The 134,298-nt window shown below is 60.8% G+C and overlaps 10 protein-coding genes across 14 annotated transcripts in view; 5 read left to right on the top strand and 5 right to left on the bottom strand.

Annotated features, from left to right (window-relative positions):
• Positions 1-666: 666 nt before the first annotated feature.
• TCN2 (transcobalamin 2) lies at positions 667-9,995 on the bottom strand. Of its 2 annotated transcripts, none has more exons than XM_084867309.1 (9): positions 9,842-9,995; positions 6,509-6,701; positions 5,507-5,664; positions 4,167-4,328; positions 3,290-3,462; positions 2,958-3,144; positions 2,477-2,648; positions 1,901-2,016; positions 667-1,264 (listed from the first exon to the last, which is right to left on the bottom strand). In XM_084867309.1, exons 1-9 carry the CDS (start codon positions 9,903-9,905, stop codon positions 1,203-1,205), a joined length of 1,287 nt encoding a protein of 428 aa, XP_084723435.1. In that variant the 5' UTR covers positions 9,906-9,995; the 3' UTR covers positions 667-1,202. The 2 variants fall into 2 exon arrangements, with proteins under 2 accessions (XP_084723435.1, XP_084723434.1); XM_084867308.1 differs by having other exon boundaries at positions 5,507-5,676; positions 9,842-9,976.
• A 2,558-nt stretch (positions 9,996-12,553) lies between these two features.
• PES1 (pescadillo ribosomal biogenesis factor 1) lies at positions 12,554-20,743 on the top strand. The gene is made up of 15 exons (XM_084867307.1): positions 12,554-12,671; positions 14,391-14,470; positions 15,192-15,345; positions 16,050-16,159; positions 16,305-16,476; positions 16,566-16,655; positions 17,189-17,305; positions 17,419-17,487; positions 17,730-17,816; positions 17,905-18,035; positions 18,407-18,532; positions 18,631-18,815; positions 19,239-19,411; positions 19,521-19,682; positions 20,280-20,743. Exons 1-15 carry the CDS (start codon positions 12,648-12,650, stop codon positions 20,361-20,363), a joined length of 1,764 nt encoding a protein of 587 aa, XP_084723433.1. The 5' UTR covers positions 12,554-12,647; the 3' UTR covers positions 20,364-20,743.
• Positions 20,744-22,804: 2,061 nt separating this feature from the next.
• On the top strand, positions 22,805-36,735 carry GAL3ST1 (galactose-3-O-sulfotransferase 1). Of its 2 annotated transcripts, XM_084867277.1 has the most exons (4): positions 22,821-22,934; positions 27,617-27,699; positions 34,332-34,471; positions 35,168-36,735. In XM_084867277.1, the coding sequence occupies exons 3-4, from the start codon at positions 34,341-34,343 to the stop codon at positions 36,339-36,341; spliced, it is 1,305 nt and encodes a 434-aa protein (XP_084723403.1). In that variant the 5' UTR covers positions 22,821-22,934; positions 27,617-27,699; positions 34,332-34,340; the 3' UTR covers positions 36,342-36,735. The 2 variants fall into 2 exon arrangements, with proteins under 2 accessions (XP_084723402.1, XP_084723403.1); XM_084867276.1 differs by lacking the exon at positions 27,617-27,699 and having other exon boundaries at positions 22,805-22,934.
• A 3,558-nt stretch (positions 36,736-40,293) lies between these two features.
• On the top strand, positions 40,294-62,496 carry LOC311613978 (uncharacterized protein). The gene is given in 25 exon segments (XM_084868464.1): positions 40,294-40,458; positions 42,116-42,190; positions 44,697-44,741; positions 45,034-45,093; positions 45,262-45,450; positions 46,684-46,779; positions 47,099-47,159; positions 48,146-48,229; positions 48,605-48,711; positions 48,786-48,925; positions 49,373-49,542; positions 50,512-50,648; positions 54,026-54,172; positions 54,499-54,574; positions 54,786-54,829; positions 54,935-54,994; positions 56,598-56,786; positions 56,935-57,030; positions 57,607-57,667; positions 58,522-58,605; positions 59,603-59,709; positions 60,111-60,250; positions 60,363-60,532; positions 61,814-61,893; positions 61,895-62,496. Coding segments are annotated over 25 exon segments (2,775 nt in total). The 5' UTR covers positions 40,294-40,404; the 3' UTR covers positions 62,198-62,496.
• A 4,888-nt stretch (positions 62,497-67,384) lies between these two features.
• Positions 67,385-70,076, bottom strand: MTFP1 (mitochondrial fission process 1). The gene is made up of 4 exons (XM_084867321.1): positions 69,890-70,076; positions 68,957-69,084; positions 68,092-68,324; positions 67,385-68,007 (listed from the first exon to the last, which is right to left on the bottom strand). The coding sequence occupies exons 1-4, from the start codon at positions 69,954-69,956 to the stop codon at positions 67,935-67,937; spliced, it is 501 nt and encodes a 166-aa protein (XP_084723447.1). The 5' UTR covers positions 69,957-70,076; the 3' UTR covers positions 67,385-67,934.
• A 2,054-nt stretch (positions 70,077-72,130) lies between these two features.
• SEC14L2 (SEC14 like lipid binding 2) lies at positions 72,131-96,253 on the bottom strand. 2 transcript variants are annotated; one of them, XM_084867973.1, is made up of 12 exons: positions 95,805-96,253; positions 92,538-92,613; positions 86,892-86,935; positions 85,806-85,865; positions 85,394-85,582; positions 84,320-84,415; positions 84,108-84,168; positions 83,644-83,727; positions 78,606-78,712; positions 78,368-78,507; positions 78,045-78,218; positions 72,131-72,929 (listed from the first exon to the last, which is right to left on the bottom strand). In XM_084867973.1, the coding sequence occupies exons 1-12, from the start codon at positions 95,856-95,858 to the stop codon at positions 72,878-72,880; spliced, it is 1,137 nt and encodes a 378-aa protein (XP_084724099.1). In that variant the 5' UTR covers positions 95,859-96,253; the 3' UTR covers positions 72,131-72,877. The 2 variants fall into 2 exon arrangements, with proteins under 2 accessions (XP_084724099.1, XP_084724098.1); XM_084867972.1 differs by having other exon boundaries at positions 72,131-73,658; positions 78,049-78,218; positions 95,805-96,243.
• Positions 79,031-82,077, bottom strand: LOC311613738 (uncharacterized protein). Its single transcript, XM_084867974.1, has 3 exons — positions 80,295-82,077; positions 80,186-80,232; positions 79,031-80,002 (listed from the first exon to the last, which is right to left on the bottom strand). Exons 1-3 carry the CDS (start codon positions 80,887-80,889, stop codon positions 79,691-79,693), a joined length of 954 nt encoding a protein of 317 aa, XP_084724100.1. The 5' UTR covers positions 80,890-82,077; the 3' UTR covers positions 79,031-79,690.
• A 10,186-nt stretch (positions 96,254-106,439) lies between the features above and the next one.
• Positions 106,440-110,666, top strand: RNF215 (ring finger protein 215). 2 transcript variants are annotated; one of them, XM_084867360.1, is made up of 9 exons: positions 106,440-106,826; positions 107,120-107,263; positions 107,789-107,860; positions 107,955-108,040; positions 108,448-108,604; positions 109,212-109,331; positions 109,411-109,566; positions 109,783-109,885; positions 109,981-110,666. In XM_084867360.1, exons 1-9 carry the CDS (start codon positions 106,530-106,532, stop codon positions 110,001-110,003), a joined length of 1,158 nt encoding a protein of 385 aa, XP_084723486.1. In that variant the 5' UTR covers positions 106,440-106,529; the 3' UTR covers positions 110,004-110,666. The 2 variants fall into 2 exon arrangements, with proteins under 2 accessions (XP_084723486.1, XP_084723487.1); XM_084867361.1 differs by having other exon boundaries at positions 109,423-109,566.
• A 729-nt stretch (positions 110,667-111,395) lies between these two features.
• CCDC157 (coiled-coil domain containing 157) lies at positions 111,396-124,520 on the bottom strand (the record flags this gene model as incomplete). The annotated part of the gene is made up of 11 exons (XM_084867511.1): positions 111,396-112,337; positions 112,426-112,514; positions 113,120-113,259; positions 114,227-114,395; positions 114,524-114,700; positions 115,090-115,280; positions 115,637-115,714; positions 116,413-117,073; positions 118,090-118,261; positions 120,175-120,433; positions 124,400-124,520. The coding sequence occupies 11 exons, from the start codon at positions 124,518-124,520 to the stop codon at positions 112,088-112,090; spliced, it is 2,307 nt and encodes a 768-aa protein (XP_084723637.1). The 3' UTR covers positions 111,396-112,087.
• A 119-nt stretch (positions 124,521-124,639) lies between these two features.
• SF3A1 (splicing factor 3a subunit 1) overlaps positions 124,640-134,298 on the top strand; it is a 15,838-nt gene continuing 6,179 nt past the window's right edge. The window contains exons 1-7 of the mRNA XM_084867510.1: positions 124,640-124,816; positions 126,914-127,035; positions 129,694-129,901; positions 130,999-131,256; positions 132,175-132,249; positions 133,441-133,591; positions 133,902-134,095. Coding sequence (XP_084723636.1) covers positions 124,754-124,816; positions 126,914-127,035; positions 129,694-129,901; positions 130,999-131,256; positions 132,175-132,249; positions 133,441-133,591; positions 133,902-134,095 — 1,071 coding nt within the window. The 5' untranslated portion in view covers positions 124,640-124,753. The remainder of the gene's footprint in view (positions 124,817-126,913; positions 127,036-129,693; positions 129,902-130,998; positions 131,257-132,174; positions 132,250-133,440; positions 133,592-133,901; positions 134,096-134,298) is intronic.

Below are 134,298 nucleotides of genomic sequence, written 5' to 3' on the forward strand. Positions count from 1 at the left end.
GAAGCCAGGAGTGGGAGCCCGCACTCCAGGGTCCTGTCTCTGCCGTGTGATCATAACAGTCATGGAAGCCCCCAGTTTTCAGTGACTGAGTGAAGGAGCCAAGAGGGGGGGCCCCCACCCCCAGATCCGTCTATCTCCCGACACTGCGGGAGACACTTCCCTTCTTTGACACCAGCCTCTTTATCTGCAAAGCAGAGCTGACGCCGAAACCGGTTTGGCTCAGTGGATAGAGCGTCGGCCTGTGGACTGAAGGGTCCCAGGTTCGATTCCGGTCAAGGGCATGTATCTTGGTTGCGGGCACATCCCCAGTGGGGGGTATGCAGGAGGCAGCTGGTCGATGATTCTTTCTCTTCAATGTTCTGACTCTCTCTCTCTCTCTTTCTCTCTGTAAAAAATCAATAATATATATATATATATATATATATATATATATATATATATATATATATTTTTTTTTTTTTTTTTAAAGCAGAGCTGACCACAAAATCCATCAGCGCCCTCAGAGTAACGCTGACAGGAAGTGTCCAGAGCACAGGCTCCTGAATGTCATCGGTGCTGCCACTTCCAGCACCATTTCCCCCAGGACCCAGCGTACTTCCCGACCCTCTTCCCCTCCCAGGGGTACCTCCCCTTTCTCTGCTCCCATGAGGCATCAGGACGCTGGCACATGTGCATAATCAACACTTTAATCGCTTCAGAGGCGGGCTCTGAGCAGCCCTGCAGGGTCCTCGCCGGCTGCTGTGCCACGGCTGGCTCTGGGGCCGCCTCCTTCACAGGGACCTGAGAGCTGGGTTCGAGGCTCAGCCCCTGGGCGGCACCGGGCTCCTGGTGGGACCCAACCCCCCGGGGGGGAGGGGCAGCCCTCACACTGCCAGCGGCCAGCGGACTTCGTGAGCTCAGGGGTCTGAGATGCCGCACGCCCTTCAGACCAGGAGTGCCCTTGGTGGCGTGCCCACAGGACCAGGCCGGGCCAGGCCCAGCGAACAGGCCTCCCCGGGAAGGGAGCCTGGCTCCCTGCTCCCAGGTGGGCAGCGGCTGAGGAGCCTTGCAGGGGTGGTGGCTGCTGATCCGGGGACATCGCTCCGAGTGCCCACGAGGGGGCGGCAGGGCCAGGCACGTGCCTGTGCCAGGGAGGTCTGGACGGAGGAGGGTGGAGGTGCGGAGACTGTTCAGGGCGGCCGGGGAGGTGAGCTGAGCTGGGGCTACCAGCGGACCAGCCTCAGCTCGATGGTCTCTCCATCCTGGGGTATGTAGTCAGCAATTCCTGCCGAGACAGGTGGAGCAGGGGTGTTAACGGGGTAAGGCCTTCCTGCCATCCCCCCTCTCCCTTCATCTCCTCTTCTGGACCTCCAGCTGAGGTCACGGTCAGGGCCCGTCAGATCTGCTCAGGGCTCAGCATCCAAAGCCACGTGAACTCAGCTGTGACCTAAGGGTGTCCCTCACTGTGGGCGAGGCTTTGGTCAGATGATTTAACCTCCGTTAAGTGCTGGGGTCCCATTTCTTTTCTTTTTAAAAAAAATATATTTTATTGATTTTTTACAGAGAGGAAGAGAGAGGGATAGAGAGTTAGAAACATCGATGAGAGAGAATCATCCATCAGCTGCCTCTTGTTCACCTCCCACTGGGGATGTGCCCGCAACCCAGGTACATGCCCTTGACCGGAATCGAACCCGAGACCCCTCAGTCCGCAGGCCGACGCTCTAGCCACTGAGCCACACTGGTTGCGGCTGGTGTCCCATTTCTGAACGTGGGCTCCCCACTGGACCGGAGGGCCGAGGGGTGGGAGGTGGAGGACTGAGTCCCCTGGGCCCTCCCGCTGGCCCCCGGTACATCCTCCGGTCCTCATCAGGGATGGCGGCAGGCCGGTGTGGGGGGCACACCCCGAGGCGGCTGCACTCACCTTGCTGCAGCGGGGTGTCGGGGGCCCGGACGAGCTGCCAGAACTCCCGCTCTCCTGCTTCTTTCCCCATCACGGACGTCAGGTAGGGGCCTGACAGGCTGGCCCGGGTCCCATACCTGCCAAAGGGACAGACAATGAGGGTGGGCAAAGGTGAGTCCCAGTCACCCCCTAACTCTGTGGGGCCACGTGGCCCCTAACATTGTGTGTGGGGGTCCATGGCTGCTCAGAGCACTCCTCTCTGCACACTGTCTGTTTTCCTCTTCTCCTCCCTCCCTCTCTCTCTCTCTCTCTTTCCCCCCCTGAAATTTCCTGGGTCCCGATGACCCCAAGGTGCCAGCGGTGGGCCCTCCCTGTCTGTCGGAAAATCCAACGGGGGCCAGACACCGGGGCCCTCTCACCCCGAGGCCCCTCTTTCTAGAAGAGAAGCCAGGGTCTGGGGGACTCGGTGGAAGGCACTCAGCTTCTCCGGGCCAGACTCCCCACCGGTCACAGGAGGAGCGCCCAGCTCACGTGTGTCAGGGACGTGGGGTCGGGAGGGGAGAGGGCGGGGAGGTGGCGGGGGCGGGGGGGTCTCACATGAATCCTCCCAGCTCCTGGGCCTTCCATAGCACATCCTCCAGGGAGGCCCCGGCGGGCACCGAGACGGCGTGTCTGTACGGCGGCCACACGCTGGGGGCCTTCAGCATCACGTGGATGAACTCGGGGAGCTGCATCGGCGGGAGGGTGGCCATCACCGGCTCCAGCAGGACTGCGCCCGGGGGAGAGAGGCAGAGCCAGCCGGTGTGAGGGCGGGGGGCCTGGCGGTCAACTCTCCTTCCTTCCCTTGGAGACCTTGGGACCTACCAGGCCCTCCTCCTTCCTGATGTCCCATCTCACACCGTGGCTTAGCCCCCATGTCCCCGGCCACCCACCCAAGATCAGGCCCCTCCGTGGTCTCTCTGCCTCCAGTGTCCCCCTCCCTCCAACCTGCCACCCAGCACCCAGAGGGCTTTCTCCAGAACCGTGGTTCTCTGCCTTTCTGAGACAGCCGAGCTCCCGTGAGGGGCCTGGCGAGTACCTCTGGGTGCCAGGCAGTCCGGGGAGACGAGGTCCACATAGCTCTTGTGGTTCAGGACGGGCAGCAGCTGGGAGATCACGAGGGGGTTCTGGAAGGCGCCGTCTTGCAGGCTGGCCAACAGAGCGGCCCTCGCATGGAGGCAGGCCATGCCCAGCTTCGTCCCGGGCATCGGGGCGGTCGTCAGCAGCTGGTGAGAGTCGGGAAGAGGAGGAGGAGGAGGAGGAGGAGGATGATCAGCCAGCAGGGAGAACCAGGTCTCCCAGTGCCCGATGAGCCTGTCTCCTCCCACCACCGAGCCACGGGGCAGACCCGGCCCCAGAGCCGTGTCCCACCTGCAGCGCCAGAGGGGTGCTGTAGACACTGCCGAAGTAGCCCTCGGGGGTCTGCGCCCTCAGGACCTTCTCCTTCGCCGTCCTGGCGGCCAGGGTGATCCGGTGTCGCAGATCCGAGTTGAGGTTGGAGCGCTCCAGGCAGGTGAAGGCCAAGCCCGCCATGGCCAGGGTGTCTGCGGGGGACGGGGCCATGGGAGCCGGGGTCAGGGTCCCAGCCCAACGCCAGCGCTGGTCACCGTCGCTGCCCCACACACAAGCCCTTGCTGTGCTTTTTTTTTTTTGTTTTGTTTTTAATTTTTTTAAATATATATTTCCTTATTGATTTCAGAGAGGAAGGGAGAGGGATTAGACGCAGGGGTCTTCAAACTACGGCCCGCGGGCCACATGCGGCCTGCAGAGGAGTCTGATCTGGCCCGCCAGGTTTTTTGGGCAGTGAGCGCAGCCAAGGTGTTACAGTAGGAATTAGTAGTTCATATAGTCCGGCCCTCCAGCTCTCTGAGGGACCATGATCTGGCCCCCACTTTAAAAAGTTTGAGGACCCCTGAATTAGAGAGACAGAACCATCCATGATGAGAGAGAATCACGGATCGGCTGCCTCCTGCATGCCCCCCTCTTGGGGATCGAGCCCACAATCAGGGCACGTGCCCTTGGCCGGAATCGAACCTGGGACCCTTCCGTCCACAGGCCGACGCTCTATCTACTGAGCCACACCGGCTAGGGCGGCGCTCGCTGTTTTGCTCCCGATGGACTCGGTACGCACGGGGCCCAAGGAGAGGTGGGCAGGGGGCCCGCGCGGGCGGAGGCCTCCCGCCAGGACTGGGGAGGCTGCAGGAGCGCCGGCCTGGCCTCGTGGGGTGGGGGGGTCCGGCCCACTCACCCACAGAGAGGGGGCCCCCCTGGAGGTGGTGGTCGTGCTGCACGGCGTACAGGAGCTTGCCGACCACGCTGTCATGGACCCGTTTCTGGTGGACGCACAGGGCCAGGATGCTCAGGCCGTACTGGTAGTAGCCGGCCGGGGGGTGGCCCTTGTGGTCGTGCCCTGAGAGGGGAAGACCAGGGGGTGAGGGGGGCACCCCGGGCCTGAGGGGTGGCCTCTCTCCAGCCCCTCTCCGCAGCCAGCCCCACCAGCACACAGGACCCGGGGCCTAGGCTTCCATCACCTCCTCTGGGTCACGGGCTCCTTTGCAAACCCTTTGCCCCTTCGGCCCAGGCTCGCCGAGGCCCCGGGGAAGCGCCCGGCGCTGTGCCTGGAAGTGTGACTGCGGTCACCACAGGGAGGCGCCATGCACCCGGGGCCTCGGGCCAGCACAGCCCACACTCAGGGGGACGTGATCAGACGGAGACGCGGACGAGGTCCGAGGGGCGGAGTCACGGAGGTCCGTGAGTATCCGGGGAGTCAGGGGCAGGAGCCTCCAAGGAGGGGATGCTGGAAGGGGAGGTGGGCGGGAGCCAGAGGGGGCGGGGGGAACCTTCCAGATAGGGGGAACATCGATGGAGACCCCGATGTGGGAGCTGAGAGAAGGCCCGTGTGGCTGGAGCCCCCAGGGCGTGGCTAAGCCAGAGAGTGGGCGGGCAGAGCCTGGAGAGCAAAAAAGAAAATGGCAGACAGCCTGGGCCTGGGGGCTGTGAACACAGCAGCGAGCAAGCACCTGCTGGGGTTAAATGGCTCTAAACCACATGTGTCAAACACAAGGCCCGCGGGCCAAATCCAGCCCGACAGGCCTTGCAATGTGGCCCGCACCGCGCTGTCATCACTGCACTCCACTGTCAGTTTATGACATTGTCAGTTTATGACTGTTCAGTAAACCATTCGGCCCGCGATTTAGGCTGGATTTTAGATTTTGGCCCCTTCTCTGATTGAGTTCGACACCCCTACTCTAAACGGTCGGACTGGTATTTAAAATTCTCTCGCTGTGTGTGTGCCGGGTCAGGTCCGGAGGAGGACCATTAGCAGAAAGAGGACAAGGAGTCGCTACAAAGAAGGCTGTGTGTGTGTGTGTGGTTGCCCCAGAGGTGGACAGTCAGGTCGAGCAGCAAAACTTGACGGAGGGCAGGCGGAGTGCAGGAAAGGCTTGATCCAGGAAGGCTACAGGGGCGGGCCCACGCCTCTGTGTGGACGGTGAGGTCAGGAGCACCGAGGGCAGGAGCGAGGAGGTCTGGGGAGAAAGCCCGCCGCGCCTAGGAGCCCGCCGCCCCCGGCGGATGGCGCCCGCTCACCGATGGACCGCTTCTCGTCCTCCAGGAACCGCTTCAGCTGGGACACCAGCCTGTCCCCCTTGTGGCCGCCGATGAGCTCGCAGTTGGCCTTGAGCGCCAGCATGTAGACAGCCAGCTGGCCCATGGAGGGCTTGGGCTGGAGGTCTCCGCTGTCGTCGCTGGGGGCACGCCTAGGACAGAGTCAGTCAGCCACACTTCCGGGGGAAAGTGCCACCCAGGTGAGCCTGGCGCGGGGTGCCGCCCCCTCCCCACCAACGTCACAAAGTGGAAAAAAAAATACCAGCAGCTGGAACACTGGCTGGAACCTTCCCCCAAACAGATATAAGTCAGCCAGGTAAGCGGTATCTCGTATCTCGTCAAGGTGAAAAATTAAACTCAAGGACACGCGCGGAGGGCCCTCCCATCCCAAGGGCCCCAGCTCGCCCCGCCATGTGGGTCACCCTTCGCCCGTGTATCTTCCCTTCCTTTCCTCTCCCTGCCCTGAGTCTACTGCTTAAGAGGGAGTCCAAGAAGGAGATGCTCCATGGTGCTCCTGATCCTCCATCTCTCATTCACACTCCCACCCTGGACCCCAGAACAGGCCTCCCTTAATCCCCCAGAAAGGGAGCACAGAGTCAGAGGCTGCTTCTGAGCTCGGTGTGGAGGAAGAGTGTGGACATGGATTAGTGGTGTCTGTCCCAGGCATGGAATAAGAGCACAGAGTCAGAGGCTGCTTCTGAGCTCGGTGTGGAGGAAGGGTGTGGTCATGGATTAGTGATGTCTGTCTCAGGTACAGGAGGGTGCAGAAGCAGCACAAGGACCCTGTATGGGCATCTCCAGCCTCATCAAACCAATTCCACTCAACAGATGGAAAAAGGCGAAAGGGAGGTGAAACGTGTCTAAGGTCTCCAAACAGATCAGTGACAAGCCCAAACTAGCATGCAGTCTCCTGTCTCTTAGGATATGGAGCAAGCCGGGAGGGGGAGAAGGGAGGGGGAGAGAGAAGCAAGAGCATGGCAATACCTCAGGAGGCTCTGCTGGTAATCGACCTTGAGGCTGTGTAGGTAGAAGGGCTCCTTGAAGCCGGCCTCCAGGCTGGAGAGGCGCAGGCCCACGTAGATACTGGGGTTCAGGTCCTCCAGAGAGAGCTGGTCCAGCCAGGGCAAGAGGCGCTGGCCGAGACTCTGCACCAGGCTGCTGTCCACGTCGGGTATGACTTGAGAGAGAGAACAGGCCACGTGAGGTTGCAGGGGCAGGCCACCAGCAAGGACCTGCTTTTACCTCTCCAGGGCCTCCTCCTAGGAACACATGTCCCCCCTCCACCTCCACCAAACACCCCCTGCTCTGTGGGGAAACCCAGCCATCAAGAAAGGCAGAGTGGTGAAGGGCAGAAAGCAGGCTATCCCCAAACAGCGGTTGGTGTGGGCCAGGCAAGGATGGTTGGTCAGGACAGAGGAAGCTGGTTGCCAGGCAACGACTCTGCCCCTCAGGAGTGACAGAGAGACTGGAGGCCAAGCCATGTGGGGTGCCCCCCGGGCACCATGCCTGACCGCACCTGGTCCTCACGCCAGCCCCTAGAGGAAGGGACTGTCATCATTGCTTCTCGCGCTCACCTCGGCCCAGCCTCCTCCCTTAGGGAAGGTACCTGAGCTGAGCAGGTGGCTTTGCTGTCACCTTGGACTTCTTCCCACTAACGGCCTCCAGGTCACTGCGGGGCTGGCTCTGTGCTCTGTGCCCTGTCCCAGGATCTGAGCAGGCGGCCCCTCCCAGAGGAACGGCAGGCAGAGTGCCTCGTGGGCCTCCTCCCGCTCCCATGGCCCCATCTCTTTCGGTGTGGGCCCTACCATCTTACACCTGTTTTCTCCAAATCATAGATATCTCTCTCTTTTTTTTTTTTAAATATATATATTTTATTGATTTTTTTTACAGAGAGGAAGGGAGAGGAAAAGAGAGTCAGAAACATTAATCAGCTGCCTCCTACACACCTCCTACTGGGGATGTGCCCACAACCATGGTACATGCCTTTGACTGGAATTGAACCTGGGACCCTTCAGTCCTCAGGCCAACACTCTATCCACTGAGCCAATGCTCTATCCACTGAGCCAAACCGGTTTCAGCCCCTTTCTATTTTAGAGTCTTCCTGTGTATTTGTCTTCATTTCACTCTCTCTCTCTCTCTCTCTCTCTCTCTCTCTTTCTCTTGCTCTCGCTCTCACTCTCGTTCTCGTTCTCACTCTCTCTATCTGACCAGCCTGTCTCTCTCTCTGATCATCTGTCCCCTCCACATTCCTTTTCTTCAAAATGGTGAGGGAATCCCTGCCCCCAGCCGGGGCTCTGACCTGGGGCAGGTGAGTCAGCCCAGCCCGGGGTTAGAGGAGATAAGAAGAGAAGCTGGAGCAGTAAACAGCCTCAGCCTCCTTAAAAGGAAGGCGCCAGGCAGATTCACCCAGGGTCATAAAGATTCACTCCGGGTCATAAAAGGTCATAAAGTGCAGGGCCCAGCACCCTTTCCCCTGGAGCCTCCTGCGCCCAGGGCGCCAGGCCCTGCCCGCTGAGTCCTGCCTGGCATCACCACTCCCAGGCGCAGGAACCCACCTCCCACAGGTGTTAGTGTCCCAGAGTGCGGAGCTGGGGAAGCAGGTGTGGCTCAGTGGTTTGATTCTGGTCAAGGGCAGGTACATCGGTTGTAGGCTCCTCCCTGACCCAGACCCTGGTGGAGGCTGGTGCAGGAGGCAACTGATTAATGTGTTTCTCTCACATCGATGTTTCTCTCTGTCTCTCCCTCTCTTTGAAAATCAGTGGAAAAATCGGGTGAGGACTGAAAATAAAATAAATAAAATGCTCACAATCAGTGAGATTGGGGGCCAGGTCCTAGGTCTCCCCTGGGCACTGTCTGGACAGGAGCTGAGAGTCAAGGGCTACAGGGCCTGATGGTGCCTGAGGAACCCTGGCTGGAGGCTCCCCGTGCCCCTGACCTTGTCCCGGTTCTGAGAACCGAGTTGGCAAAGCCAGATTCCTGGAAAGAGGGCCCCGGGGCAGGTCACCTCGCCCCTGCAACCTTTGGCTGCTTCACCCATCACATGGGCACGGCCGGGCCTGCCTCTCGGCTTCTCCGAGGATCGCCCTGGCAGTGAACGTGAATGGCAGGACATCCCGTTATGGGCGGAGCACCGAGGGAAGAAGGCAGGTGGGTGGCCTTGGAGTTCAGAGGCCTCCCTTCCTGCCTGGCCCCAGGGCCCGGCAGCCCCACGCCTGGCACTCAGACCCACAGACAGGTCCCGAGAGGCCCCTGGGGTCCGGCCCTGGTACACAGGGACACAATGCCGGTGTCTCACCGTGGCCCTCTCTGCCCCTCTGGGACACGTCTCCCCGGCAGGGTCTCCATACTCACTTCCCTCGGCCAGTTTCTTTTCTTTTTTTTTTTTTTAATATATTTTATTTATTTGTTTATTTATTTATTTATTTTTTTTTTACAGAGAGGAAGTGAGAGGGAGAGAGAGTCAGAAACATCTATGAGAGAAACATCGATCAGCTGCCTCCTGGACCACTGGGGATGTGCCCTCAACCAAGGTACATGCCCTTGACCGGAATCGAACCTGGGACCCCTCAGTCCGCAGGCCGATGCTCTATCCACTGAGCCAAACCGGTTAGGGCTTGGCCAGTTTCTTTTCCTCTTTTTGTATTTCAGTTCCTGTGTTGTCCCCACCTCCTTAGAGATACTGCCCCGACCTCTCTCCCCGAGTCAGTGGCCTAGAGCCTAACTCAGTGCCACCCTCCCCCCCCTCTCCCCCGCACCACACACACACACACTCACACAAACACACACACACTCTCACACACTCTCTCTCACACACACACACACACACACACACACACACAGCGCTGATTTGCCTCTTGACTGCCTTCCTGAGCCCCTTCACTAGCACGGAAGCTGCGGGAGGACAGGGACAGACTGTCTCTCTCTCTCTCTCTCTCTCTCTCTCTCTCTCTCTCTCTGTGGGAGGACAGGGACAGACTGTCTCTCTCTCTCTCTCTCTCTCTCTCTCTCTCTCTCCAAACCCTAACACCACGCCTGTCACCAGAAGGCTCAACCAACGCGTGTTGACCGGATCAATGCACAAATGACTGAACGGACGGAGGCGATCGTGTCTGGCGGGGAGTCGGACGTATCATTCATCTCAACACCGAAGTCCAACTGAGCACCCACCAAGCCCACACTGCTGTGAGCCCCCGAAGGGGCAGGCTGGCACGTCGTACCACGTCCCACCTCGGCACCTCAGCTTCCCCAGCGAGGGAAGAAGGGACTTGAAACAAGAGGGTCCTTAGGAGGAAAGAGGCACGGGGGTCTGGTACTTACTGCAGATGTCAGCGAGAGCCCCCAGGGCCCCCAGCAGCAGGAGGAGCGCCCCAAGCTGCCCCATGGCAGCGGCAGGTGGGCGAGGGGCAGACGGGACCCGGACAGGGAACTCCCGGGGCTGTGCTGGCAGAGGCTGTGCTGTCAGAGGCTGTGCTGGCAGAGGCTGTGCTGGCCACGGCCGGTCGCTGCTCCGAGAGGCAGGTACCTGTCACTGATTAATCTCCCTGTCTGGCAGCGTGCTGCGAGGTCAGCAGAAACAAAAAGGGTGAAGGTCTGCCGCCGAGGGGAAAGGAAGGACCAAAGAGAGAGGAAGGAAGGGCGCTGTGGCCTTCCCGGAGGTAGGGGCCAGGGGAAGGGGAGGGCGAGTGGGGGTGGTGCGGGACACTCCGAGGCCAGACACATGTGGTCCTTCTGTCTGGAGAGCCCGCCGTCGGATCTGCCCAAGTCCACCTACCTGTACCTGTGGGGTACCCCCCAACTGTCCAGCGGTGCACGGACAGTGAGGTGGGGGGGTGCCTACCTGCTGCCCCTCACAGAAGGAGCCCCTGGAAGTGCCTGCACAGGCCCGGGACAGGGAGCAGAACGGGGGAGCTGCGGGGTCACGTGATCGGGACTGCTAAAGTCAGCTGCTATCTGCCCGCCCAAGAAGGGAGGGGCTGGCTGATTGGGGACCAGACGGGTTAGATTTTTTTAACCGACCGGGAAACTTGGAAGCACCCTGGAGACCAAACAAAACAAGTGAAGGGACAGGATGTAATCGTTTGGGCGGCCTCGGGGTTGTTTATCGGGACTAGAAAAGGAACCTTAAAAAAAAAAATCTCTGCAAGGAGAGAAAAGGAGGGATGTCTCACCTGCCCGGCCCCACAGGCGGATCGGTGCACAAGGGTTAGCGCTGGCCATGCTGTGTGACCCTGGCCAGGTCGCTTCACCTCTCTGAAGTGGAAATACGTTCTCCCGCGTGAGAGGAAAGAGTGGGGCGGCAACCTTCTCCTTAAGCTCCGGCCAGCTCCACTTGGGAAGATGCTCAGCCCTTAGAACGCCTCTAATCATTTCCAAATAAACTTCTATTTATTGCCATCATTTCATGGCAAATAGCCAAGGTTCATTCTTTCAAGATAATGTTTTGTGGGGTTTTTTTTGTGCCTGACTTATTATCACAAGTCAAGCTCCTGACATAGATAAATACAGTCCTATACCTCGTTTCAATCAAGGATGGCCTGTCTATACAATGGTAGTCTCATAAGCTTATAGTGGAGCCCAACAAATTCCATTGCCCAGAGCCCTAGCCGGTTTGGCTCAGTGGATAGAGCATCGGCCTGTGGCGGACTGAGGGATCCCAGGTTCGATTCCGGTCAAGGGCATGTTCCTTGGTTTTCAGGCACATCCCCAGTGGGGGTCGTGCAGGAGGCAGCTGATTGAAGTTTCCTACTCTCTGTCCCTCTCCCTTACTCTCTGTAAAAAATCAATAGAAATATATTTTTAAAAATTCTATTGCCCAATGATGTTGAAGCCACCATAACATCATAGTGCAAATGCTACAAAAACCAATAAGGCCGTGGTTGAGATGGCAAACAACTCTAACCCTGGGTGTGGATGCGGATGGCATTGAGGAACTGCCTGTAGAGGGTGTGCAAGAGGCAGCTGATAGATGATTCTCTCTTATCGATGTTTCTGTCTCTCTCCCTTCCTCTCTGTAAAAAATCAATAAATTTTTTTTTTAAACTAAGAAAAAAAATTATCTACTTTCCAAACCACACTACCTTGGTGTGAATATCTGTTTAAATTTTATAATTATCCTCTGGAGAACACAATACAAAATTCACGTGTACAGTACATATTTTAAAATACATTTTATTGATTTTTTACAGAGAGGAATGGAGAGTTAGAAACACTGATCAGCTGCCACCTGAACACCCCATACTGGGGATGTGCCTGCAACCAAGGTACAGGCCCTTGACCGGAATCAAACCTGGGACCCTTGAGTCCATAGGCTGACGCTCTATCCACTGAGCCAAACTGGCTAGGGCTCACGTGTACATATGAAAAGCTCAGATGTGTTAAGTGTACATTTAAATATACTAGGAGCTCTGAACTCTGGCCTTTCATCATTTTTTAACCTACCACTAAGGCTCAGAAACTATAAGTGGCCTCTCTGGTTTCTCTGCCCCCGTAGGATAAAAGTCTGCGTTAGCTTTATTTAACCCACATAACAGCTTTATTTTACCCACATAACAGCTTTATTTTACCCATAACTAAAGGAAAAGCCGAACCGCGCGCAACCTCATTCAGCGCCCCACGGTGGCCACTTTTAGCCTTGCGGGGGGGGGGGGGGAGGGGGGGACCCTAAGTACCAACGACACCTAGCAACCGTTACCACGACAACAAAGGACGCGTTCCCTCCCCTCTAAACGCTCTTCCCCTCTGCTTCCCAGAAGGCACTGCGCTGTTTACAAGCCTTCCGCCCCTCTCCATCCCAACATGCAACGGGGCTCCGATGCCGTGGGAATCGTCATCATCGTGATAACTACAGAGATGCCTTCATGCCTTCATCCCTCGTTTAAACGTGGGAACGGTCTGCAGGAGAGTCACAGGTGGAAAAATCTCAAAAGAACGGCCTCAGTGATTTTTTTCCTCCTTAAATTGTGCGGAGGAAAGCCCCGGCTGGGCCTACACGCGCTCAGGCACCTCGCTGGGCAGCCTGCGCAGACGGGCTGCGCGGGGGCCTCGGGGCCTGAGGCGGGGCACGTGCGGGAGGAAGCGGCGCTGTCAGTCCGCGCGGCGCTGCGGGCCCCTTCAGCGTGGAGCCATGGGAGGCCTGGAGAAGAAGAAGGTGAGTGGGGGAGATCGCGGGGTTGGGGTGGCGAGGGGAGGCCTCGGGAGGTGGGCAACAGGGGCGCGACGGGGCCTGGGGACCCCCCGCCTTTCCCCGGCCTGGCCCCTCCTGGGTACCCGGAGGATGGGCGAGGAAGGCAGTACTGGTCCGGGGAAATCCGGGGAAGATCCCTGGAGCAGGATTGTTAACAAGAGTCGATAACCAGGCGTAGCGTCCCCCGAAAAGCAGGTTTAGCCGGAAGACAGCTGCTTACGGAATAAAGAGGGATACACATTGCGTCAAGGTCTCCATGACGTCGAATTCATCATCTCCAAGACTTGTTACTCTCCCCCCCCCCCCTTTTTTTTCTTTCCTGGAACCAAAACTATCCAAGATTGTTAAATGTGCTGTGAAAAAGGGAGCAAACGAGGGGTGTGTTTGGTGACTGTGGGCGACCCGTAAACATACCCCGCAAGAGGCTGCAGGGTTATGAGCTGCACTTGGCCATGGAGGCCCCTGCCCCCTGACTCCCGAGAGAGAGATCGTGTGTAGAGAGGACATGCTTGGTGAGCCTTGCCTGGAGCTTGGTACAGTGCACTGCTGCTCTTCACCAGGGAGACGAGATCTGAGTGCGAGGCAGCATCTTGGCGTCATAGACATCCGTGCTCTGTTGGACTAGACCAGTGGTCGGCAAACTCTTTAGTCAACAGCCAAATGTCAACAGGACAACAGTTGAAATTTCTTTGGAGAGCCACATCTTTTTAAACTTAAACTATATGTACATTGTGTACATTGTTATTAACTTAACGAGGGTACTCCTAACCTGGCCTTTGCTAAACACTCAAGGGGCCAAAGAGCCTCTTGTGGCTCGAGAGCCGCAGTTTGCCAACCACTGGGCTAGGCCTTTGGTTTTGCTTACCCTCCTGGCATCTAGCTGAATGCTTGGAACATGGTAGAGGTACTGTTATTGCCTGTTGAATGAATGAGTGGGGAAGGAGAGAGCCTTTGTGGCTTAGAGTCTGTGTTCTCAACCAGATCATATCACCCCCAAGGGAAGGACAATTGCTTGGTGTGTGTGAGGGCGAGTCTTAGATAGTACAATGGTTTCTGGCCCTCTGAAGGACCCCACGGCACACACGGATCTACAGTACCTCTGTGATATTAACATGTTATGGGGCGGCTGTGAGAGGGGGCAATGAAGGGGGGAAAGGTCTAAAAAGGCTTTTGCTGGCGGGCTGGCAGGGGGGGTGATTATAAAGAAAAAAAGTTGAGAACTCTGGCTTCGTGGCGTAGGCACTGAGGTTCTGGACTCAGACCTGGGTTTGACCCCCGGCTCCTTGAAAAGCTCTGTGAGATGGGTGATTTCACTCGGGCGTCTCCTCCCGGGTGCAGTGGGAGTTTCATGGCACCCACCTCCCCGTGTTGTGGGGATTCAATGAAATGATGTGTGGAAATGGCTAATCGTAATGGCCAATACTTGGAGCTACTCCTAAGGGCTAGGCACAGCACCTGATCCATAGCGGCCCACAATCGCCAGCACCGTGCCGAGGACAAAGCCGGGTTGGCCAAGAACAGTGCAGGAGAGTTCCTTCAGGCAGGCGGGTCCCTCCTTCCAGCGTTTCCTATCACAGGGGCCACTTATTCAGAGATGCTTGCCTCTGGCACGAGGCATGCCCAAGATCTAGGTCAGTCACTTCAGTCATTGCTCATGGAATTTTTTATTTTTCTCCCCCCAAGTATGAACGCGGCTCTGCCACCAACTACATCACCCGCAACAAAGCCCGCAAGAAGCTGCAGCTGAGCCTGCCCGACTTCAGGTGCGGCTGGGAAGGCGTGGGCTGGGGGAGCCGCGGGGGTGCTTGGGGAGGGAGTCACGCAAGGAAAACGCAGCTGCATCCCGTCTCCCCCGCGCTGCCACAAACTCCATCTGGGGTTCCGACGTTCCTCCTCTTCCTCACCTGGCCTATCTTTAGTGAGCTGTGCTTTGCCAGGTGTGGTCTGTGGGGAAGCTGAGGAGACCTGGGTTCCCTGTGCTGGGTTCTCAGGATGGGCCCGCTGCTGTCTGCCTGCCTCTGTCACCCACCTCCTTCCTCTGGCAGAGGAGACCCCTGGCCCTACAGCGAGGGGTTCTCAGCTCCTGGTGGAGTCAGCTCCAGCCTCCTGCACAGCCTGCAGGCCCCGCCGCCTGGCCCGCTGTTAGTCCCTCAGCTGTGCCCGGCATTTCCCGCCTGGACAGCCTCTGTCCTTCTCAGCACGCTCTTCCCGCTGTGTGTGGCTGAAAGGTTGGCCTCTCGGCAAGGCCTTTCCTGACTCCTCTTGCCAAAAGCGGTACCCGCCGTCTGGCCCCTCTCTCCATCCTGACGGTTCCTCTCTGGTGCTTGTGACCCTCTGTGTCACGTGACTGCCAGGCTCCTCACCAGGATGTGAGCTCTCCACGGGCAGGCCCCCGCGCTCCCTGTCCGGTGCTGTTTTCCGGGCCCCGTGTGGCCGGTGCCCAGCACGTTCACTGACGGGAGGAACGGCCCCTCTGCCTTCCAGGCGGCTGTGCATCCTGAAGGGCATCTACCCCCACGAGCCCAAACACAAGAAGAAGGTGAACAAGGGCTCCACGGCGGCCCGGACGTTCTACCTGATCAAAGACATCAGATTCCTCCTCCACGAGCCCATCGTCAGCAAGTTCCGGGAGTACAAGGTGAGGCCGGGCTCGGGGCTGGCTGTCTGTCCGTCCGTCTGTCTGTCTGGGTCCGTCGCAGGTTAGGGCCCACCCGCTGTGACCGTGGGCAGATTGCTGGGTCTCGCTGAGTCAGCCTGTGGAAGGAGTGTCTCGCGAGGACTGGCTGAGATCACGAGTGGAAATCGTTTGCACAGAACCTGGCAAGCGGTTAATTTACCTGTTGTTCTGTCCCCCCGGTTCTTGGGGAAAAGAGTAAATTTACTGCCTCGGAGGCTCTCAGGTGTGTTTTCTGCCCAAAGATGCCATGTTACTCAGTTCTTTCTGGAATTGCTCCCCGGAGGCCCAGCCCTTCATTCCACAAGCAGAAGCCATGAAGTGCTGAAATGCCACAGGGAAAGCAGAAAACCTGTTTATCCCAAATGCAAATACTAATGGAAAGGAGACTGCTGGTACGGAAGAAGCCTTTGCCAAGCAAGCAGGGCCAGGCCGAGGCCCTCCGCGGGAGGAATGGGGCGCCACCTGGTGGCCTCAGCTAGCTGCTGGCCTTCCTGGCCAGCCAAGTCCACCGAGGTGTTCTGCCAATCCTGGGCTGAGGGAGCAGGTGGCACAGCCACACAGCTTCAGGGGCCTTGAGAGTCCTCCCGCCCCACGCATCCCTCCTCCACGGACGAGGGGTCTCCAGGAGCCTCTGCCCAGCGTCAGCTGGCTCTTCTGTCTCCCAGGTGTTTGTCCGGAAGCTCCGGAAGGCCTACGGGAAGAGCGAGTGGAACACCGTGGAGCGTCTGAAGGACAATAAGCCCAACTACAAGCTTGACCACATCGTCAAGGAGCGGTGAGCTGGTTCCCCGGTTCCTCCCCAGGCTGTGCGGAGGCTGGCGCTGCCCGGCCCCTTCCTTCGTGGCAAGGCCTCTCGGGGGGATGGGGCCTCCAGGGCGGCACCTGACCAAACCTGAGGGTGGCGCCCTCCGGCCATGTAGGTACCCCACCTTCATAGACGCCCTCCGGGACCTGGACGACGCCCTGTCCATGTGCTTCCTCTTCTCCACCTTCCCCCGCACCGGCAAGTGCCACGTGCAGACCATCCAGCTGTGCCGCCGGCTCACCGTGGAGTTCCTGCACTACGTCATCGCCGCCCGCGCCCTGCGCAAGGTGAGCGTGGGGGGCCGCCGGGCCGGGCCCCGCCTGCCCTCTCCTGCCCTCCCCTCGGTCTTCACCCAGCCGTCCCCTCTCTCCGCCAGGTCTTCCTGTCCATCAAAGGCATCTACTACCAGGCCGAGGTGCTCGGGCAGCCCATCGTGTGGATCACGCCCTATGCCTTCTCCCACGACGTGAGTGTGCCCGCGGGCGGGGGCCTGTGCCGGGCGGTTCTCCCTCGGGCTCCCAGACAGACGAGGGCACGAGCAAAGAGAGGGGCTTTGGCTGTCTGTCCAGCACGAGCTGGGTTCCTAGGCGTCGGCCGGGGCTGTGGGGTCAGGCAGGGAAGGTGCCACGCAGCGTTGTAGTAAGAACTCAGCCGAGCTGGCTGCAGCGCCCCCAGCTGGTTGGCCTGGAACTGCTCCTTCGGCGCTCTGTCCTCACTTTACGGTGTGAGATTTCAGGAAAGGATTTTTCCAAGTGCCCTTTGGGGTGAATGACTAGGAAGCTGGTGCTCAGATGCCTGCGGGCCCATCGGGGGTCCTGCAGATGCTTTCGGAAAGACGGAGGTGTGAGTGTGGGCACAGGTGTGAGTGTGGGCACGACGTACGGCTCTTTCTGAGGGGCAGAGGCCCGCGGCAGGGCTGCCCCGGAGGGCTCCTCACCCCGAGTGGGTGTCAGTGTCCTCTCCGAGCCCATCTTGCCGACGCGCCTCCTGTGCCCCCAGCACCCGACAGACGTGGACTACAGGGTCATGGCCACCTTCACCGAGTTCTACACCACCCTGCTGGGCTTCGTCAACTTCCGCCTCTACCAGTCCCTCAACCTGCACTACCCGCCCAAGGTAGGGCCCGCCAGCCCCGCCCTCCTCCTCCTCCCTGCGCAGGGTCCCGTGGAGGCGGGGCCGGGGCGGGCTTTTCCTCTGACCCTCCCCTGCCCCCCTCCCCTGCCCCCCAGCTCGAGGCCCACACGGAGGTGCAGGCCCGCGAGGACAGCTATGCATTGGACTCTGAGAGCTCCATGGAGGTGAGAGCGGCTTCCGGAGCACGGGCCCTGCGTCCCCAGGGGGTGGACCCCGCATCCCCAGGGGCTGGGCCCTGGCCCGGGAGTGGCTGTGGCTACATGTGTGGTCTCGGGACTTCCCTCAGAACCAAACCCACTGCTGTCCCAGATTGTCCCTGCCTCTCCCCCCCCCCCCCCCCCCCCCCCCGTCACACCCTCACAGAAGCCTCCACGCAGCAGCCCTGAGTCCCGCTTCTTTTCTGTAGAAACTGGCCGCCCTCAGCGCCAGCCTGGCCCGGGTGGCGGTGCCTGCAGAGGAGGAGGCCGAGGTGGACGAGTTTCCGGCGGACGGGGTGAGGCTGCCGCCTCCGGGAGGGGTGGGCAGGCGGGGGGCTGAGGGACCTGGGAGGAAGCTGACGGCGAGGCCCGCTGGCCCCGCAGGAGACGGCGGCGCAGGAGGAGGACCGCCGGAGGGAGCTGCAGGCGCAGGAGCAGCAGAAGAAGCTCTTCGAGGGCCTCAAGTTCTTCCTGAACCGGGAGGTGCCCCGAGAGGCCCTGGCCTTCATCATCAGGTGTGGAGGCCCACGGCGCCGGCTCTGCCACTCCCGCTGGGTGCTGCCCGGCCCGGGGCAGCCTGGGTGCCCCTTGTGTACACCCGTAACCCCGGGTGGTGTCAGGGTCCGCTGAAGGCTGTTGTGGGGCTCAACAAAAACGGTGCCAGAAAGTGCACAGCGTACCCTGGGCGTACGCACAGGAGGTGCCCACCGGAGGGCAGCTGGCATCGCGTTCTCACCAGCGAGGGCAGGTCTCCGCTGGCCAGCATGGGGGGCGGTCCTAGGTGGGGAGGGGACAGTGTGTCCTAGGAGGGTGATCCTGGGGCCGGCGGGTCCCAGGGCAGCACCTCGTGCCTGAGTCCTTTCGCGGGCTCCCCTTGTGCCTGTAGGAGCTTCGGCGGGGACGTGTCCTGGGACAAGTCTCTGTGCATCGGGGCCACCTATGACGTCACGGACTCCTGCATCACCCACCAGATCGTGGACCGGCCCGGGCAGCAGACGCCTGTCATCGGCAGGTAGGCCCCCAGGCCCTCGCCCCCCTCGCCTGTTTGGGGTTCTGAGCGCAGAGGCCTGTCTCGGTGGCCCCTGACCCGTCTCCGCCGCCCCCTGCCAGGTGCTACGTGCAGCCCCAGTGGGTGTTTGACTCCGTGAACGCCCGCCTCCTCCTCCCCGTGGCCGACTACTTCCCCGGGGTGCGGCTGCCCCCTCACCTCTCCCCCTTCGTGTCCGAGAAGGAAGGGGACTACGTGCCCCCGGAGAAGGTGAAGCTGCTGGCCCTGCAGCGGGGCGAGCAGCCAGGTGAGCGGGGCGGGCTGGGCAGGGCGGGCGGGCCCCTCCGCTGGCCGTTTCCCTTCTTGGCTACACGGTGGCAAGCTGCAGGGAACAGGGCGGCCGGGCACAAGCCCCTTGGAGTGAGGTTTGGGGAAGGGAACTTCTGTCTGCGTCCTGCGGTCCGGTGGTGATGTTCAGAGTAACGGGGCCGAGGAATGGTCTGGGGGTCGTCACCGTCCGCACAGGAGGCGGCAGAGCTGGGGGTGGGGGCCTGAGGTCTCCTCTGAAGGCAGCTGGGCTGCCAGGAGAGGTGCCAGGGGGCGTGGCTGGGACAGTCCTGTGCCGCCATGGAACGCCCCCGGGCTGAAGGGGTGGGGCCCGGTGCAGGTTCTGTGCAGCCAGGTGAGGGGTGGGCTCCCCGGGCGCTCAGCAGCCATTGGCTGTTTGTAGGAAATCTGAATGAATCTGAAGAGGAGGAGGAGGAGGAGGAGGAAGAGGAGGAAGAGGAGGATGGTGAAGAAGGAGGAAATGAAGAGGAAGAGGAGGAAGACGTGGAGGCTGGCTCAGAAAAGGAGGAAGAGGCCCAGCTGACAGCTCTGGAGGAGCAGAGGATGGAGGGGAAGGTACGGGGGCCGGCGGTGGGGCAGGCAGCCCTGGCCCAGAGGGCGGGAGCCAGGGGGCTGCGGGGTGGGGCGGGGACCTGCACCCACCGGCTTCCACCGGCGTCCTCAGAAGCCCAGGGTGATGGCGGGCACCGTGAAGCTGGAGGACAAGCAGCGGCTGGCGCAGGAGGAGGAGAGTGAGGCCAAGCGGCTGGCCATTATGATGATGAGGAAGCGGGAGAAGTACCTCTACAACAAGATCATGTTCGGCAAGAGGCGCAAGATCCGCGAGGTGGGTGCCCGCCGCCCGCCGGAACTCTGGGGCCGGCCGGCTCTCCTGGGCGGTGACCCTCTCCTGCCTGCGCCCTGCACGCCCTGGCCGGCAGCGATGGTTTAGCCAGAGCACGGGCTTCCCAAAGCACGCCAGCCGTGCCCTGTGGCGGGGTTAGATTCTTCTGCTGGTGGGCATTCCCAGAAAACACCCGGAGCCGTCCCTGCCCCCCTCCCCACAGCTCCGGAGGGTTCCTGGGAATGTAATTGCTGGGTTGGGAGGCCTGCCTGTGGGTTTTGTGAAAGGCACCCCCAGATGGCCCCGGGGAAGGCTGCTCCCGCCTGACCCCTCCCAGCAGCTCCGCGTGCGGGTTTGCGGGGCCCCAGCTTTCCCGGCGGGAGGGGTGGACGGGGACCCTCCTGCCTTGCGGCGGCCCGGGGACGGCTAGTTTGAAAGGCGAAGGTGAGGGAGGGCTTGCTCCGAGAGACTTGTTTTCCCCGTGGCGGCTGCCGTTCACCTCCCCGGAGCTCTGCTCGGAAGGGGTGGCCTCACGTAGAGCGGGGAGTCCCTCTGCCCGCTGCCCCCGTCACGGCTGGGCCTGCCCCTCTGTCCTCACAGGCCAACAAGCTGGCGGAGAAGCGGAAAGCCCACGACGAGGCCGTGAGGTCCGAGAAGAAGGCCAAGAAGGCGAGGCCGGTGTGAGCGGCGGCCGCCTGTTGCCGGGCCGGGCCAGCTCGGGACAGCGGGGCGAGCACAGGCCGGCGAGGACCCGGCTGGGTGGCAGAGCGGAGTCCCGGAGTCTCTGCTGTTCCCATCCCCTCCCCGCCGCCGGCCTGGCCTCCTTCGGATGGAATTCTGGCAGAGAAGAGGCGTCCGCGCCCCCACTACCTCCCAGGAGTCAGCGACATGGGGAGCAGGGCCCCACCGGGGGCTCCCGTTCACCTTGGCTTTCTGCAGCCTCCCCCTCTTTCACACACACACACACACACACACACACACACACACCCGTGACTCTCAGGGCCCTGTGATGGAGGGTGGGGAGCATTTGTTATTAAACGGCTGGAGTCGTACAGCCAATTGGCCTCTGTGTTCATGAGCCTTCCTGCGGGCCACCTGATGGGGGCGCCGTGCTGCAGGCTGCACACCGGGTGTGCCCAGAGGCGCCGGCCGCCCTCCGCGCGCTCTCTGGAGCCCAAGGGCCCCTCTGGGCCCGAGGATGCCAGGAGGTGGGGGCGCAGGTTCTGGCCAGTCTGCCCTCCGGTCCCAGCCCAGCCCCTTCTCCGTCTGAACCTGCGTCCGCATGGGAGTCAGGAGGGGACGTTCCGGGGCCTGCCTCCCAGGGATGGCGGGAGCATTCCGGGCCGGGACGGCTAATAAAGCGCTCTGCAAACCCGCCGTGGTGGTCTCTTCCTGCCTGAGTCGGCCCGGCCCCCAGGGGAGGCACCTGTGGCCTGAGGCCCTGGGGGCCTGGGCTTTACCTAGGGGGCTCCTGGGCAGACGGCCACCCCCAGTGTGGGTGTAACAGCCGCCCACTCCTTACCCCCGCCGGGCCGCCCCTCCACCTTCCCGCCCCACCTCGGCGGTGCCCTTGCTGAGGCCGGGGGGGACAAGCCAGTGCCTCGGGGAAGAATCAGGGCTAGAAACTAGGCTCAGACCCTCCCGGTCCCACCTCCACCCCCCGGGCTGGCTCCACGGGCTGCATGCTGTCAGGAGCAGGGCCAGGACAGAAGCCTGGGTTGGGACCTGGTCACCTTCCCCCATTGAGGCACTTGGCCCCTCGCTGCTCAGGCTCTCGAAGTTTCCTGGGCAGTGGCTCAGGCCCAGCCTGTGGAGAGGACGGGCAGGAGCGTGGGCAGGCAGAGGGGGGGGCTGTGTTCCATCTCTGGTGCTCATGGCGGTGGGCCGGTGCTTCCAGAGACGGCCAGGCCTCTGGAGCCAGCACCCACAGTCCCCGTGCGAGGCCGGGACCTGCCCGGGTGTGTGCATCCCGGGGCAAGGCTGCAGGGCAGGCCCATCAGATACGGGAAAACCTGGCAGCCGCCATGTGGAATTTTCCCCATTCCAGAGTCGCCCAGCGATGGCGGGGGCAGCGGGGCTGTGACGTGGCCCATGCCCCACGGGGCAGCCGGCTGCTTTGGCACTGCCTGCAGCTGGAGCTGAGCATTCCCGGCTGTGTGTGTGTGTGTGTGTGTGTGTGTGTGCGCGCGCGCAATATCTCACCCCTCTCCTTGGCCCTCTGGGTGAAGGAGGGGAGCCCAGGACTGGGAAAGGGGGGGTCACCTGCATGCCGAGGGCACTGTGCTCAGCCCGGACTCCGGGTGCCTTGGAGAGGTGGGGTCAACAGAGCCCTCCCAGCGTCTGGCCCCTTGGGGACGGGTCCCTTGCCTGAGCTTCCTCTGGGCATTCTGGCACCACCCCCTCGCCATCCCCTGCCTTCGTCTCCATCTCAGAACCAAACAAGTGTATGCCAGCTCGCACTGACTCTGAGCAGGGGACCAACCTCCCATGGGGTCCTCAGGGCTCCAGAGCTCCCCTTAAAAGCTATCCAGCCTGTTTGGCTCAGTGAATAGAGCGCTGGCCTGAAGGGTCCCAGGCTCGATTCCGGTCAAGGGCATGTACCTTGGTTGCGGGCACATCCCCAGTGGGGGGTGTGCAGGAGGCGGCTGGTCGATGATTCTCTCTCATCGACATTTCTAACTATCCCTCTCCCTTCCTCTCTGTAAAAAAAAAAAAAAAAAAGTTAAGCAGCTGGTCCAGCCGCCGCCTCCTCCCCGGAGCGGGGCTGCCCGCACCACCACCACCACGCCACCCCGTTCCCCGGGCACCGTCGAATCCCCTCGGGCGAGGAGCTCAGCAGAGCCCCAGGGTCCGGCGGCGGGACAATGGCCCCGTTGGCGCGTCCGGGACAAACGCGCCTTGTTGGGCCGCCGGCGGGGGCGCGACGCTGAAAGCGGCCTCTGTGCGCCCCGGGGCGCGCGGAGGGGCCGGAGGGACCGGGAGGGGCGCGGAGGGGCCGGAGGGCGCAGGCCCGGGGCGCCCATTGGCTGCGGGGCCGCCGGGGGCCGGGCGAGGCTGCGGCCGCACCTGGCCGAGCGGGCGGGCGGGCGATCGGACGGGCGGGCGGCGTTGGGGGCGGGGCGGGAGCATGGCCCAGGCCCGGCGGACCAGGGGGCTCCGGTGGGTGCGCCCCGCCGCCGCCGCCGAGTAAGCGCCCGGGCGGCGCGGCCCGGGCCCAGCCTTCTAGCCAAACCCGAGGAGGAGGACGGGGACGAGGTACGTACCTACCGGGGGCGCGCAGCACCCACCACCAGCTGGCACCCTGCCTCGCCGCCCCAGCCTCCCCATGGGGATTGCGAGTCAGACCGGACTCTCAGACCCCCCCCCGCCCCCCCGAGTGGTTTAGGGGCGCGCTGAGCTACAGTGCAAGGGCTGGGGCCTGGGAGGGTGCAGGGGGGTTCTCACCCCGCCCTTGGTTTCTCCCCGGGGTCCCCATTCCCAGGGCTCCCCAGTTGGTGCACAGGGGACGGGTGGGGCTGGAGCTGGAGCTGGCAGTCCATTAATGATTAATCTTTGGCACGGCAGCCGTGCCCGGAGGAGAGGCAGGAATCTCCCCTCTGCCCCCAGCCTTCCCCCAGGAGGGGCTGTCAGAGCAGGGGCTGGGGACCTGGGTAAGGGGGGGGTGGGGGTGGGGAACCCCCTCTGCCTGGAGAAGGCCCCGCCCTGTGCCACTGAGGGGCCAGGCCTCCCAGGAGAGGCTCGTGGGAATGGGACTAACCCTGGTCTCCAGGAGGGGTCCCCAGGAAACCCAGCAGTTCCCAGGGGGACCAGCTTGGTAGCAAGCCAGCTGTGGCAACAGCTGGGAGAGAGACCGAGGTCCCTTCCCCGTGGGAACCCTCCCCCCGCTGCCTAGAAGCGGAGAGGTGATGGGTGCCCCTCTGGCGGCCATAACCCAGACGGGTGGGTGGGAGGGAGGGAGCAGGGGAGGGAGGGTGACAGGCCTGACACCCGATCGCCTGGGTTGCTGAGGTGACAGGTGCCATGGAAATCCTCAGGAGGACAGTCCGGTGGGGAGAATCCAGCCTCTTCCTTCACGGAGGGAGTGACCGGAGGCCCAGAGAGGGTGAGGCTGTGCGCAGGCCTGGCCGGACCAGCCCCGAGGCTGCTGGGCTCCGCCTCGCCCTGCAAAGCAGACGTGGCTAACAGTCCCCGTTATCCCAACGGGAAACTGAGGCTCAGGGAGATCCCGAGACTTGCCCGAGGTCACATAGTTCAAAGCTGGCTGCCTAGGAGTCTTGCCCCAGCACGCATCTCAGGATCTCAGCTCCGCTCAAGACTTCGGGGGGGTCCTCTCTGGGGTCTGAGCCTCTTGAAGCTGTCTGGGCTGCCCCACACCCCCACCCCCTTGCCTCAGCCCCTGGCTCCCAGCTCTGCCTGACACTCGGGCGGGCTGCTACGCAGGGAGCAGAGACAACAGGGCCCTGTTCCCAGCTGCCTCCTCGGGCGGTTGGTCCCCGGCTGCTCTAGGGCAGGTCCCTGCCTGGAGGAAGCTCCTGCTTCCCGCACATCCCGCGTCCGATGGGCCAGGTCTGGTGGTTGAGAGCTTGGGTCTGCTGCCCTGGTGCTGCCCAGCGAGGGAGGCGTGTGTCCCCGAGGGGCCCTCCCTCTGCCTGGGGTGCCACCCGGCGAGAGAGGCCATTAACTGGGGGAAGGAGGCACAGAGGGTGAAATTCCAGGCACGGCCGCAGCAGGCTCTCTTTTAAAAACAAGGATTTGAGAGAGGAAGGGAGAGGGAGAAAGAAATAGAAACATCCATGATGAGAGAGAACCATGAATGGGCTCCTGCCCACCTCCCCGCTGGGGATCGAGCCCACAACCCAGGCCTGTGCCCTGACTGGGAATCGATACCGTGACCTCCTGGTTCATTCATAGGTCAGCGCTCCACCGCTGAGCCACGGGGCTGGGCTGGCAGCACGCTCTCGATTTGTTTTGACCTGGTGAGGCGCATGGACCAGCCCTTCGAGGAGCCCAGAGGGGCCTTCTTTCCCGCCTGCTGGCTCCGGGGCAGTGATGAGATGTGGTTGGGCACCCCCCACCTGGTCCCAGGGGGTCCTGACTAGCCATGCGGCCTGGGGTGTGAAGTCCAGGGGGTCCTGACTAGCCATGCGGCCTCAGGTGTGAAGTCCAGGGGGTCCTGACTAGCCATGCGGCCTCAGGTGTGAAGTCCAGGGGGTCCTGACTACCCATGTGACCTCAGGTGTGAACTCGGGGGGCGGGGAGGGTATGTGGGTCTGGAGCCTGAGGAATATGGGCACTTGCTTGGCTGGGAGGTTGGCCTTCCAGGAGTTGGCACGGGCGAGTCCTGCTCCTCCTACCAGGGCCATGACGATATCCTAGGTGTGTGCAAGGGCTGTGCGTGCCTCGTCCCGTCCCGTCGGACCCTCTGCAAGCCCCCGAGAGGGTCGCAGCAGCCCCATTTTTTTAGGAAACAGGCTCAGAGGTGGGAAGTAGCCCAGTGGGTGAGTGGGAGAGCCGGGAAGGGCAGCCAGGGCCCCTCAGCCCCTCCAGGAGCAGAGAGAGAGGCAGGGGGGCGGGCGGCGGCGGGGCAATGTGGACAGCAAGTGCCCAGCTCCTTTAGAAAGCCTTTATGGTGTCACGTTTTTATGCAAACAAGTGTATGCCATCCCTTTAAAAAGCGTTTCAGTCATGCTAGAAGGTACAGAGGCCGCGAGTGCCAGCTCCCACCTGCTCACCTCCAGGGTTCTCTGACATTTGGGAGCTAAGAAAGAAGGGGTTGAGCCCTAGCCAGTTTGGCTTAGGGGACAGAGCCGGACCCAAGGGTCCCAGGTACCATTCCGGTCAAGGGCATGCACCTTGGTGACAGGCTCCTCCCTGGCCGGGGCCCTCAGGGCGCACCTGCAGAAGGCAGCCAATGGGATGTTTCTCTCTGTCTTTCCCTCTCCCCTCTCTCAGCTCTCTCTAAAAGATCAACAATGGGGAAAACACCCTTGGGGGAGAATTAACAGAAAGGAAGAAGGAGGTGACTGGCTTCTTAGTGTTAGCTTCCTTCATTGTTGGACATTGAGGCTGTGTCTAAATTTCCCCTTTGCTAAGGAATACCGCAGTGTACATCTTTGTGCGCCATCTCAGATCTCTCGCTGGAGTCTCTTCTCTGGCCGAATTCCCATCGGTGGGATCGCTGGGTCCGGGGATGGGCACTTTAGAATAGTCGCTGTCAGATATGCGCTCAGAGCCCTGGAGGGAGTCTTACTACTGTGCTCTTTTTAAAAAATATATTTTTATTGATGTCAGAGAGGAAGGAAGAAGGAAAGAGAGAGATAAACATCAAAGATGAGAGATTCATGGATGGGCTGCCTCCTGCACGCCCCACACTGGGGATCGAGCACCGCAACCCGGGCCTGTGCCCTGACCGGGAGTCGAACTGTCACCTCCTGGTTCATAGATCTGTGCTCAACCCACGGAGCCACACCTGGCAGTGCTATTGCTCTACTCTCTCTCTCTCTCTCTCTCTCTTTTTTTTTTTTTTTTTGTTAAAATATATTTTATTGACTTTTTGCAGGGAGGAAGAGGGAGGGATAGAGAGTTAGAAACATCGATGAGAGAAAATCATCGATCAGCTGCCTCTTGCACACCCCCTACTGGGGATGTGCCCGCAGTCAAGGTACATGCCCTTGACCGGAATCGAACCCGGGACCCTTCAGTCCGCAGGCTGACGCTCTATCCACCGAGTCAAACCGGTTTTGGCTATTGCTCTGCTCTTAACGTCTCTCCCAGCGTCCCCAGGAGAGTCTCCGGCCACAGGAATCAGCCCGAGGACACTCACCCCGCCACTTTCTCTGCCAGCGCCCCGTTCCCACGTGCACGCTGAGCAAACAGCACCGGGGCCCGTTCCTCAGGGAACGAATGTTCTGCAGCCGATGGCTCTGAGACCCCTGACCTTGACCTCCGAGGGGGACCTTCCCCGTCCTGCCTAGACCTTGGGAAAAACCAGTAGCATCTCGATTGGCCCCAGTCCCTCAAGGCCTAGTTCAGGCTGACCTGGGCCACCGCCCTTCCCACAGGGGCGGAGACAGCATTCTGTACTGTACCTCTTTGAGGGAGGAGGACTCGGAGCTCGTGAGATCTCATCAGACCCATCCTCCCGGGCCCTGGCCAGGTGCTCCCCTCAAGAAGGCCTTTGGGGTGATCTCACTCTCTGGGCTCCCCGATTTTATTTTTTTATTTTTTATTTTATTTTATTTTTAATATATTTTATTGATTTTTTACAGAGAGGAAGGGAGAGAGTTAGAGAGTTAGAAACATCGATGAGAGAGAATCATCGATCAACTGCCTCTTGCACACTCCCCACTGGGGATGTGCCCACAACCAAGGTACATGCCCTTGACCGGTTTCGAACCTGGGACCCCTCAGTCCGCAGGCCGACGCTCTATCCACTGAGCCAACCCGGTTTGGGCTCCCCCAGGTTTTAGACACATGTTTCTCTGGCCGGGTCTCAGCATCTTGGAGCCCTGTCGTGTGTGACCTTGGACCCGAGAAGACCCCTCTCTGAGCCTCAGTTTCCCCTCCCCCCGGGGTGTGGGTAACAGTGGTGGGTGTTCCATGCACAGGACAGTGTTCAATGAGATGTGATTCACGGAGCAACCAGCCTCCCCACCCCCTCCCGCGGCCTCTGAGCCGGTCCCGGGCTCTCTGCAGGGGCCCCCCGGCTGCACGTGTCCTTGGCCCAAGGAACGGGGGACCTCGCTGAGCCCTTGGGTGAAGGTGCAGGGAGGGAGGGTCAGGGGCCGGCCACGGGGCAGAGGGTGCCCTGGCCGGGTACAGGGACATCCACCTGCCGTCCCCAGGGAGGGAACTCATGAATATTCACACGCCGGCCGGAGCGGGAGGGAGCCAGCCCGCGTGTGACTGGGTGTCATTGGAGCGTTCCTGTTTCCCAGTGACCGCGGGCAGAGGCAGCCTGGGAGTCAGATGTGGCTCCGGCGGGGAGCGGAGAGGGAGAGCCAGCCCGCCGAGGCCCGAGGTAAGGTGACTCCTGCCCCGGTCCCCGCCCGGCGGTCCCCGCCACCAAGAGCTGCTGGCGGTGATGCTCCAGGCCGGAGGCTCGCCACCCTGGCGTGGGTAACCGTGTGCCCTCTGTGGGGAGGGGGGTGAGTCCTATTTCTCCTTCGTTCCGTGAAAGGTGCTAGTCCAGCCACGCCGGAGGACTGCCGGGCCTGGCCTGGGGCCAGCCACTGGCACAGACGGAGGGCAGGTGGCCGGGGTCACCCACAAGGGCAGGAGTAGGGGGGGGTGGGCTGGGGAGGGGGCACCGCCGGCCCCGTGTCTCCGGGACTGTCGCCGCCGTGGGCAGGGGAGGAGGGGGACCCGGTTCTAGTCCCGCCTCTGCTGCCACTGTGCTGTGTGACCTTGAGGGTGGCCCTGCCCTCTCTGAGGCTCGGGTCACACTGAGGTCGTCCTCAGTGTCCTATGGGTTTGGACCTGGGGCTGTCAGTTGCCTGCATCGTGGACAAGCAGACATAGACCTCGAAGGGACCATGACTGGGGTCCCGGGAGGACGATGATGATGATGGTGATGATGATGATGATGATAGCAATGGTGGCAGATCATGCTCAGTGAGGGTCTGCTCGGTGCCACCCCTGGGTCTGAGGGTGGGCACTTTAAAATGTTTTTTAAAATATATTTTATTGATTTCTCACAGAGAGGAAGGGAGAGGGATAGAGAGTTAGAAACATCGATCAGCTGCCTCCTGCACACTCCCTACTGGGGATGTGCCCGCAACCAGGGTACATGCCCCTGACCGGAATCGAACCCGGGACCCTTCAGTCCGCAGGCCGACGCTCTATCCACCGAGCCACACCGGTTTCGGCTATTGCTCTGTTCTTAATGTCTCTCCCAGCGTCCCCGTGAGAGTCTCCGGCCACAGGAATCAGCCCGAGGACACTCACCCCGCCACTTTCTCTGCCAGCGCCCGTTCCCGCGTGCACGCTGGGCAAACAGCACCGGGGCCCGTCCGTCAGGGAACGCATGTTCTGCAGACGATGGCTCTGAGACCCTTGACCTTGACCTCCGAAGGGGGCTCTTCCCCGTCCTGCTCCCACAATTGCAGGTCCTTCTCCTTCCTCAGTCTATCCCTGGTGATCCAGCTGCTCCTCCAGCCTCAACTTACCTCCATGTCCAAGGCCCCCAGCAAGTGTGTCTTCCGCGGTCCCGCCCAGGGGTGCGATGCCAGCTTTGGGGGCGCAGGGGGTTTGCACCGCCCTGGGATGCAGGGAGAGTTGGTTTCATCATGTTGGAGGAGATTTAAGGCCCAGAGAGGGACACAGACTTGCCTTAGAGCAGTGGTCGGCAAACTCATTAGCCCACAGAGCCAAATATCAACGGGACAATGATTGACATTTCTTTGGAGAGCCACAGTTTTTAAAGGTAAACTTCTTCTGACGCCACTTCTTCAAAATAGACTCAGCCCAGGCCGTGGTGTTTTGTGGAAGAGCCACACTCCAGGGGCCAGAGAGCCGCATGTGGCTCGTGAGCCGCAGTGTGCCGACCACTGGCCTAGGGACTTAATCACAAGGAGCAACAACAGCCTGTGATTATTGGAGTCGAAAGTCTAGGTCAGTGGTCGGCAAACTCATTCGTCAACAGAGCGGCAAACCGCGGCTTGTGAGCCGCATGTGGCTCCAGAGCCGCAGTTTGCAGAGACCACTGGCCTAGGGCGTCCAGCAAGGAAACAGCAGAGCTGGGACTCGAACCCAGGCCTCTGGCCCCCCAAGGGCTGGTGCCGTGTGACTTTCCCATGTGTTCCCGACACACGTGGGTCTCACGCGTGTGCTGCCCACCCTGGCCACGTCCTGCCCTGAGAGGCGTGAGGGTCCGTTTGCCAAACACTCACCAGGTGCCAGGCTCCGAGCGCCCGGGGCTGAATCACCACCCGGTTGGCCTGGGGATCCCGCCTCCCCCACACCCGGGGCCAGCTCAGCAGTGACAATAATAATTAATAGGTATTGATTTCTGCCCGTGGCCACGCACTCTCTCATTGAAATTCGCAGCCTCGTATCCCTACCTCCCCCTTCTCCCACCCCCGCCCCCCAGCCCGGCTCCTGGCTGCCAGTGTGGCCGTCGCCGGGCCTCCGTCTACCTGGGGCTCTGCCTGGGGTCCCTAGGGTGCTGGCTGCCCTGGTCTGGCTGTCGTGTTCGTTGTGCGTGGGAGAGGAGGCTCGGAGAGGCTGCGCGCTGGGCCCAGGGTCACAGGGGCCGGGCAGGAGGGGGAGCTCCCGTCGTGGGTGCCTCTAGCCGCTGAGACCGGAGGGACCAGCCACCGGGGCCCGCTCTGCCTCCCCACCTTCGCCCCGGCGCCCCAGCCGGGCCCTCAGAGGCCAGAGCCTGCCGGGCTGCTGGCCTTCCGGACGGACGGACGGACAGCCGGCCCTGGGCGGCACCCGTCCTTCCTCCCGGGGCCTGGGGCTGGGCCTGGGCCGCACCTCATGACGGGGAGCTGTGCTCCGGAGGCTGGCCGACCGCGGTGTGCGTCCCAGCCCCGAACCCCGCCTTGTCCGGTGACCCTGGGCCGATCACGTCACCTCTCAGAGCCTCAGTTTCCCCGTCTGCAGAAGGAAGGTGACAGTGGGGGCTGCCTCCCAGGGGAGCTGGGTGGAGGCGGTGAGATGCTCTGGAGAAGGCGCTGAGCCCAGAAGGTGGGACGGCCCAGCCCCCACCCCCCTCCCTGCAGCCAGCAGGCCCCCCCCTGTCCCATTCCCCCCGTCCCCCCCCCCCGTCCCCCACTGCTGGGTTGCAGGGAGCCCCAGTGGGAGAGTGAATGAATGAATGAGTGAGTGAGTGAGTGAGTGAAGCAGCGGTGGGGGCTGGGAGCACCTGGGCGGGGCCAGACGGAGCCTGATTGACAGCTCTGGGGAGCAGCCCGTCTGCCCCCTGCTGCCTGGCCTTCTGCTCGGAGCTGCTCCCTCAGCCTCTCAGAGCTCCTTCCAGAGGCGCCCTGGTGAGTGGGGCCGCGGGGTACGGGCGGGCGAGCGCTGGGGGTTTTCCGAGGGCAGGACCCCTAAGGTCCCCCCCCCCCCATATTCCAAAGCCAGGGCAGCTGAGGCCCCAGGCCCCGCTCGGGGTTTGGGCCGGAGTCTGAGGCGCTGGCCTGGCCCAGGCCCCCGGGGTGGAGGCCCAGGGGGCGCCTGAGGCCTGGTACAGGTTTGTGGGTGTTTTTTTTGTTTTTTTGGGGGGGCTGTGCAGTGGAGGCACAGCCTGAGGGTCCCTCAGGAGGAGAAGTGTCAGTCGTTTTGCCTGCCCCCCTCAGGAAGAGCCGGCGTGAGGGGCGCCGGGTCCCTGTGACTGAACCCCAGAACCTGAGGTGACGCCTCTCCTTCCGGGGGCCTCCAGGCCCAGCCAGACCCTCCTGACCGGCCCCCCCCCCCCCACCGTCTCCCCACAAGCTTCTTATCTAGTATTTAAATATATTTTATTACCTTTTTCTGATTAAAATGGCCCTCTATGCTCCTTTAAAAATGCAGCCATGGCCCTGGCTGGTTTGGCTCAGTGGATAGAGCGTCAGCATGTGGACTGAAGGGTCCCGGGTTCGATTCCGGCCAGGGGCACGTGCCTCGAGGGCATGCGGGAGGCCACCAATCCGTGTGTCTCTCTCACATCGGTGTTTCTCTCTCCTTCTCCCTCTCCCTTTCATTCTCTCTAAAAATCAAAGGGAAAAATATCTTTTTCAAATAAATGATTAAAAAAAAAAAAAGCAACCATTACGGTCCAGGCTGGGAGGTCCAGTTGGTTGGAGTGTATTCTCAGACACCAAAAGGCTGCCAGTTTGATACCAAGCAGGGGCACATACTACCTAGGTTGTGGGTTCGATTCCATAGTGGCTCGGTTCCTCTCACATTGATGTTTCTCTCTCTCTCTCTCTCTCTCTCTCTCAAATCAATAAAATCAATCAATCCTCAGGGGAGGGTTTCAATAAAGCAGCCCTTGCAGAAATGGGAAACTGGAAAACTGTTTCTGCATAGACCCCCGCCCCACACCCCGCCTTGAAGAGGGCACCGCGGTTAAAACGTAAAACGCTGCCCTCCACCTGTTCGTTTCTGGGCCCACATGTATGTTTACGTATGCACAGACGTGGGCTTGCGGGTGCGGTTGTTCCGGAACATTCTTTTTTCACGTGTACCCATCTCGGTGTGCTTGTGAGCCAGTCCATTGCGCTCTCCGCCTTGTTTTGTTTGTGCAGTGACCGCATGGGAGACGGGTGGCCGTCTGTGTCCTGGTCCCTGTGAAGGGCCCCGAGGTTGTGCCTAATTTTTTTGTTTTTCTGACCAAGCGGCCATGACGCCCTTGCACCTGTGACTTTGCCCCAAGCGTCTCCCTCAAACAGTTGGAATTCGGGGACTCGTAGTTTCTTTCCGCCTTCTGGAAACTCTCCCACACCCGTCCACCCCCCTGTCCACCCCGACCCCGTCCACCTGGCGCCCCCGAGTGGAGAGGGACTTGTCAGCTTCCCTCCTGTATGGTTCCTTCCTCTGCAGACTGCTGCTTCCTTCCTAATCCTCACCCGAAGGTATTTCCCATGGATTTCTAGGAGCAGAGGGAGGGAGAGGGAGAGACAGAGAGAAACATGGATGTGAGAGGAACACGCCGATCGGTTGCCTCCTGCACGAAGCTGACCAGGGCCCGGGCCGGGAAGGAGCCTGCAACCCCGGACCCTTCACTCCACAGGCCAATGCTCTATCCACTGAGCCAAACCAGCGAGGGCTGCAGATTGCTGCTTCTTTTAAAAAATTATATTGTATTGCTGTTTTACAGAGAGAACGAGAGAGGGATAGAGTTAGAAACATCGATGAGAGAGATACATCGATCAGCTGCCTCCTGCACACCTCCTACTGGGGATGTGCCCGCAACCAAGGCACATGCCCTTGACCGGAATCGAACCCTGGACCCTTCACTCTGCAAACCGACGCTCTATCCACTGAACCACACTGGTCGGGGCCAGATTGCTTCTTTATGTCCCTTCCCGTGCGGAGAAGTTTCTAGATGATGGGCAGAGGGCTCGGGGGCTGCTGTGGCTGGCGGGCGGGGCTTGGGGAGGGTGTGTGGGTCCCGCGTGTGACTGTTCCGGGGGGAGCATGTGGGGTTCTCTGCCTGGCGGGTTATTGGCCTCGGCCCCCGGGATCGTGGTGACGTGCCGGTGCGTGTAGTTACGGGGCAGCAGGCGTGACCTCCTGTGGCCTCAGGAACCGAGGGCCCCACGCCACGGGCGCCCGCACAGGAGTGGAAAGTTTTCCGCCTGGGCCTTGCCGCTGAGGGGGGCGGGGAGGCCTCTGACACACACACACACACACACACACACACACACACACACACCCCGCTCTCCCCGTGCCCCAGCCCTCCGCCCACTCCCACACCTAAACCAAGCAGAACACCGGACACCCCGTGAAACGGGCTTTTAAAATATATATATTTTATTAATTGTCTAGCAATATTAAGGATGTTTCTATCCCTCTCCCTTCCCATCTGTAATCAATTAAAAAAAAAAAAGTAAACTAGTAAACATCCACTTCAAGATTAAAACTGAACCAGGCGCCCTGGCTGGTGTGGCTCAGCGGATAGAGCGTCGGCCTGCGGACCAAAGGGTCCCGGGTTCGATTCCGGTCAAGGGCACGTCCCTCAGCTGCAGGCTCCTCCTCAGGATCCTCCCCGGGGCCCCGGCCGGGGCTCATGCAGGAGGCAGCCCATCGGTGTGTTTCTCCCAGATCGATGTTTCTCTCTGTCTCTCCCTCTCCCGCTCTCCCTCCCTCCCTTCCTCCCCCCCCCCTCTCTCCCTCTCTCTCTCTCTCTCTCTCTCTCTCTCTCTCTCTCTCTCTCGCACTCTCTCTAAAAATCAACGGGAAGCCGAAACTGGTTTGGTTCCGTGGATAGAGCGTTGGCCTGCGGACTGAAAGGTCCCAGGTTCGATTCTGGTCAGTGGTTGCAGGCACATCCCCGGTGGGGGGTGTGCAGGAGGCAGCTGGTCGATGTTTTTCTCTCATCGATGTTTCTAGCTTTCTATCCCTCTCCCTTCCTCTCTGTAAAAAAAGAAAAAGAAAAAAAAAAAAAAGAAGAAGAAAAAAAAAAAAAGAAACTGGTGTGGCTCAGTGGATAGAGCGTCAGCCTGCCGACTGAAAGGTCCCAGGTTGGATCCCAGTCAAGGGCATGTGCCTTGGTTGCGGGCACATCCCCAGTAGGGGGTGTGCAGGAGGCAGCTGGTCGATGATTCTCTCTCATCGATGTTTCTGACTCTCTATCCCTCTCTTTTTCTCTCTGTAAAAAAATCAATAAAATATATATTTTTAAAAATCAATAAAATATAAAAATAAAAAAGTAAAAATCAACAGGGAAAATGTCCTCAGGTGAGGATTAACGGAACAACAAACGCACGGCGCCGAGCTGCAGGAACCGCTCCTGGCCCCCTCCGGCTTCTCTCCGCGTTGGCGTTGCCGGCGTCTCTCTCCGCAGCTCCGTCCCCGGGTTCCTCCACACGTTTGTCTCCGTCTGCCTCGTGCTGGGGGCCGCCAGCTGGTGATGCCCCTCCACCCAGCCAGGCCTGGGGCAGGGTGGGCGCCCCCCGTGGCCGGCCTCCTGACGCTTGCCCCGCTGTGTGCCCGCCCCCCCAGGTGTCTGAGATGCCGCCGCCTCAGAAGAAGCGCTGGGAGTCCATGGCCAAGGGGCTGGTGCTGGGCGCGCTCTTCACCAGCTTCCTGCTGCTGCTGTACTCGTACGCGGTCCCTCCACTGCACCCCGACCTGCCGTCCACGTGAGTGGCCCTCCCGGGCGACCCGGGGGTGGGGGTGGGCCTGAGGGGGCACCCTGAACCGTGCACGCGATGCCGAGGGCAGAACGCACCGTGTAAGCCGGGGCCTCAGTGTCCCCATCTGTGAAATGGGTACAATGCAGAGCCTGCCTTCTGCGGCACGGGGATCCGATGCCACCGTCCGAGACTTGGATTTTTATCGCCTGAGGCTCCAATGGGGCTGGGGGGGGGGGGTGACTTGTCCATGAGCCCTTGGCTGGCACAAGGCCCGGATGCAAACAGGGGGTCTGTGGGCCTCTCAGCCTGCCTCCTAACCATGAGGCTGTCCCACCCCCTTCCCCTCCGGGCTGCTCAGCTAAGCCCACATCCCCAGTGAGGGGGGGGGTGTGTGTGCAGGAAGCAGCTGATCGATGAGTCTCTCTCATCGATGTTTCTAACTCTCTATCCCTCTCTCTTCCTCTCTGTAAAAAACCAATAAGATATATTAAAAACAAACGAAAACAAAACAAAACAAAAAACAACAACAAAGCACTGGCCCAGGCACTGCGGCCTGGAGGAAGGCCCATCGGGGGTCCCCATCCTGGCTCCCCTGCCACCACCGTCCCCAACACCCCTGCTGCCCGGACACCGGGGCCTGAGGTCCTTTCCCCCCTCCCTGACCACCCCTGAGGCTCTCCCCACCCTCTCTGTGCCCGGCAGGACCCCGGAGGGCACCCCGTCCTGCTCCCCGGCCCCGGATGAGTCCGAGACGACGGCGGCGGCCGCCAACGGCTCCTCCTCGCCCGCCAACGGCTCCTCCCCGGGGGGCTGCCGGCCGCGGCGGGACATCGTGTTCATGAAGACGCACAAGACGGCCAGCAGCACGCTGCTCAACATCCTGTTCCGCTTCGGCCAGAAGCACGGGCTCAAGTTCGCCTTCCCGAGCGGCCGCAACGACTTCGCCTACCCGGCCTTCTTCGCGCGCCGCCTGGTGCAGGGCTACCGGCCGGGCGCCTGCTTCAACATCATCTGCAACCACATGCGCTTCCACTACGACGAGGTGCGCGGCCTGGTGGCGCCGGGCGCCGCCTTCATCACGGTGCTGCGCGACCCGGCGCGCCTGTTCGAGTCCTCCTTCCACTACTTCGGCTCGGTGGTGCCGTCCACGTGGCGGCGGCTGCGGGGCCGCGCGGACAAGCTGGCGGCCTTCCTGCGGGAGCCCGACCGCTACTACGACCCGCGCGGCCTCAACGCGCACTACCTGCGCAACCTGCTCTTCTTCGACCTGGGCTACGACAGCGGCCTGGACCCGCGCAGCCCGCGCGTGCAGGAGCACATCCTGGAGGTGGAGCGCCGCTTCCACCTGGTGCTGCTGCAGGAGTACTTCGACGAGTCCCTGGTGCTGCTCAAGGAGCTGCTGTGCTGGCAGCTGGAGGACGTGCTCTACTTCCGCCTCAACGCGCGCCGCGCCCCCGCCGCGCCGCGCCTCTCGGCCGAGCTCTACCGCCGCGCCACCGCCTGGAACGTGCTGGACGCGCGCCTCTACCGCCACTTCAACGCCAGCTTCTGGCGCCGCGTGGACGCCTTCGGCCGCGAGCGCATGCGCCGCGAGGTGGCCGCCCTGCGCCGCGCCAACGAGCGCATGCGCCGCATCTGCATCGACGGCGGCCGCGCCGTGGACGCCGCCGCCATCCGCGACGCCGCCCTGCAGCCCTGGCAGCCGCTCGGCGCCAAGTCCATCCTGGGCTACAACCTCAAGCAGAGCATCGGCCGGCGCCACGCGCAGCTCTGCCGCCGCATGCTCACGCCCGAGATCCAGTACCTCATGGACCTCGGCGTCAACCTGTGGGTCACCAGGCTCTGGAAGGCCGTGCGCGACTTCCTGCAGTGGTGACGTGGCGTGGCGGCGTGACGGCGTGGCGTGACGGCGTGATGGTGTGACGGCGTGATGGCGTGATGGCGTGATGGTGTGACGGTGGGGGGGGCCTCCTGTCTGCACACTCCTGCTCCCCCCCGGGCAGGGGCCTGCTGCTGGCCTTCTCCATCCACCCCCCTCCTGCCCCCTAGTCCCTCCTGGTGCCACCTCGGTCCCCGGGGGAAGGGGGGGGGGGCTGCCCTGGGGATGCAGCCAACCAGCCAGTCTGTGCCCCCAGCATCAGTATTTGACTAATTGTACCTTTTCTTTTTTTCTTTCTTTATTTTTTAATTTAAATCCCCTTTTTTTCTGTTCTACTTCCCGCCTCCCCGCTAAGGGGAGGCCTCAGAAGTAAAGGCATTTCACGTTTTGTTAAATCAGCCTCCGTGGTGGTGACTGTCGTCGGGGCTCGGGTGGGGGTAGCTGGTAAGGGCTGGGGACCCCAAGAGGGCGTGGGTGGGTGTCTGCCTGTGGGACTGTGTCTGTGGGACAGAGCGGGGTGGGGGTGGGGTGCGAGGGTTTGGTGTGTTACATGCTGAAGTCCCGTGGGGTTGAAGGACTCCCATGAGCCACCAAGATCAGGGAGATTGTGTGTGTGTGTGAATGTGTGTGTGTGAGTGTGTGTGTGAAATCAATAAAATAAAGAGAAGATTCTTCAAATAAATAAAAGTGATCCCCCAGGGTCTCTGGTTGCTGGTAGCTTGCAGGAGCCAGGCTGCTCTTGCTACAGCGAGGCAGCAGGGGGCGCCGTGGTGCCGAATTTGGTCTTGGTCAGTCCTGCTATTTCTGTCCAGCTGGGGGCACCACCATGCCCAGCCATGGGTAGGCCTGACATGTGAAAGCCAGCGGAGGGGGGGGGGGGGTGTGTGGGGGGAAATGACTGTCCCCGGGGAGAAACGCAGTGGAACCACCTGTTCCTCTCCATTGTGAGTGAATTGTAGCCCCTAAAAGGAGATGTTGGTGCTGGCTCAGGGGGTTGAGCATCAGCCTGTGCACTGAAAGGTCCCGGGTCCAGTCAGGGTGCAGCTGATAGATGTTTCTCTTTCATAGTGACGCCTCTCTCTCTCTCTCTCTCTCTCTCTCTCTCTCTCTCTCTCTCTCTCTCAAAGGGCATGTGGGACGTGGCCATATCGGACCCCGTCTTTCCCTGGCGTCACCCCGAGCTGGTGGGGAGCCAGGGAAACCCTCCGGCAGCTGCCCCGAGCCTAATCTCCACCTCCCAGGCGGCCTCGGCGGGAGGCCCCCGCTGCCCCGGCAACCGGGTCAGACAGACACTCCCTCCCAATCCTCCTCCCAAGGTCCCCCGAGCCCAGGCCTGCGTGTTCGGAGGCGTATCCCGTGGCCTCCGTCCTGCTGAAGGTCCACAGGGGGGCGCCATTCAGCCAGGACGCGGGGCGGGCCAGGCAGGACGCCCGCAAAGCCTGATGGCACCCCCAAACACGGAGATGCCCTCCACCCAGCAGGCTCTGCTTCCGTCGGCGGGTTACAGGCTTGAGTGCGGACGGCAAGGAGGGCACCTGTGCCAGCGAGAGATGCCAGCTGTTTTCAGAGCCTCTGGAAGGCGGGAGGAGGCGGGACCGCCGGGAGGGGGGGGGCAGGTGTGACCTCAGCGTCACATCCACTGACAACGCCCTCATTGCCGTCCAACGCTCTCAGCCCACACCCCACGAAAGACGGGGTGTCTGTCCGTCTCCCGAACCACGGGCGCCCAGAAGGTGAGAGCACAAGTCCTCCACGCCCAGCGAGATCTGGGCTGGGCCCTAGCCGGTTTGGCTCCGTGGGCAGAGCGTCAGCTTGCGGACTGAAGGGTCCCGGGTTCGATTCCGGGCAAGGGCGTGTACCTTGGTTGCGGGCACATCCCCAGTAGGGGGTGTGCAGGAGGCAGCTGATGGATGTTTCTAGCTCTCCATCCCTCTCCCTTCCTCTCTGTAAAAAAGTGAATAAAATGTACTTTAAAGAAAGAAAGAAAATTATTATTATTTTTTTAAAGAATGTTGTAGAAATTAGGTATGGAACCAGGCACTGGAGATATCGGGGGATGGGGGCGGGGGGGGGGGTACGATACCTTGCAAAGTGTGTGGTTGTCTGACCGCCCGGCTGTGTGCACCTGGAATGAACACACAGCGATGCTGCACGTAAACGGCGATGGGAAAATAAAACTGTAAAAACATAACCAAGGGGCCCACGTGGCTCCCGTGCCCTGAGCTAATATTTACCAAGCCCTTAGGACAGGGCCTGGCCACTGAGGACCTCTCTTTGGAGGTGACGGCCACCTGTGGCATTTCAGAAGCATGGCTTCCTGCCCCTGAGGAACCGGGGAATGGTGGGGAGAGATTTCTTTCCTTGTCTGGCCCTCCTTGAATCAGCGGACTTGGATTTACATGCCAAAAGCATCTGGCATACACACTGAGTGGTCTGATGATGATGATCTCTGAACGCGTAACAATCTGGCCACTCAGTATATATATATATTAGAGGCCCGGTGCATGAATTTGTGCATGGGTGGGGTCCGGCCAGCCTGGCCAGGGAGGGGGGACGTGGGTGGTTGGCCTGCCTGCCTGCTGGTCAAACTCCTAGTCGAGGGGACAATTTGCACAGTAGCCTTTTATTCTATAAATAGGATAGACACCGAGTGGCCAGATGATTATGTGTCATTTCCACACGGAATCAATGTAAGAAATCAAATAATGAAATATTAAAATTGTTTGGATACCAGGTCCCCGAAATGGGGTGTCTGTCTCACAGTGACATCTCCATTCCCCCTGGTGGCAGGCCACACCCCCCAACCTCAAAGCCCAGGTTGGTGGGCGAAAGCCTAGAAGACATGGTTGGCCGAAGCCGGTTTGGCTCAGTGGCAGAGCGTCGATCTGTGGACTGAAAGGTCCCGGGTTCGATTCCGGTCAAGGGCATGTACATTGGTTGCGGGCACATCCCCGGTGGGGGGTGTGCAAGAGGCAGCTGGTCGGTGTTTCTCTCTCATCGACGTTTCTAGCTCTTTATCTCTCTCCCTTCCTCTCTGTAAAATATCAATAAAATATATTTTTAAGAAAATTTACCAAAAAAAAAAAAAACAAAACACGTGGTTGGAACCCAGGGGAGAGCAGAGGGCAGAGGCCTGGCAGCCTGGTTTCCCACGCCTCTACCTGCCCCGCCCACCTGCTCCTCTCCCTGGGCAATGTCTGCTCGGACCAACGTGAACTTTCTCACCGGCCCCGGGGACCTCGGCTCCCCTCTCAGGTGCCATCCCCGACACCTGCATCAACAGCCTCCCACCTTCTGGCCTCCTAACCCCCCATCACCCTCCTCCTTCCCCCCACCCCCCCTTCTTGCAGGCTTTTATCTGATCATGGCCACCTCCCCCCCCCATCCCCCACCCCAGGCCTTGGGCTGCAGATCCTCCCCAGAACTCAGGAGGAGCCACCCCCCCATCTCACCGCAGCAGCTCGCTGCTCTGCTGACAGGAAGCAAGGCCCCTGCCAGCCTGCGGGCACCGGTGTGCCCGGCCAGGCCAGCCCCGGCGGCAGGCACCCAGCTAATCCTCCTGGCCACCTTGCAGGCTGCAGCCCTTTGACAGAGGCCTCTCCTATCAGCGGGGGAGCACGGCCAGGGTGGAGCCTGCCTTCGGGGTCTGGGGGGGAGCGGATGGGGGGGGCCCTTGGGGAGAAAGGCCCCAGGGGCCACCTCGAGGGCTGAACCACGTTCCTAAAAGCGCCCCGTCTTTGCCGGGAGGGGATCCCTGAAACTGGCTGGTGTCCTTGGTGCCCCCCCCCATTCCTGTGGGAGCCAGCGGGAGCCCCTGGGCAGAGGAGGCCTGGAGCTGGGGGTGCTGGCTGTCTCAGTGCCGTCTGCTTCAGGGGGCGGTTTCCTCCTGGCCCCGCCAGGGTGCACCTTGGGGACAGCCGATGGCAGACACCCCAGAGGGCGGGACAGACGGGGCGGGGCGGCCGGGGCTCTCCCGTCGGGGGCGGGCCAGCCTCGGACCTGAGGGCCAGGAGCCGGCGCCGGGAGCACCCGGAGCAGCAGAGGCCGGCGCCCGGGCACCATGAGCGGCCGCGTCGGGGACCTGAGCCCCCAGCAGCAGGAGGCCCTGGCCAGGGTGAGCTTCTTGGGGGCCCGGGCTGGGAGGCTGGTCTCCGCCCCCCTCCCTGCCCCTGCCCCTGCCTCGCCGTCTGATGCCGGAGGCCCTATTGCCGTCTGATGCCGGAGGCCCTATTGCCCGGAGGGGAAAGGGGACCCTGGAGAGCGGCCTGTCCCTCCGTGGGCACCTGTGCCTGGAGCTCCGGCTGCTGTGCACAGGACGGGGGACAGGAGCCCTTATCTGGGCCACCCGAGGCCCCACCCAGCTCCCACGCCTGCTGCTCCCAGGCCACAGAGCCCCCTGGCGCCTGCTCCCCGCTGGGGGTGGGGGGCGGGAAGGGGAGGGAAGGGGAGGGGGTCCCTGCCCCCTCTGCTGCCCCCTCTGCAGTCCTGCTTCTGGGCAGTTCAGGGCAAACAGACTCCCAGATGGCCCGCCTTGATTGCGACATGTGTTTGGCTTCTGTGACTCACCGGGGCCCACGCCGCCTCTCGAGGCTGCCAGTGTTTTCATGAAAGGGGGGATGGAGGAATGGGGTGCTCTCCCGAGAGCCCATGGGGTGTAGGCCGCACCGGGCTCGTCCAGGCCTGAGGGGCCACAGCAGGAATGGGGTCTGCAGGGGACCAGATGCTGGAAGCTGTGCCCCAGGGCAGGGGGGGAGAGGGGGAGGGAGGGGGAGGGCACAGCCCTGGCTGGCACTGGGGCAGGGAAGGGCAGCCCGGCTCCTCCCCTCCAAGGACCTGGGGGCCCCTGGGGAAGGAGGGGCCGGAGTGAATTCCTCCCAGAGGAGAGATGGGTGCCAGGTGAAGGGTGGGGGCCCCCGGGGGGATCCCCAGGGGAAGGAGGAGGTTCCAGGAGCAGAGGGTCCCAGGTGAAGGCAGGGTCCTCACCGGAAAGACAGCGGGTCCCCCCATGAGCCCTCCCCCTCCCTTCCCCTCCCCTCCCCTCCCCTTCCTCTCCCCCTCCCCCTCCCCCTCTGGCAATGGTCTCAGAGAAGCCAGGCCCCTAAGACCCTAGGAGGGACCGTACACCGGCTTTTGGGTGGAAACCTAAGGAGAGTATACTTAGTGTTACCGTTATGTAAAATTAAGGAAAAGGAGCCCAGCTGCCGGGGCTCAGTGGTTGAGCGGGGACCTGCGAACCAGGAGGTCACGGTTCGATTCCCGGTCAGGCCACATGCCTGGGTTTCGGACTCCATCCCCAGGAGGGGGCGTGCAGGGAGGCAGCCGATCCATGGCTCTCTCTCACCATCGATGAGTCTATCTCTCCCTCTCCCTCTCCCTTCCTCTCTGACGTCGATGAAAACATATTTCAAATCATAGACGCAGCATCAGGGGCAGCACTCCTAGGATGTTCTGGTTGGCCCGCGTCCAGTTCACCCGGGGTCTTTGCAGAAAGAGGAACGGCAGGGTCTCCCCTCGGACTGACAGAGGGAGGGTCCTGGGGGACAGGGATCCCCCGGGTGTGAGAAGGACACAGGTCTCCCTGCCACGTGGGGCGGGAGGGGTGGGTGTGGTCCGTTCCCAGGTGGCGAAACGATACAGGCGGCGGCTGCGGACTGTGCGGTCCCCGGGCAGGGTCCCCGGGCAGGGCTGACTGGCTGACGGAGGTGCACGGGGTCGGGGATGGGGATGGGGTTATGGCAGCCCCCCTGACAACCATATGCCCCCCCCCTTAGTTCCAGGACAACCTCCAGGACCTGCTGCCCACCTTGCCCAAGGCCGATGCCCACTTCCTCCTGCGCTGGCTGCGAGGTGAGGGCCTCGGGAGGGGGGTGGGGGGCTTTGGGGGCAGGGCGGTAAGGAACACGGGCTCTGAGCCCTGCTGTCGTGGCTCTGTGGTGGAGCATCGGCCTAGGAACCCGGAGGTGAGGGTGCGATTCCCGGTGAGGGCCCAGGCCCCGGTTGTGGGCTCGATCCCCAGTCGGGGGTGTGTAGGAGGCAGCCGATCCATGGTTCTCTCTCATCATGGATGTTTCTCTCTCTCTCTCCCTCTCCCTTCTTCTCTGAAATCAATAAAAATATACACTGAGCGGCCAGATTATGATGATCTCTGAACACACAATAATCTGGCCACTAAGTGTGTGTGTGTGTGTGTGTGTGTGTGTGTGTGTGTGTGTATTAGAGGCCCAGTGCATGAATTCGTGCATGGATGGCATCCAGCCAGCCTGGCCAGGAGGAGGGGACACGGGCAGTTAGCCGGCCTGCCTGCTGGTTGAACTCCTGGTTGAGGGGACAATTTGCATATTAGCCTTTTATTACATAGGATATACACACTTTTATTATATAAGATATATATATATATTTATAGGATATGCGTTCAGAGATCATCATAGTCTGGCCACTCAGTGTGTTTAAAAAAGGAAAAAAGAACCCAGGCTCTGGAGCCAGCCTCCTCTGGGCTAGAATCTGAGCTCCCCTTGCGACGGGCATGGCACAGAACACCCCCGGAGCCTCTGTTTCCTCATCTCACATGTGGGGCGAGGCCGCCCCCAGGGGTGGCTGTGAGTGTGACGGGAGAGGGTGGAGAGCCTGGCACCGGTGGGCAGGGGGCCGAGGTGAGGTCCCAGTCAGCACCTCCCTCGGAAGGTCCTGGGATGGCGGGCTTGGCCAGGCCTTGAGCCAGACCTCTGACCACGGTCTCCGGCACCTGCGTTCGGGCCCGTCTCCAGGTCCCTGGAGACCAGGCTGTGTGTCCCCGTCGAGAACCTGGCACCGAGCACACAGGCCAGGACGCGGACGTCATGAGAGGCGGGGGAGTTTCTCCCAGGAATGGCTGAGCCAGGGCAACGCGGTTAGAATAACAGCCACAGCGACGTCGGCTCAGCATGCCCCGGGGGACAGGGTTTGAACTTGATCCTCGGGGCAGAGCTGGCGGCCTTGGTGGGTTTTCTCTGGAGGGGGGTCCCGGCCAGGGCAGAGGAGGCCTTGTGGTATCTCGGGCTCCTTCACCTCTGACCCCGTGTCTCCCCGAAGGCCCATCCCAGGGCGAATTCCCCATGAGCCAGCCGTCTCAGAGCAATTTTATCCAAAATCAGTAACCACCACACTGTCTGCCAGGCAGTGAGAATTGACTGTGAGCCAGGTCATGTGGCAAGCACTTTGGTCGTGTGGCAAGCACCTTGGGTAACTCTGCAAAAGGTATTATTCCTGCCTTGATCGGTGGCTCAGTGGGTCAGGGCCCCGGCTTGTGCATCAGAGGTTGTGGGTTCGATTCCCGGTCAAGGGCATGTACCTAGGTTGCAGATTTGATTGCTGGCCCTGATCAGGGTGCATGTGGTAGGCAACCAATCAGTGCACCTCTCTCACATCTAGGTTTCTCTCTCTTTCTCTCTCTCTCTCTCTCTCTTATCCTCAGGTGAGGGTTAACAAAAACAAATATATTATTCCCATTTAATTGATTATAAAACTAAGGTAAGCTATTTGCTTAAGGTCGCACAGCAAATAAAAGGACAAAACCGGTTTGGCTCAGTGGATAGCAAGTCGGCCTGGGGACTCAAGGGTCCCGGGTTCGATTCCCATCAAGGGCACGTACCTTGGTTGCGGGCACATCCCCGGTAGTGGATGTGCAGGAGGCAGCTGATCGATGTTTCTCTCTCATCCATGTTTCTACCTCTCAATCCTTCTCCCTTCCTCTCTGTAAAAAACTCAATAAAATATATATTTAAAAAGGACAAAACTAGACTTCAAGCCCGAATCATCCTGACTCCAAAACCCAAGCTCTTCACCCGGGGATCGAACCCACAGCCCCCGGCATATCTGAACGATGCTCTAACCAACTGAGCCGCCGGTTCAGGGTGAGACCAACATCTAGAATGAAGAGTTTAAAAAGTCCTGCAGCTGAAACCAGTTTGGCTCAGTGGATAGAGCATCGACCTGCGGACTGGAGGGTCCCAGGTTCGATTCCGGTCAAGGGCATGTACCTTGGTTGTGGGCACATCCCCAGTGGTGGGTGTGCAGGAGGCAGCTGGTCGATGTTCCTCTCTCATTGATGTTTCTAGCTCTCTATCCCTCTCCCTCTCTGTAGAAAAATCAATAAAATATATTTTTTAAAAAAATAAAATGTCCTGCAAACCAAGATAAAGACTTTCTCCAAAGCCTTCTGGACCCTCCCATGTTCCCAGACTTTCCACACCGTGTACCCTTGGGGTGTCAGGGACAGACAGGCCCCCCCCCCCCCCAATGTCCTCATGGGTTTTCAGAGAAAAGCGTGTTTTATATCCGGCCCCACGCGCCCTCTGACCTCGCCTCTCCCCGCAGCTCAGAAACTTTGACCTGAAGAAGGCAGAGGACATGCTCCGGAAGGTGAGGCCCGTTCCCCGCGCTCGCCGCCTCCCCCACGCGGCTCCCCAGGGATCGGCCACAAAGCGGGGGACCCTCGCCCCGTCCTGCTGTCTTCTCCCCCCACCCCCCTCGGATCCCTTTCGGCACCGGACCCAGGCCCCCCGCCGTCCTGCTCCTGGTGCCTCCCCCCTCCCCTGTTCCCCCTTCCACCCCGTTCAGTGTGGGCAGAGCCCGGGGGGACGCGGCGGCAGGGCCTTGGGGAGCAGAGGGACCCTCGGGGCTCGCAGCCTCCAGTCCCGCCCTGTCCCCCCAGCACATCGAGTTCCGGAAGCAGCAGGACCTGGACCACATCCTCACGTGGCAGCCCTCAGAGGTGAGCCCCACCCTACCCCCCAGGCCGTGTGGCCACCCCCTCCCGCTCCCCTTCTCCCCTCCTCCCCCCCGCCCATGTCCAGCTGCCTGATGGCACAGGGACGTGGCCCGAGGAGGGGGGCAGGGGCGGGGGCGGGAAGGGGCCGAGCTGAGCAGGCCCCTCGCCCAGGTGGTCCAGCGCTACGACTCGGGCGGCCTGTGTGGCTACGACTACGAGGGCTGCCCCGTGTGGTTCGACATCATCGGGGGCCTGGACCCCAAGGGGCTGCTCCTGTCCGCCTCCAAGCAGGAGCTGATCCGCAAGCGCATCAAGGTCTGCGAGCGGCTGCTGCAGGAGTGCGAGCTGCAGAGCCAGAAGGTGAGGGGCCGGCGGAAGCCGGTGTGGCTCAGTGGATAGAGCGTCGGCCTGCGGACTGAAAGGTCCCAGGTTCAATTCCGGTCAAGGGCATGTTCATTGGTTGCGGGCACATCCCCAATAGGGGGTGTGCAGGAGGCAGCTGGTCAATGTTTCTCTCTCATTGATGTTTCTAACGCTCTATCCCTCTTCCTTCCTCTCTGTGGAAAATCAATAATATATATATATATATATATATATATTATATATATGGAAAGAAGGTGAGGGGCCAGGGCCAGGGGCTGGGGAGCGTTGGGGGGCAGGGGAAGGGATGGGGAAGGGGGTCAGGTTAGACCCACTCTTGTCTAAAAGGTGGCACCAGGCCCAGCCGGTGCGGCTCAGTGGTTGAGGGTCGACCTGTGAACTCGAGGCCACACAGCCCGCCCACAGCACAGCGCCGGCTTGGACACAGCGGTGGGACTGCAGACACTGGTCAACGCAGTGTATGCTGTTGTCTCCGAAGGTGCCCAGTGACTAAGGAGCGGTAATTTTTAAAATGTATATTTTTTATTGATTTTTTTACAGAGAGGAAGGGAGAGGGATAGAGAGTTAGAAACATCAATCAGCTGCCTCCTGCACACTCCCCACCGGGGTTGTGCCCATAACCAAGGTGCATGCCCTTGACTGGAATCAAACCTGGGACCCTTCAGTCTGCAGGCCGAAGCTCTATCCACTGAGCCAAACCAGCCAGAGCAGGAGCAACAATTTTTAATCCCACAGCTAACTCATGGCAGGGTTTACATGTATCTTAAATCGTCTCAGAGCCGAGGCAGGTGCATCTGCTTGGAAAACACTGCGGGCAGCCAGGGCGGGGGAGGCAGGAAGGTAGGAGCCGGGCCCAGGTCTCTGTGGCCTCCATCTCCTCTTGTCCGACCTACCCTGAGTGGCCAGAGGATGATGATCTCTGAACGCATAATCATCTGGCCACTCGGTGTGTATCCTGTAGAATAAAAGGCTAATATGCAAATTGTCCCCTCGACCAGGAGTTCGACCAGCAGGCAGGCCGGCCAACCACCCATGTCCCCTCCCCTTGGCCAGGCTGGCCAGACCCCACCCATGCATGAATTCATGCACCGGGCCTCTAATACACACACACACACACACACACACACACACACACTAGTGGCCAGGTTACTATGCGTTCAGAGATCCTCATCCTCGGCCACTCACTGTCTACGCCTGCTCCGCCCCATGCAGCTGGGCAGGAAGATCGAGACGGTGCTGATGGTGTTTGACTTGGAGGGGCTGAGCCTGAAACACCTGTGGAAGCCAGCGGTGGAGGTCTACCAGCAGGTAAGGTAAGCGGCCGGCTCGAGGCCCCTAGGGAGCCACTGCCCACACCCGCTTCAGCCCACGGAGGAGGGGGAACCCCATCCCTACCCCCGCCCAGGGGTCCCACAGAGCAGTCAGAGACGCCGACCTGGGGCACCCCCTGCGAGGAGAAAGGCGAGCAGGAGTAGCACAGAGGACGTAGTGGATGCTCATGGGAAGGGTGGGGGGAGGGACTAGGGATGAGGGGGATGGGGGCTCTCGTCCCCGCAGCCTCGGAGGCCACCAATCCCGGCAGGAATGTCGGGGTGTGGCCTCAGCCAGACTCTTCTTGACTTGACAGTTTTTCGCCATCATCGAAGCGAATTATCCCGAGACACTGAAGAATTTAATCATTGTCCGAGGTGAGGATTAATGGGGCAGCAGGGAGGGGGTGGAGGAGGCAGGAGGGGGCGGGGGGAGGGGGCTATGGGTAAGCCACCACGTTCAGGGCTTCTGAAACCATCCTTTGTGAAGATTGGGTGTTTGTTGTTGTTGGTTTGTTTTTTGTTTTTGGTGTGTGGATGTTTAAGCTCAGTGCTTCCCAGGCTGATATGTCGGGGATATACAAAAGCCTGTGCAGCAATGTCAAATAAGTTGTAAGTTTCTAAATGTTTGCTGTTACTTTCTTTACTCACCTGGGTGTGCGACGGTAACGGAGGTCTATGGACCACAGGGCTCGGTGAACACACTTTGGGCGGGAATGGCCCCTGTCTGTGACAATGGTGGGGTTGCGGGGGAATCACCGTATGGGCTCTGGGTCAGATGATTTGGCCTCCAACCTAGCTAGCTCTGTGACTTGGAGCGAGCCTGTTGAACCTCAGTTTTCCCATTCTGTCAAATGGGGATGCGGTGGCACCTTCCCTGCGAGACAGCTGTGAGGCTAAATGAGACCGTCTGTGGAGAAGGCGTAGCACAGAGCCTGACCCTCAGACGGGTCCTCGTGAGTGTGGGTGATGCAGGTGGGACCTGAGGCCGAAGGCAGGTGCCCCACCTACTTGCACCCAAGAGGACCCCAAGGCAACCTGGGAACCCCTGGGTGTGGAAGAGAAGAGGCGGCTGCTGGGGAATCAGCACTCCTGCCGCTGAACAGGGAAGCCAGCCGCGGGCGGAGAGCCAGGCTCTGTGCCAAGCGTTAGGCCTGCGCTCGTAAGCGGAACCTCCGGTCTATGTAGTTACAGTTAGCAGCACGAGCACTCAGAGAGGGCGGGCAACTAGCTGAAGGCCACACAGCACGGAGAGTCAGAATCCAGACCTAATTCCCGTCCGGCCCTCGCCCTCGCGTGGAACTTTACCTCGATTCCCAAGTCCTCTCTGGGCCAGTTTCCCAAGGGACTTCCCTGTGTCTCAGCCCCCAAGCTGTTCCCTGTGGCCTTCAACTTGGTCAAGTCGTTCATGAGTGAGGAGACGCGGCGGAAGATCGTGATTCTGGGAGGTGAGTGACGTGGCCTCCTGGCTGTGCCCATCTCCCCATCTGCCCAGAAAGCAGAGGTCAGTGGTCACATCTCTGTTTTTCTCTGCTCATCCTCTTTACCCAGGCCTTGACCTTGGCCCAGCTCCATTGACATTAACCTTTACCTGGCTCCATTGGCATTGACCTTGGCCCAACTCCATTGGTCTTGACCTTGGTCTGACTCCATTGGCTTTTGCACACTCAGGACAAAGCTTTGGGCCCGGACGCCAGCCTGGGTGGCCATGTCACGCTCTCGGGTGCTCTCATGAGTAGGCGCCCCGGGGGCAAGCACATCAGGGTCCCTCCCAGGGCCTGGCCCCCTCTGCCTTGTGTCAAGCCCCCCTCGTGCTCCCTCAGGCAACTGGAAGCAAGAGCTGCCCAAGTTCATCAGCCCCGACCAGCTCCCTGTGGAGTTCGGGGGGACCCTGACCGACCCTGATGGCAACCCCAAGTGCCTGACCAAGGTAGGGGGGTGCCCGGAGGAGGGGGAGCAGGGAGGGCGATGGTGGCGACCGCACTCACCCAGCCTCACCCTCAGATCAACTACGGGGGCGAAGTGCCCAGGAGCTACTACCTGCACAGCCGGGTGCGGGTGCCCTACGAGCACACGGCCACCGTGGGCCGCGGCTCCTCACTGCAGGTGGAGCTGGAGATCCTGTTCCCGGGCTGCGTGCTCAGGTAGGGCGGTGGGCACACACACCGGGCACAGCGGGAGGAGCCGGCCCTGTCCCCTGCAGGTGCTCCTCAGCGGCCCTGTCCCCTGCAGGTGCTCCTCAGCGGGCCCTGTCCCCTGCAGGTGCTCCTCAGCGGACCCTGTCCCCTGCAGGTGCTCCTCAGTGGGCCCTGTCCCCTGCAGGTGCTCCTCAGTGGGCCCTGTCCCCTGCAGGTGCTCCTCAGCGGGCCCTGTCCCCTGCAGGTGCTCCTCAGCGGGCCCTGTCCCCTGCAGGTGCTCCTCAGCGGACCCTGTCCCCTGCAGGTGCTCCTCAGTGGGCCCTGTCCCCTGCAGGTGCTCCTCAGCGGGCCCTGTCCCGTGCAGATGGTCCTCAGCGGGCCCTGTCCCCAGCAGGTGCTCCTCAGCGGGCCCTGTCCCCTGCAGGCGGTCCTCAGCGGCCCTGTCCCCTGCAGGTGGCAGTTTGAGTCGGACGGGGCGGACATCGGCTTCGGCGTCTTCCTGAAGACCAGGCAGGGGGAGCGGCAGCGGGTAGGGGAGATGGCCGAGGTGCTGCCCAGCCAGCGCTACAACGCCCACCTGGTGCCCGAGGACGGCAGCCTCACCTGCCCCCAGGCCGGCGTCTGTAAGAGCCAGGGGTGTGTGTGTGTGTGTGTGTGTGTCACCAGGGCGGTTTTCTTTCTCCTGGCGAAGGGCTGGGCTGACACGTGTGGCCAATCTGGCTTCTCTCTTGGCATTATTATTATTATTATTATTATTATTATTATTTATTTTTATTGATTTCAGTAAGGAAAGAAGAGGGAGAGATGGAAACACCAATGATAAGAGAATCATTGATCAGCTGCCTCCTGCACCCCCTGCTCACCCCCGACCCCCCCACCACACACACACACACACACACACACACACACACACACACACACACGGGGGACTGAGCCTGTGCCCTGACCGGGAATCGAACTGTGACTTCCTGGTTCATAGGTCTCCGCTCAACCAATGAGCAACGCCTGCCTGCCAGGCTATTCATTCTTTCTTTCTTTCTTTCTTTCTTTCTTTCTTTCTTTCTTTCTTTCTTTTTTTTTCCCCCTCTAATGTACATTTTATTGATTTTAAAGGAAGGGAGAAGGAGAGAGGGATAGATACATCCATGATGAGAGAGAATCATGGGTTGGCTGCCTCCTGCACGCCCCCTACTGGGGATTGATCAAGCCCGCAACCCAGGCCTGTGCCCTTGGCCGGAAACAAACCTGGGACCTTTCAGTCCGCAGGCTGACGCTCTATCCACTGAACCAAGCCGGCCAGGGCCAGCCAGGCTGTTTTTAATTCTTTAATGAGCACGAGCATCATCCAAAGAGATGGATGTCTGTGAGCAAAGGGGGGTGGGGGGACTGGGCAGTGGCTGACCCTCCAGCCCCATCCATACGGGCGGCCAGTTTCCTAGGAAACTGGGCCTGCACCCTGACTCTGACCCTGAACCTGACCCTAATCCTGACCCTAACCCTGACCCTGACCCTAACCCTAATCCTGACCCTAACCGTGACCCTGACTCTGACCCTGACCCTGACCCTGACGACTTACTTCTCCGCCTTCTCAGACGTCCTGCGCTTCGACAACACCTACAGCCTGGTGCACGCCAAGAAGGTCAGCTACACCGTGGAGGTGCTGCTCCCCGACAGGGCCTCCCAGGAGGAGATCCAGGGTCTCGAGGCCACAACACCATCCCCGGCTCCATGAAGACCCCGCCGCCGGCTCTGCGCCTGGGCTCCCCACCCCCCTCAGCACCCACGCCCCGTCCCCGCCCCCCCAGGCAGGGCTGCTGGAGGTGACCCAGGGGGCACTCCCCTCGCCTCACCCTCTCCGCTCCCCCGGGCACACCTGGCAGGGAGGGGACGCAGGCGTGCAGACCCCCCTGAGGATTCGGACGGCGTCTCATCACCTGTCTGCCGAGGACGGGGGTTAGACCCGAGGACGAACCAGCATCCGCTGAGGATCACGCACATCTGGGCTTGGCGGCCTGAGCCCCGGCCTGGCAGGGAGCACAGCTTCAGGCCCTCAGGACGGGGCGGCCGCGGTCTCTGCAGGAAGGGGCTCGGCCGGACGGGCAGGGCCAAGCGGGAGGTTTGAGAGTCTGCACAGGAGCGCTGAGGCTCTGGGAAGCAGACCGGGCGTGCGGGTGGTCTGGTGAGGAAGGAGGCTGCTTGCCGGCCCCGGGGAGCTGGCTGAGGCTGGCTGCCAGCGGACACCACGGGATGGCGCGTCCCAGGGCTGTTCCCGCGCCTCAGAGGGGGCTTTCCCACCGCCTGGCGGCCCCACGGGGCCACCCTCCGTGCAGCCCCGCAGATGCAGCCACGTCTGGAGAACCCGGGGCCCTCGGCATCCCAGAGCCACGCCCGCTGTCTGCCCTGGGCAGGCCAGAGAGGGCCCCTGACCGGCCCTGGGGGAACCTTCGCCAGGTTCTGCCGGGCCCGCCTGTTGCTATGACAGAGGCTCACGATGGGTGACTTCCACCTTCACAACCCCCCCTCCTCCCCGAAAAGCAAGGAAGGGGGCTAGCCCGGCGGCGTGGCTCCGTGGCTGAGCATTGACCTAGGAACCAGGAGGTCACGGTTCGATTCCCGGTCAGGGCACAGGCCTGGGTTGGGGGCTCCAGCCCCCGTGTGGGGCGTGCAGGAGGCAGCCCACCCACGATTCTCTCTCATCGTGGATGTTTCTCTTCCTCTCTCTCCCTCTCCCCTCCTCGAGGAAATCAATAAAAATATATTTTTTCAAAAAAGGAAGCAGCTCTGGGAGGCCCTGGCCGGCCCACGTTGGTTTCCTTGTTCTCCCATTTGTTCATCACCGTGTATGGAGCGTCTGTCCGGCGCCAGGCACGCCGGGCCCGGGGCACCAGGCTCCGGGCTGGCCGGACCCCCCGGGCAGGAAAGGGGGTGCCTGTGTTCAAAGAGGCAGTCGTGACCCATCCCCGAGGGAGCGTGTCCCCACTGCTGTGCGGGGAGGGGCAGGAGCCAAAGTCTGGGGGAGTCTCCGGCCAAGGAACCCAGTGGGGGGGTCGGAGGTGCTTTGCCCACGGGAGGGAGCCCGGGAGGGAGCCCCGGAGGGAGGGCTGAAGCACGTGTGTGTGTGTGTGTGTAGGGGAGGGGAGGGGCTCCCAGACAGGAATGGGGTGGGGAGGCCGTGGGGTCTGAGGCCGGAGGAAGGCCGGGCGGGCTCTCGGGCGACGCCGGTATCAGCGGGACGATGTGTGTTATTTGTGGGCGGCCGGGGACCCTTCGTTGCTTGTGAACCCCCGTCGCCACGCAGGTTACGCAACCGGGTCTGTTGTTTGTCGGGAAAGAATGGCAAGACCTTGGCCGGAGGCCACAGGTCAGAGCTCGTACTCAAGGCGAGGTGCTTGGAAACCCTTGGCCTCACCTGTCAAGAAAACAGACAGGCCCTGGCTGGTGCGGCTCCGTGGATAGAGCGTCAGCCTGCAGGCGGAAGGGTCCCGGGTTCGATTCCAGTCAAGGGCACATGCCTGGGTTGCGGGCTTGATCCCAGGGGGGGCGTGCAGGAGGCAGCCAGTCAATGATTCTCTCTCATCATGGATGTTTTTATCTCTCTCTTAAAAAAAAAAAAAATTTGTATTGATTTTTCACAGAAAGGAGGGGAGAGGGATAGTTAGAAACATCAATGAGAGAGAAACACCAATCAGCTGCCTCCTGCACACCCCCCACCGGGGATGTGCCCGCAACCAAGGTACATGCCCTTGACCGGAATCGAACCTGGGACCTTTGTGTTTGCCTTTGAGTCTGACACGCTTGCTTTGGACACTTTATTGAGTGCTAGGCTTCAGGCAGAGGCTGAGCCCTCCCAGGGAAGGCGGGGCGTGGCTGTGGGTCCACAGTCAGAGGGTCGAAGAAGTGGAAGGTCCGAGAGAGAGACACTTTTCTGAGTCCCCCGGCTCCCTGCCCCGCCCCGGCTTGGCTCAGTGGCTGAGCATCAACCTATGAACCTGGAAAAGCACTTTGTAGGGGTGTCTCTGAGAGGACCCCCCACCCTCCCCCTGGCTCTGCCTGCCCAGCCCCTGAGGCCCCCAGCAGTAGCTGCCCCCCCCCCCCCCCCCCCCGCTCCGGCCCCCCGGAGAGGGATTAGGGCGAGAGAGGAGACCGGTGAGAAACAGCAGGATTAGGGCTGGGAGCGGGCAGCGGGAACCCAATCTCTGTGGCTGCCGCCGCAGGAAGTGGGTGTGGCGGGCAGAGAGAGCTGGAATGTGGTGTGGGGAGGGCCGGGTGTGGAGCTTATCTAACCGCCCCTGGGGGTGTGGGGCGGGCACCCCCACACAGAGGGAGATGCCACCGGGCCCTCCTCCTCTGGACCCACCTCGGTCAGGGCCCAGAGAAGGGAGGTGCCCAGAACTACCCCACACCACCACCCAAAGGGCCCGAGAGAGCACAGAGGGGTGGGGGAAGGGAACCAGTTGCCTCTTGCACACCCCCTACAGGAGATGTGCCTGCAACCAAGGTACATGCCCTTGACCAGAATCGAACCTGGGACCCTTCAGTCCGCAGGCAGACGCTCTATCCACTGAGCCAAACTGGTTTCGGTGCATAGGCCCTTTGGAGAGAACAAGCCGTCAACGAGGACCCTCGGATTCTGTCTTTCTGCCCCCGCCAGTCTCTCCGTGTCCCTGAAGGACACATGCTTCCTCCCCAGACAAACGGACCACGTCCCCGACCCCTCCCGGCCTGAGCGGGGCTGGTGGTGACCTGCAGGGCCCTGCCTGCCAAGCCTCTTCCTCAGGGACACGGGGAAACTGAGGCTGGAAGGGACAGGGTGCGGGCCCCGCTCTCCCTGTAGTCCCCCTCTTTCTCCGCCCGGGACCGGGGCCCCTGCAGGCCTGGGAACCTGGATGGGGGTTCTGTTAGGGCCCAGGCCTCATCCCCTCCCAGCCTCCATGCCCGCCTGCCCCTCGGACCTGGCCCCGAGCCAAAACCCGACCTCACCTAATCCCAGTTATGTAAGGTGCCACTCGACGGTTGTGGGGGGGGGGGGTGAGGAGGAGGAGGAGGGGGAGGAGGACGAGCTCGGAGCCACACCCAGGGAAGGGGACAAAAGGCCCGCGGGCTCAGGGCCCCACACCAGGCTCGGCCGCTGCCCACACTGGTCCCTCCTCCTCCTCCTCCTCCTCCTCCTCCTCCTCCTCCTCCGGCCTCGAAGGCACCATGAGCGGCCGCGTCGGAGACCTGAGCCCCAAGCAGGCGGAGGCCCTGGCCAGGGTGAGCCCGGGGAGAGGGCTGGGGGGGAGGAGGGGCCGTGGCTCCACCCTGCCCTGCTCCGTGGGCTCGGCATGTCCTCGACAGGGGCTCTGTGCTGCCACTCTCCCAAGGTCAGGTCCACGCTGACATCGGCCCTTCAGGGTCAGGGGGTGAGGGGCCAGCACCACGTCCGTCCGTCCGGTCGGTGTGTGGGGCCCGGCTCCAGCCTGACCTCTTCTCCGTCAGGAGCCAGACCCAGCGCTTTCCCTGAAAGCTGCCCCTCCCGCCAGCCTCCCAGGCCCCTCAGGCGGGAGCCGTCTAACCTCACCCCGCATCCCCCTCCCCAGTTCCGAGAAAACGTCCAGGACCTGCTGCCTGCCCTGCCCAACCCCGACGACCACTTCCTCCTGCGCTGGCTCCGAGGTGAGGGCAGAGGCGGGAAGGCGCAGAGTGAGGGGCGGCGCGGGGACCTGGTCCCAACGGCTCCAGGACGGTGGGGGCCCGGCCCTCAGGCTCCGAGCACCTCCCCCGCTCCACACGCCCAGGCTCAGGGGAGGTCAGGGTGAGGGGGGGCAGGACAGGGCACCCCCAAGGCAGTCTTTGCCCCGCTCACCCCTTCCCCCTCTCCCCGCAGCCCGGAGCTTCGACCTGGAGAAGGCAGAGGCCATGCTCCGCAAGGTGGGCCCCCGCCCCCGCTGGGCACTGGGGAGGGGCTTCGTGGGGGCCACGCACGCCCCCGGCCCCTGCTGCCCGCCCCCTCCTAACCGCTGCCCTCCCTTCCAGCACATGGAGTTCCGGAAGGCCATGGACATCGACCACATCCTCGACTGGCAGCCTCCGGAGGTGAGCCGGCGCCTCCCCCTCACACCCGGGTCTTTCCCAAACCTGCGACCGAGCCCCACGCCGCCTCGGGGGTCCCTGGGGCGTGAGTGGAGGGCGGGGAGCCCTGGGAACCTGTGGAAGCTCCTGGGCCTGCAGGTCCCTCTCCCGGGACCATTTTGAATAGGGCCTCCAGGGGCTTACGGGGTCCAGGCCTGGGGGTCAAGCCTTTACCTGCGTGAGTTCGTTGGATCATCACAATCCTGTGGGGTGGGTCCTATGGTCCCATTTTACAGACCAGCACACTGAGGCCCGGCCAAGATTAAGCAGCTTACCCAAAGGCCCTCCACCCCGAGGTGGGGCTGGGGTTTGACCTCAGGGCTGTGAGTCCAGGACCACCCCAGTGAGCCTGTGCTCCCGCGCCCTCACCCCTGGGGCCGCGCTCAGAGCACCCTGTCCGGGTGGGAAGGACATTGGCAATGGCCATAGGTTCCTGGATGGAGTAAGAGCTCTAGACCAGCCGCTGGGCTTTGCCGACATGATCTGGGGACTGTCCCCAACAATCCCACGAGGGAGGAACTTTCTAAGCCGTTTGACAGCAGAGGAGGAGGCATGGTGCTCAGAGCGGGGCGGGGCACTGGCTTGGGGCTGCAGAGCCGGGCCGCAGCAGTGTCTGTATGTGAAGCAGGTCGGTTGACCTTCGGAATCCATGTTTCCCGCCGAGACCGATTTGGCTCAGTGGATAGAGCGTTGGCCTGCGGACTGAAAGGTCCCGGGTTCGATTCCAGTCAAGGCATGTTCCTTGGTTGCGGGCATGTCCCCAGTGGAGGATGTGCAAGAGGCAGCTGATCGATGTTTCTCTCTCATCGAAGTTTCTAACTCTGCTGTCCCTCTCTCTTCCTCTCTGTGAAAAATCAATGATATATATATATGTTTATATAATATATCCATGTTTATATAATATATCCATGTTTATATAATATATCCGTGTTTCCAATGACTTGTCCCTCAATGAAAAGGGATGTGGGAGATGTCAGGGACAGAACTTAGGGTCCCAGAGGCCTCGGGCCGGCCAGGCCCTGGCTTTGCTGTGTACCTGCTGGGTGGGTGGGTGGATAGATGGATGGATCAGTTAATGGGTGGATGGATGGATGGGTGGATGGATGGGTGGATGGATGGGTGGATGGATGGATGGGTGGATAGATGGATGGATCAGTTAATGGATGGATGGATGGATGGGTGGATGGATGGATGGATGGGTGGATGGATGGATGGATCAGTTAATGGATGGATGGATGGATGGATGGATGGATGGATGGATGGGTGGATGGATCAGTTAATGGATGGATGGATGGATGGATGGATCAGTTAATGGATGGATGGATGGATGGATGGATGGATGGATGGATGGATAGATGGATGGATGGGTGGATAGATGGATGGATCAGTTAATGGATGGATGAATGGATGAATGGATGGATGGATGGATGGATGGATGGGCAGATGGATGAGTGGGCCCTCCCCTGCAGGCCCTCAGGGTTCTCAGCCTGCACGCAGGTCCACCTAGCCGGGGGTCCCCGGGGAGGTGTACCTGCCACGTTTGGCGTCTCTCTCCACGTGGTCCCAGGTGGTCCAGAAGTACATGCCAGGGGGCATGTGTGGCTACGACCGGGACGGCTGCCCCGTGTGGTACGACATCGCCGGGCCCATGGACCCCAAGGGCCTGCTCTTTTCGGTCACCAAGCAGGACCTGCTCAAGGCCAAGATGAAGGACCGCGAGCGCATCCTGCGCGAGTGTGACCTGCAGACGGAGCGGGTGAGGCCGGCGGGGCGGGGTGGGGCGGGGCGGGGCGGAGGAGGGGGCTGGGAGGAACCCTGAGGTGCCATATGCTAGCGTCACGGTGCCCCAAGACCCGAGCCTGCACCCTGCACCTGGTAACTGGTCCTCGCTCTCTGCCTTGCAGCTGGGGAAGAGGGTTGATACCATCGTGATGATATTTGACTGCGAGGGCCTGGGACTGAAGCACTTCTGGAAGCCGCTGGTGGATGTGTACCAGGAGGTGAGGAGAAGTTCCCTTGTGGTTTAATGACCAGCTCGGCTCGCCGTGGCCTGGCTGCTCACTCACAGCCGGGATTTGGTAAAAGGTGGTAGCCTTCCGGGGCCCCATCACGTGACTCAGGACCCAGAGACGTGCTTCCCAGGAGGCCCCGCCCAACAGGCCTTGGGGACAACACTATTGAGACCACAGGAGCCCGTTTCCTCCAAGGCCCTCCCAGCCCCGTCACCCCCAGCTCCGTGAATTGAGCACGTAATTGGGGACAACGATAGTCTGCATTTTGGAGGGATACCCGGACACTCCGGCGAGTGAATATGTAAAGTGTATACCCTGTGCTTGCAAAAACACCGAGCATGTAGTAAGTAGTGGTCATGAGTATTACGATACTGTCATTACTGTAATCTTACTTTACGTGGTTATTATGACATGGCTGCCGTAGTCTGAGGTGAGACGTAGAGGCCAGTGGAGGTGATGGAAAGCAGGGGACCGCCCCCTCCTGCAGCTCTCTGGATTGCAAAGGCAATGGGGGTCGGGGAAGATGAGGGGCGGGCTCTGAGGGGGTCTCTCTTGGTCCCACAGTTCTTTAGCCTCCTTGAAGAGAATTACCCGGAGACGCTGAAGAGCCTGTTCATTTTGAAAGGTGTGTGGCCAGCGACCTCTCTTTTTCCTCATCTGTATGTACCCTTGGGGATGAGAACAGTGCCTCCTGCCTCCTTCCCCGGGTTGCAGGGAGGCAGGTTGATGGCTGGACTGCATACAAATCACTTCGAGTGCTGGGCACCAAGGAAGGGCTCCCTGCATGGAAGCTTCTGTGGTTGGCCTTACGGCGCCAGGAGGCAGCTCCAGCACCAGCTCTTTCAGGAATTCCCCCAGCCCCCACCTACCCCCCTCAGCTCTCCCGCCTCATTGATCTCTCCCTTCTTAAACTGCCTCTGGCCTTCCTTGTCTGCTGCCTTCTGGGGCCACCAGTTGTCTTGTGTGTGTTCATCCTGTTTTTCTTGCTGGGTTTTCCACTCCTTGAAGCCTGGGGCCATGTGGATGCCCCGTGGGTATTTGGGTGGTTGTCATTAGAGTGGGTGGAGAGAAGGATGGATGGATGGATGTTTGATGGTTGGCTGGTTGGTTGGTTAATTGGCTGGTTGTTTAGTTGGTTTGCTTGACAATTAACTGCTTGTTTACTTGGCTTGTTGGTTTGCTGAGTAGCTGGTGTGTTAATTGGTTGTTCGACTATCAGATAGGTTGGCTGATTGGTCGGCGGGCGATTGGTGGGCTGGTTAGACAGTGAATTTATTGGACATCTGTTGGCGGGTTGGTTGATTGGTTGGTTGATAGACTGAATGATTGATTGAATGGTTGGTTAGTTGCTGCTCGTTGGTTGGTTGACCAGTTGGCTGGATGGTTCACGATTCCTCCATGCTGTTGGCTATGACTGTTCTGGAGACGGTGGGCCAATGGAGCTCTTTCTCCCCGTGGTCTTTGCTTGTGTCTCTCCAGCCACCAAACTGTTCCCTGTGGGCTACAACCTCATGAAGCCCTTCCTCAGCGAGGACACGCGCAGAAAGATCGTAGTGCTGGGAAGTAAGTAGCTCTGGTTGCGTCCCCTGAGCTTTGTGCATGAGCTGTGGAGGGAGGGGGGCCCACCGCTCCACCCAGATGTCCACACACCACCGAGAGGCAGAGACTTGTCTTTCTCAAGGGGGAGGTGGGTCTCGCACTGTAGAGCCTACCACCCAGCTACCTCTGCCTTGCTCCCTGTGATTGGTGACTGGTATTCCCTGTGATGGACCTTATTGGTTTCAGTTGGTTGCTAGTCAACCTCTTGGTTACCGGCGGCCTCAGTGTCCTTTCAACTCTCATCATCTCAACACTTCTAAAGGTCATTTGAGTTTAGGAAGATGAGGAAAAAGAGCAGGAAAAGGAGATGTGATTCAGAGAAGGAAGGCTCAGCAAGAAGGGACTGGATAAGTAAATAATGCCTGCATTACTGGGCAGCCATGAAAAATGATTTGATTAAGCTTTTTAAAAAGTTGATTATAAAGCAGTGTGAATAGTAAAAAAAACAAACAAAAAAAAACAAGATACATTTCTTGTTTTTTCTTTTTTAAAAATATTTCTTTATTGGCTTCAGAGAGGAAGGGAGAAGGAGAGAGAGAAAGAGAGAGAAACATCAATGATGAGAGAGAATCATTGATCAGCCACCTCCTGCATGCCCCCTACTGGGGATCGAGTGTGCCCCTGGTTGGAATCGAACCCGGGACCCTTCCGTCCACAGGCTGACGCTCTATCCACTGAGCCAAGCCAGCTGGGGCTATTTCTAGAAGATACATTTCTGTGAGACAGTTAAACAACTCTTATTCAATGACTGGGAGACTCTCAAAAATGTGCAAACCCATCAGCCACGGGGAACCATGTTTCCATAGCAACGCGACGCTGGAAGACTTCCTGCAGCCTGAGGCCTGGGCGGCGGGGGCGCTGGCCCTGGCAGCCCAGCTCAGGCCCTCCCGGTGGGAGTGGGTGTTGGGGAGACAGATTCCCTTCATGCCCAGTAACTGTCCTTCAACGCCCCTGACCCCAGAGAACTGGAAAGAAGGTTTGCTGAAAAGCATCAGCCCCGAGGAACTGCCTGTCCAGTTCGGGGGGACCATGACGGACCCAGACGGGAACCCCAAATGCTTAAGTAAGGTACAGAGAGCCCTGGGCCAGGGCGGGGAGGGGAGGAGAGCTGGGTGGCCTCCTCACCCACGCATCCACCCTACAAATGTTCACGGGAGACCCCGGTGAGCGAGGTGTGGTGCTGCCCGGGCCCAGCCCCGCCTTCCAGCAGCAGCAGCAGCGGCAGCGGCCGTGCAGGGGAACAGAACGAGGAACGAGGACATTTCGGCCCAGAGGGATGCCGAGCTGGAAGAGGCAGTTCCCAGAGGAGGCCCTGACCCGGCCTGGAGGGTCAGGGGCGGGGCGGGGGAGGACAGGATGAGCCCGAATGTTCCAGGAAGCGGTGAAAGCGTCTCAGGCCCATGGGCCAGCGTGAACCACGCGACGGCTGGAAGCCGGGAGCCAGGCCCGTCCCCTCCCCATGTCTGCAGATCAACTACGGCGGGGAGGTCCCCAAGTCCCTGTACGTGAGGGACCAGGTGAAGACGCAGTACGAGCACTCAGTGCAGATCAGCCGCGGGTCCTCGCACCAGGTGGAGTACGAGATTCTGTTCCCGGGCTGTGTCCTCAGGTAGGGACAGGCCCCCACCCCCCTCTCCCCGTCCCCCGGCGGGGTGCCAGCCCCTGGGGGACCCCTCAGACGGAGCGGGAACCTGTCCCTCGCCCCCCACCCCCATGTCCAGGTGGCAGTTCTACTCGGACGGGGCGGACATCGGCTTCGGGATCTTCCTGAAGACCAAGATGGGGGAGCGGCAGAAGGCGGGCGAGATGGCCGAGGTGCTGCCCAGCCAGCGCTACAACGCCCACATGGTGCCCGAGGACGGCAGCCTCACCTGCTCGGAGGCTGGCGTCTGTGAGTGCCCCCCCCCGGCCCCCACCCAGCTCCTGAGGGCTGAAGCCCCGTGCCCCAGGGTGTAGAGGGGGAAAGGGGGCACTGCCCCCTGCCCCAGGCTCAGGCCGTCTGTTAGCGCCACTCAGTCACAAAGCTGCTCATTCGGCGAATCCTCACCCAAGGGTATTTTTCCATTGATTTTTTTAATTTTAATTTTATTTTTTAAAATGTTTTTAATTGATTTTTTTTTTTACAGAGAGGAAGGGAGAGGGACAGAGAGTTAGAAACATCGATGAGAGAGAAACATCGATCAGCTGCCTCTTGCACACATGCTACTGGGGATGTGCCCGCAACCAAGGCACATGCCCTTGACCGGAATCGAACCAGGGGGCCCTTGAGTCTGCAGGCCTACACTCTATCCACTGAGCCAAACTGGTTAGGGCTCCATTGATTTTTTTTTTTTTTTAGAGAGAGAAACATGGATGTGAGAGAAGCACATTGATTGGTTGATTGGTTGCCTCCGGCACGGGCCCCCCTACCAAGGCCCGGGCCAGGGAGGAGCCTGCAACCAAGGTGCGCATGCCCTTGGCCAGAATCGAACCCAGGACCCTTTGGCCAGGGTTGAAAGCTGCTCACTTGGTCCACCCTTGTGTGTACCAAGAGCCAAGAGACCCACGGACGCTACAGGGGTGGAGAAACCTTGGTTCATGGGACACAGGCAAGGGATGATGGGATAGGGGCCCCTCCCCCAGGAGGAGGCTGGGCACAGAGCCACACAGCTGCGCGTGGGGCCAGGAGGCCGCCTCAGCCTGGTGCTCGCCGCGTACCTTGGGGCGAACGTCTTTCCTGTCTGGGCCCTTGGCTTGCTCACCCGGGAAGCAGAGACGACAAGCCCTGCTAGTAGGGGTGCCCGTGGGGCAGCAGCGGGCATGTGCAGGCCTGTCCCAGAGCCCCAGGGAGGGGCTGGGCGGCCCCTGATGCTCCCCGATGGCCCCCCGCCGGCCCCCATGACGCAAGCGTCCAGGTGCGGACACAATGGGATGCGGTGGCCATTGTTCCCGCTGCAACTGGAGCCGGGCTGGACACGGGCCAGGAGGCGGTCAGCGTCGGTGTCCAGGCCCGGCTCAGGGGTGGCAGTTCCCATGGGGAAGGAAACAGGAGTGGTGGGAACGTGGCTCGGCTTGGCAAACGCAGGAAGGGAAAACACAGCCAGCCCGCCCCCCACGGCGGGGGCAGGGACACAGGCGTGCAAAGCCAGGCCTCCAGCCACCTGCCTGTCCCTCTGTCCCCCCCCCCCCCCAGACGTCCTGCGCTTCGACAACACCTACAGCTACGTCCACACCAAGAAGGTCAGCTTCACGGTGGAGGTGCTACTCCCGGACAAGGGCATGCAGAAGTACGAGGAGGAGCTCACCCCCATCTAGGTGCTGCGTCCCTGCGCAGAGACCTCGGACCCTCCGCGTTCGCCTACGTCTGTCCCGTCCTCCCGCCAGACACGGATCATTAGCTCCCCTGACCCTGACAGTAGCGAGTAGAGAAGGAGGAAGATTTTGGGGGAAGGTTCAGAGGCTGCGGTCACATCAGGGAAGGTATGAGAGGCACAGCCTTGGAGGAGGCCAATGTCGCAGAAGAGAAAGAAGCGAGGGTCAAAGTGAGAGGCAGAGGTCGCGGAAACCCCAGAAGTAGGAAAAGGAATCTCCTGCCCTTGGCCCTCGCATCTCCTTCGACGCCTGAATTCCTTCCCTGGGAACTATGAGGCCGGCCGGCTGGCGTGGCTCCGTGGTTGAGCGTCGACCTATGAACCAGGAGGTCACGGTTCGATTCCGGGTCACGGCACGTGGCTAGGTTGTAGATGATCCCCAGTGGGGGATGATGCACAGGAGGCAGCCAATCAGTGATTCTCTCTCATCGTTGATATTTTTATCTCTCTCTCCCTCTCCCTTCCTCTCTGAAATCAATAAAAATATATTAAACGGAAAAGAACTATGAGCAATTTGGGTTGGAGATTATCTTTTTTTTTTTAACATTTTTTTTTTTTACTTCTACTCCCTATATAGCATATACACTGAGTGGCCAGGTTATGATGATCTCTGAACACATAGTAATCTGGCCACTCAGTGTATATCCTATAGAATAAAAGGCTAATGTGCAAATTGTCCCCTCGACCAGGAGTTCAACCAGCAGGCAGGCCAGCCAACTGCCCATGTCCCCTCCCCCTGGCCAGGCTGGCTGGACTCCACCCATGCACTATATATATATATATATATATATATATATATATATATATATATATATATATATATACCTACCCACTGAGTGGCCAGATTATTATGTTATTATGTGTTCAGAGACCATAATAAACAATAATCTGGCCGCTCCGTGTATATGTAAGGAGCACAACTTCACAGTGTATCCTTGTGAAGTTGAATGGAGAGAGGGAGCCGGTGACCAAGGACGGAAGGAGCATGACAGGAAGGAGCCTGCCCACCCGGGCAGATTTCAGCACCTTGGACAGGAGCAGAGGCCCGGAGGGGGAGGGGCCTCCTGGAGACGCAGGCAGCCAGGCCCCCAGGTGTCCGGCAGTGGCTGCCCCCTCAGGTAGGTAGGAGGTGCTCCCATGAAGACTCTTCCTGATTCAGGTGCAGAGCTCCCCCCACCCATCCCTCCCACCCTGTTTTGTTCCCTTGGAACTTGCAGCTGGTGTTTTAAACAAAGGAAGTCATGGCTGACTCTAGCAGCTATCTGGCGATGATGATGATGATGGTGGTGATGATGGTGATGATGGTGATAGTGATGATGATGGTGATGATGATGATGGTGGTGATGGTGATGATGATGATGGTGGTGATGATGGTAATGATGGTGATGATGATGATGATGATGATGGTGATGATGGTAATGATGATGATGATGATGATGGTGATGATGATGATGGTGATGATGGTGGTGATGATGATGATGGTGATGATGGTGATGACGATGATGATGGTGATGGTGATGATGGTGGTGATGATGATGATGGTGGTGGTGATGATGATGGTGATGATGGTGATGATGATGATGGTGATGATGGTGGTGATGATGATGATGGTGATGATGGTGATGACGATGATGATGGTGATGGTGATGATGGTGGTGATGATGATGATGGTGGTGGTGATGATGGTGATGATGGTGATGATGATGATGGTGATGATGGTGGTGATGATGATGATGGTGATGATGGTGATGACGATGATGATGGTGATGGTGATGATGGTGGTGATGATGATGATGGTGGTGGTGATGATGGTGATGATGGTGATGATGATGATGGTGATGATGGTGGTGATGATGATGATGGTGATGATGGTGATGACGATGATGATGGTGATGGTGATGATGATGGTGATGATGGTGATGACGATGATGGTGGTGATGATAGTGATGATGGTGATGATGATGGTGGTGGTGATGATGGTAATGATGGTGATGATGATGGTGATGATGGTGATGATGATGGTGATGATGGTGATGATGATGGTGATGATGACGACGATGATGGTGGTGATGTCAGAGCTACCATTCAGCCAGTGCTCTCTATGTACCACCCAGAGTGCCAAGTGCTTTATGAATTCAGCTCATTTCCCTCTCATGCCTCCCCCGGGGCTGCTCCTCGTGGCCACCTGACAGACAAGGGAACGAACGAAGGCTCTGAGAGGTGCAGCCACGCCCCCAGCATCACACAGCAGCTCAGGAGCGGGGCCCAAACCCAAGGTGTGTTTTCTTTGCTTTTTCTTTACTCCAGAGACATGGATCTGAGTCGCCCCCTAACACCACTTCCCCAAGGCCCTGCTTGTGCCAAGGAGAGAAGGAGTGACTGGTCCATTCTAGACCTTCTGTTAGTCAATGATAGCAGAGGCCTGGGTGTCTCCGTCTGCAATCCCCGTCTGTGGGTAGGGGCGGTGTTATGCCCATCGGGCAGCTGGAGCAATAGAGACACACAATGCTTAAGCCACTCGTCCAAGGAAACTCCCAGAAGGCCAAGCAGGGCTGGAGGCACAAAGCCCAGCGTCCTGCCCCCTCCCAGCCCCGCCCCCGGCACAGTCTCCGGGAAGCACAGCCCTTGGCACCCACCTGACCTCTGTGCAGTCAGCCAGGGACACAGACACGCTGGCCTGAGCCCCAGGTCCTGGCACAGCTACCGCCAGGGGAGCAAGTTACCCAGGCGTGGGCAGATGGGAACCAAAGGGCTTGGCTGGTGCCAGCAGACAGAGGCTCCTTGGGAAAAGCTGAGGGCCAGGCCTGCTAAGGCATGTGCCCTGACCGGGAATCAAACCATGACCTCCTGGTTCCTAGTTTGATGCTCAACCACCGAGCCACGCCGGCCGTGCAGGATGTAATGCCCACCTGTAGGATGATGGTGGCGGCATTGTCATAGGCTTGTAGGCAGGCTGCACAAACACGGTGCTGATCAGAGGGCCTGGCGCCTCGTCAGAGCTCCGCTCATGGGCTCTGTGGGTGTCATTTCGTAACGCTTGTGACGATGGAGCGCTGCACGGCAAGATGGTTCTGACTGGGAGAGGGCACCGGAGGCTGGGAGCAGAGGGAAGTGGGTGTGGCGAGGGCATTCCCGGCAGATGGCACAGCCTGAGCAAAGGCGCGGAGGCCAGGTGTGCAGGGCATATCCCGGGATCGGCGAGGGGTCAGCGGAGGCGAGAACGGAGGAGCAGGGAGGTGTCCTGGTGAGAGCTGAGCTGGCCAAGGCCTGGAGGCTCGGAATGCCAGCCGCCGTGCTCAGCCTGGATCCCGGGGCATCAGGACAGAGGCGGCGCTCGGGGACATTCCGCCACCGGCACGGTCAGGCCGGGAGAATGTCCCTTCATGCCCTGGGCATCCCGGGGGATCCCCCAAGAGTTTAGTTCGCACAAACAAGACCAGGAGGGTCACCCTCCGGTGCACATCTGATGACCACCCACTTGTTCCCCTGAGTACATTCTCGGGCGTGGAGTCCCTGAGCCAGACCGCTGGCGTGCTTTCTCTCTGGTGATCAGCCGATGGGATGATGCCATCGTCCACCCTGGCAGGGATGACTCTTGTCTCATTAAGAACAGCCAATGCTGCCCGGCCAGCGTGGCTCAGTGGTTGAGCGTCGACCTATGAACCAGGTGCACCCTTTCTCCTGGTCAAGGTTCAATTCCCGGTCAGGGCACAGGCCCGGGTTGTGGGCTCAATTCCCAGTGTGGGGCGTGCAGGAGGCAGCCAATCGGTGATTCTTATCACTGATGTTTCTCTCTCTCTCTCTCTCTCTCCCCTCTCCCTGTCCTGTCCTCTCTGAAATCAATAAGAATAGATTAAAAGGGGAATAAAAAGGGACAGCCAATGTTTGCGGAGCCCGCCCTGTGAGCCCTGCCCTGGCCGAACGCCTTTGGGAGCCATTCCTCCCGCCATCCTCACGGCAGCTGCAGGAGGTGGTTATGCAGAGTTGTCCGTGAGGAGACCAGAGCTCAGAGAGGTTGGGTAACTTGTCTTTGGTCACACAGCCTGTGCCACAGCAGGCTCTGCCCCCGACGCCAACGTAGAGCTGTGGGCTGGCAGGCAAGAGTCAGGGAACCAGCCTGGGCTGGGGGACAGGTGAGGCGAGGCCGTGGGGAGGTCAAGGCCAAGGGGACGACGTTGTGTGTGAGTTTGGGCCAGTGACTCCGACTCCAGGAAACAAGGACCTCACTGGGACGTGGTTGCCAGGAGTGAACGAGCCACACACGACCCAGGAAGCACTTGGCTCGGGGCCGGGCCGTTCTAGGAGCCGTTGGCTCATAGGAACAGGTGCTGCTCTCGGTAACCCTGGGAGCTGGTTGACCCAGCAGACACCGGCACCTTGGGAGATGCTGCCTCCTGGTGGGGATGCTGAGCATTGCCTGAAAGTGGCCACGGAGGGACCTGACTCCCAGCATGCTCTAGGGCAGTGTTTCCCAAACTTCTCTCACGACGAGAATCACCTGGGGGAGTTGTTAAACTACAGATTCCTGGATCCCAACGGAGAAGTGCTAAAACTGGTTCCAGGTGATTCTCGTCGTGAGAGAAGTTTGGGAAACTGCTCTGGGGCAAAGGCCTGGGGGTGGGGAAAGACACCTCCCCCCCGAGCCCAGCAGGGCTCTGCGGCAGCCTCCCAGGCCACAGGAAGTGCAGAGCTGATGGGACCCCAGAGGAGGCTTCCAAGCCAGCCTGGGGGTCAGAGGCCACCTGGAGGGGGTAAACTGAGGAAGGAGCAGGCTGTAGTCAGGAGAGAGGGTGCAGCTGTAGGAAGGGGGTGGGGGACGGCTGGAGGGAACAGGGTATGAGGAAGCCCAATCAAGAGAACCTCCAGCCGGGCCGGCGTGGCTCAGTGGTTGAGCATCGACCTCTGAACCTGGAGGTGAGGGATCGGTTCCCGGACAGGGCACATGCCTGGGTTCTGAGCTTGGTCCCTAGTGTGAGTGTAGGGAGGTGGGGAGGGGGGAAATGGGGACGTGCAAGAGGCAGCTGATCATTGTTTCTCGCTCATCATTAGTGTGTCTCCCTCTCCCTTCCTCTCTGAAGTCAATACAAATATATTTTTAAAAAAGAGAAAGGACCCCCAGCTCCAAGGGACCGAAAGGGACAGAATAGCCGAGGTGAACATTGGGGTGAGGTCGTCCAGGCCTCTGAGAGCCACCACAGGGCCTGGACGTTTCAGAAGGAGGTGGCCAGATAAAGAAAAGCTTGGAGGGAGGCAAGCCGGAGGCCACTGCCCTCACGCTGGCCTCGGGGCGTGATACTGGCCCGAGCCGTCAGCCTCCGCCTGGGAGGGCCCCCAGCCCTGCCCTCCACCCACCACCACATCCCTGCCCATCCCCAACAGAGAGGAAGCAGACGACGCTTCCTGAGGATTTATTAGACCAGGGCTGTCCTGCCTCCCGGCCAGGCCCAGCAGCCCCGGCCCCGGGGATCGGGGGGATGAACTGGCCAGAGGCCCAGGCCTCAGGGTCCCCCACCGCAGCAGGCCTGGCTTCTCCCAGTGCCCGCTGCCCCGCTGTCCAGCCACGCCGCCACGGGCGGACGGGCTGAGCCGCTGGGAGTCCCGGGGCCCCAGCTTGCCACGTGATCTCGGCCACGTTCCTCGCCCTCTGCGGGCTCAGCCCCCGTCTCCTCCACGGAAGGATGTTCCTTCCGGTCAGAGAGACCGGGCCGGGCCCACCCGGGCCCACGGCCGCTCGGTATCACCCAGTCCGGGGTTCAAGGCTTCTCGCCCCCGAGTCACTGCGGCGGCTGCTCCTTCTTGTCGTTGTTTTCATCCAGTTCACACCCGCTCAGCTGCCCGGGCCTTGGGCCCCAAGGAGCCACGCTCCGAACCCCCTGGCAGCAGCAGGAGGAGGTTGGAAAGCAGGGGGTGGGCCAGCCCCCGGGGCCGGGTGCCAGGCTGTGGTCAGGAGGAGCCGGGCTTCTCCGCGGAGGGGTACAGCTTGCGCAGGCTGGAGTCCAGGAGGAAGTCCACGGACCTGTGGGGCGGGGGAGAGGGCGATGAGCAAGTGGCCGCCAGGGGCCTGGGAGGCAGGAGGGCAGGGCCGGGGGGCGGGGCCCACCTGTCGATGGGGTGGATGATGACGGGGATGACCAGCAGCCCCAGGGCCGTGGTGGTCCACTTGCGGGCGGCCAGGGGCCAGCGGGTGGCGGCGCCCAGGACGTAGAGAGAGGCCGCGCACACGCGGTTGATGGTGAAGCCGGGGATGGCCACGGAGGCCAGGGCCTGCCACACGAAGGTGTCCACCACGGCCACGGTCACCCGGGTGCTGCGGCCGGCTTCGGGGCCTGGCGCCTTGGTGGGCACAAGAGAAACTGGATTCAGCGACGGCGGCAGAGCCAGGGAACCCTGTGGCCTGAGGCTGAGCCAGGGAGAGGGAAGTAGGGGGAGGGGGAGTGCAAGGGGAAGGAGGAGGGAGGGGGAGAGGGGAAGGGGAGCTGGGACAAACCCCGCTAGTATTTTTTTAAAAAAATATATTTTATTGATTTTTTACAGAGAGGAAGGGAAAGGGACAGAGAGCTAGAAACATCCATAAGAGAGAAACATCGATCAGCTGCCTCCCGCACACCCCTTATTGGGGATGTGCCAGCAACCAAGGTACATGCCCCTGACCGGAATCGAACCCGGGACCCTTCAGTCCGCAGGCGGACGCTCTATCCACTGAGCCAAACCGGTTTTGGCAACCCCGCTAGTATTGAGTATTGGGATCTGGACTGTACCATATGCCACATTCCGTGCTGGGGGTAGACCTGTCCACACGCAGGGCTGGGGCCGGGGAGGGGGGTACACTACCCCACAAACAGGACTGGGAAGGGGCTGCCCACATGCTTTGCCACAGTGAGGGTAGCCCGTGCAAGGCTGTGGACTGGCCCTCCCGGGCGATGGCCTGGGGGGTGGGGGGGATGGAGGGGCGGGCTCGCACTCACCTCTCCTGCCTTCTTGCCCTTGTCGATGGCGTCAGCCAACACATAGGAGCTGGACACCCCATAGCTGAGCCACACCACGGCCGGGGGCACCATGGAGCGGAAGGCCTCTCCAACCTCATTGGCGTAGCCTGGCCGGAGGGAAGGGGACATTTAATCCCGGGAGCAGCAGCCATTGTTCCACCAGGGGGCACTCCGGCCCCAGCCGGCACCGCGGAAGCCGGAGGAGGATGACCTTGGACAAGGGATTGGTCGGGTCTCTCTGATCCTAGAAAACGGCCACCCAGGATGCCCAGCTCCAGGCTAGGGCCACCGTGGGAGAGCCGAGGGCAGTCACCACGATCACTCACTGGGCTGTCTTCCCAGTCTGGGTGCTGGAAGCTTCTGCGCGAATGGAGGGGAGCAGGCAGCCACTGACTGACCGAGGGCACTGACCGAGGGCACTCACCTGGTGCCAGGCCTTCCCGTGCCCTCACAACTACCAGCTGGTGAGAGAGGCCCTGCCTGCGCCCGTCCCTGTTTGTCCAGGAGGGAGCTGAGCTCGGGCAGGGCCAGGGAGAAGCGGGGAGAGGAGTCCAGGACCTCGGGCTCCAGCCATGTCTGAGAAGGCCACCTGCTCACCCCATGCCTCCCAGGAGGGCCTGAGCTTCGATCTGGGAGACAGGACCAGCAGAGACCCCCCCCCCCTTCTCCCCCGTCTTCCCCTTCCAACCCCAAAAGGCAGGGCTGGGCCACCCGGAGCTGTGTGACCTTGGGCAAGTCCCTAACCCTCTCTGAGCCCCATGTCTGGTCTGATTGAGGAGGATCTGAGAACTAAGATCCCTCCGCCTGCTCCGGGACCAGAACCGGCCTAGAAACCGTTAACCAGTGGGCCCTGCTCCCCCCGCTGCGGGGCGGGGGAGTCCCCGCGCCCCAGTGACCCTGCCCCGCGCTCACCCAGGTACCGCACCCACGTGTCCCGGTACAGGTCGCGCTCAGCGCCCGGCGGGGGCGGCTCGGACATGGCCCCTCCGCGGCCCCGGCGGTCCCGGCGGCCGGTCCAGCCCCCACGGCCGCGTTAGCTCCCCCGGGCCCTCCGGTCCCAGTCCGAGCCGGCGGACGGACTGAAGGACGGACAGGTGGTGCCGTCACCCAGCGCAGGGAGCGTCTGTAAATTCCCCCGCGCCGGAGCCCCTCTCCCCGGCCGGGAGGGGGCAGGGTCCCGTCCCGTTATTTCTGGGGGTTCGAGGGCCGGCAGGAACCCCTCTAAGGACCACAGAGGCCGGCGTTCCAATGGGGATCCCGTCCCTCCCGGCCCCACGTCACCGTGTGTGACCTCAGGCTTCTGTCCCGCTTGGACTATTGTAAAAAAAATCGGGACGGGTCCCGCCAAAAGCGGGACGCCTGGTCCCCTGGTACTTGGAGCCTCACTTGATTCATTTCTTAATCTGGTCCCCCCCCCCCCCCCCCCCCCCGCTCGGACGTTCCCTCCTGGGACAACAAGGACGCATAACAACGCCGTCTTGGGCTGTGTTGACTGCCGGCCAGACTGTTTGTTGGCCAGAGACTCACAGCTAAAGACTTGACGGGGAAAAGACTCTACAGACACATGGCTTCCTCAAACCCTCCCCTCCACCCGGGACCCCCCACTTTACAGATGAGGAAACAGAGGCTCAGAGAAGATGGGGCACTGTCCCGGCACTGGCTTCAGATCCTGAGCTCTTAGGGCCTCTCAGTCCAGGAGCCGGGGAGAGTGAGGGTGGGGGGCACCCTGGCGGGTGGATACTTGGGCTCCCAAGTCCCTTTCCGAGTTGCCATGATCCCGTCAGCACTGACATCCACACTGGATCAGGATGAAGACGAGACAGAACCCCTGGGGGACAGGACCCTGAAGGAAGGAAGGAATGAATGATTGAATGAATGAATGAATGAATGATTGAATGAATGAATGAATGAATGATTGAATGATTGATTGAATGATTGAATGATTGAATGATTGAATGAATGAATGAATCACGAGGCCAGGGAACCAGGATTGGGGTGCTGGACTTCAGGGAAATCAGCAGAATAGAATGAGGGGGCTGGGGGGGGGGTAGGGATGACCAAGGAGGGAACTCTTCCCCCACGGAACCTCAGTTTACCCGTGTGAGCAAGGAGCGCAGCTTCGTGAATCTTTTTGGAGGTGGGGGAGGGAGCAGAGCAAGCAAAGACACAGCCATAAAAGACAGGCAGTCCTGTTACCTGTTAGCCACGGCTGTAAAAAAAAAAAAAAGACTAGTATTTATCTAATATTTATTGTGTGCTGACGTGTGCCGGGCTCTCTTCCAAGCGCACTGCACACATGATTTCTCCGTAAGGACAGAGGTGTGTGGTACCCAGGAGGCGTTCTTTAAAGCATTCGCTTTTTTTTTTTTCAATTTATTTTTTTATTAAATTATCTGTGTACATATCTTACCATTGTCCCCCCCACACACACACTCCCATCCATGCCCTCCCTCCCCAGAGTTTTGTGTCCATTGGTGATACTTCTATGCATGCATATAAATCCTTCGGTTGATTTCTTCGCTTTTATTATCACTCAACAACATTGGGGGAAATGAAGACTCCCGACTCCCTGCTGAGGGTCCCATTTTCAGCCCCGGGCGTCGCCGTCTCTGTCTCTGCGGGGTCGTGCCCGGCAGCCTGGGCTCAGCGCTCAAAGGGATGCCCAGGCCCCTGAACGTCCCGGTCTCTGCCTCCCCATCACCCGCAGCGAGGGCGCAGAATTAGGAGACGGTCCCTAACGCCACGTGACCGCTCCTCCCCCGCCTCCTCTCTCTCCCCCTCCCTCCTCGGGCCCACCGCGGGCACGGGGCGCTCGCCAGACCCACGTGTGTGTGTGTCGGCGCGCAAAGACCGCCTGGCTCCCGGAAACCAGGGTGGGGCGGGGCTTCCGCCCTGACCGTGAAGGCGCCCAGAGCACCCTCAGTGCCCTTAGCAAAGATGGCGGAAGACAGCCCACTGGGAAGGCCAATCAGGAGGCGAGTTGGCCGCGGAGCGCCAGAAAGTGCACGCAGTAGAAGCGCCGAGGGCGGCTTCTGCGCATGCGCGCCGCCCCAGGGCGGGCCCATGTCGCCGCTGAGCTCAGGGCTGGCTCTCTGGGTGGTGCGTGAGCGAGAGGCAAAGAACGAGGCGGTACGCATGGACCTCCACTCTGTGTGCATTGAACGTTGCTTTTTATTCATTGGTTAATTTCCCTAACAGAGCGCTGTAAACCAAGGTCGGGATGTCCTCCTGAGGGCTCTGGCTGGGGCCCATGCGGGCTCAGGGGGACCCCCGCCCCCCTCCTCCTGCTGCTCCCTCCCGCTTCGCCAGACCAGCTCCCCAGGCAGGGCTGCCTTCCCGTGTCGTGTGCCTCTCTGCAGCCCAGGACCTGGTTTGCATTTGTTTGCAGGACGAAGGATTGGGATGAGTGCTATGGTTGCTCGGAGGGTCCTTGCCCTCCAGCTCCCTGTCGCTGAGCGGCCCCATGGCCATCCCTGCTGGCCGCCGAGGGTGGAGGGGCCCAGGGCCTGCGAGGCTGTTTGTGTGGGGCGGCCCCCAGCCCCTGGCTCTCCCAGATGCTGCTGGCCCTGCATTGGGCCGCCTGCCCACCAGGCACTAGGAGCCCATGGCACCCGCCATACACCTCTCCCGGAGATGGGAGGGTCGACGGGCACCTTGGAAGAGCTCGGACTGACAAATGCCCTCACTGAGTTCTGTCTGGATCCCACCTGCCATTTCTGTGTGGGCACCCCACATATGAAGCATTACTCCGTGGGAGGCTGGAAGCCTCAGGGCTCTCACCCACCCCGGGCCTCCCTTCCCTCCCCAGAGCTGGGACCCCTGGAGGTGATTCCCTGCCCTGTGTTTGCATCGGAGGACAGTGGCGGGGTCCCCAAGCTCGCCGTCCCCGGAAGCTCTGAATCAATGACAATCATCAGTAATTAAATCAGCAGCCGCAGAGGCCCCGGAGTTGCTGAAGTCCTCAAGGTGGGGGGAAAGCCCTGCCTGTGTGTACCCCTGAGTGGGAAACTCTGTGCAGACGGTGGGCCACCTCCTGAGACCGGAGGAGGGGGTCGGGGAAGAACCCCAAGACCCCAGCCTCAGTGACAGAGAGTTTGGAAGCGCCTCTGACTCCAGCAACTCCTTGCTGCTGCTCGTTATGATCTAGGCTTACACGGATTCTTCATTTGGTTGCAAGTTCCTCTCCCCTTGCTGCTGGCCTCGCTGGAAATGTTACGGTTTCAGTCTCTCCCCTTTTCCGATGTCTTCCCTGCCGCCACCCCATGGGACCCCCTTTCCGTCACAGGTGGGTGCTGTCTGCACCGTTTTCAGGACAAACAGGTCCCATCGCAGTGCCCAGCCCCTTGAAAGGCCAAGAGATCCCCCCCTCCTGCTCGGCTCCCTCTTCCTAATCCTGAAATGAAAGCTCCCCAGATCCAAGCTGGGGTCCTTCTTCCAGCCCCGGTTCCTTTGGGCCTCGGGGCGCCTGGGAACATGGCTGCGACAGGGGATGGAGACGGACAGGGAGACACCGAGGGGGGCCAGGCCGGAGGCGGCGGCGGGGGGCGGCATTACTTCGGGGTGCCCGCCCCCAGCTGCTGGATCTTCTCCTCAGAAGCCTTGTCCGGAAGCAGGACCTCCACGGTGAAGCTGACCTTCTTGGCGTGGATGTAGCTGTAGGTGTTGTCAAACCGCAGGACATCTGAGGGGAGGCAGAAAACGGGACACTGAGGCCATCCTGGCGGGGGCGGGGGGAGGGGGGTGTGAAGGGGGGGAGCAGCGAGCTTCGCGGACCAGGCACGGCCACGGGGCAGGCACTGAGGAGGGTGGCAGCGTCCGCAGCGGCCCTTCGCCTCCTGCAAAGGCGTCTACCCGGACGGACAAGGTGTGCCCCAGCACAGGCCAGGTGCCAGGTGAGAGAGAGAGAATCGCTAAAAGCATCTCCCGCTGGGGAGACGGAACGCGTGGGAAAGCTCCAGTGTCCTAAGGGGAATGGCTTAGAAGGTTTCTATTGCAACCCGTGTGGAGAAACACTGGTGGGAAGAGGAAGAAGTTAGTCCTCCTAGGAAGGGCCTGCGGGGAGGGGGGGGGGGATGTCCACAGCTTATCCTTTGGCCAAAAAAATAAATAAAAATAAATGTAGCGGAGCCGAAGCCGGTTTGGCTCAGTGGTAGAGCGTCGGTCAGCTGGTCGATGTTTCTCTCTCATCGATGTTTCTAGCTCTCTGTTCCTCTCCCTTCCTCTCTGTAAAAAGTCAATAAAGCGGGGACAGAGAGCGCCCTGCGGAGTGAAATTATGCGAGAGGCCTCTTAGAGGAGTTAGAGCTTAAACTGGGCCCTGAATGTGAGGAGTAGAGCCCCAGAGGTTTGATCCTCGACCTGGAACCTGGAGGTCCTGGTTCGATTCCCGGACGGGGCCCATGCCTGGGTTGCGGGCTGGATCCCCAGTGGGGGGTTGTGCAGGAGGCAGCAGATTGATGATTCTCTCTCATTGCGGATGTTTCTGTCTCTGACTCCCTCTCCCTTCCTCTCTGCAATCAATAAAAGTGAGGAGCAGCCAAAACCGGTTTGGCTCAGTGGATAGAGTGTCGGCCTGCGGACTGAAAGGTCCCAGGTTCGATTCCAGTCAAGGGCATGTACCTTGGTTGCGGGCACATCCCCAATCGGGGGTGTTCAGGAGGCAGCTGATCGATGTTTCTAACTCTATCCCTCTCCCTTCCTCTTTGTTAAAAAAAAAAAAAATCAATAAAATATATATATTTTTTAAAGATCAAATTTAAAAAGTGAGGAGCAGCATTCCTAGCAGCAGCAGTCGTTACAACCATCGGAGGCAGGTAAGGGTTGCTCGTTCTGTGAGTCAGCACGGGGCTGGAGACCGATAGGTGCTACTTCCCTATTTCTCAAAACAACCATGAGTTCAGCATGAGTCCCGTCTTGCATCCCATACAGCAGGAGGTCACTGTGTCACACGGCGGGGAAGTGACAGAACCGGAATTCCCCTCCGGCCCGGACGGCCGCCTGACGTGGGCCCGGGACAGCCCGGCCCGGCCCGTGTCTGACGGAAGGTGGACGGTGCGGACGCTCTGAAGCAGGCGTGTGTGTGCCCGCCGGAGTACACCCGGGCGGAGGTGTGCCTGGCACCCCCGTTGGGGAGACGGAGCGCGTGGGAAAGCTCCAGTGTCCTAAGCAGAACTGCTTCAAAGGTTTCTATTGCAACCCGTGTGGTGAAACACTGATGGCAAGAGGAAGAAGTCAGTCCTCCTACGAAGGGCCTGGGGGGGATGTCCACAGTTTATCCTCCGGCCAAAAAAAAAAAATAAGTAAAATAAAAGTAAAAGTTGCAGAACAGGACGAATCGTTGGTGACCTCTGGGCTCATACAGATTATCAAAACGACTTCGGCCTTTGCCGCTCTGACAGCCTGCACGCCCAGCGCCCCCGGGGATACTGCCCGGGCGCCTGTCCCAGAGGGAGGCTTTCCCGTGGGGCCCTGCCATCCCGAACACGCCTGCTCTTGCAGGAAAGGAACGTTCCTCAGACCCTGTGACAGGCGTTACAGTGTCGGAGATTCCTCCCGTCATACACGGGATGACAGGCGTGAATGGATGCGTGTGTGTGCATGTCCTGCGTATTAATGGCGACACGTGATGCTTCTAAAGGGACAGGACTCGGGGAGATGAGAGAGCAGCTGAAGGACGTGTATGCGTGCGTACAAGCATAACCAATGGATGCAAAACACTGGGGTGAGGGCATGTATGGGAGTGGGGGGGGGTCAATGGTAACAAATATACACATATAATACCTTAATAAATAAAAAAGGGGGAAAAATCTATCCCTCTCCCTCTCTGTAAAAAATCAATAATATATATATATTAAAATATATTTTATTGATTTTTTACAGAGAGGAAGGGAGAGGAGGAAGGGAGAAGGATAGAGAGTTAGAAACATCGCTGAGAGAGAAACATGGACCAGCTGCCTCCTGCACACCTCCTATTGGGGATGTGCCCGCTACCAATGTACATGCCCTTGACCGGAATGGAACCTGGGACCTTTCAGTCTGCAGACTGACGCTCTATCCACTGAGCCAAAAGGTGTGTGTGTGTTTTTTTTAAAGAAAGAAAGTCAAGTGTCTATGTACAGTGACATATGCTCTGTGGACGGCGTATCCCGGCCGGTGCCGAGCCTGTTCTTGCTGAAGCTCACGTACAGTCTATGCCTGCTCCCGCCCGGGCCCCAGCTGCTCGCTGACAAGGACTCTCCTCCTGGGGGAGCCGCAGCACAGAGCATCAGGGAGGAGGTGGCGGCAGAGACTGGAGCCACCGGGATGTGGGCGAGGACACAGAGCCTGAGGTTGGGGTGCCGGTGTACAGACAGGCACCGAGGCCAGGAGAGCTGCCCGGCGGAGACCCTGGTGGCATTGCCATGGAGAGGGAGCCCAGGGCTCCTCCCGCCCACGGCTCTGTCTCCAGGACGGCCCTTCCCTCCCCCAGGTCCCGCCCTGATGCCGGCAGCGGTGGCCGAGGCGTGTGGAGGGCCCGCCGTGTCCCAGGCATCACGCTAAGCTACTTCGACCGTGTCACACGCAACCATCACGGGCCCCTCTGAGGGAGGGAGCCAGATCCCCACCACGGCCATCAGGACACGGAAGCCCGGGAAGGTTGGTGAGTCACTTGCTGGAGGAGGACTAGTTAGCTGTCAGGGTTAACCCACTGGTTTTCCATGCCTAACCCTGAGCTCTGACACAACGTTTCAGGAAACCAGTTCTGCTATAGACATAGCATTGATATTCACTGAGTGGCCAGATGATGATGATCTCTGAACGCATAATAATCTGGTCACTCAGTGCTTATATATATATATATATATATATATATATATATATATATATATATATATATGTATATATATATATTAGGGCCCCGGTGCATGAATTTGTGCATGGGTGGGGTCCGGCCAGCCTGGCCAGGGGAAGGGGACATGGACGGTTGGCCGGCCTGCCTACTGGTCGAACTCCCGGTCAAGGGGACAATTTGCATATTAGCCTTTTATTCTATAGGATAGACACTGAGTGGCCAGATAATAATGCTTTCAGAGATCATCATCATCTGGCCATTCAGTGTAGTTTCTTACAGCATGTTTCTGGTCACACACACATACACACACACAAAAAAAACAACAACAAACAAACAAAAAAACATCACCAACATTCTAAATTAAATACCCCAGCCTCTTCTAATATTAATAAATTAATATTAAATAAACATTGAAATAAATGTGAGCTATACACACATTTAAGAAAGATTAATAGCCAGAACTGGCATGGCTCAGTGGTTGCGCATCAACCTATGAACCAGGCGGTCACGGTTTGATTCCCAGTCAGGGCACAGGCCCGGGCTGCGGGCCTGATCTCCAGCGGGGGGTGTGCAGGAGGCAGCTGGTCGATGTTTCTCTCTCATCGATGTTTCTAACTTTCTCTCCCTCTCCCTTCCTCTCTGTAAAAAAAAAAACACAAAACAATAAAATATATTTTAAGATAAATTTCTAGGCGTAGAATTGCCGAGTCCAAGGGGATGTTCACCGATATCGCCAAGCTGAGCGAGGTGCGATACCTTCTCAAACGCCCACCTGCCATCCTTACGCCTCCCGCGTCCAACTTCCCGTCCACCCGCTGTGTGCCCTGGAGGCCAGGGACGCTCCGAGGGGTCGAGGCCGGGCTTTCCCGGACCCTGCTCCCCCCTCCTGCCCCCCGCCAGCCGGTCCCGCCTCTCTGATGTGTGGGGAGGAATTCCCAAGAGATGTCTGATCACAGCCACAATCCCAGTTAGGCCTGGAGCAGACAGGAAACAGTCCCTGTCATCACCCAGGCCTGTGACTCACGGGTACCCGGTAGGACCGGGCGAGAGTCCCACCCTGCCGTCAACAGCCATGAACTCCGCTATTGAGCAAGACAGGCCACCTGCCCGCGCCCCCGTCTCCCTTCCTGTGCGGGGGAGAGTCTCTCGGAGGGGGGTTCCACCTGCAGCTCTAACGGCCTGAGAGCCCCGGTGTCTGGGGAGAGAGGGGCCGCCCGGGCGGGCAGGATGGGGGCACTTACAGATGCCGGCGGTGCTGCAGGTGAGGCTGCCGTCCTCGGGCACCAGGTGGGCGTTGTACCTCTGGTTGGGCAGCACCTCGGTCATCTCGCCCGCCTTCTGCCGCTCCCCCATCTTGGTCTTCAGGAAGATGCCGAAGCCGATGTCCGAGCCTTCCGACGCGAACTGCCACCTGCGGGCGGGGGTGGGGGGTGGGGGGACGGCCGCCTTTCAGGACGCCATCGGGGAATCGGGGGGGGGGGGGGGGGATCCCCGCCCTGGGGCCGCTCCCCACCGGACCCGCCGGGCCTCCCCTCCAGGAAGGATCCGGAATCCGCCTACCGGAGCACGCAGCCGGGGAAGAGGATCTCGTACTCCACTTGGTGGGAGGAGGCGCGGGAGATCTGCACGCTGTGCTCGTACTGCTGCTTCAGCTGGTCGCGCACGTAGTAGGTCTTGGGGATGTCGCCCCCCCAGTTGATCTGGAGACGGAGCGTGCGGTGAGCCTGGGTGTGCGTGGGGGGCCGGCCTGCCCGGTCACCGGTCACCTCCAGCCCCCCCTCGGGGGGGCCCCCCATACCTTGGATTTGCACTTGGGGTTCCCATCGGGATCGGTCATGGTGCCCCCATACTCCACGGGCACCTGGTCGGCGCTGATGTATTTCAGCAGAACTTCCTTCCAGTTTGCTGGCGGGGGAGGGAGGGGGGGAGGGAGGAGAGAGAAGGGTCACCACAGTCTACAGTCACCACAGACTCTACACCAAAGAGGCAGGGAAGCTGAAACCGGTTTGGCTCAATGGATAGAGCGTTGGCCTGCGGAGGGTCCCGGGTTCGATTCTGGACAAGGGCATGTGCCTTGGTTGCAGGCACATCCCCAGTAAGGGGGTGTGCAGGAGGCAGCTGATCAATGATTCTCTCTCATTGATGTTTCTAGCTCTCTATCCCTCTCTCTTCCTCTCTGTAAAAAATCAATAAAATATAATAAGATAAAATTAAAAAAAAAAGAGGCAGGGAAAAGTCCACAACCATCCGTCCTCTCCCCCAATCCCCCAAAAAACACAGGCGTTCGGAGCACCCACATGCCCACAGCACATTGCCCTGGTGCTGAGGACTGCCCTGCCCTGCCCTGCCCGGAGTCAGGGGCCTGGGTCCCCACTGCCTCGGGCCAGGTCCTGTGGGCGTGAAGTGACCGTGAGCGGGTGGCTCGCCCGTGGGAGATGGCTCATTCCTCCGGGGAGGGGTGCACTCTGCAGTGCGACCGGGAGGACAGAGCAGGAGGGAGGGCACGCCCTGGGCGGGAACAGCCTGTGCGGCACACCGCGCACCTCCCCGCCCCACCCCCGTTCGTGCACACGGCGTGCTCGGCTGTGACTGAGTGGCGCACGCATCCCCGTGGGCGACCCCAGCCCGGATTTCACATCTGCTCCTGGTTTGTTTGGTTTTTTTTTTAGACCATTTAGCTGCCAATGATTGGCTCTTTTTTTTTTTTTTTTGTGACCAAGCCCTTTCCTGACTAGGAAAGTTTGACGCTAGGTCAGCGGTCGGGAAACTGCGGCTCGCGAGCCACATGCGGCTCTTTGGCCCCTGGAGCTTTTAGCAAAGGCCGGCTTAGGAGTGCCCTCTTCAAGTTCATGACAACGCACCATCTACCTAGACAGTTTACGTTTAAAAAATGTGGCTCTCCAGAGAAATGTCGATCGTCGTCCTGCTGCTCTTTGGCTCTGCCGACTTGTTTTTTTTAATGTGTTTCTTTTCATTGATGTCAGAGAGGACGGGAGAGGGAGGGAGGGAGTTTGCCGACCGCGGCTCTAGGGCCACCGATGCCGCGGCCCACGGCCCGCCGTCCCAAAGTCCGCCGGGCACCGGCCAAGAACAACATTGTGAGAGCGGCACCTGTCCCCGCTGACGCCGGAGCCGCAGGGCGGGGCCACTCCGGGTCACGGTGCAGCCCGTGGACTCCCCACCGCGGCCGCCGGACTCCCCACCGCGGCCGCCGGACGCCCCCCACGGCCCCCGGACTCCCCACTGCGGCCCCCGGACGCCCACCGCGGCCCCCGGACGCCCACCGCGGCCCCCGGACGCCCACCGCGGCCCCCGGACGCCCACTGCGGCCCCCGGACGCCCACCACGGCCCCCGGACGCCTATCGCGGCCCCCAGACTCCCCACCGCGGCCCCCGGACTCCCCACCGCGGCCCCCGGACGCCCACTGCGGCCCCCGGACGCCCCCCGCGGCCCCCGGACTCCCCACCTCGGCCCCCAGACGCCCACCGCGGCCGACCGGGGCCTGGCAGCCGGGGACGGCGGGGCCCGCGTCCGAGCGGCCCCTGTGGTCTCGGGGCGATGCCACCTGTGCTGCTGGCCCTGAGTGACTGTCTTCCCGCCCCGGGAAGAGCCCGGGCCTGGGCCCAGGCGGGCTTGGCGGAGAGGGTGTGAGGTGCGGATGGGAGGACAGACTGCGCCTCCTCCACACCGGGCTGCCAGGAAGCCTGGCTGTCTCATGCTCCCGGGTGTGTGTGTGTGTGTGTGTGTGTGTGTGTGTGTGTGTGTGTTTGTGTGCATGTGTGCGTTTGTGTGTGTGTCTGTGTGTGTGTTTGTGTGTGTGCTTGTATGTGTGCGTATGTTTGTGTGTGTGTGTGTGTGTTTGTGTGTGTGTGGACAGCCCGGAAGCCAGAACCGCCGAGCCTTGGGGGGCTGCTGCAGGTCTTCCCCAGCTCAGGGCAGAGGGGGATGGGGTGGGGGGACCCTTCCCGTCCTGCAGGGAGAGGCACTGAGGCGACCAGAGGCAGAGCCCAGGCCAGAGCCCAGAAGCCCCGGCTTTCCGACCGCCTCCCCGCCCCGGCCTCGCCGGCACACACTTGGCCATTCTCCACCGGCCACGTGTCGCCTGAAGGTGAACATTGAGAAACCGCCCGGGCCCGTGGCCCACGCCCACGCCCACGCCCACGCCCAGAGGTGGCCCCAAGGCTCCCCGGATCGGCCGGGTCCCGAGCTGTCCTTCTGGTCCCTTCCTTGTCCGCGCACGCGTTTCCTGCTCCGGCGACACCAGCTCCCGGCCGGACCCTGGCTGCTGGGGTCCCCCTGAGCCCTGAGTGCCCCAGAGTGCCCCTGCCTCCTTACGAGCCCCAGCCCTGCCCACCTGCTCCTCTGTCCACCTCCACGATCAATCCATCGATCAATCGCGCCTCGGTCTCCCCGCTGGGCTCCTCTCCCTCTGCTGCCTCCAGCTTGGCTGCCCCCAGCGCTCAGCCTGCTCTCCTGGGGGGCAGCCTTCTGTCCTCCAGCTCCTCGCTGCTGCCTGCCTTGGGCGGCTCCCACAGCCCCAGACGGGAGCTCACCCTCAGCTTCAGGCTCAAGTATCCCAGTGTGTGTATCTCTCCCTCTCTCTCTCTCTCTCTAATATATTTTATTGATTTCTTACAGAGAGGAAGAGAGAGGGATAGAGAGCTAGAAACGTCGATAAGAGCGAATCACAGATCAGCTGCCTCCTGCACGCCCCACACCGGGGATGTGCCCGCAACCAAGGTGCATGCCCTTGACCGGAATCGAACCTGGAACCTTTCAGTCCGCAGACTGATGCTCTATCCATTGAGCCAAACCGGTTTCAGCTCTTTTTTTGTTTTTTTAATGTTTGTGTTTTTTTTTAATTTATGTCAGAGAGGACGGGAGAGGGAGAGAGAGAGAGAAACATCCGTGATTGAGAGCGAGTCACGGATCGGCTGCCTCCTGCAGGCCCCACACTGGGGACTGAGCCCGCAACTCGGGCAGGTGCCCTTGACCGGGATTCCAACCGTGACCGCCTGGTTCATAGGCAATGCTCACCCACTGAGCCACACGGGCGGGGCTCTCACACTCTCCTGAATCTCAGCCTCCAGCTCACTCTTCCCCCGCCTTCTTCCATTGACCTCGTTGCGTCAGAGCGATCGCACCGGGCAGACAGCTCACGCCAGACACGAGGCCGTCATTCTCGGTTCCCCTTCCTCCTTCCTCTGCCCCATGGTCTGCGCTCCGCTGCGTGACTTCCCGGAGAAGGCCCCGGGCCGCCCTCCGCGCCTCTCCCCGCCGCCCCCGCCGCCCCCAGTGCCCCGGCCCTGGCTCGCAACACCTGCCGCCTGGGCTGTGGCCACCGAGGCCAGCTGGCATCTGCCCTCCACCATCTCCCGGGCCAGAAGGGTCTCTGTGGGAGACCTGACCCGGTGCTCCCTGCTCGGTGCTCCCTGCTCGGTGCTCCCCTCGGACTCCGTGGCCTGCAGCGCCGCGGCCCAGCCCCCCAGCCCAGGCCTCCGGTTCCCTCCTCAGCCTCGTCCCCTGCCCTGCACTCCAAGCTGCCGGTGCCATGGGACACGAGGCCTTTGCCCAATGCTGTTCCCTCTGCGGGAACACCCGGCTCCTCTTAGAGCTCCAGGCCTCACCTCCTCCCCAGATCCAGTGGCCCGGTGACTCCCCGCCCCCAGAGGCCTGGGGCGCCGCAGGGACTGGGGCCAATTCACCTTCGCAGCCCTGGCACCTCGTCCGGGGCCTGGCACCCGGTAAGGGCTCTCGCCGGCGGCCCCCCGGCTACAGGGGACCTCTGCTCCCGTGACCTGCGGCTCCTCCTCTGGGCCTCGGCGAGCGCCGCCTCCAGCTGTGTCATCCTTCCTCCCCAGGTCTCTCCCCCCGGCTGCTCTGTAAGCTCCCGGCCTCAATGCCTGGCGCGGCATTCAGCTTTGAACCTACGATGCTGAGTCTACCACCTTCTCCTAGGCCCGTGGTCGGCAAACCGCGGCTCTCGAGCCACAGGCGGCTCTCTGGCCCCTCAAGTGTGGCTCGGGCGGTCCATGTTGAAGAAGTGGCGTTAGAATAAGTTTACGTTTAAAAAATGTGGCTCTCCAGCTGAAACCGGTTTGGCTCGGTGGATAGAGCGTCGGCCTGCGGACTGAAAGGTCCCAGGTTCGATTCCGGTCAAGGGCATGTACCTTGGTTGCGGGCACATCCCCAGTAGGGGGTGTGCAAGAGGCAGCGGATCGATGATTCTCTCTCATCGATGTTTCTAACTCTCTATCCCTCTCTCTTCCTCTCTGCAAAAAAATCAATAAAATATATATATTTTTTAAAAATTTGGCTCTCCAAAGGAACGCCAATTGTTTGTACCGTGGATATTTGGCTCTGCTGACAAATGAGGCTGCCGACCACTGGGCTACACTGTCTGAGAGAAAGGCTCTTATGGAAGCAGATGTGAAGCCCTGGCCGGTTTGGCCCAGTGGATAGAGTGTCTGCCCACGGACTCAAGGGTCCCGGGTCCGATTCCGTTCAAGGGCATGTCCCACGGCTCCGGTTGGGCCCTGTGCTGGAGGCAGCCCATCGATGTTTCTCTCTCTCTCTCTTTCTCTCCCCCTCTCTGTAAAAGTCAATGGAAAAAAATATCCTCGGGTGAGGATGAACAATAACGAGATAAAGTACGCTTAAAAGAGAGAGAAAACGGACATGAAGACCCCAGCCCAGCCCCAGCCTGCTCCCGGGCCACACTGCCACCAGAGCAGCAGCGGGACCATCCGCCCCGGTGGCAGAGGCCCCCCCTCTAACGCCACCCCGGGCGCCCGGGCCCCAGGCCGCCCGCGGAGCCGGGAGTCCGGCCGCTCACCTCCCAGGACGTGGATCTTCTTGCGCGTCTCCTCACTCAGGAAAGGCTTGACCAGGTTGAAGGCCACGGGGAACAGCTTGGGGGCTGGAACAGAGGCCGACAGACAGACGGCGGGAGTGAGGCTGGAGGCGGAGCCCGCTCTGTCCGCCACAGCGTCGCCCCGGGCGCCCCTGTCGGCCTGCACGTGCCCCGGCGCCCTGGAGCCCACGTGGCTGCCCGGGGCCTGAGGCTCAGCGCGGGCACCGCGTCCATTGCCAGCTTCGCCCTCTGCACGGCGGGCAGAGTCCAGTGGGTCTCTGCCCTACCCCCTGGCTGGCCGGGAGGCACCGGTGCACCCTAAACGCCGAGGGGACCCTGGACAGCCGCCTGCACTAATCCAGGGCCCCCCACTTCCCTGCTCCGGCTCCCAGGAGTCACTCTCCAATCCTGCCCCCCACTTCCTCATGCGGAGGCCCCCCGCTTACCTTTGATGACAAAGAGGCGCTTCAGGGTCTCGGGGTAATTGTCCTCCACCATGCACAGGAACTGCGGGGACAAAGCGGCGTGCCTGTGGGCGCAGACCTCGGGGCCGCCTGTGCTCCCATCGCCTCGCCCACCCACAGGGCATCCCAGCAGAGGGGCCACTGCCCTATGCCCCACCCCACGCCCCCCACCCCGCCCCCGTCCTGCCCCTCACCTCCCCGTAGGTCTCCACGGCCGGCTTCCAGAGGTGCTTGAGGCCCAGGCCCTCGCAGTCGTAGATCATGGTGATGCTGTCGATCCTCCTCCCCAGCTGCAGGGCACAGGGGGCGCCACGTCACCGCAGGCTCCCGCCCCCGGGGCCCACCCGGCTCAGGGCCAATGCTGATGGCATCGCAAGCTCACACGGCAGCCGGATGTGGGGGTGCGGGCAGGGCCCTGCCCAGCTGCTCCCCGCTCCCTCTGCAGGCTCTGCCGTCCCCGCCGGGCACTCGGCAGTGGCGTGCGAGGCCTTCGCCCAGCGCCGTCCCGCCGCCTGGACTGGTGCTGCCCGGCTCCGTCCGGCTGCTCTTAGCCACAGTGCCGGGCGGAGGGAGGCCTCCCCTCTGCCCCAGACCAAGTGGGCTTGGTGTCTCCCTTCCCCAAAGGCCTAGAGCTCATGCCCGGCCCGCGTGGCTCAGCGGTTGAGCGTCCACCTGTGAACCAGGAGGTCCCGGTTCGATTCCCGGTCGGGGGCCATATGCCCAGGTGGCGGCTGGATCCCCAGGGTGGGGCGTGCAGGAGGCAGCTGACCCAATGGTTCTCTCTCATCGTGGATGCTTCTCCCTCTCCCTACCTCTCTGCAATCAATAAAAAATGTATTTAAAAACAAAACAGCCAAAACCAGCTTGGCTCAGTGGATAGAACGTCGGCCTGTGGACTGAAAGGTCCCAGGTTCGATTCCGGTCAAAGGCATGTAGCTTGGTTGCAAGCATATCCACAGTGGGAGGCATGCAGGAGGCAGCTGATCGATGTTTCTCTCTTATCAATGTTTCTAACTCTCTCTCCCTCTCCCTTCCTCTCTGTAAAAAAAAATCAATAAAATGTATTTTTTAAAAATTATTTTTAAGTCTTTCCCGGAAAAAATAAAAATTTGGCAACATAGGTCAGTCCCGAAGCGTTGGAAATGTCGGTGGCCCAGGCCCTCCAGAGGCCAGGCCTCCGCCCTGAAGCCGCGGGTGAGTCCCCGGGGGACGTCCCTGCGGCCGCCTGGCCGACCAGCCGCCCGTCCCCCATCGGCGCGCCCACTCGCCTTGGCCGTCTGGCTGTGGCACTCCTGCACCAGCCGCTCGCAGTCCCGCATCTTGGTCTTGAGCAGGTCCTGCTTGGTGGCCGAGAGGAGCAGCCCGCGGGCGTCCAGGGGCCCCACGATGTCGTACCAGACGGGAGAGCCCTCCCTGTCGTAGCCGCACATGCCCCCCGACAGGTACAGCCGGACCACCTGGGTGGAGAGGAGGAGGCGCCGGTCAGCCGGCGGGGGCAGGCGCCTTCTCCGCTCCCCACGGCCTCCCTCGGGGTGCCCCAGGCTCTCCCTGCACAGCCTGCCCCCGGGGGCCCCCGGACACCCATCCCGGGCACCACGGGGGCCCACGTGCACGGCCAGAGCTTCCTCCGGGGGTCCAGCCCGCAGACCCAGGACACGGGCCAGGAGCCTCGGTCCTCACCTCTGGTGGCTGCCAGGTCAGGACGTTGTCGATGTCCTTCTGCTTCCGGAACTCCACGTGCTGCCAACACACAGTCAGGGCTTTATTGTTTATTTTGTTTTTTTAAAAAAATATATTTTATTGATTTTTTAAAGGGAGAGGGACAGAGTCAGAAACATCAATGGGAGAGAAACATTGATCAGCTGCCTTCTACACACCTCCTACTGGGGATATGCCCGCAATAAAGGTACATGCCCTTGACCGGAATTGAACCTGGGACCCCTCAGTCCACAGGCCAACGCTCTATCCACCGAGCTAAGCCGGTGAGGGCACCATCGGGGCTTTATAAAAGGGAGCCCAGCCTGGCCTGGCTCAGCAGCGGCACGTCGACCCAGCAAGCGAGAGGTCACCAGTGCGATTCCCTGTCAGGGCACATGCCCAGGTGGCAGACTCCATCCCCAGGATGGGACGTGCAGGAGGCAGCCGGTCAACGGTTCTCTCTCATCCTTGATCTCTCTCTCCCTCCCCCTTCCTCTCTAAAATCAATAAAAATATTTATTTCCTGTTTTCTTTTTTTTTTTAAAAAAAAGGGAAAGCAGGACAGGGAGACCTCTTAACAGACATCTAGATCGTGGGTGACAGCAGGAAGGGGTGCGTCGTGAGAAAGCAACGGGCAGCCGAAACCGGTTTGGCTCAGTGGATAGAGCGTCGGCCTGTGGACTGAAAGGTTCCGGGTTCGATTCCGGTCAAGGGCATGTGCCTTGGTTGCGGGCACATCCCCAGTGGGGAGTGTGCAAGAGGCAGCTGATCGATGTCTCTCTCTCTCATCGATGCTTCTAACTCTCTGTCCCTCTCTCTTCCTCTCTGTAAAAAATCAATAAAATATATTAAAAAAGAAAAAAGAAAGCAACGGGGCAGAACACGCATCCCCGGCCGGCCCAGGCCCAGGAGGGCTCCGTGTTTGCGGAGAAGGAAACGCACTTTTCCCAGAGGGATCGGCTGGCACTCAGAGCTGTCCCGCCACAGGCCGCGCCGGAGGGGGCGGGGCAGGCGGGAGACGTTTACACCAGCGCGAGGGGCAGACACGGAGGCAAACGTGGGACTCACCTTCCGCAGCATGGCCTCGGACTTCTGCAGGTCGAAGCTTCTCGCTGTAACAGGGAAACGCGGTCAGGGTGAGGCCAGCAGGCTGGGTGTCGGGGTGCACGGAGCCCCTCCCTGTCCCCATTCCAGCTCCTCTCCGTCCACACCCCAGCTGGCTCTCAGATCACCCGCAGGTGCAAGCTCACGTGAGGACCTTCCCTGGAGGCGTCTAGAGGAACCACAGACCCTGGAGTGCAAGGTCAAGGTTCAGGGCCCCGTGGGAGCAGCGTTGCAGCGTCGGGGTCAAAAGCGTTGAGCCCCAGGGGGTGCGATCAGGCGGAGGGTCTTATCTCCTCTCGGGGAGCGTGGACCCTGGACTCCCTTATCAGGCGGCCTTCCCCCGACACCACGGTAATCTCTCCGCAGCCTGACACCCAGTCCTGAGAGCCTGGCACACACACAGTTCGAAGGTGAACTGGCCGGCCGGCGTGGCTCCGTGGCTGAGCGTTGACCTATGAACCGGGAGGTCACGGTTTGATTCCCGGTCAGGGCACAGGCCCAGGTTGCAGGCTCGATCCCCAGTGTGGGGCGTGCAGGAGGCAGCTGATCCATGGTTCTCTCTCATCATGGATGTTTCATCTCTCTCTCTTGACTTCCTCTCTGAAACCAATTAAAAAATATATATATATACATATATATATATATTAAAAAAGATGAGAGAGAATCATGGATCAGCTGCCTCCTGCATGCCCCCCACTGGGGATCAAGCCTGCAACCTGGGGCATGTGCCCTTGACCGGAATCGAACCCGGGACCCTTCAACCTGCAGGCCGATGCTCTATCCACTGAGCAAAACTAACCAGGGCTGGTCCTTTTCTTTTTTAAAAAAAATAAAAATAAAAATAAAATAAATAAATATATATATATATATATATATATATATATATATATATATATATATATTTTATTAGTTTCAGAGAGTAAGAGAGAGGGAGAGAAAGAGAGAAACTTCAATGATGAGAAAGAATCATTGACAGGCTGCCTCCTGCACGCCCCACACTGGGGATCGAGCCCACAACCTGGGAATGTGCCCTGACCGGGAATCTAACTGTGACCTCCTGGTTCGTAGGTTGACACTCAACCACTGAGCACATCGGCCTGACTGCTCTCTGGTTTTTTTTTTTTTTTTTTTTTTTTTTTTTTTATTATTGATTTTTTACAGAGAGGAAAGGAGAAGGATAGAGAGTTAGAAACATCAATGAGAAACATTGGTCAGCTGCCTCCTGCACACCCCCCACTGGGGATGTGCCCGCAACCAAGGTACATGCCCTTGACTGGAATCAAACCTGGGACCCTTCAGTCCCCTGGCCGACGCTCTACCCACTGAGCCACACCGGTTTCGGCTGCTCTCTGGTTCTTTAAGCGCTGCTCGCAGAGGTTCCCACGCATATTCCCTGACTGTTCCCGTGACATTCAGGGCACTCAGCGTACCCCGGGAGGCCTGGCCCGCACCCCGCCTTCCATCCGCGCTGGACACACGTGTGCAGAACTGACAGCCCTCGCTCCGGACGGCCCGTTAGGTGCCAGCGTGGCAGCAGGGGGCGGCCCTTAGAGGTTGCCTCTCAGTCTCTCCCCACCCCTGCCTGACCTTGAACCAGAGACTGCGCTTCCCCGACGGGATCCTCTGATGAGAAGATACGAGGCGATCTGCTATCGCGATGGGGAGCAGGTGGGCGCGGGGATCCTCCCGAGGAGGAGGAGGAGGAGGCACACCCCTCACTGCGAGGGGAGACCTTATCTCCCCGGCGAACAGGAGTGGTGTGGACTGTGAGCCCCCTTATCTGGGGAGCCCTTATCGGCCCGGGTCCAACTTCCAGGGGCTTCGGGCCCTCCCTCCGCTGCCCCGGGCCCAGTCCCTCCCCCGCTCCTGCTGAGTCAGGCCCTCGGGGGCTCCTGCGGCCCTGGCCAGGGGCGGGCAGCGCAGAGTGTGGCGTGGGCCCTGGCCGGTGTGGCTCCGTGGATAGAGCGTCGGCCCGAAGACTGCAGGGTCCCGGGTTCAATTCCGGTCAAGGGCACGTCCCTCGGCGGCAGGGTGCGATTCCCCGGCCCTGCTGGTCGGGGTGCGTGTGGGAGGCAACCCATGGATGCGTCTCTCTCACATTGATGTTTCTCTCCCTGCGTCTCTCTCCGTCTCCCTTCCACTCTCTCAAAAAAAAAAAAAAAAAATCAATGGAAAAGTTTCCTTTGGTGAGGAGTCACATATATATATATATACACATTTTTAAAAGGTGATAAAAATAAAAGAAGAAGTGTAAAAAGCGTGGCTCAAGGCCGAAACCGGTTTGGCTCAGCGCTAGAGCGTCGGTCTGCGGACTGGAAGGTCCCAGGTTCGATTCCGGCCACAGGCATGTACCTTGGTTGCGGGCACATCCCCAGTGGGGGTGTGCAGGAGGCAGCTGGTCGATGTTTCTCTCTCATCGATGTTTCTAGCTCTCTCTCTCTCTCCCTTCCTCTCTGTAAGAAAATCAATAAAATATGAAAAAAAAAATAAAAAAATAAAAAATAAATAAATAAAAATAAAAAAGCGTGGCTCAGGGCCCTGCCTGAGAGGCCCACCCAGGAGCCACCATCCCGGTTTCTCCTGCGACCACGCCCCCCAGGCCTGGGAAACCAGGCGGCTCAGACCTGCGCTGCCATCTCCGAGGGCGCCACCACTTCCTTGTGTTTATTTGCCACCTGACTCTGCCCGCTGGAGGGCCGGGCCGGCTGCCCTGTGTCTGCTCTGGGGCCCGCGGCCAGGGGGACACCAGGGGGGAGGGGGAGGAGGGAGCCCCGCTCACACCTGGGTTAGGAGGAGCCACGCCACGGGCCTGCACCTCGCAGAGGCTCCCTTTAGAACCAAAGGGGGGGGAGGGGAAAGTGTCTAAAAGAGAGAGAGAGAGCGAGAGGCAGCAGAAACCCTGATTGAAATTCACAGCAGCGTCTGCCCAGCCTGAGCTCCCGGCCCGGGAGAGGGGAGGCGGCACCAATGAGCCTGAGGAGGTGCCTCCTCTGTCCTGGAGAGGACACTGGTCTCTGCCCCGATTCTGCCTCACATGAGCTGTGTGCCTTCGGGTGAGTGTCCTCCCCTCTCTGAGCCCCAGGGTGAGCGACCACCCTCTGCCATGATCCTGCAAAGGGAGAGGCGCACCCGGGCCTGGGGAGCTGGGGGCGCCTGGGAGACCAGGGGCAGGAACCCAGGCTGACCTCCTCTTAGATCAAAGAGAGCGCCCTGGCTGGTGTGGCTCAGTGGACAGAGCATCAGCCTGCGGACTGAAGGGCCCCGGGTTCCATTCCAGTCGAGGGCACGTGCCTGGGCTGTGGACTTCATCCCCAGTGGAGGGGCGTGCAAGAGGCAGCCGATCCATGATTCTCTCTCATCATTGATGTTTTTAATCTCCCTCTCCCTCTCTCTGAAATCAATAAAAGTATATTTTAAATATTTTTTAATATATTTTATTGATTTTTTTTACAGAGAGGAAGGGAAAGGGATAGAGAGTTAGAAACATCAATGAGAAAGAATCATCGATCAGCTGCCTCTTGCACACTCCCCATTGGGGATGTGCCCACAACCAAGGTACATGCCCTTGACCTGGAATCAAACCCGGGGCCCTTCAGTCTGCAGGCCGAAGCTCTATCCACTGAGCCACTCCGGTTTCGGCAATAAAAGTATATTTTAAAGAGAGAGAGAGAGAGAGAGCTGCCTTGCTGTTCACAGCTCTCTGAAACCACACTGCTCCACCTAGCAGCAGTTGGGTAGTTGGTTGGCGGATCTGACAGCTGGCCCTTTAAGGCCGGGCTGGTTTTTCACTCTCTCCACCTACCCTTCAGTGAGCTAACTGCCGGCCCAGGCGGGCGGGGGCTGTGGGTGTGCAGTGTTTGTGGGGAGGAAAGGGCAAGTGGCACTTCCCGGGGTGCAGGGCCCCACGTGGCTGGCTCTCCCGGCTGCCCCTGCCCCGGGGCGCCTGCAAGTGGTTTCTCGGAACGTGCGCCAGTCTGTTCCGTGTCTGCACAGAAACGGGAAACCCAGCTCCTCACCTGCCCGAGACTGTGCGTGTGTGTGTGTGTGTGTGTGTGTGCATGTGGGGGTGCGGTGTGAACTCTGCAGACACCGGCTGGGGTGCGTGGGGCACTCTGATTGTCCTGTATCTACAGATAAACAATCAGGCCTGATTTGTACTTTAATTTTTGAACTATGGTCCCACATCACAACCTAATCTCTGCTAATCTAAAGAAAGTGGAATTTATTCTCTATCATGTTTATGTCTCGTAATAAAGTTTCTAAAAAGACGGAAGGCGGGGGGGAGTGCGCCAAGCCGGTGTGGCTCAGTGACGGAGCATCGACCTATGAACCCAGGAGGTCCCGGCTCCATTCCTGGTCAGGGCACAGGCCCAGCTTTCGGGCGAACAGGAGGCAGCCGATTCGTGAGTCTCTCTCATCAGTGATGTTTCTCTCTCTCTCTCTCCCTTTTCCTTCCTCTCTGACATCAATAAAAATATATTTTTTAAAAAAAAACATGGGGGAAAAAAGTGTCACAAGAGCCAGAGAGAAAGGCAGGTGACTCACCAAAACCGGTTTGGCTCAGTGGATAGAGCGTCAGCCTGCGGACTGAAGGGTCCCAGGTTCAATTCCGGTCAAGGGCATGTACCTTCGTTGCCGGCACATCCCCGGGTGTGTGTGTGTGTGTGTGTGTGTGTGTGTGTGTGCAGGAGGCAACTGATCGATGCTTCTCTCTCATTGATGTTTCTAACTTTCTCTCCCTCTCCCTTCCTCTCTGTAAAAAAAAATAATAATCAATAAAATATATATATATATATATATATATATATATATATATATATATATATATATATTTTTTTTTTTTAAAGAAGAAAAAAAAGAAGGCAGGGGACTGGAATCTCAGAAGAGGGGAGGGTCACGAACAGAAGGATGTCAGGCGTTAGCGTGGGGGTTGAGTTTGACCCCAGTGCTCAGAGCTCTGCCACGTCACATGCTACATGGGCAGGGAGCCCTGTCTCGTCCTGCTGTCCCGGGGGCGGGTGGGGGGGGGCCCGAGGGCAGAGGCTCACCCCTGGCCCGGGGGCCACAGCCCGGCTGGAGCCGGAGGAGAATTGGCACTCGGGACTCTGGTGCCCACGTGGTTCAGGCCGAGTCTCCCCATGGCCCCCACCTCCCAGCTGGTCGCAGCTGGGAGGCCTGCCCCCAACAGGCCACCGAGGGGCCCGGCCTCTCCCAGGCGCCGGGGGGACCCTGGTTCCAAGCCTGCCTCCGCCTCCCCCGTCCCACACGCCTGGGCCTTTCCCGAGCCGAGAGCCCAGCGGCAGCGGGATGGGAGGGCGCTGGGCTGGGACTCAGCCAGCGGGGCTCTCGTCCCCACTCTTTGCAATCTTGGCCGGCAGTTCAAGTGCTGTGTGGCGTGGGGCGAGTTACCTCACCTCTCTGAGCCTCCTGTTATCTCTCCAGGAGGAGGGGGAGGTTATGTAACTGCCAGGGGCCCTTTTGCCCCTGAGGGTTGGCGACTCCGGGTCCTCAGATCGCCAGGCAGGCCCGGGGTTTCCGGACGGTGCTATGGCGTGACCCCGAAGGAGCCCTGCCCCAGCACCCCCCCCCCCGCAGCCCCTCACCCCTCACCTCGGAGCCAGCGCAGCAGGAAATGGTCGTCTGGGTCCGGCAGGGTGGGCAGCACGTCCCGGACATTCTCCCGAAACTGCAGGGAGAGGCACGGGGTGAGGGGCAGGTCCCGCCCGCTGCCCTCTGCCCAGGACTCTCCACCCGGGCTTTGCTGGCCTCTCCCCTCCTGCCCCCCATCCCCCTTCACCCCAAGCCAACTCGGCAGGCGCTGGCTGAGCATTGGGGCTGCACGGGCACTCTGTCTGCCCTGCCGGAGGGAGCCGGGCAGCGGGAGGGGGGGGGAGGGAGGGAGACCCTGGGCCTGCCTGGCTGCGAGCCGGTCCCCCCTCCACGGAGTGGGGCGGTGGCGTCTGGCCAGGTGCCCCCACGTGCCCGGCGCTGAGCTCGGCACTTGTCTTGTCGGGAAGTATTACTGTCCCCATTGGACAGAGGAGGGGGTCGGAGCTCAGAGAGGTTCAGAAACATGCCCAAGGTGAAGCAGCAGAGCTGGACGCAACCCGGGTCTGTCGGAGGCCAGGGCATGCCTGTCCCCCCAAAAACGCCCCAAACCCCACTAAGCAATGGAGGGAGAGCAATGTTCTGGGCAGAGGAGAGGGAAAGGGGAGTTTGATTCTGATTCTGACCACAGCCAGCAACAGGGGGTCTCACATGGCTTCTTCTTCTTTTCTTTTTTTAATGGCATTTGAGCCCAGTTGGCGTGGCTCAGTGGTTGAGCGCTGACCTATGAACCAGGAGGTCCAGGTTCGAGTCCTGGTGAGGGTACATACCCGGGTGCCCCATGGGGGTCGGGTGGGGGGGGGTGTGCAGGAGGCAGCCGATCGGTGATTGCCTCTCAAACATGGATGTTTCTGTCTCTCTCTCCCTCTTCCTTCCTCTCTGAAATCAATAAAAAAAAAATCTATTTTTTTAAATAGATTTTTTTTTTATTGATTTTTTACGGAGAGGAAGAGAGAGTCAGAAACATCGATGAGAGAGAAACATCGATCAGCTGCCTCCTGCACACCCCCCACTGGGGATGTGCTCGCACCAAGGTACATGCCCTTGACGGGAATTGAACCTGGGGCCCTTCAGTCCGCAGGCCGACGCTGTATCCACTGAGCCAAACCGGTCAGGGCAATAAAAAAATATTTTTTAAAAATGGCATTTGAGCTGGTCTTGAAGGACATCGAAGGCCATGGGAGGAGGGAGGAGGGAACAGTCCAGAGGGAAGCCAGGACGGTGGGAAGGTGCAGGGAGTGTCACACGGGAACCTGGACAGTGACCCCAAGGCCTGGCCACGCCCCCTTCCAACGGTTCGCCACCCCGTGTGTGAGCACACCTGCTGCCCGCCCTCCCCAGCCCAACGCTCCCGGCAGTCACCGCCCCCTGTCCCTGACCCCGGGGCAGCCGCCGAGGGGCCAATGAGGCCCGCCACCTCTGCCCCTGGCCCGGGGCAGCCCAGGACGCAGGCCACCCATCCCCCCGCGGCTGCCCCGCTCAGCCAGGGCCCCGGGCACGAAGCCACCGCCGACCCAGGACCCTCCCTGGCCCCCGTCCCAGTGAAATCACCACCTCACCGAATCCCCTGTCTGCCCGGCTTCCCCTGCCCGTCGGCAGGACCACCCAGAACCTTCCTTTCCAGCCTCCCGGGGAGGGGGCGGCCCGGCTGTCCAAAGCCTTCCTGGGCCCTGCCTCGGCCCCTGTTCCCCTCACCGTGCCCGGCCACGGAGCCTGCAGAGACCCTGAGACCAGGCCCCATCGGCCCTCCTGGCTCCAAGAACAGCCACCCTGGCCCTAGCCCAGGGTCAGCAAACTCATGAGGCAACAGAGCCAAATATCAACAGGACAACTATCGACATTTCTTTGGAGAGCCACATTTTTTAAACTTAAAAAATTGTTATTGCCAGAACCGGTTTGGCTCAGTGGACAGAGCGTCGGCCTGCGGACGGAAGGGTCCCGGGTTCGATTCCGGTCAAGGGCATGTGCCTTGGTTGCGGGCACATTCCCACTAGCGGGTGTGCAGGAGGCAGCTGATCGATGTTTCTCTCTCATCCATGTTTCTAACTCTCTATCCCTCTCCCTTCCTCTCTGTAAAAAAAAAAAATCAATAAAATATATTTTAAAAAATTGTTATTAACTTAAGGAGGGTACTCCTAAGCTGGCCTTTGCTAAACACTCCGGGGGGCCAAAGAGCCGCATGTGGCTCGTGAGCCGCGGTTTGCCGACCACGGCCCTAGCCGGTGTGGCTCAGTGGATAGAGCGCCAGCCTGTGGTCTGAAGGGTCCCAGGTTCAATTCCGGTCAAGGGCACATGCCCAGGGGTCTCAGGCTCCATCCCCAGTGGGGGGCGTGCAGGAGGGCAGCTGATCTGTGATTCTCTTGCATCACTGATGTTCCTATGTCTCTTTCCCTCTCCCTTCCTCTCTGACATCACTAAAAACATTAAGAAGAAGAAGAAGAAGAAGAAGAAGAAGAAGAAGAAGAAGAAGAAGAAGAAGAAGAAGAAAAAGAAAAGGAAAAAGAACAGCGAACCTCCCCCCCACCCCCCCCACCCCGCGACAGGTACATGGAGGTTCAGGAGGTGGGGAGGGGAGGGGTTGCCCTCTGCCCAGGTGCCAGGGCAGAGCCAGGCCGGGAAGAGAGAGAGCCTCGGACCAGGTCCCCGGCGGGCGGGCGGGATGCCGCCCAGCCTCAGAGGACCGGCCCCCCGGGAACCCCAACCCCTGAGTCACGGCGGGGATCCCAGACCCCCCCGCCCGCCCGGCCTCTGGTCCAGCCTCCTCCCGGCCCGTCACGGACACGCAGGACGGACACGCAGGACGGACACGCAGGACGGGCGGGCTGGCCCTCGGTCACCGGGGACGCGGACCCCGGGCCGGGGGCCACCCTGGGAGCTGCCCGGGGCCCTTCCCATCGGGGCCCCTGCCCGGCCGCAGGAAACGCTCCCGGAAACGCTCGGAGCCGGGGCCGGCTCCCGGCCCGCCCGGCTGCCAGTCCCGGGATGAATGTCGCCTTTGTGCCCCAGCCGCCTCCCGGGCTTCCGGGCCAGCCGTCCCCCCAGGTGGCACCCCGGGGGGCTCGCGGGGGCTGGGGCCGGCCGGGGTGCGCCGACTCCCCCGGGGCCCCTCGGCGGGCGGGCGGGCGGCCGGGCGGGGGTGCCCGCGGGCCCCAGGTGTCTCCCGCTGCCGCTGCCGCTGCCGCCCGCCTGGGACCGAGGATGGAGCTCCCGGGCTCGCAGGGGACGGAGGGACGGGGCCCCCCGGGGCAGGGCCGGCCCGGATGGGCTCACCTTGGCCAGAGCCTCCTCCTGCTTGGGGCTCAGGTCGCCGACTCTCCCGCTCATCGTGGCTCCGGTCGGCTCGGCGGCGGCTGCGGGATGGAGCTCGGCTGGCTCTGCTGTCGGAGTCACGGCGTCCCAGCCTTTAGCCGGGGCCGCTGGCCGGCCGCCAAGCCCCGCCTTTTAAAGGATCCCCAGGGGCGGCCCGGGGGATGCTCGGACTCCCCTTCGCCCTCCTGAGGTCGGCGGGCGGGCGGCCAGCAGGAGCGCCCCGGCCAAGCCCAGGCCAGAGGGCCCCGGAGGAGCAGGAAGTCTGGATTCCAGTCCGGGGTTTATCTCCAGCTCGCGGTGTGGCCCGGGGGCTGACACCTGAGCTCCGGGGCCTCAGTTTCCCCGTCTGCGTTCTGTCTAACGGACTCCGTGGCACAGGATCTCTCCTTCTCCCCCTGACCCCAGACGCAGGGAGCTTGCCTGGGGTGCCACTAGGGGAGGGGTGGAGGGATCAGGTCACCCTGACTGGCCTCCCTGGCTGACGGGGGGGGGGGGGGGGGGGGGGGGGGGGCGAGGGGGGCAGGGAGCGGGGCGGAGGGGGGGAGAGGGGCAGGGGGGGCTGGTCCTCATAGGCCCCCCTCCTCCCGCGGGTCAGGCAGGCCGAGGGACCGAGGAAGGACCTCGTCTCGGTCACTCTGCCCACCCCGGACCTGACCCTCCCGGCAGGCACTTTGCGAGCTGTCCCTGAGCGGCTCGCACCCTCGGCCAGCACGGGGGAATGCTGCCGAGGCCGGGTTCGAGTTCTACATCCTCACGCTGAGCCCAGGCCGCGTCACCTGTCTGGGTCCGAGCTCCTCCATCCGCTCCGGGGAGGCGGACGGGCTGGACCTGCCATGGGCAGGAGCGGGTAAGGGAGCTGAGGGCAGGCCGTGCACAGGCTCTCCCTGGGGATCACTCCCGCGCTGCCCCGCACAGCCTCCCACCACCCGCAGGGATGGGTGTGGTGGGGTGGTGGGTGGGGGCTTGGGGTGTGGGGAGGGTGCAGGGTGGACAAGAAGGAAGGAAGTCTTGGGCCGCCTGGCCAGCCGTTGCGGCTCAGTGGTTGAGCGTTGAACCTATGGCCCAGGACAGCGGTCGGCAGACCGCGTCTCGCTAGCCACCTGCGGCTCTTTGGCCCCTTGAGTGTGGCTCTTCCACAGAATACCACGGCCTGGGCTAGTCTATGTTGAAGAAGGAGCGCTAGAAGAAGTTTAAGTTTGAAAAACGTGGCTCTCCAAAGAAACGTCAGTCGTTGTGCTGTTGATAGTTGGCTCTGTGGACGGATGAGTTTGCCGACCTCTGGCCCCCGGTCGGGGCTCATACCCGTGTTTCGGGCTCACTCTCCAGTGTGGGCCGTGCAGGAGGCGGCCGATCCATGATTCTCTCTCATCATGGGCGTTTCTGTCTCTCTCTCCCTCCCCCTTCCTCTCTGAAATCCTTGTACAATAAATAAAAACGGGAAAGTCACGGCCCAGTGACGTGAAGCTTGCTATCAGCTTATCTGCTTCCACCCCTCCTCCCCTCCTTACACCCGGGGGTCGGAGCTGGGGGTTCCCGTGTGTAGCTACAGGTCTGACTGTCCTGCCATATACCCCAGTCACAGACCCTCCTCTCTGAGCCCCACAGCCCTCCCCACTCCTACCTACCGTGTTTCCCCGAAAATAAAACATCCTCCAAAAATAAGACCTACTTACAGGTTTCCTTCTGAGTGAAATATAAGGCATCCCCCCCGAAAATAAGGCCCCCCCCCTAGGCTAAACATGAGAGATTTGGTCCACTGATTCTGAAAGAAATGGAGCCACAAGAAATTCACCAGGAAATTCAGGAATTGGATTGTTAGGATGATGTTCCAAAGGATGATGACATGATTGTCATGGAATAAATGAGTAAATTCTTGATCCCGTAGGATTCACAGTTTGTCTGGTTTGTGTTGACAACTACCGTACTACCGTACCGTATACAGGTAATACATTTCCTTTATTTTCATTTAACAATAAATGTGTACCGTATTCTTCTTCATGGAAAAAAAATAAGACATCCCCTGAAAATAAGACCTAGTGAATCTTTGGGAGCAAAAATTAATATAAGACACTGTCTTATTTTCGGGGGAACAGGGTACCTACCGCACAGGCCCTCCCACTGTGTACCAGGCCGCAGGCACTGTTCTGAGGACCTGAATGAGCCAGATCCCACCCGGCCCTTCCCTCCGAAGGTAAGACGCACCCGCACCCTCACCTACAAAGCGAGGGCCCAGGGTGGGTCCCCAGGAGAGGTGGCCGGTGACCGACCGACCGGGAAGTCGCCCAAAGGAGGGGGCTGTCCGTGTGGGATTGGAGGAAGCCCCTCGGAAGCTTCCGGGAAGGCGTGGCGCTGGAACTGGGACTGGAAATGTGGGGCGGGAGGAACATAGAACGTTCCATTCATTCCGCGGGGACACAGAGGCGCGTGGTGGTGGTGGGTGGTGGGTGGCGGGAAGCGTGACCAGAGCGGGAGAGGCGGAGAGAGGAGGAGGCGGCGGGGACCGGCCGGACCTCGATGTGGCCCTGCTTATGTGGCCTTTACCCGGCTAGACCATCAGCCCTGGGGCCCCCACGAGCCCGCTGCCCCCGGCCGAGTATCTAGCACACGTCTAGGCTGTTCAGTACATGGGTGCTGGCCTCCCCGGCTGGTGTGGCTCTGTGGCTGGGCATCAGCCTATGAACCGGCAGGTCACGGGTCAATTCCCAGTCAAGGGCACAGGCCCGGGTTGCAGGCTCCATCCCCAGAGGGGATCGATGACTCTCTCTCATCATGGATGTTTCTATCTCTTTCCCCCTCTCCCTTTCTCTCTGAAATCAATTTAAAAAAAAATTTGTAGCTCTGACTGGTTTGGCTCAGTGGATAGAGCATCGGCTTACGGATTAAAGGGTCCCAGGTTCGATTCCGGTCAACGGCATGTACCTTGGTTTCGGGCACATCCCCAGTGGGAGGTGTGCAGGAGGCAGCTGATCGATGTTTCTCTCTCATCGATGTTTCTTTCTTTCTTTTCTTTTCTTTTAAATATATTTCTTTATTGATTTCAGAGAGGAAGGGAGAGGGAGAAAGAGCTAGAAACATCAGTGATGAGAGAGAATCACTGATCGGCTGCCTTCTTTTTTTTTTTTTTTTTTTAAATATATTTTATTGATTTTGTACAGAGAGGAAGGGAGAGAGATAGAGAGTTAGAAACATCGATGAGAGAGAGTCATCAATCAGCTGCCTCTTGCACACACCCCACTGGGGATATGCCCGCAACCAAGGTACATGCCCTTGACCGGAATCCAACCCCGGACCCTTCAGTCCCCAAGCTGACGCTCTATCCATTGAGCCAAACCGGTCCCGGCTGATCGGCTGCCTTCTGCACGCCGCCCCCTACTGGGGATCCAGCCCGAAAACTGGACATGTGCCCTTGGCTGAAATCGAGCCTGGGACCCCCTCCCCGGTCAGCAGACTGGTGCCAAACCAGCCAGGGCTCTCTCATCGATGTTTCTCTCTCTCTATCCCTCCTCCCTTCCTCTCTATAAAACGGCAATAAAATATTTTTTTAAAGTTATATATAAAAGATGAAGGAATCATCAGCTTCTGGCATAGGGCAGGGCCTGGCTGACTTCCTTGCTGGATCTGTGGCCGTGACCCTGTGCCTCAGACCCTTCTGAGTCCCGCCTACTCAGAGGGAAACAGAAGAACGCCCGCCTGTGGGTTCAGCGCTTCCCAGGCGACAAGGCCTTTCGGATCCGGCTTTTCCTTTAAGCCCGGGGACCCTCCGGGGGGGGGGAAGGTCCGGCCGTTTGTTGAGGAACCTGAGGGTAAGGGTGAGGGTGAGGGTGTGCAGAGCAGGGAATCCAGGCCCAGGTTTCTGGGCCACAGGTTGCCAGGTGCCGTGGGCCCGGGGACGAACTCACCTGGGAGCTGCCAGCAGAGGCTGCCCGGCCGGGGCAGGAGCCCACAGGGAAAACTCCCCCCGCACCGGAACCAGTTCCAACCTCCCCCTGCACGCCCCCTGCCTCCCCCCCCCCCCCCCAGGAGTCCGGAGTTACCCCTGATAAAGGCCCAAGTTACCCTTCCTCCCCACTCCTTCCTCCACTGAAATGTCTCCACCGCCCACCCCCTGGGGAGCAGCCAGGTAATCTGATCAGATAAATCCTGGAATAATCACCTGGTAAACTCCTCCGGGCTGGTTCCTGAGAGAGGGGGAGGGAGAGAGAGAGAGAGAGAGAGAGAGAGAGAGAGAGAGAGACCTACCCCTACCCCCTACGCTGCGGCAAACAAGAGGAAGTTCTTAACATTTGCAACAACAACATGGATGGAGATGGAGAGCATTGTGCTAAGTGAAATAAGCCAGGCAGAGAAAGATAAATACCACACGATCTCACTCATTCGTGGAATATAATTCTGAACAACATAAACGGATGAACAGGGACAGATCCAGAGACAGAGAAACAACCATCAGAACGTCAAACCCCAGGGGAGGTCGGGGAGGGTGGGGGTAAGGGGGAGAGATCAACCAACGGACTTGTGTGCGTGCACATGAGCCTAACCAGTGGACACAGACAGCAGGGGGGTGGGGGCGTGAACGGGAGGTGGGAGGGGTAATGGGGGAATAAGGACCCGTACGTAATGCCTTAATCAATAAAGAAATTTTTAAAAAAAAGACCTACCCCCATCCCTTCCCAGCATTCCTTGTGGCCTCAACTGCCCCTGCTCTGTCTCCTCCTGCGAGATCCTCCCTGACCCGCAAAGCCCGCATCCAGGAACCTCTCCCCGACCTACCCAACCTCACATGACCTCTGCCACCCTAGGGCCTGTGTCTCCTGACCTTGACCCTGACCCTGTGGGTTACAGCGGTGTCTGTCCAGCAGCAACCGCCCGGCCCCACAGGAAGAGCTCAGCCGCGAGGAGACCAGGCCCCGCCGCCTGGCAGCCCTGGGGTGGCTGTGCCCATCCCGGGTCCCTGGCCGGGCCCGGGGGTGTGGGCCGCCGAAAGCAGGCGGCGGGAGCCCCGAGAGCCGGGGGAAGAGGCTGAGGGTTCCCGGCCGCCCTGGGGTTGGGATTCACCTGGAAGCGAATGCACTTCAGGGGCCGGTCTGTGGTGTGCACGTGGGGCCTCCTCGGGGCTGTTAGCCCTTGACCTCTAGGCCTCGGACGCCTCTCCTCTCCAACAAGGGCGCTGACCCAGAGATCACGGGGAAGGGGGGGGGCGGGGCTGGCCTCCGATTCTGCGGTGTCAGCGGGAAAGGGCTGGCGCGGGGGCTGGCACAGGAATGGCCGGTTGCACGGAGCAGGCTTTTAAACCCCTCTGCAAATATTTGTGGGACACTCGACGGCCACGAGACCGGGACGGCCCGTGGGCGGGCAGGAGAGCCCTGACCTGAACCTCCTCGCCTCCCCCATCGCCTCCCCCTGCCCCGCCTCCTCCCTGCCCTTCCTCCCACCAAGCAGGGGCGGAAGGAAGAAGCCAGAACTACCTGGAACTGCACGCAGGGCCTGGGCAGCGGAAGGAGGAAGAGATGGGCTCCCTCCTGTCCCTGCACGCCCCCCCCCCCCAGGTGGCCCGGGCGCTGGCTCCTGACCAGCCTGGGAGGCAGAGCAGCTTGCAGTCTGCTCCTGCTGGTGCTATTCTGTAGCCTTCATGGTGCCAGGCCTGGGACGCCTCCGCGGACGAAGCCAATAGGCCTGCCCTCAAGGAGTTCCTGGTCACAGGGACCACCAGGCCAGGCAGCTCCTATACCCTGCTCCCCTCCACTCTTCCCCCCCCCCCCAGGACAATGCAGACCGGAGGGGGCCACAGTTAGGGGGGGCATCCCGGGACCCCCAGAACTGACGGCTGAGCAGGAGTCAGCCGGAGGAGAGGGGGCAGGAGGCCCTGTCAATCACTTACTCGCCCATCCATCCATCCATTCGTTCGGCCCGTGCTCGCCTGCGCTCTGTGCCGCTCATGGAGTAGAAGACTCCCCTCCTGTGGCCGCGGCCGGGACCTCAGCTGGTTAGCGCTCAGTCCCCTTATGCCAAGGTTGCAGGTTCGACCCCCCAGCCAGGGTACATACAAGAAGCAAAGAACGAATGCATCAATACGTAAGACAACACATTGAGGTTTTTCTCTCTCTCTCTCCCTCCCCCTCTCTCTCACTAATCTATAAATAAATAAATAAGATTTTTAAAATATATTTTATTGCCGAAACCAGTGTGGCTCAGTGGTAGAGCGTCGGTCTGCGGACTGAAAGGTCCAGGGTTCGATTCCGGTCAAGGGCATGTACCTTGGTTGCGGGCACATCCCCAGTAGGGGGTGTGCAGGAGGCAGCTGGTCGCTGTTTCTCTCTCATCGATGTTTCTAACTCTCTATCCCTCCTCTCTCTTCCTCTCTGTAAAAAAATAATAAAATATATTTAAAAAAATATTTTATTGATTTTTGACAGAGAGGAAGGGAGAGGGACAGAGAGTCAGAAATATCGATCAGCTGCCTCCTGCACACCCGCTACTGGGGATGTGCCCGCAACCAAGGTACACGCCCTTGACCGGAACTGAACCCGGGACCCTTCAATCCAAAGGCCGATGCCCTGTCCACTGAGCCAACCCAGTCAGGGCAGAAAAAAAAAATTAAAATTATAGAAATAAAATAAATAAATAAAATATAGAGATACAATAAAATAAAATAAAACTGCCCCCATGGAGCTGGGGGGAGGGAGCACGCCCAGACTGAGATTGGGCTGTGGGGGCCGATGAGGAATCAGGAGGCCTCTGAAGGCTCTTTGAGCGGAGGGGGAGCACCAGAACCGGGCGGGGAGCAGGGACGGCCTTCCTGCCGGGGCCTCCTACTGCCCGAGGCTGTCATCTGGGAGAGATGTGATCCCGCCTCCCTCCCAGGCCCCTGAGAACCGGGAGCAGTGGTGGCTGGGAGGTGCCGGCGCACCTGTGCGGGAGGTTAAAACCCTCAGGCGTTGTTCCTAGAGACACAACAGAAGCCGAGAAACCGAGCCGGGCTCCTCCCAGGGGCCGCTCCCCTCCCTTCCGCAGTCCGCCCGGCTCTGCGGGACAGGATCCTCTCCCCGCCCGCTTCCCACGCCCGCACCCCACCCCCTTAAGTCCCTTCCCTTCCCAGATATCCGCGTCTAATCCCTAAGCCCTTTCTCACCCGTCTCGGTTGTCTCCTGGGCCCAATCCCTTTAGGACGAGGTGGCCCAGTTCCCCGTGAGCACAGCGGTGGGGGGGGGGGGGCGGGCGGGGAGCTGGGGCTCCCCCGGGGGCTGGGGGCAGGGGGCCTGGGGGGCTGGGAGGCAGGGTGGAGGCGGGTGAAGGGACTGAGAAGAACAGATCGGTGGTTGCGACATAGTCATGGGATGTAGAGGACAGCATAGCACCATGGTCGGCAAACTGCGGCTCGCGAGCCACCTGCGGCTCTCTGGCCCCTTGAGTGTGGCTCTTCCACAAAATACCACGGCCTGGGCGAGTCTATGTTGAAGAAGTGGCGTTAGAAGAAGTTTAAGTTTAAAAAACGTGGCTCTCCAGAGAAACGCCCATCGTGCCGTTGATATTTGGCTCTGCGGACTGATGAGTTTGCCGTAGGAAATACAGTGACTAGTATTGTAATGGTTGTGTACAGTGTCAGGCGGGCACTGTAAATAAATATCATTGGGGGAGGGGCGCAGGACGCTTTGTACAGTATAACCACCGCGCTGGACACCGGAAACCAATGCAAAGCAATATTGACTATAAACTGTCATAGAAACAAAATAAAAAAATATAAAAGAACTCCCCCCCTTGCCAAAACCAGTGTGGCCCAGTGGTTAGAGCGTTGGCCTGTGGACTGAAAGGTCCCAGGTTCGATTCCGGCCAAGGGCATGTACCTTGGTTGCGGGCACATCCCCAGTAGCGGGCGTGCAGGAGGCAGCTGATCCATGTTTCCCTGTCATGGATGTTTTTAACTCTCTATCCCTCTCTCTTCCTCTCTGTAAAAAATCAATAAAATATATTAAAAAAAAAAAAAAAGATAAAAGATCTCCCCCAGAGGGTTAGGGCGGGGAGGGGAGAGGAGGGGCGAAGGGGAGGGACTGGAGCCCTGCCCCAGCTCTGACACCAGCTGGCTCAAGCCCTCCGTCAGGAAGTGTGGGGTCCTTTCTACCCCAGCTCCCTGCATTCAAGATAGAATCCAGATTTATTTATTTTTAAAAAATATTTTTGTATTGACTTCAGAGAGAGGAAGAGAGAGGGAGGAGAAAGATAGAAACATCCCCGATGAGAGAGAATCATGGAACAGCTGCCTCCTGCACGCCCCCCACTGGGGAATCAAACCGGCTCCTCCTGGTTCATCGCTGGATGGATGCTCAACCTCTGAGCCAGGCCGGCCAGGCTAGGGTTTCTTGAAGACAATTCGTTCTATGTCCGGGGCTCATGGCCGCAGTGAAGGGGGTCTCTGGAGCCCCCCACGGTTCTGTGATACAGCCCCCTGGCCGGGAACATTGCTGTGAGCCAGGCCCTGTTCCCTCAGGCCTCTGTACATACAAACAGCAGAGACCGGCGCCAGCCCAATGTGGCCCCGTCCCCGTGGACTAGCCTGCCACCTGGTGGCCACTTAAGTGCATGGGCCCCTGGCTTCTCAGGAGGCCAGGGTTCAAGCTCTGGATTTCCCTGCCCTCATCCCCCTGCAGCGCCGCGGTCCACGGGCTCTTGTCTGTTGAGCACAGCTGGGTGCCACCGGGAAGAGCCTGTCTCGTGCCCAGGGAATCCACGGCCCCCTCACACCCCGTTCCTGGCACTGAGTCTAGACCATTCCATGGCCCCTACTCTGTTCCCATGTGGGGTAACACACGCCCTCGCCTCGCCCTTCCGTTAACAGTTTCATTCCTTTCTAGGTCCTCCTCCGGGAGAGAGGGGGGCAGAGGGGACCTCCAAAGGACCCTGGACCCCAAGACCCCAGCATGTCTCCGGAGAGGGCCCTCCCCTAAATCTGAGAGGCTCCCACTTCACCGGTGACACAGGCCAGGCAAAGGGAATTGGCTGGGCCAGAGGTACATGGTGGGGGTGGCAGCCCGCACCCCCCCCTCCAGGCCTCGGAGGCGAAGCAGGCTGGGAGGGACCCGGGGCTTGGCTCCTCTGGCTGAGCATTCTGTCTGTCCATCTGGGGCCTTGATGGTATTACGGTATCCATGGTGAGAAAGACAGATACCATATGATTTCACTTACATGTGGAATAAAAAAAAATTAAAAAAATAAATGGACAAACAAAACAGAAACAAACTCAGAGATACAGAGAGCAAACTGATGTCTGCCAGATGGGAGGCAGGCGGGGGGATGGGTGGAAGAGTTGGAAGAGATGAAGAAGCACAAATTGCCGGTTTTAGAAATAGTCACGGGCCCTGGCCGGGTGGCTCAGGGGATAGAGCATCAGCCTGTGGACTGATTGCCCACAATTGCAGGTTTGATTCCGGCCAAGGGCACATTGCCTGGGTTATGGGCTCAATTCCCAGTGTGGGGTGTGCAGGAGGCAGATTCTCTCTCATCATTGATGTTTCTATCTCTCTCTCCTTCTCCCCTCTTCTCTGAAACCCATGAAGAAATATAAAAACAGTTACGGGCCCTGGACGGGTGGCTCAGTTGATCGGAGCATGGTTCCATGCACCAAACGGTTGCGGGTTTTGACGGACAGTTTTTCATTTTACTGTTAATGATTTTTTTCCCCCAGTCTTTTCCTTTACAATCTGCTTCTCTGGATTAAGAAGTCTCTCCTGCCCTTCAGGGAATCAAGATATTCTCCCACGTTTCTTTGTACAAATGTTTCAGACTTTTCACATCTAGGTCTCTAATCCACCTGAACTTGGTATCTTGTGTGCGATATGCAGTAGGGCTCCCAAGTTCGATTCCAGTCAAGGGCATGTATCCTGCCTCCCATGCCAATCTCGGGTTCTCTGCCTCCTGGAGTTTGGTCCGGGGGGAGGGGGCAGAGATAGGGGTGCAGGGAAGAGAGGGATACCATCTGACCCAGGCCCCACGGCGGGACCATCCATCAGGCCACGGTGGAACCTCCATCCTCCCGGACCTAGACATCCCTCCTTCCTACCCTCCTCCAGCCCTGATCAGTCTCCGCTCCCACTCAACCGCCCCCCCAACACACACAGGTCACCCCTTCCAACCATCTCTCTTGCTTCCCTCTGTCCTAGCTAGGCTTCTTGGCAATCCAACAGGCTGTGAGCGCCTCCTCCCTGACCTCCCGCTCCTGCCAGGGCGACCCTGTCTCCCAGGCAACCTGCGCCAGCGTTCTCCATGGCCGCCAGGGGGCGCCCGAGCCGCCGAGAGACCAGCCCTCCCCTGGCCCCGCCCCGGCCGGCCTCGGCCCCGCCCCATCCGACGCCCCGCCCTGCCACGCCTCCGTCACGCCCCTCCAGACGTTCTCCCCGCCCCGTCCGGCCCCGGCCACACCCCCTCCAGGCGCTCGCCCCGCCCCGTCCGGCCCCGGCCACGCCCCCTCCAGGCGCTCGCCCCGCCCCGTCCGGCCCCGGCCACACCCCCTCCAGGCGCTCGCCCCGCCCCGTCCGGCCCCGGCCACACCCCCTCCAGGCGCTCGCCCCGCCCCGTCCGGCCCCGGCCGCGCCCCCTCCAGACGCTCGCCCCGCCCCGGCGGCCCAGGCCTCGCTCCTCCGCTGCCCCAGCGACCAGGGCCCCCCGGCGCCCCGGTCTCCGCTGTTTGCCGGTCCCGCCATGGACCCCGCCGCCCGCCGCGCGCGGAGGCGGCCGCCGCCGCCGCCGCCGCCGCCGCCTCAGTCGCTGCCGCCGCTGCTGGTGCTGCTGGTGCCGCTGCTGCCGCTGGTGCCGCTCTGGCTGGGCCTGCTCGGGCCGGGCGCCGCGGCCGACCCCGCGGGCCGGGCGGGGCGGGGAAGGGCCCGCGCCGTGCGGGTGGACGTGCGGCTGCAGCAGCAGGACGACCTGGTCGTGGAGGGCTTCTCGATGGGCCCCGAGGCCGACCCGGAGACCCCGCTGCGCGGCCGGCTGCTGCTGGTGAGCGCCGCCCCGCCGGCCCCCTGGCCCGGCCTCCTCCTGGGGACGCGGACCCCTCCGCCCCCTCCCCCCGCGCCCCGATCCGGCCTCCACCCTGAAGGGCGGCCCGGCGCCCCCGCCCAGCCCGCCCAGGCCCCCAGCATCCCGGCTTCTAAAGCCTGGGGTCCAGATGCCTTCCTTCCCTTGCACACTCGGCCCCACACCGCGGCCTGCCATCCTCCTCGGTGCGCCTGACCCTCCTGCTAACGGCCTCTCCTCCCCCTGCCCGCGGCCCGCGGCCCGCGGCCCCGCAGATGGACAACGTGGGTGCGGATGAGGAGGGGCTGGGGGAAGACTGGATCGCCGTGGTCTACGTGGGCGAGGAGCACGTGGCCCGGCTCCCGCCGGGGGCCCAGAGCGGCGACGTGTGGAACTACCCCAGGAACCTGCTGCATCAGGTGCGGGGTGGATGTGGGGGAGGGCGCGGGAGGAGGGGACTTCGAGGCACTCGCTTAGAGCCAGACGGCCAAGAGGGACCCGAAGGAGGTTCCAGAAAACCCCTAGGCCTGGGTGGGGCCGGGGACCCCGGTTTGGAGAATGGAGTCCTGTGGTGTAGAAACAGGTGTGTGTGTGGGGGGGGGGGGCGGGGGAGAGGGGGAGGTGGGGGGGTTCAGAATGAGTCAGGACGCCCCCCAGGCTCTGAGAATATCCCATGGGGGGTTCCCGAGGCGGGTGGAGGAGGGCAGGCCTGCCCTGCTGGGACCGGGGAGGGCACAGCATGTCTGGGTCTCACAGAGCGGGGGGAGGGGGGGGGGCAGGACCCATAAGGGTGTCTGCACTTGACCTCAAGGAGCGAGCTTATAGCCGGTCCGCCCAGAGGAAAGGATGCCTCCTCCGGGGCCAGGAGCTGGGTGTGGGCAGGGGGTCGCTGGGCGTGGGCAGGGCATCGCTGGGCGCGGGCCAGCCTCGTCTCTGTCCTGCAGATTCGGAGGGCGTTCATCCTGGGGGCCTCCACCCTGCTCCTCATCATCCTGAAACAGAACGTGGTCCGGGAGGTATGCCGGTGGCGGCTTCGGGGCGCTCGGGCTGGGGTGGGGAGGGGAGAAATGGGGTGGGGCTGGGGGACCAAGGCCACCTGTGCCCCCACAGATGGACATAGCCCAGCTTCTGCGCAGGCCCGTTGTGGTCCTGCATTACTCCTCCAACGCCACCAAGATGCTGGACGCCCTGCTGCAGTGAGTGGGTTCGAGCTCCAGGCCGGAGGCCGGTGATCCCGGCTTGGCCATGGGCTCGGGGCGGGGGAGGGGGAAGGGTGTCTTGGGGACAGGGCCTTTCCTGTGGTCTATTCTAGAAGACGGGCGAGGAGACCGCAGGAGGGGCCAGGCCTGCAGCGAGGAGGCCGCGGTGGGTGGGGGCACTGGCTCCCGCCAGGGGGAAGCTGGGATCTGATGGGCAGGCTCCTCCCGGGCTCCTGGGCCGCCCGGGCCTGGCTGGGGTGAGACCTGGGGAGACCTATGGCTGGGGAGGGCCCGGGCCGAAGCGGAAGGGCTGCAGAGTGATGACCGGGGGGTGATGGGGGGCAGGGGGGGGGGCTCACCTCCCCAGAGCCCTCTGCCCAGCTCCTCGGTGGCGCCCCCCCCAGGAGGACCCAGGCCACAGCTGAGATCACGAGTGGGGTGTCCCCGTCGGCCAACACCGAGTGGAAGCTGGCCCTGTGGACCACCTGCGGCCTGTCCAAGGACGGCCAGGGCGGCTGGCAGGACCTGGTGTGCCCGGGCGGGGGCCGGGCCCCGGAGCAGGTGCGTGCAGGGAGGGGGGAGGGAGGGAGGGCAGGGGAGAGGAGGGAAGGGGAGGGGAAGGGAGGGGAGGGCATGGCAGGGGAGAGGAGGGCAGCCGAGGGGAGGGAGGGGAGGGGAGGAGAAGAGAGGAGAGGGGAGGGGGGAAGGAGAGGGGAGGGGAGCAGGGAGGGGGGAAGGAGGGGAAGGGGGAGGGGAGGGGAGGGGAGGGCAGGGAGGAAGGAGAGGGGAGGGGAGGGAGGAAGGGGGTCCCCAGAGGGGCGCAGTGTGTGAAGGCACAAGAGGAGGAAAGGAGCGAGGGACCCTCCAGAGGGAGGGGCTGGGAGTTGGGGGGCTGAGGCAGGCTGTGGGGTTTGGGTTTCTCATGGGGGAAGGGTGTCTAGGAGGAAGGGGGGGCCACAGCAATGGGTCAGCTGCTCAGGAGGGGCCTGGGCTGGGGCTGGGGGCAGAGGGGCCTCGTGTGTAGGACGGAGCCGGCAGCCGGCAGGTGGAGGAGCCGGGAGAGGGAGCCGGGAGAGGGCTCCGGTGCTGAGGGACCTCCCTGCCTGGTCCTGGGTGGGTTTGCCGGGGCGGGCAGGGCCCGTGTCGCTGACGCCCGCTCCCTCCCCAGAGGCCCCTGCAGCAGCTGTGGAACGCCATCCTGCTGGTGTCCTTGATCCTGGGCACCGGCCTGGTGGTGCAGGTGCAGCGGCACGCGGCCTGGCACAGCCAGGAGGAGCCCGAAGGCCAGGTGGGAGCCAGCCCCGGGCGGCCGGGCCCCAGCCCCCAGCCCTCGGCCCTCCCAACGGCCCCCGTCCTCTCCTCCCCAGCACCCCCACCAGGTGGAGCTGCTCAGGCGCCGGGTGGTGCGCAGGCTGGCCTCCCTCAAGACGCGGCGCTGCCGGCTGGGCAGGGCGGCCCAGGGCCCCCCGGAGCCCGACGCCGACACCTGCGCCGTGTGCCTGGACTACTTCTGCAACAGGCAGGTGAGGCCCCAGCGGCCGGCCCGGCCGACCTGACTCCCCTCTACCCCCGACCTCGGAACCACCCCACCCGCACGCCGAAAGCAGGATGGGGGTGGCAGGCCGCTGGGGTTCAGTTCCCCGGCCTGCCTGGCCTGCTGGGTGAGGACCCGGGGCCAGGCAGCCCCCGGAGGCCTGCAGCGTGGCCTGAGCCCCTCCCCTCCTCCCCTCCCCGCCCAGTGGCTGCGGGTGCTGCCCTGCAAGCACGAGTTCCACCGGGACTGCGTGGACCGCTGGCTGATGCTGCAGCAGACCTGCCCGCTGTGCAAGTTCAACGTCCTGGGTGAGCGCGTGGGCGGGCGGGCGGGGCCCTCGGCCGGCTCCGCCTGGTCCCAGCTGACGCCGCCCTCCCTGCTCTCCCTCCTCCCCCCCACCCAGGGAACCGCTACCCGGAGTATTAGCCGCCCCGGCGGGCGATCCGCACCGGGAGATGGGACACCCCCACCTGCGCTCTGGCCCTCGGCCTGGGCTCTTGGAACAGGATGGCGGGACAGGACAGGAAACCCTGACGGGGGAGGAAAGATGGGGCCTTCCCCGCTGAACAAGGCACCCCACCAGTCCACAGCCCCCCGGCCGACGGTGGGGGCCCAGACCTGCTGGGACGCGAGGAAGAGGCCCCTTGGGGGCCTGAGTGTGCATCCTGGGCGTCTGCCTTCTCTGCAGGAGCCCCGGACCGGGCAGGGGCGGGGAGCTCTCTGCCTGCCCGCCAGGACACCCCAGGGCCGAGGCTGCAGTGGCCACTTTTGTGCTTATTTATTGGGGGGGGGGGCGCGGTCTGGCTTCGGCACCCCGGCCAGACCATCTTTCAGGACACCGGTCAAGGTTGGGATGTGAGCCCCGGAGCCAGGGCTCAGGCCGTCCCGTGGGCCCTGCTGCCTGGAGGCCAGGGGCCGCGGAAGCCATCCAGGCCGTGCCCCTCGGTGGGGGGGTCTCTGCCCAGGACACGTGAAGCCCCGGATAAATGTGGTGCATCCTCCAGAGGCATCCATTTTTTTAAAGACTGGGGGCAGGGGAGGTGGCTTAACATTAAAATAAACACGGATGTATTTTAACGTAAGAAATAAGACGTGTGTGGATGTTTTAAGGTTAAAAAAACAAGCTTTGGGCCCTCCTGCCTGAGGGAGGTGGGCGGTAAGACGCCTGCCCAGCCCTGCAACTAGGCCGTGAATGGCCTTGACTCCGCGATGAAGTGTCCCCGAGAGGGACAGCGAGTGGGCTTCCCCCGGCCCCGTGAGGGATGCTTCGCTGCGGACTTGGAGACGGAGGGGCCCCGTGGCAAGGAGGGCCGGGCCTCTGAGCCTGCGCAGCCCAGCGACAGCCATCGGCCTGGAACCAGGCCTCGGGGCCAGCACTCTGCCAGGACAGAGGATCCCGGATGCTTCCCGGAGCCGGACGGAACGCAGCCTGACAGGTACTTTGATGTCAGCTTCTTAAGAGCCTGCCCCGCCGGCCGGGGCGTGTGAACACAGAGCCGGGAGCTGAGGGTGCCGAGCGGCGGGCTGTGCTGTCCTTCCCCGCACCGGGGCCCAGGCTCCGGCCACAGGGAGCCCCGGCCCCCCACGGGCACCCGGGCTGCACGGCCGCAGCTGGACAGACCCCGCCGTGCCAGTGCAGCTGCCCACGTGGCCCCTGGGCACCCTTCTCTGTAACCGGGGTGCCCGCCTGCGGCCTCCTCACCGGGGGACGATGTCAGAAGCTGGGAGCGCGCACCCCAGTCCTCAGCAGGGTCTCAGGCCTGTCCCTCACAGCGTGGCTCGGGGCGGCTGCAGGCCCCCGAGGTAGCCGGACGGCAATGGGCTGGCCTGGCGGGTGGCACGGTGCCTGGCCGCCGGGGTCAGGCCGGGGAGAGCTGGGGCTGGCAGGGTGCCGATCAGGCTGGGCCGGGGCCCTGCCCTGCTTTCAGGCCTCCTGGGGATCCAATCTCCCGGATCCAGAGGAACCTTTGTGGCTTCCATTTCCTGAGGGGACTCCGCAGAGAAAGGAGTCTTGAATGTCCTCAGGGCCGGGCTGAGGGAAGGTGCCAATGCCCCCTGCCGAGCCCAGAGCAGGGACCCCAGCCTCAGGCTCCTTTCTCAGCTCGTGTACCCCCATCGGACCCACCTCCAGCTGCTCTCCCCACTGCACACCCTTCCACTGACCCCGCCCTTCGCTGGGGTGTCACCAAGTCCCCTTCGGCCCTAGCTATGGGGATCAAACGGCTGCCTGTCACCTGGCCCAGATGCTAGGAGCCTCTCTCTGCCCTCGGTGTGCCCTCTTCTCCCTCTGCCGTCCGTCAGAAGTGCCCATTTACTGAGGCCCAAGGTGTGCCAGGCCTCTGCAGGCGATGAGCTCAGTGGCGGGGCCTCGTGGTCCCTGCCCAGGACGGGGTGGGCAGGCTCTGCCCGGCTCAGACGGCGCTGGGAGCCGGTCGCGGTGGGTGGCGGCCAGGCTTTATTCTGTCGGGTGGGCTGCCAGCTGCCTGCCCTCTAGCCCCACCCACCGCAGGCTACATGGGCGGCTCCCGGAGCTGGTGGGCGGAGCCGGCCGGCCCCCGGCTCGGTGACAGTCTCCTCCTGAGCCGGGCCAAGACGTGGATGGGGTTCTGGGCACAGGTGGTGGAGTAGGTGACGTCCTCCAGGGGGGACTTGCTGGATCGGCCGCCGGTCTGCGAGGACGGCGATGCCCGGCGCTGGCCCGGCAGGCTCTTGCCCGCGCTGGCTGCCCTGCTGCCCGGGGAGTGCCACCTGCCCAGAGGCCTGCGGAGGACCAGATGGCAGGAGCCCCTGTGAGCAGGAGGGACCGCCCGCCCGCCAGCCCCTCCTCCTCTGGCCTCGCCTCACTCACCGAGGGGACGCTCGCTGGGCCGGGGCGGGGGCTGCTGCCCCCGGGACTCCCTGGCTGGGCCGGGCCCAGAGCTGGTCCTGCGGGATCAGCTGCAAAGAGAGCCAGCCGAGCTCAGAACGACCCAGGCCCCTCCTGGTCAGAGGGTGGCACAGCCAGAGGGCGAGGGGGGGCCGGCCTGTGCCCATGGCCCTTCCTCTGAGAGGCGGGGCTTGGGGAGCCTCCAGGTTTGCTTTCCCATGAGGCTCCTGAGTGCACTTCCTATATCCTAAAACCGTAATATGCAAAAAGACCTGACGGCGGAACTACTGTCGCTGTGACCTGCACTGACCACCAGAGGGCAGATGCTCGACGCAGGAGCTGCCCCTGGTGGTCAGTGCGTTCCCACAGCGGGAGGGCCGCTCAGCCAGAAGCCGCTCACGGTTGGCAAGCACAGCGGTGGTGGCAGGAGCCTCTCCTGCCTCCACTGCAGGCAGGCCGTAAGGAGCGAGGGGTCCTGGGCTGTGAGAGGGTGCAGCCCAGGCTGAGGGGCCCCCCATACATCCTCCCCTCCCCCTAGTGCACGAACCTCATGCACCAGGCCTCTAGTGAGAGTACGCAGGGCCGGAGGGGAGGACATGGAGCCAGAGGCACTGTGACATCCCCATCTTAACCCGTGCCCAAGAGCCAGCTTTCGGGTGAGGACCAGGCTGCCCACCTTGAGCGCCCCCTGCTCTGCCACCTCCCGAATCTTGGACAGCATGGCCTGGAGCCGCCCGTTCTCCTTCTGCAGGACCTGGATGCGGATGTCGTTGGCCTGCACCTGCCTCTCCATGTCGTCCATGACGTTGCCGGAGCCTGCAGGGCAGGTTACCCAGGCCCTCGCCCGCCGGGTCTGCCTCCGGTGCCCGGCGGGACAGGGCCTCGGAGGCAGCATGGTGGGTGGCCCAGCAGGCACAGGGGAGCCGGGCAGGGTCGTGCAGGGGCCTCCCATCCTCCTCCCTCTCCCGAGGCCTCGCCTCCCTCCCCGCCCCCTCCCCCCGCCCCCACTGGAGACGACATTATAGAACCAGAGCTGGGTGAAGACCCAGCAAACGGACAGGCCTGTTTCTGGAAGGCCAGAGAGACAGCGCGCTGCCCACAGCCACGCGGCCGCTCCTGGGCTCGAGCCAGGCACTCGGCAAGGACGCGCTTCCCGTCCCGCGGGGAGTCACGCTCCTTGGGGCTGAATGACCGGGCGAGCCCCTGCCCTCTGGCTCTGGGTTTGCAGCGGCTGCTCCCGCCTGGCAGGGCCGCGGAGAGGGCCACGGGGTCCGGCACGCAGCGACCGGTCCGCGCTCGGGATGACGGCTCCCTGAGGCCAGTGAGACTGCCTGGATGTCCCCGGGGCGCAGTGACTGGACCCGCCCCCGGGGCTGAGAGGGAGGGCTGCGGGGGCCGGACCAGGACCCAGGTCCGCTGCTGAAACGGGTCCCTAGCACTCCCGGCCATGGGGTCCGGGACCCTGGACGGTGCGGTGTGCCCTGGAGCAGGCCACATGGGTATGCCCTGGAGTGTGCCCTGGAGCAGGCCGCATGGTGTGGTCTGGGAGATGCCCGGACAGCGCCCGGGGACGGCCAGCGAGGACTGGCAGTGACACGTGGTGATGGGCAGTCCACACAGGCAGCAGACCTGCGTGTGGATGCGGCTGTGTGACCCGGGCAGGTGCCTCACCTCTGGCTTCATGTCCCCGTCCACACAAGCTGGGCGTTGCAGACCCCCGGGTCCTGCCGCCCTGGGTCCCCGCGTGCCCCGTGCACCACCCCGGGGGGAGGGGGGCCCTTACTTTGGCCCTGGGTCTCGGCGGGCCTGTGCAGGTCCGGGAAGGCCACCAGCAGCCGCTCCCGCTCTCTCAGCGCCTCGAGCTCCCGCTCCAGCCCCGAGACGGTCAGCCGCAGGTCCGAGGCCGCCTGCTCCAGGCCCTGCTTCTCCCCGTGCAGGCTCTGCAGCAGCTCCTGGGGCAGGGGGAGGCTCAGACCCGGCTCCCCCGGGGACACCCACCCCTCCTACTCCCTGGACGTGGGACGGGCCTGCGGGCACCCAGCTCCCTGGGGGCCCCTCCCCTCCCCCTGCCCGCGCCCACCTGCTGGGCCTGGAGCTGGCACTGCCCCTGCTCCCGCTCGCTCTGCGCGCTCCGCAGCTGCTCCTCCAGGTGGGCCCGCTGGGCCTCGGCCTCGGCCAGGCCGCCCTGCAGCTCCTCGCGCTCCTGGTCCAGGCTGTCCAGCTGCTGCAGCAGCGCCCGCTGCTTGGCCTGCAGGGACTGGGCCGGGATGGGCGGGTGGGGAGGCCGTGAGGCCCATGGGGCTCGGCTGAGCCATGTGGGACTAAGGAGGCGACAGTGTCTGTGACCTCTGCCCCCAGCCCTCGCTTCTGAACCCAGCCAGTCTGTGTGTGTGTGTATGTGGGTGTGTGTGTGTGTGTGTTGGGGGGGGGGGGAGTGAGTGGGTGGGCTGTGCACACGTGTGAGAGGCAAGGGGTTAGAGGGTCACCGTTCCCCCAGTGCCTGGCCAGGGGAGGCGCAGATCCTTCATAGAGGTGAGTCAACCCAAAACCTGTGTGTGGGGGGGGCAGGCACCTTACACAGACCGCCCCCCAGCGGAGCCCTCTCCCGGAAGCCCACAACGCAGGCCCCCAGGGCGCTGGCCTCACCTCCTGGTGGCGGACCATGCTGTCCACACGGGCCTTCTCCTTGTCCAGCTCGGTGCCGGCCCAGCGGATCTGCTGGCTGGCCCCGTCCAGCCTCCCGGCCAGCAGCTGCACCTGCTCCTCCAGCTGCCGCACCCGCCGCTCGGCCTCTGCCCTGCGCTCGGCCTCCTCCTGCAGCTGCTGGGCCTTCGCCTCTGCGGGACGGAGCGGGCGCAGGAAAGGACAGGGCTGGGGGGCCCTGGGTGCGGGCCCCTTCCCGGCCCCGGCCCCAGGCTAGCACCGGGGGGGGGGGGGGGGGTGTGTGTCACAGCATGTCCCTGGGGCTGTGTCATTGGCCAGAACGTGGTGCTCGAACCCCATCTGAGGTGGGTTCTGAAAACGGAAGTGGCACCCCCGTTCGGGTCACTACCCAGCAGTGTGGTCGCTCAGGCCCGTGCTGTCCCCTTCACCTCTGCGCCAGGAGCCCAGGGGACGGAGACGGAGCACGGGGCATGGGGCACGGGGCACGGTACATGGCACAGGGCACGGGGCACATGTCAGGGCTCCTCACCCATGGCCTGCGTGGTCTCCTGCTGCTGCTTCAGCTCCCCCTCCAGGGCGGCCACCTTCCTCCTGAGCTCGCCCGTTTCTGTGCAGCCGAGAGAGAGAGAGAGTCCCCTCAGAGGTCCCCTCCGGAGGCCCGGCCGGCGGCCTGCGTGCCCGGGGTCCCCTGGAGAGTGGCGGCAGCCATGGCCCTGTGGAGGCGCCACCTGGGCCGGAGGGGAGCTCCGGGAGGTCTGGGGAGCCAGGTCCCCGGCCGCACTGCCTCCCGCGGGCCGGCTGCCATGTCTCCCCCCTCCCGGGGCCCGTGTCCCCCATGGAGGCCACGCCAGAGCTCTGCCCAGCTGCCTCCTGCCTCACGTCAGCGGGCGCCGGCCGACTTCCAGTGCCAGTGGCTGCGCCCTTTGCCTGACGGCTTTTGCCAAAGCCAGAGGCCACCCTGTTGGCCAGAGGTGCCATGGGGGAAACTCCCAGGAGCTCCTTGGGAGGCCAGCCAGAGCCGGTGGGTGAATGCCCCGCGCCCTCGCCCCTCGGAGGGAACAGCTCTGGGGCGCGTGCTCTGCTCACGCCCCAGTTGCCAGGGTGGCACCGGCCTCCTGACTGTACTGTTTTGACTGCCTTCCTGCCCTGCCCTGCGGCCCACTCCCCCCCACCTGCTTGTCCAGCAACCCCCGGGGCAGGGTCTGCGGCGGGCAGAGCCCACACGGAGGCCGGAGGCTGCACAGAGCCCGCGGGGAGGGCTCCCCGGGGGAAGAGGCGCGAGGGCCCGGCCCGCGGGGCACAGACCTGCGAGCAGCTGCTGCCTGTCCCGCTCCCACCGGGCCTGCTGCTGCCGGGCCTCGTCCTCCTGCCGCTGCCGCTGGCCCTGCTCCTGCCACAGCGCCTGCTCCAGCTGGCCCAGCTGCGCCCGCAGGCCGCCCTTCTGCTCCTCCGCCTCCTCCAGCTGCGCCCGCAGCGGCCCCACCAGCTGCGTGAGGGCCCCCACGTGCTTGCCCAGGCGGGCCAGGTCCCGGCTCTGCTCGGCCGCCCAGTGGCCCAGGGTGGCCGCGGGCAGCGGCCGGAGGCCCGTGCCGCTCTGCACCAGCTGCTGGAAGTGGCCGAGGGACGAGGGCAGGTTCTGGCTCTGGCACAGGCCCACGAGCGCCCGGCCCACCTCCCGCAGGCTGCCCTGCACGCTGGCGCACGCGTCGCAGGGCACCAGGGCCGTCTCCACCGTCTGCGAGTGGACGCTGCGGGAGCCCTCAGCGGGCCGGGCCGGCGGGTGCAGGGAGACGCGCACCGAGAGGCCGCCGGGCTCCTGGCAGGCGGGGGGCAGGCCTGGAATCGGGGAGGGCGGCTTGATGAACTTGGCCGTCACAAACTCGGGGCTCCTGGCGGGCTCGCCCTTGGCCGTGGGCCTGGAGAGGGGGGCCTCCCCTTGGAGATGGGGGTCTGCACAGGCCCTTCTCTGTGTTCGGGAAGAGAAAGGGAAAGCAGGTAAGGGCGGCGGGGGGTGACAGGCCTGGGAGGGGACCGCTCCCCTGGGGTTTCATTTTATTTATTTATTTTAAAATATACTTTATTGATTTTTTTACAGAGAGGAAGGGAGAGGGATAGAAAGCTAGAAACATGGATGAGAGAGAAACATCGACCAGCTGCCTCTTACACACCTCCTATTGGGGATGTGCCCGCAACCAACGTACATGCCCTCGGCCGGAATCGAACCTGGGACCTTTCAGTCCGCAGGCCGACGCTCTATCCACTGAACCACACCGGTTTCAGCTCCCTTGGGGTTTCAGTGACAGTGTCACCCGAGGCTCAAGCCCTCAGCTGTTGGTGAACCCCAAGGTGAACGAAAGAGAACCTTTTTCTGTCCCTCCGCTGCCCGAGTCCCTAAGCCCGGGCCTCCTCTCTGCTGCTCCCCACCCCCTACCCCCTGCTGGAGGCAGTTCCCTCCGTGACGCCGGGAGAGGGACAGTGACCGGCCCGGGGTGGGTGCCGGGCTCTTTCCCAGGGGACGTGACTGCTCTGGGGTCCCCGCGGCCCTCGGTGTCCTTCCTCTCCCATCGGGAGACCGTGGTCCTCCCCTCTGGGTGGCCGTGAGGACGACGGGATGACCCTCAGCCATGGTGCTCCTACGAACACTGTCCCCTAGCAACGCCCTGGGAAGGGGGGACCGTCGTTGCTCCCATTGCACAGGCGAGCAAACTGAGGCTCCTTGGAGGCAGCGTGTGTCCACGTCCCGCAGGGAAAGAGCAGAGGCCAGCGGCCCGCCCGTGTCTTCGAGGCCTGTGCTGTGACACGGGGCTCGACTGGGCGGCTCTGGAGCTGACGCTGTCCCTCAGTGGGGTGGAGCCAGGAGTGGGCACGGGCCCGTACGGTGTGCCGGGCCAGGGGAGGGAGGGGGGGCTGGTGTGAGGGTGACCGCCATTGGGGAAGGGGGGCGGGGGGGCTGGTGTGGGGGAAGGGGGGCGGCTGACCCACCTGGGAGAGCATCTGCTGGTAGAGCAGGCCCAGCTTCAGCAGGCTGTTCCAGAAGCGCCGAACGGTGAGCCCCACGGACATGCAGGGCCCCACCGCCCGGGCCGGGGGCACTGTCTGCTCCGAGCTGAGGGCCTCCAGGTAGCTGGCACAGCTCTGCAGCAGCAGCAGGAGCCTGCAGGCAGGGGCACGGGGTCAGGGCCGGTGCCAGCGCCGCCCCCCCCCCCCCCCCCCGCCGTGCCGTCGGCAGCCTCTGACTCGGGGGAACCGGCCCGGACACTGGGGCCTGGCGCGTCTCAGCACACGCTCTGCCAGGCCGGCTGCAAACCCACCCCAGGGCCGCCTCCTCCGGGAAGCCCTCCCCGAGGCCGAGCTTGGGGCCTTCTCAGTGCAGCGCTCCGCCCGCCGGGCACTGTCCCGGAGTGCTGCTCCGGGAGGGAGCTCTGGGGGCCGGGCCCGGCCTCAGTGGCACTCTGCGCGCTCAGAGTGCTGGGCAAGTGGCTGCCTCGCAGCACGGCGCAGGGTTCGAGCCTTCGCCTTACAGGGGACCGAGCCGAGTCCTGAGCGGGAGGAGCTTGCCCACAGCCGCCGGGTGAGCGTGCAGGGCCGGGTGCCCTGCAATTTCCTGATTCTGGTTGGGGGATTGGGGGTAAGGGGGGGCTCTGAAGGGCAAGCTGCTCCTGAGGCCATGGAGGCTTGGGGTGAAGCGAGCTAGGCCTCCATCCTACCTCTGAGGTCAAGGTCAGAGCCAGGGGCTTACTCTGAGGAAGATGGGTGTTGGGGCGGATGTTTGTATTTGCCCAGGAACCAAGCTCTCTCACAGAACACCCAGGCGGCTAAGTGACCTGCTGCTGCAGGTGCAGGGGTCACCCTAACCCGCTGGCCCCGGGCAGAGAGCGCCCAGGGGAGGCGGTGCCCACTGCCTCGGCCGAGGTGTCCTGGGAACGGAGGGGTCTGTGTGCCCGCTCACAGGCGAGCAGCGCTGGGGCGGGAACGCACTCGGAGAGAGGGAGTGGCGCGGCCTTACAGAGCGCCGTCTGCTCAGCAGGGAGGAGACTGCTCCGTGGGATGCTGCTGGGCCGCCTGCATGGCCTTCATCCCTGCCCATCACCCCCTCGACGTGCGCTGAGCCCCTCCCCACGGGACACCCTGAGCCCCGGGCCCCCATGGCTCTCAGACAGCGGCCTCTGCGGGCGGTATGCACACGCGTGGAAACCGAGGGAGCCTCTGGCTGACCCAGCAGGGGGTGGGCAGAGGGAGGAGGGAGGGAAGGGGTGGGAAGACACAGAGGGGGCCGCGCACGCGGGGCCTGGAGGGACGAGGGGGGCAGAGCAGTCCCGGAGGAGGGCACAGCACGTGCCCGGCGGCGGCGGAAGGCAGGAAGGGGTGGTCTGTGCGCACACAGTCAGCCCCCGCCCCCCGGCTCCAAACGGCCCCCGGGGGCTTCTCCAGGCCTCGGGGTGGGTGGGCGCCCTGGCCTCCTGGTCCCAGGCCGGCGGCACCCCGCAGCTGCTGGGGTCCCTGCTGGACGGGGCCCCATTGGGAAGGTCTGGGGGCAGGGGGGCGGGAAGGGAGAGCGAAGGACGGGGCTAATGTTAGTAACAGCACAGGGTGTCGGGGCGTGGAGGTGGGGTGGGGGTGTGTGTGCGCGGAGGTCCACTGGCCTCTTCCCAGCAGGGCCAGGGTTCGGGAAACACAGCCCACGTCTGGCCCCACAACACAGCCCGCAGGCGGGAACAGCACCGCCCACCGATGCCGGGAGAGAGACTCTGAACGGCAGCTGTGGGGCCCCCGGCACATGAGACCCCGAGGAGGCAGCTGGAAGCGGCCAGAGGGGCCGTGGTCAGAGCTGGGGAGCCACGGAGCCCGGCAGAACGGCCAGCAACTCCCCGGGGGCGGACGGGCGAGGACAGCACCGCACACGGCACAGGAGGGACCACCGGGAGGGCCCTGAGCGGACCCGGCCCCCCGCGGTGCTGAGGCCACGGTTGCCGCCAACGTCGCTACCAGGGGCGGGGGTCCCGTGGCTGCGGTGGCTTACGGGGGGGTCTCAGCACCCCGAGGACGGCAGGTCGGTCGGGCCCTCACCTGTCAATGACCAGCTCCAGGAGCACGGCGTGGGACAGCTGGGTGAACTCGGGGTCCCCGGGCACGTGGTCATAGTGCTCGAGCAGGGCCACCATGTCCAGGTCACAGGCCACGTGGTCGGGGAACTTCCAGGAGGGGGAGCGCACGGGGCCGGCCCGGGAGAAGACGTCGACGATGGTGCCCTGCAGGTCGGTGAGGTCCTGGCGCAGGCTGTCCATGCAGGCCTGGCTGCCCAGCAGGTGAGCCATCCTCAGGGCCCCTGGGTGGGCAGAGAGCAGCCCCGTCAGCCGGAGCCACGCGGCTGCGGCTACCGGGACCTGCCTCGGGCCCCGGGCTGCCCACTGGCTCCTGGGCCCAGGCTCTGGGGCGGGGGGGCCTGCTCACCAACCCCGGGCCACTTGGCCCTCGGAGGCCTTCGCAGGCGTCTGCGAGCAAAGCGCTGGGTTCGGATAAGACGCCAATAAAAGCTCCCCATGGCCCTGACCGGTTTGGCTCAGTGGATAGAGCGTCGGGCGGCGGACTGAAGGGTCCCGGGTTCGATTCCAGTTAAGGGCGTGTACCTTGGTTGAGGGCACATCCCCAATAGGGGGTGTGCAGGAGGCGGCTGATAGATGTTCCTCTCTCATCGATGTTTCTAACTCTCTATCTCTCTCCCTTCCTCTCTGTAAAAAACCAATAAATTATATATTTTTTTAAAAAGCTCCCCATGGATAATAGTTAGGACGATGGTGATCACATGGTTAGTGCAACAACAGCACGGGCCATCCCGGTCGGGGGCGGCTGTCTGCCCGCTCCGTCTCCCCTCTGAACCTGCGGCCCACACAGGACGCTTCTTGTCCATCTTCAGAGTCTGTGGACCTGGGACTTGGGTGAACTGTGTTCATGGCCCGCGACTCAGAAGGCGGGCAAGCGACAGACTCTGTTCCCGCCCCTCCCGTGGCCCCTCCTGTGCCCCCGGCGGGCGCTGTCTCAGCCAGCGCTCTGTTCCCAGCTGGGCAGCCCCGTGGATGCCGGGCCCTGACCCTTACAGGGTGGGGGTCCGGGGAAGGCTTGTCTTTTGTGGATTTCTCAGCAGCAGAAAGTCCAGAACTAGCTGGGAAACCTGTTTTCCTCCGGCCTACCAGGTGAGCCAGTAAATAATGCGATTTTTTTCAATAGATGGAGTTAAACATACGTATGCGATTTGATGTGTATGCTATGTTGTTGTATTGACAACAAGCTTCAAAACGTCATATGCCAAATTTTCTGAAGGTGTTAACATCATAGATATTTTTAGGGTTAAAAATGTCAAAAAAAAAAAAAAAAAAAAAAACATTCGCGGAAAGTAATTTTGTGCGTTTGAGAATCCCAAACCCACAAAATTACGGGTTGATCCAGGGCAACCATCAACATCGACTGCAAGTCCAAATGCTTCGGAAAGAAGACAATGCTCTGCGTCTGGTGGGATCAGGAAGGTGTGGCGTATTATGAGCTTCTAAGCCAGTTGAAACCATTAATACTGATCGCCGCCGACAACAAATAATTGATGTGAGCCACCTTTGATTGTAAAATGGGCCAGAAGACACGGCCAAGTAATTTTGCTTCATGATGACACGCCATCGCACACTTCAAAACCAGTTAAAGACACGTTAAAAGATCTTGCCTGGGAAGTATTAGTCCCCCCGCCGTATTCCCCAGATCCTGTGTGTTTATCCAGCACGCGATGACTGAGGGCCTACTATGTGCTGGGAGGAACCACGATCTGTGTCAAGAGGGTCTCTGCACAGGTGTGCCAGCTGCGTCAGTCCCTCCCACAGGGCAGAGCATCCGCCGACACTCGCGTACGCACGCAAACACACACAGGCCCGCGGGCCTCACACGTGTGAGGCTGCCTCTCGGGAGATATTGCCGCTCGTGAGAGTTTATGTCCCCGAAGAACGAGGCTGAAACCAACAGAGAAAAACAGACACGCGTCCTGGTTCTCCTTCCCGAAGAGGGCGGGCAGAGAGCCAGCCAGCGAGGCCACCCTGGGAGGCTCCCTGGCATCCGGGAGCCTGCCCAGATCCCAACTCGCGTGAGATCCCCGGGTTTTTTTTATTTTTATATCAATCTTTATTGTTCATATTATTACAAAGGTTCCTCATTTCTTCCCCCCTCCACCAGGTTCCCACCCCACCCTCCGCCCCCTCCCCACCCCCCATTGTCCTCAACCATAGGTGCACAGTTTATGTTCAGTCTCTTCCTCCCTCCCTTTCCCCCAGAACAGTCAGTCCACTCCCCTCCCACATTGCCGACTCTACTACAATGAACCGCTATTATTGTTCATCAGGTTTTTCAATCTCCTTTTTTTTTTTTTTTTAATTAATAAACTTTTACACTTCCAAGAATAAATTCTAAAATCTAATAATTTTAAACCTTGTTTTTTATTTTTTTCTGCCCTGGGAATTGAGAGCAAACTTGTTTACATGTAAACTTGCTTTTTTTTTTTTAAATAAATTTTTATTGTTCATATTATTACAAAAGTTCCTCATTCTCCCCACCCCCCTCCATGGCTCCCCTCCACCAGGTTCCCACCCCACCCTCTGCCCTTTCCCCACCCCCCCATTGTCCTCATCCACAGGTGCACAGTTTATGTTCAGTCTCTTCCCCCACCCCCCACTCCCCTTTTCCCTGAGAATCGTCAGTCCACTCCCCTTCCATACCTCTGATTCTATTCTATTCAACAGTTAATAATGTTCATCAGGTTTTTTAATTCCCTTGGTTTTTAGATTCACTTGTTGATAGTTACGTGTTTGTTGTTCATAAAGATCCCGGGTTCTGATAGCAGCGCAAATGTCAATGAACAAGGAAGAGCAGCATCGTGTACCTGGCCAACTCCGAGGGACATGGGAGATGTGCAGATACGAGCGCGGTTTGGAAACCACGTGGGTATGTGTCAGGGGAAGGCTTTCGAATATCTGAGGCTGCCAGCCCGCACAGCTCCGCGCCCACCGAGATGCGAGGTCACCGCGGTAACCATGCCCTTTCTGAACCCTCAAACCACGTATGCCTGTGGCGGCTGCTCGTCTCTGACTCAGGGTTGCTAATTGCCTGGATCCCTGGGGACAGTGAAGACATGGAGTGACCACCAAGGAATAAGTTAACTGCTCTGAGGAGAAGGACTGAGAGCGGCCGGGGCTGGGTTCCCACTGCACCCCACGAGCTGCCATAAGAAATAAATGACATGACGCCTGTGATGTTCGGCACAGAGTCTGGCTCGTGGTCATGTTGGAGACATCCCAGCTATGGTTATTATTCTACATGCATGACGCTGATGCGAACTGCTTATGGGGGGAGGGGTGTCAGGGAAGATGCGAGAAGGCACCCCTTCCTATCACGGCCCCATTTCACAGACGAGGAAGCCAAAGTCCAGGCGAGCGCTCGGAGCCTGCCCGCCTGCAGGGGCTGGGCGGGAGAGGAGAGAGGACAGGGAGGGGGAGGATCGCAGGGGTGGAAACAAAAAGATGGGATTCCTCGGGGATCTGGGAGGCCCCTGGGGGAGTGAGGGGTGGAGCCTAAAGAAGCGGCCCCATGGTGAGGGGTGGGGACAACGGGGACATCTGCACTATTTTCAACAATCAAGATAAATTAAAAAAATAACGGAAGCAGCCCCTCCTGGAGATGGCCCATGTGGGGCTTGCAGGGGGAACAAGGGGAGGCAGAGGGTGGAACAAGGCAGGCCCCCAGGGAAAAGCGCCCAGCGGTCATCAGAGCCTGGGAGAAGAGGGTGTGGTGGAGGAGGTAGGTCTGAAGCAAAAGAGGGGCCTGAGCCGAAACCGGTTTGGCTCAGTGGATAGAGCAGCGGCCTGCGGACTGAAAGGTCCCGGGTTCGATTCCGGTCAAGGGCATGTACCTTGGTTGCGGGCACATCCCCGGTGGGAGGTGTGCAAGAGGCAACTGGTCAATGTTTCTCTCTCGTCGATGTTTCTAGCTTTCTATCCCTCTCCCTTTAAAAAATAAAAATAAAAAATCAATAAAATATATATTAAAAAAAAAAGAGGGGGCTGAGGGAGTAAGATGGGGGGCTTTGAGGAGGCAGGCCCGAGGGGTGTGGCTCTCCAAGGTGAGAGGCTCATGGGAGGGAGCTGGGGAAAGGAAGGCGGGGTTGGAGCGGCGAGGGACCGGCTTGGAGTAGGGGAGCGGGGGGGCTGGCTAGGACCGTGGGGTGCAGGCGGGGGCGTCCGGCGGGTGATGCAGAACTTCTTACCGGTCTCTGGTGTCGCAGCTTCGGCCCCCGCTTTGTGTCGGCTCATGGAACTGGCCCCCGGCGCGCCCGCAGCTCCAGGGAACCCCAGCAAACCCTCTCCCGGCGCCCCGATCGCTGCCATGGCAACGGCGTCGGGCACCCGCCACTCCGGCGGGGCGGGGCGGAGCGGGAACAGCGCATGCGCAGGGGAGGCGGGACCGGAAGTGCGCGTCAGCCTCGCCTCCCGGGTGACGGCTCACTCGGCCGCCGCCATCTTGTGGACTTGTGGTATCGCCGCCGCCGCGGGGAAGCCGCTGTGAGGCTTGCGCCGCTCACCCATACCGAGGCGGACTGGCAGCCCTGAGCGTCGCAGTCATGCCGGCTGGACCCGTGCAGGCGGTGCCCCCGCCGCCCCCCGTGGCCACGGAGCCCAAACAGGTATCGTGACCCCGCTCACCGGGACCGGCAGCCCGGGCCTAGGCCTCGGCGCGCCTCACGTTCGCTGAAGTAGCGGCCGCTTAGGAGGCCTTTGGAGGAACTACAAGTCCCAGGAGGCAGCGCGCTGGGACCGCGGCTCTCCCAAGTGTGGCCTGCGGACCCCAGCTTCTGGGAGGTTATTAAATGCGGAGTCTATGGAAAGCACAGCATAGGAAATATCGTCAGTGATATTACAATAATTGTGTATGGTGTCAGGTGGAAATATGGGGAGGAGTACACAAAAGTATACAAAATATACTTCCGTAAAGTATATATGAGTATCTAGCCGCTATGCTATACGTTGGGAACGATGCAAATAATATTGAATGCAGACTGTAATTGAAACATTAAGTTAAAAAAAAATTAAAATGTTAAAAAAAAAAAAAAGAAATACACCCCAGCTCCTCTAATAGAAATCTGCATTTTAACAAGACCCCAAGGTGATTCATTAAAGTTTGCGGAAAATACAGCTCCCATGCGTCTCCTGTGGCAATTGGGCCCACCGGGGCCCCCAGTGATCTGCTCAGTAATTTCTAATGTCCCAGCCTGCAGGGTGACAGCTTTGAATGCTAATTCTCCTGCATCTGCTCAGTACTCAGTCTAAGCCAGACATGGAGCCTGGGTCCCACGTTCCTGGGATGAATGAGAGCTAGCTCATAAGCTAGTAAGGGGCCTCGTATTCGTGAATATTCACAAGTGTGTGTTGCTCGATGGGCCAGTTAAGCTCTCTCGTCCTCAGTGTTGTCATCTGTGAAATGGGGGTAATTAAGTTACTTACCTGATAGGGCTCTCATAAGGGTGATACAAGGTAATATATGTAAAGTGCTTAGAAAGGTGTATGCCACCGACTCTGTTGTCACTGAATTTGGAGATTGAGGGAGGAGGAGGGAGAGGAGGAGGAGCACGTTTCTGGCCTGCTTGGCCAGGTGCCTGGGTGGCCACTCAGGAGGAAAGCGGTTAGAGATGACAGAAGTGCCTGGGAAGCAGTTGATCTGAAGCTCCGGGGTGCCCAGTGGTCCGGGCATCCGTGCGGGTGGGATTGTTTAGGCTGGAGGTGGTAGGAAGCGGAGGAGGTGGCTGTGAGCGTAAGGACGGTGTGAATACTGTGAAGAGAACCAAGATCAGAAATTTGGGGGTGCCTGACGTTACAGAGCAGGTTTCTCGGGGGGCATGGTGAGCAAGAAGGAATGACGGGTGAGAATGGGGCCTGGGGTTGGGCGGAGAGTTTTGTGAAGGGGGTGGGGGGCATGGGTCACACAGCCAGGTGACCGCTGCACTTGGCCGCTGGCAGCTATTTTTGACTTTGACAAGGGCACTTGTGACGGATGGGGGCCAAGGGGAGGGTGAGGAAGTGGGAACGCAAGGCTGAGGGAACTCGGGATGTTTAGCAGAGGAAGAGGGGTGGGGGAGAAGGCAGGAGGAGGAAGGAATATGAGGGCAGAGAAGAAACTTTATTTTTCTGAGATGAGAGACCTGACTCTTCGTTTACTAAAGGAAGACCAGCGAGGAAAGACGATTAGAACTCAGGGAGAGTTAATGTTAAGTGTCCAGTGCGGTTTCACAAAACATTGGAGCGAGTGGATGCAGAGAGAAAAGGCATTTAAGCAGAAGGAGCTGCCCCGAAGGAGTTCTTTTTTAAAAATTAATTCAGCAAACGATCAGTAAGTATCCCGTGCCAAGCACGTCGCTTGCTCTGGAACATGGGTCCATGTTCTGGATTCTGGAACGTGGCTTCTCAGAATGATCCGAGACTGGCACCTGAACCACCTGGGCGCTTAGTAGAAATGCAGATTCCTGGTGTCATGGACACGGTCTAGCTCAGAGGTCGCCAGCCAGCCGGTGGTGCGTGGGTCTGAAAGGTTGGTGACCGCTGGTCTAGCTGGTGGAGCCAGGAAAGGTGCTGCTGCTTTTACTGATTCCCAGGAGGGTCCCTCACAAGCACAGAGCCGTGAAGGAGCCCCCCTCTGGAGCTGAGGGTTCTGGCCCCAGGGAAGTCCGCGGGAGAGTCTGGTGTCCAGCCCAGACCAGGCACTAAAGACTTTGTTTCCTTTTTCTCAGCCCACAGAAGAGGAAGCATCTTCCAAGGAGGGTTCCACCCCTTCCAAGCCCGTGGTGGGGATCATTTACCCGCCTCCGGAGGTCAGGAATATCGTGGACAAGACTGCCAGCTTTGTGGCCAGGTACCCCAGCCGCTTCCGCTCTGAGTCCGCACAGGTTGACTGGGTTTCAGAGAGGGGCTATCGGTGGGACTCACTGACATTAATGGTCATTGCACCTTCGAAAGCACAAGTCATCTGAGCAGTTAGGTCACCGGCCAGGGACACAGGCCATAGGCTTGACCCCTACAGAGAGGTGCTCTGAGTGTAGGCCCATTGGCTCATCCAAAACCACAGCATGGCGGTGCGGTAGGCCGTGGTCAGGACCGGCATCTGACACGGCATGGCAGTGGCGGAGCGTGAGGCACACAAGCCCCAGCGCCACAGGAACCCGTGTTTCCAGAGCAGGCCCGAGGACATGTCTGTCTGAGCCACTGGCCCGAGGAAGACAGAAAGGGGCTGGGCATCCTCACGGTGCTAGGACCCAACCCTCAGAGCCTCTGGTGACCGCTCTGCAGAAAGGACTGAGACGCCTCCTCAGTTGTTGAGAGGCAGGCGGGAGATAGGGGGACGGACCCGTTCGGGTACCTCCTGCAGGTGTCCGCTGTCTCCTCCGGTGGCATGGAAGGCAGTCCGAGTCCCTCGTGTCCCTCCCATCATACACACACACACACACACACACACACTCACACACACACACACGTCCTCACGTGGAATCCTCTGGACGGCCACGTGACCCCAGAGATCAACACGTCCCCTCGTTCAGGGTCTTTAAAGTATTAGCAGCCAGCAGGCCCATCCAGCCTACAGTCTGTGCCATTTTTTTGTACTCGGATTACCGTATTTTTCGGACCATAAGACGCACTTTTTTCCCCCCAGAAGTGGGGGGAAAAAGTCCCTGTGTCTTATGGTCCAAATATAGCCTCCACATATACTGTAAAGAAAAAGTTTTTTTACTTGCCCGGCTCTGTGTGGTCTCTGTGCTTGCCCGGCTCTAAAATGGTTCTAAATGCTGCTGTTTACTTTACAGGGTTGATTACATGTGTTTATGACTGTGATGTTGGGTTTTAATGCACATAAAATATTTTAGGACACTATTTGTTTCAGAATCTTTTTTTCGTCATTTCCCTTCTCTAAAAACTGGTGCGTCTTATGGTCCGGTGCGTCTTATGGTCCGAAAAATACGGGTACTTAAAAATGGGGAAATTGCACCATAGATCTGGACAGCGCCGTGCATGGAAGCAGAGCTGGGCCCGAGCAGACTGCTGCCCTCAGTCAGGGCATGTGCTCCCCGGGGGCCACGCAGCATCCCCATGGCGATATCTCCCTCATAGATGGATGCCTTTCCCGCCTCCCAGGGAAATGACAGGAGGGAGGCTTTCTGTGCGGGAGTGCCGTGCAGATTGGTCTCCGCACATTCCGGGCTTTCACTCACCTGGGAATTGGTAAGACTGTCCTGTGCTGGACTGAACGTCACCAGCCGTGTCAGATGTCGGACGGCAGGCGGAGGGTCTGTGATAAATGTTTATAACGTCTCATGGCAACACTCACGCTTCCCCTTCTCCCCTCGTAGTTTAAAAGCAAACGGGAAAGGGGTGTTGGACACGATCTCACTCCCAGAATAGTTCCTGCCAGCTGCTTTCCCCTTTTCCTGTTTCCTTCTGGCCCTCGGCCTCCTTTTTCAGATCCTGTAGCACCAGCAGAGGCACTTCCACATCCTGCTCTTCCCCTCGTGCTTGTTAGAAGCATTTTCCCACGTGGCTCCGTGGTCTGGGGCCGTGTGGGCCGCTCTGGAGACACTGCACCGAGTTGAGGCAATGGGTCTTCCGTGGCTCGCCGTCCCTATCGTTCCTTCGAAGTAGTTTCCAACATTTCAGTTTGGCACGTGAAGCTGCGGGGGAGTCTCTGAGCATTTTCTTTCCCGTTTAGATAGTTTCTGTAGAGGAAATAGCGTGGCACATTCCTGGCTGAAGGAGGATTTTAATGATTTCTTACACATTTTGCCGAGTAGCTTTCCAGTAATTTTGTGTCACCCTCTTCTGCTCAGAGTGTATCCAAGTTCCCTTAAAAATAATAAATCTATACACCCGCATCTCTAGATCTATTGTTGATTGCCTTGTAGGCATTTCTAAAACTCTGCACGTGCTTTTGTTGCCATCGCAATGAAGGGTCGGGCTGGCATTTCAATCTGGAATACAGCAAACCCGGAGGACCCTTCGCTTCACACACACTGATTGATGAAGACGGGCATACCGTAAAGCTCACTAACCAATGGTTTTCCAAAAGTGTGCGTGTGCGTTTTTGTAGGTTAGGTCTTCCCTTCTCCGCGTTTTCCTTTCAAGGAACTGAAGTGGAAATTACCCTTCAAAGTCCACCAGCTGGGTTGAGTCAGAATCCTGTTCCTGTCTCTTTCTGTGAAATCTTTCTTTCGTGAGAGAACACAGTTTTAACATTAGACTAGCTGAAAGCCACAGAGGAGCTGCCTTTGCGTGGCTGTAATCTGCCCGATTGTTCCCCGATGTGGTGAGGCTATGGCTTCAGAGGCCGCGATAGCGGAGACAGTCAGAGCCCCTCTCCAGCGGCCCCTTACCTGCCCGGCATTAGCGGGCTGTGGTGGCCGAGTTTTGGCAGATGTACATTCGCTCTCCTCGTGTGTAGCTTGCCTGAGTAAGGAGCGGGACAAAAGCTGCTTTCTCAGCAGTTGCAGTGGTCGTGGTATTAACTCTTTTTCCCTCCTTCTAGAAATGGACCTGAATTTGAAGCTAGGATACGACAGAATGAGATCAACAATCCCAAGTTCAACTTTCTGAACCCCAATGACCCTTACCATGCTTACTACCGCCACAAGGTCAGCGAGTTCAAGGAGGGGAAGGCTCAGGAGCCCTCGGCCGCCATCCCCAAGGTCATGCAGCAGCAGCAGCAAGCCGCCCAGCAGCAGCTGCCCCAGAAGGTTGGCACAGACCCCCTCCCCCCTCCCCCTTCCCCAGGCTGAGGGAGGCCAGGACCGGGAGGAAGAGGACGGTAATGACCTCTGCTGTCCAAACCGCACAGCCACAGGGAGAGACGTGGGTCCCTCCCCCATCTCACAGAGGCAGACACAGGCTCAGAGCGAGTCCTGCCGACAGCTGGCATCTCTTCAGCACTGCTCGTCATGCTCTGTGCTCGGTGCTCTAGGAGTCTTGTCTCACTGAATCGGGCTGCATGAGGAGGCGAGCGAAGTGATCATTTTACGGATGGGAGATCTGAGGCTCAGGGAAGTGTGCCTTACTCAAGGCCAGTGGCAGGACCTAACGTGCATGCGTTCAGCCTCTTCTCTCTGCCTTGTCCAAGGCTTGTCGGCCCGTTCTTACGCCATCGTTCTATCTCACTTTCCCAGTCGAACATCTCATCCCCTAAAACCTGGCCTGCCCTCGTCCCCTCAGCACGAGGCCCAGGACGGGGGGTGATTAGGATCGTCAATGGGGACTGGAGGGGTTGGCACATTTTGCTTCCTTTGTAGGCTCAGACTGGCCCCTTTCTTGCTCTGGCAAAGGTGCCTCATTTTATGGGAGAGGGAAAGGCTGACGTAGGATCTGAGCCTTGTGATGCAACTTACACCACTAGGTCTCAGGCTACTTCTCAGTTCCTTCCTCTGAAAAGGATTCACGGTACCCGTTCTCCCCATCCACGGTTCCTGTGGAGACCAGATGAGGAAACACACGTGGAAGTCCTTCGCCAGTGGGTCCTCTGCACACACAGGGCCTCCTGCATCCTCTCTCGCCCTCGGTTGGGATTTCTGAGCCCTGTTTCTATCAGGTCTCCTGCTCCCCAGTTTTAGTGTTTAATTTCAGGGCAGCAGCAGAGATAGAGAGGGGCAAGACCTCACTGGAAGCCTTTCAGGTTGCTGAGGCCACAGCTGGCCAAGAAATCGCTGCTCTTGTGAGTCAGGACTCACACCAGGTGCCAGAGGTGTACACACCATGACCTGAAGCTTAGAGGCCCCCCCCCCCCCCCCCCCCCCCCCCCCCCGAGCCTGTGCCTCGTGCTCACCCGTCTCCTGCCTCTTAGGTCCAAGCCCAGGTGATCCAGGAGACCATCGTGCCCAAAGAGCCCCCTCCTGAGTTCGAGTTCATCGCAGACCCCCCCTCCATCTCGGCCTTCGACCTGGACGTGGTGAAGCTGACGGCCCAGTTCGTGGCCAGGAACGGGCGCCAGTTCCTGACGCAGCTGATGCAGAAAGAGCAGCGCAACTACCAGTTTGACTTCCTCCGCCCGCAGCACAGCCTCTTCAACTACTTCACGAAGCTGGTGGAGCAGTACACCAAGGTGCCTGTCAGGTGCAGGCGGGTGCCGGGCCCAGAGCATGCTCTCCGCTCACCGTCTGCAAGGACAGGGTTCCTATGTGGGCCCCTGGATGGTGTTGACATTTTATTTACACGTGAAATCTTGATTTATATTCAATTTTCCCTTTTAAATGCAACATTAACTGCTGTTTCTAAAGAAATTTGAAATGTGTGATTGATAACTGTATTAGGTGAGTGCCTACTATGTGACGAGGCCAAGTGGTGTTAGCTAGCTGCTTTAAAAAAATACATATATATATTATTGATTTCAGATAGGCTGCCTCCTGCACACCCCCTACTGGGGATGGAGCCTACAGCCTGGGCATGTGCCCTGACTGGGAATTGAACCATGACCACTTGGTTCTTAGGTCAATGGCCTACCACTGAGCCATGCCGGCCGGGCATGCTAGCTGCTTTTAAGTGCATTTACATTTTAGGTGCCTAGCATAGGGCCTGAGAAAGAAGCAAGCCTGTAATAATTGTCTCCTATTACCTAATTTAATTCTCACCAGAACCCCTGAGGCAAAGGTGTTTTCTCCCCTCTTAAAAGCAGGAGCAGGCTCAGAGCTGAAGCCACTTGTTCATGGTCTGTCAGCTAATAAGTTGCTGTACAGACGGACCGTGTGCTGGGTGATCTGCCATGGTCCTGCATACTTCCCTGCTGGTCCTTACAGCAGCCTTTTAAGTTGCTCGTACCAGCTTACGTGGTGGTGCCATCGTTTTGTACAAGGAAACCAAGCTACAGAAGTTAGCTGACTTGCCCCAGTCACAGAGCCAGTGAAGCAGGGATTGGGATCCAGAATCCCATGCTCTCCCTCCGCACCTTTCCACAGCCCAGGAGGCCCCTTCTTTGTCCCGGTTGTGCTGTGCTGACTGCTGCTTTAATAACTCTGTGTTTCAGATCTTGATTCCGCCCAAAGGCTTATTTACAAAGCTCAAGAAAGAGGCCGAGAACCCCCGAGAAGTGTTGGACCAGGTAAACTCATTTAAAAATATTTATATTTTATTGATATTGTACAGAGAGAAAGGGAGAGGGATAGAGAGTTAGAAACATGGATTGGCTGCCTCCTGCACGCCCCCACCTGGGGATATGCCTGCAACCAAGGTGCATGCCCTTGTCCGGAATTGAATCTGGGACCCTTCAGTCCGCAGGCTGACACTCTGTCCACTGAGCCAGTGGGAAGCCAGCTAGGGCTAAACTCATTTTTTATAACCAGTTACTGACGTGGAAGTTACATGTGGGTTGTGTTTCGTGTTTGTGAATAATCTCCAGGGCAGTGCCTTGTGTTCTAGGCACAGGAGTGGGGGAGAGAGGCCCTCCGCTCCCAAGCCCAAAGGAACCTGGGTTCTGTGCCCCAACCCTCTGCTCTGCTCTCAGCGTCACCAGGCCTCCCTCTTTTTTATTCTCACGAGAAGCCAACTCCCGAGCAGGTGCTGGCGTAGCCCAGGTTTCAGAGTTGAGGACAGAAGGCATATCTCCAGGACACTGCCTTTGGTGGCCAGGTCTTATGTTTAGACCAGTCGCTTGTTCAGTGGGTAGCAGCGGTCATTTCTTCCTTTGATATGATTATGCACTGTAGTGCTTTGTGCCTGCACATTGCAAGACACCGTCATGTAAGTGTCTTCAGCTTCATGTCATCAAGTACCTGACTAGGTTCCCGGAGTCAGAATGACATGGGTCGAGGACACTTCTGCCTTTTGCCATCTGCTGCTGCTGCTGTTCATGAGAGGAGAAAGTGAACATTTGTTTAGTTTTTGGAGCAGTGTTGTACATATTTCAACAAACATGGCTGTGTTGGATGGTCGCATGAAGTCTTGTTTCTCAGGCTCTCAGGCCGCTGCTCTTGAGCACTCGGTTGCCATGCAGACTTCCCGTGAGCACAGCTCCTCACTACCTCGAGCAAACGACTTGGAGGTTATAACAAATGGCTGGCCTTGGGCCTCTGCAGACGGTTCCTGTGGCTTTTAGAGTTGTCATTCTGTCCGAACTCTGGGCCTGGCTGACACCAGACACAAGTGCCGGAGTTCGCTCCCCGGAGTCCCCCTTTGTCGGCACGGCAGCTCCTCCCTGTGCTGCAGGAGGTGCGGCTTGTTCAAGGCCCTGGGGTGACCCCTCCGAAAGGAGCAGCCCCTGCTTCCGCTCAGCTCCCGTGTCCTGGCTCTGCAGGTGTGTTACCGCGTGGAGTGGGCCAAGTTCCAGGAGCGGGAGAGGAAGAAGGAGGAGGAGGAGAAGGAGAAGGAGCGGGTGGCCTACGCGCAGATCGACTGGCATGACTTTGTGGTGGTGGAAACGGTGGACTTCCAGCCCAATGAGCAGGGTAGGTCTGAGGAGAGAGGTCTGTGGCCAGGTGGGCAGCCGGGCTTCCAGAGCCGTCCTGGGAGAGCTGGCGCGGGTCTCCCCAGAGAACAGCGGGCTCCTCGGAGGCGGTGTCAGTGTCCCTTTCCCCTCTGCTCCTGGAGCACTTCCTTCTACCGCACTGTCCCAGCTCAACTTAATTCAAATATTCACTGTGGCAGCCTCCGGCGGGCTCTGGAGAGGGTGAAGTCAGCCCCAGCCCTCGGAGAGCTCACCGTGTGCAGAGAGGATGGATGGGCCTTTAAAGGAACATCTGTCTGCCCCTCCCCCAGGGAACTTCCCTCCCCCCACCACCCCGGAGGAGCTGGGCGCGCGGATCCTCATCCAGGAGCGCTACGAGAAGTTCGGGGAGAGCGAGGAGGTGGAGATGGAGGTGGAGTCCGATGAAGAGGACGAGAAGCAGGAGAAGGCCGAGGAGCCCCCTTCCCAGCTGGACCAGGACACCCAAGTGCAAGACATGGACGAGGTGCGCCCCGGGCTCTGGGCCGGCCTGAGGCCGACCTTTCCCTGGAGCCCAGAGAGGGGGGTGCTCTCCTCCAGAGTCCGGGATCCAGCCCCTGGTGAGGCGCGAAGGAGGCGTGGGTCCTGGATAAGCAGCCGCCTGAACCCCCAGCACAGAGTGCTTCCAGCCTGGGCAATAAAGAGGCATTCACAAGCAAGGGCTGGTCT

The sequence above is a fragment of the Pipistrellus hanaki genome (genome assembly GCF_964339955.1).
Source record: "Pipistrellus hanaki genome assembly, chromosome: 19".
In the NCBI taxonomy this organism is placed as follows: Eukaryota; Metazoa; Chordata; class Mammalia; order Chiroptera; family Vespertilionidae; genus Pipistrellus; species Pipistrellus hanaki.

Coding starts and splice junctions, on each gene's coding strand:
- TCN2 (XM_084867308.1), bottom strand. CDS start 9,905: ATGGGGCAGCTTGGGGCGCTCCTCCTGCTGCTGGGGGCCCTGGGGGCT. Junction 2,017..2,476: donor CAGGAGCTGGGAGGATTCAT/GTGAGACCCCCC, acceptor TCCCTTTGGCAG/GTATGGGACCCGGGCCAGCC. Junction 1,265..1,900: donor CGACACCCCGCTGCAGCAAG/GTGAGTGCAGCC, acceptor CTGTCTCGGCAG/GAATTGCTGACTACATACCC.
- GAL3ST1 (XM_084867276.1), top strand. CDS start 34,341: ATGCCGCCGCCTCAGAAGAAGCGCTGGGAGTCCATGGCCAAGGGGCTG. Junction 34,472..35,167: donor CACCCCGACCTGCCGTCCAC/GTGAGTGGCCCT, acceptor TGTGCCCGGCAG/GACCCCGGAGGGCACCCCGT.
- SEC14L2 (XM_084867972.1), bottom strand. CDS start 95,858: ATGAGCGGGAGAGTCGGCGACCTGAGCCCCAAGCAGGAGGAGGCTCTG. Junction 84,169..84,319: donor CCGTGGAGACCTACGGGGAG/GTGAGGGGCAGG, acceptor TTGTCCCCGCAG/TTCCTGTGCATGGTGGAGGA. Junction 78,713..83,643: donor GAAGATCCACGTCCTGGGAG/GTGAGCGGCCGG, acceptor CTCCCCCGCCAG/CAAACTGGAAGGAAGTTCTG.
- MTFP1 (XM_084867321.1), bottom strand. CDS start 69,956: ATGTCCGAGCCGCCCCCGCCGGGCGCTGAGCGCGACCTGTACCGGGAC. Junction 69,085..69,889: donor CACGTGGGTGCGGTACCTGG/GTGAGCGCGGGG, acceptor CCCTCCGGCCAG/GCTACGCCAATGAGGTTGGA. Junction 68,008..68,091: donor ATCATCCACCCCATCGACAG/GTGGGCCCCGCC, acceptor CCCGCCCCACAG/GTCCGTGGACTTCCTCCTGG.
- LOC311613738 (XM_084867974.1), bottom strand. CDS start 80,889: ATGGCCAAGTGTGTGCCGGCGAGGCCGGGGCGGGGAGGCGGTCGGAAA. Junction 80,233..80,294: donor CCAGGCCCCGGTCGGCCGCG/GTGGGCGTCTGG, acceptor CGGGGGCCGCAG/TGGGCGTCCGGGGGCCGCGG. Junction 80,003..80,185: donor TCCGGGGGCCGCGGTGGGGA/GTCTGGGGGCCG, acceptor CGCGGTGGGGAG/TCCGGCGGCCGCGGTGGGGA.
- RNF215 (XM_084867360.1), top strand. CDS start 106,530: ATGGACCCCGCCGCCCGCCGCGCGCGGAGGCGGCCGCCGCCGCCGCCG. Junction 106,827..107,119: donor TGCGCGGCCGGCTGCTGCTG/GTGAGCGCCGCC, acceptor GCGGCCCCGCAG/ATGGACAACGTGGGTGCGGA. Junction 109,332..109,410: donor AGGAGGAGCCCGAAGGCCAG/GTGGGAGCCAGC, acceptor TCTCCTCCCCAG/CACCCCCACCAGGTGGAGCT.
- PES1 (XM_084867307.1), top strand. CDS start 12,648: ATGGGAGGCCTGGAGAAGAAGAAG. Junction 17,306..17,418: donor ACCTGCACTACCCGCCCAAG/GTAGGGCCCGCC, acceptor CCTGCCCCCCAG/CTCGAGGCCCACACGGAGGT. Junction 17,488..17,729: donor ACTCTGAGAGCTCCATGGAG/GTGAGAGCGGCT, acceptor TCTTTTCTGTAG/AAACTGGCCGCCCTCAGCGC.